General features: G+C 37.2%; 6 protein-coding genes and 1 long non-coding RNA gene across 13 annotated transcripts; all 7 read right to left on the reverse strand.

The window, feature by feature from the left end:
- Positions 1-7,408: 7,408 nt before the first annotated feature.
- Positions 7,409-8,538, reverse strand: TAAR5 (trace amine associated receptor 5). The gene has a single exon (XM_033100497.1). The coding sequence runs from the start codon at positions 8,499-8,501 to the stop codon at positions 7,488-7,490; it is 1,014 nt and encodes a 337-aa protein (XP_032956388.1). The 5' UTR covers positions 8,502-8,538; the 3' UTR covers positions 7,409-7,487.
- A 1,286-nt stretch (positions 8,539-9,824) lies between these two features.
- LOC117019053 (pantetheinase-like) lies at positions 9,825-94,022 on the reverse strand. Of its 7 annotated transcripts, XM_033100415.1 has the most exons (12): positions 93,792-94,022; positions 92,371-92,501; positions 82,420-82,612; positions 81,237-81,528; positions 80,408-80,769; positions 74,591-74,761; positions 73,447-73,581; positions 73,200-73,257; positions 30,763-30,808; positions 27,354-27,434; positions 15,136-15,758; positions 9,825-9,912 (listed from the first exon to the last, which is right to left on the reverse strand). In XM_033100415.1, the coding sequence occupies exons 1-12, from the start codon at positions 94,002-94,004 to the stop codon at positions 9,842-9,844; spliced, it is 2,376 nt and encodes a 791-aa protein (XP_032956306.1). In that variant the 5' UTR covers positions 94,005-94,022; the 3' UTR covers positions 9,825-9,841. The 7 variants fall into 7 exon arrangements, 6 of the variants coding, with proteins under 6 accessions (XP_032956306.1, XP_032956296.1, XP_032956316.1 ...); XM_033100405.1 differs by lacking the exons at positions 9,825-9,912; positions 27,354-27,434 and having other exon boundaries at positions 14,657-15,758; XM_033100432.1 differs by lacking the exons at positions 9,825-9,912; positions 15,136-15,758; positions 27,354-27,434 and adding an exon at positions 22,965-22,986.
- On the reverse strand, positions 21,853-22,921 carry LOC117019074 (trace amine-associated receptor 3). Its single transcript, XM_033100472.1, has one exon. It carries the CDS (start codon positions 22,899-22,901, stop codon positions 21,870-21,872), a length of 1,032 nt encoding a protein of 343 aa, XP_032956363.1. The 5' UTR covers positions 22,902-22,921; the 3' UTR covers positions 21,853-21,869.
- LOC117019090 (trace amine-associated receptor 2) lies at positions 31,137-32,105 on the reverse strand. The gene has a single exon (XM_033100509.1). It carries the CDS (start codon positions 32,088-32,090, stop codon positions 31,170-31,172), a length of 921 nt encoding a protein of 306 aa, XP_032956400.1. The 5' UTR covers positions 32,091-32,105; the 3' UTR covers positions 31,137-31,169.
- On the reverse strand, positions 54,458-55,947 carry TAAR1 (trace amine associated receptor 1). The gene has a single exon (XM_033100484.1). The coding sequence runs from the start codon at positions 55,909-55,911 to the stop codon at positions 54,892-54,894; it is 1,020 nt and encodes a 339-aa protein (XP_032956375.1). The 5' UTR covers positions 55,912-55,947; the 3' UTR covers positions 54,458-54,891.
- Positions 94,023-100,266: 6,244 nt separating the features above from the next.
- LOC117020619 (vascular non-inflammatory molecule 3) lies at positions 100,267-108,857 on the reverse strand. Its single transcript, XM_033103280.1, has 7 exons — positions 108,547-108,857; positions 108,314-108,444; positions 105,063-105,255; positions 103,362-103,653; positions 102,188-102,561; positions 101,329-101,502; positions 100,267-100,661 (listed from the first exon to the last, which is right to left on the reverse strand). Exons 1-7 carry the CDS (start codon positions 108,757-108,759, stop codon positions 100,533-100,535), a joined length of 1,506 nt encoding a protein of 501 aa, XP_032959171.1. The 5' UTR covers positions 108,760-108,857; the 3' UTR covers positions 100,267-100,532.
- Positions 108,858-109,169: 312 nt separating this feature from the next.
- Positions 109,170-115,753, reverse strand: LOC117015531 (uncharacterized). The gene is made up of 4 exons (XR_004421753.1): positions 114,484-115,753; positions 113,413-113,473; positions 111,637-111,704; positions 109,170-110,301 (listed from the first exon to the last, which is right to left on the reverse strand). It is a non-coding gene; the product is annotated as an uncharacterized LOC117015531 (long non-coding RNA).
- Positions 115,754-117,927: the final 2,174 nt, after the last annotated feature.

A 117,927-nucleotide genomic window follows, 5' to 3' on the forward strand; every position in this document is an offset into this window, starting at 1 on the left:
CAGTCAGGTGAGTGGGTAAATAACATAGAAATCCATTCCCCAGCATTGGGAGAATACACAGAAATGCATTTTTTAAAAGAATAGAATAGTGAGTTGGCCTTGTCTGAAGAATTTTTTGAATATGGTATTAAATCATTTAACGTTTGGTGTTCAGCAAGCCTTTTCATTCTTAGGCGTCAGTAAGTGGGATCTAACCCTCCATACTTTTTATTTCAGCTGTTGATTATTCCTGAGTCTGGTGTTATCCAGGAAACTGGAATTAAACACTCAACAATTGATGCACCCCTCTGCTTGAAATTCTGGTTTCTTTAGTGTCACTCAGTGTGCTGTGCTTTCAGGTTAAACCCACATTGTTTCAATCTAGAAATAAAGAATGTGTAACTGGAAGTCAAGGAAACTCAGTCCTTAAGTCAAGAGCATATGGAAATGTGTGGTCTCAGCAGTACAACTTTTACTGTTATTAGTGAAACCCTAAGATCTTGGATTAAAAATAAGAGAAGGGAATCACAGGTAGGCAGAACAAAGCTCCCCCCCCACAAGATTCCGTGTCCTAATCCCCAGGATCTATGAATATGTTACCTTACATGGCAAATGGGACTTTGCTGATGTGATCTTGAGATGAGGAGATTATCCCGGCCTATCCACATGTGCTCAATGTAATCACAAGTGTCTTTATGAGGGAAAGAGGAAAGGAGGAGAGTCAGTGTGTCAGACTAGATGTGACAGTGGAGGCAGAGGTCAGACTGATGCCACCCTCTCCTGAATATCCAAAAAAAAAAAAATGAATATCAGATACATAAGTTATCATGATCCCAGAACAGAGTAGATGTAGTGAAGGACAATCACAATACAAACAGCATATTTCCAAATAGCATGCTTTGAGTGAAAAGACTAAAAATAATATAAAAAATGTTGCCACCAGTTTTCCCTAGAGACTAAGAGTTAGAGAGATTTTTTTTTCCTCTTCTGGTCTTCTTGGTATTTTCCAAATTTTCTGTAATGGATGATATTAATTTTATAATTGAAAGAAATTATTTGAAAAAGAACGATAAAAATGTAAAAAGACACATTGTCTGTATTGTCTCATGGACAGTAAATTATCCAGCTCTGTAGGCATTAACAATGACCAACAAGACACAGCCTTCGAGTCCTTCAAAGTGTCCTCCTGGGAAAGGGGCAGGCTGGTGTCACAGAAAGCTTCCGACGCTGCTGGAGGGCCGAGGTGGTTCAAGTCTCAGTTCTGTTCCTCGTTAACTTTGTGACCTAGGAAAATATTCTTAACCTCTCTGAGCCCCATCACTTTGTAGAAAAGTTTTCAGTATTCAAGTTCAGTAAAGGTAGATTTTTTTTTTAAACAGTACATATGAATTTTTATTCGTATCCTTCTTTGAAAAATGTATTTCCCTGCCTTTTCTACCCCTTAAAAAACTACCCATTTTTAAAGCCTAATTTAGAGGCCACATCCTATTTTAAGTCTTCGTGATTGCAACAATTTATGGAGCACTGCCTGAGCCAGGTACTACGACAATTTATTTAACGTGATTATTTCACCTCATCTCCATAATGCCGTGGGGCAGGTATTGCCTCTGATGAGAGAACTGAGGGTATGGGAGGTAAATAATGTGCCCAAGATGACAGGAAAAGGATGCGGTTGAAGATGAATTTGGTCAGGCCCATCTGACTCCTTAGCCCTTACTGCTGAATACTGATCGCTCCAGAAATAAGACTGCTTATTTCTTCTCCCTCCTGAATAGTGTAGCTCTTTGTTGTAACTTTATTAGGAACTGATTCTTATTCTGCCTTGTTTGTTCTTTTGTAGTGATTTCCATGCCTTTGGACTAAAAGGCTTTTTACTACAACAATGACATTTCAGGAAATTTGGATTCAACAGAGTTTAGCATCACACCGTCTCCCATAGTAGGTCTCAATAAATGGTCGAGAAACTGAATAAAGTATCACATTTGAAATATTTGAGGTAATACTACACTACACTTCTCTGAACCTTGGCCTTGAGAGATGTAGGTCAGGGCTACATACTTTGGACCTGCAGCAACATATGTAAGGCCCTCAGAACAATCCTGGGATTCTGTTCAGGACCCGCACAGAGTCCTGAAGTCGGAAGAATTGAAGGGATATAGAAAAATATTTGTTTTTAAGAAAGCTTGCCCTGTGATTCCAATTATTCCAGGATGACTGATGTTATACCTCATAATATACTTCGCTGACGTCAAAATGTGGAAATAGGGAAGGGGTACTTTCAAGACTGGCAGGTACTTTTATGTTGAGTTAAAAATGGGACAAAATGAAGGCAGCATGAGACAGACACCGGAATTTTGTGCATATTAGTCAATTTTCCAGCATAACACGTACACTTTCAATCGTTTACAACAACAAACATTTGCTTTTTTACCTGAGGGTTGCAGGATGACAGCAGCTCTGCTCCCATAGACAGGTGTGCTCATCTTCTCATTCTGGGATCCAGGCTGAAGGAGCAGCTCCTTTAGAGACAATCTGTTCTCAGGGTAGAAATTCAATAGCTGGGCTCAACCGTATAATTACATGTAAAGCTTCTGTTTGAATGTGTATTGCCTTGATCAACTACATAACATGGACAAGCCCAATATCAGTGTTTCAGGAACATTAGTTCCTTCCAAGGGAGTAGGGAGCAGGGGAGGCTACAGTGTGAAAGGAGAATAAAATAGAGGTGAGAAGTGTAGAAGACAAAATCGCGCTGGCAGGGTGGTAGGGCCAGGACCGAGGATGGTGAATCCTTTCTCTTTAATTATCAAAGCCTTCCCCTACAGTTCCAACTTTGCAGTCATTAGAGTTCCAGACAAAACTTATGTAAACTGTAAAACTCTGCGTATACGAAGGGAGCCTGATTCTCTCACACACTTCGTGGGTCACTGTTAGTGTGACCTCTTGATTCTAGGTGCCCTCTGCAGAAATAAGTTTATGGGACAGTATTCAGAAGCCGTAAAAAGGGGTTTTGCTATGGAAATTGCCTGCTCAAAACCTTTGGTCATATAGATGATGTATAGGTCACACATTTCTACTTCTATACATATACATGTATACATTCATGTGCAGTATATATTCACACGTGCTGTACCTGGGTGAGCGGTAACCTGATTTGAGTCAGTTGTAAGAAAATAATGTGATTAAGTTGGGAGATGTTTAGAGGAAAAATAGTGATCAGGTTCACACAAAACAAAAGGGCCCATCTTGGAATTTGAAATCATGTTAGTTTGTAGAACAGCATGTTTTTAAAAATACCCAAAATAATAAATAAATAAATAAATAAATAAATAAATAAATAAATAAATCTAAGCAAGCACAAAAACACCAAGAAATAATTCTGCTTGTTGAGCTAGTTTCCAGTGGAATGCTCTAGATGAAGATGAGTTCATGAGTCTGCAGACTGTTGACTATTAATGGTGAGCTCTGAACGCCACTAGCTTCTATTCACATTTGATCACAAAGCTGTCCCACTCAGAAAAGTGACCTGGTGTTCACGTTTAAAGGAGATTCTTTACCCAGGGTATCCATGAACTTATGTGGAAATATATTGTCCTTATATTCATTAATCTGTACTTGAAATTTAGCATCTTCTTCCATTTTGAATGTAGGCAAACAATAAAAACCCAACAGGAATATTAGCACTACCTCTGATTTTTGTCACCAATAGAAATCAATATTTTTCTATCACAGTATAGATCTTACAGATATCATGAGATTTCACTAATTGTCATCACTATTATGAAATTACAATAGTTACTGCACCTGCCTCAGGGGTGCTTATTTAATGCTTTCATAAAGAAGCACAGACATGATTGTATTACAAAATTGGCTACTTAAAAGATATTTTGATAATTGTATTTCAATATAATTGTATTCCTTTATAATTCTGTTTTCTTTTTAATTTATCCACTTAAAAGTCTTATCCTGAAACAGGGTCCATGGTCATTACCCAAGTGCCAAAGGAGTTCATGGCAGAAAACATTAAGAACTCTTGCCTTAAATGTAGTTAATTCTCATGCAGCAAAAGAGAGTGAGGAAAGATAATTATCCAGAATAGTTAAGTATCACCATGGACATTCTACTCACATCTTAGGGGAATATCATTGAACATAGGTTTTCATTTGTCCAAGGGTCTAAACAGATTTTTGGATGCAACAGCTTTGCTTCTTACATCCTATTCTCATGTCACGGACGATGAAGGAGCTGGGCATCAAATCCCAGGGTGAGGAACCTGACTTGTGAACCCATCAGCTCCTGCTTCCCTTTGTGGTATACACCAAAATTGTGATTCTTGTTCTTACTCCACTCTGGTTCATTGGTGATATGAACATTGTGCCATGATACTCATGTTCTAGTGCTTTCTATGATTCACTAGAAGCTGAAGTCTCCTACCTGCTTTTGAATTTCAGTCCTACTCCCCTGTTAATTGTCATTCCAGTCTCCTCTAATATCTCAGAGATATAGTAGATAGGTCAGGGCTTTCAAGTAAGAAGAGAATAAGTGACTGAACTTCTGTGTGCCTCATCTGTAATACAAGGTTGGTCATGTCCACCCTGCAGGTTTTGTGGGCCATAAGTGAGATGCTTAGGTTCTCAGCAAATATTAGTTTCTTCCCTTTCCATCCTTCCCTTGCCTCTGTCCTGGAACCTCTCTTGGCTAATGCAACCTTCTCCCTCTAACAGAAAACAGTAAGATGTGAAGGAAGTGGAACCATTTCCTGCTCCTGTGAAAGTGACTAATATGAAGAACTGTCCACCTTTCAAAGTATCTGAGTGTTCTTACTTCCAGGACAGACAGGCCATGCCCAGTGGATTAGAAATAGGTGTGGATATCGTTCTAGGAAGGTAAGTAGGAAATGTGTTTTTTAAAGTAATGACTGACTTATGTTTTGCAAATTATATTTATTGCTATATTTAAGAAAAAGTGTTCCTAGTTCATTAAGTTTTCAAAAACATATATACTAGGACAAATTTTGATTTATAATTAATTTGTTATTTTATTATCTGATGATGCTTAAAAGCTAAACAGGAAAGAAAGAATAATTACTTCTAGAGAAAAACTAAGGATTAAGGAAAATGTTAAAAAATATGTTTGCGTTTTTTAAATTTAGAAATAAGAAATGAAGTCAAGAGAAGTTATTTCTCTAGCAAAAAAAAAGGAATAAGTAAATCTATTTCAGCCAACTTCATCGGCTGAAAAAAGACAAATATGACTTTACTTCTTTATTTACTGAGATTGATATATCTATGTCTGTATCTTTATTTATAACTACACCTATCTATACATCTGTCCTCCAGAGACCACGAATTAATTTATAAATATGTTTTCCAAGCAAACAATTATTAATCTGAAGAAAAAACAAAACTAAGTAAGAAATGTGAAAGTAGAGTGACTAGAGACACGAAAAAAAGATTTAAGAGATTAAAAAAAAAAAACAGAAGGAAATGTACATAAAAGATGTAAGTACTTTACTAGTAATAGCTCCTGAGAAACATTTAGTTCAATTCTGAGTAAGCATGTGGCACAGGTACTTGTTTTTTCCAAAGAAAATCATATACTGGGTGTCCCTGGAAAGATAGTAGTTCTAAATTGTGTAATTAAAAAAAAGGAGGGGAAGAAATATTAAGATGGTGAGATGTGCTTCATTATCACTAAGCAACAAACCAGTATTATAAGAAATGTTCAGGCGACTTCTTTAAGAAGAAGAAGAAAATATAAAAAATATGAATAATAAAATGGCAATAACTACATATCTATCAACAATTACTTTCAATGTAAATGGATTAAATGCTCCAAACAAAAGACATAGGATGGCTGAATGGATAAGAAAATAAAACCCTTACATGTGCTACCTACAAGAGACTCACTTCAGATCAAAAGACACACAGACTGAAAGTAAAGGAATGGAAAAAGATATTTCATGAAAATGGGTATGAAAAGAAAATCTGTAGTAGCAATACTTCTACCAGACAAAATAGGCTTTAAAATAAAGGCTACAACAGGAGACGATGAAGGACCCAATAATTCCACCTGTGAGTATTTATCCGAATAAATCCAAAACACTACTTCAAAGAGATGTGTGCATCCATATGTTTATTGCAGCATTATTTACAATAGCCAAGGTATGAAGGCAACCTGGGTGTCCATCAATGGATGAATGGATAAAGAAGCAATGGTTCATACATACAATGGAATATTACTCAACCACAAAAAAGAATGAAACCTTGCCTACAACAACATGGACAGACCTAGAGGGTACTGTGCTGAGTAGAGTAAGTCAGACAGAGAAAGACTAATGCCATATGAGTTCACTTATGTGTGTAATCTAAAGAACAAAATAAACAAACCAAAACAGAAAACATTTTGATGGTTGCCAGATGGGAGGAGGGTTAGGGGGGTGGGTGAAAAGGGGGAAAGGATTAATAAGTATAAATTTGTAGTTACAAAATAATTAGGGAGATGTAAAGTATAGCATAAGGAATATAGTCAATAATATTGTAATAACTATGTATGGTGTCAGGTGGGTACTAGATTTATCGGGGTGATCACTTCATAAGTTATATAAATGTCTTAGCACTATGTTGTACACCTGAAACTAATAAAATATTGTACTCCAACTGTAATTTAAACATAAAAATAATTAAGAAAGGGAAGAAATATTAAAATAGTGAGATGTGTCTTATTATCTCTTTTATTTTTATTATTTTTGTGTGGAATATATTCCACATATTTTCAAGTTTCTATCATTAAAGAAAAAGAAAAAAACATTCCTTCAAAAATATAACACATTGACTCAGTGATCATTGAAATAGACAAACCTGGCACACAAACCTGTTTGACTGCTGGCTTTCAAGGAGACAGGGATTCTAAAGGGAACATTTTTTAAAATGTTCCAAACACTTGACTATGATTATGAAAAATGATGTGAAATTAGGATTCAAATAATGTTTCCCCACGTTAGATTATGTGATATTTGAGCTTAAGGACACCTTAGGAAGTGAACAGCACAAGTCCCTAATTTTCTAAATGAGGAAACTTGGTGATAGGGGAGGGATTCAGAGATTGCTGAAGTCGTTTCACCCAGCTCTGCCAGGTGGCAGAACCAAGACAAGAATTCAGAAATTCTGACCTCAGTGCTCTTTTTCCTTCACCTCTGTCTCTTAGTTGTCTCAAGGAAGTAATGAATGAGAAGCTGAATGTTTTCAGAGTCTTAACTTATCCAATGAATATTTACATTACTTCACTCTCTCCTTTTCCTACATTCTACTATAGAAACGTTGAATGAGAAAAGTGCTATAATCTCTTTCCAAATTAATAAGTTGACTTTTCCCCCCTCCTCTTAAGCCCAGCTGCCCTGGAAGCATGCCCACAAACTCAGGATACCACACCGCCCATTGCCACAACACCACTCATCCTTCCTACGAGGCCCTCCTGCTTGCCTAAGTTCGGTTAAAACAAGAAAAAAGTCATTCTTGGTACAAATCAATAGTGGATGTCCGAGGTGAGAAGATCTCCTGATTCAGGATGAGTTTCAGTGCCTTCCTGAACCACCGGTAGGAAAAGACATAGATGATTGGGTTGCAGGCCGAGTTGAAGTAAGCAAACCAGATAAAGATGTCAAAGACCAGGGGTGGCGTGATGAAGTTAAGGAGGCTGTCCACCAGTGTGTCTATGGTAAAGGGAAGCCAGCACAAGAGATAAATGCCCACAGCAATGCCCAGGGTCTTGGCGGCTTTTCTTTCACGCTTGGCAGCCTTAGCCAGGCTTTTGCTGAAGGTACTGATCTGCTGGACCTGCCTGGAAGCAACCACGAAGATCTTTACGTACAAACTGATCATGATCAAGCAGGGGAAAAAGAACATGGGGAAGTTTAACCAGCCCCAAAACTTATTGAACAGCAGCTGGCAACTGCCCACACAAGGCATCTCTTCCAGCCACTGGCTGAGCCCTCTCTCTACTACATCTGTGTAGACAAAGAAGGCAGTGTAAGCTGCTGGCATCCCCCACCCTGCCAGGATGTACCTAAGAGCCACCCTACCTGTGAACTTGGAGGGATAGAGCAGAGGCTCACAGATGGCACAGTGGCGGTCAATGGAAATGAAACAGAGATGGAAGATGGAGGTGAGGCAGAAGAGGGTGTCCAAGTAGGTATGCAGACGGCAGAGGGAGTCTCCAAAGAACCAGCAGCTTTCCACTGAGCGAACCGTGCTGAGTGGCAACACCAGCAGACCCAGAAGCATGTCAGCCAGCGCCAGAGAAAGCAGCAAGAAGTTGGTGGGAGTGTGAAGAGCTTTGAAGTAGGACACAGTGAACACCACAAACAAATTTCCCAGGACTGTAATAATTGTGCCTGCTGCACAGATGAGGTAGATGGTCACCTGGACGCCCAGAGGACGGACTGTCCTGGGGCAAGACCCATTCACCTGGTAGCAAAACGCCAGGGGGTGTTCTTCAGCACCTTCATTGAGGACAGTGCTCATTTATGGTTTCTACTCTCCCTCTCGCTCTCTGGGAACTGGCCACCTGTCCCACAAAAAAAAAAAAAAAAAAAAAAAAAAAAAATTATCTGCTAAACAATTAGAAAGTGAGATCTGGAGAACTAAAGGTCAATTTGGAACCTAGTACAATTTCCCTAGGTACTGAATCAAATGCACCCTGAAAATCAAACGCAACATGGGATACAAGGTCTCACAAGAGTTACTTCTGCTAATCCTGGTTTGTCTGACTGGGCTTTTTTTTTTTAATTAAAAAATATTGTTTTTATTCTATGACACCTCTATGCTTCCTAATGAAAGCTAAACTTTCTTGATATCCTGACATCTTCCCTCCTTCTCTTTCTTTTAAAATAGTTTTTCTTTACATTCTCTACATACACTGCCTCCCCATCACCATTTTTGGAAAGCGTTTTCTACATATTTTTTATTATTATTATTAGTTTCAGGTGTACAAAACAATGTAATAGTCAGACGTGTATACCCCTCACAAAGTGATAACCCCTTCCCCCAATCTACTACCTCTCTGATGTTGCACACAGCTGCTACATTTCCACTGTCTCTATTCCTTATGCTGTACTCTACTTTTGTGACTATATATGTGTGTATATATATATACATATATATATATATATATATATATATATATATATATATATGAAATTATAGTTGACATTCTGAAGTGGTCTCCTTATAAGACAGGTGTCTGTCTGTCTACAAAATCTTTACAACATTATTGATTATATTCCCCAAACTGTCTTTCGTAGCCCATAAGATTGGCTGGGCACTTTTGAAACTAGTGTAGACATTATCCTTAAGGAAAAAGAAGACCAACATGAGCCAAATGTTTTCCCAAAGAAAAACTTAGCTATTTCACAGTAAATTCTATACAATTATTAAAAGGGTGTCTCTTCCATTTTGCTAGGTTACTTGTTGTTAAATATAAAGTGATATTTAAAGTTATGAGTTTGAACTAAGTGAAGAATTAATTCTTGTTCATAAATCACTTGGGTAAAGAATAACTTCTGGCTCCTCTCCTCAAGAATTAAATAAATTGACAATAAAATCAACAGATTAAGCTTTTTAATTACATGTCAACTCTTCCCAACAAAATAATTCAATATATAAGTAATTGAAAGAATAAAATTGCCTGGTCTCAGTTTTGCATGCAGCTCAATTTCAAAAGATAACACAGTGTCCATACATCTTGGGAGAACTGATATGTAAAAGTATTTAATCTCTCTTAACACTAGTCTGTAAAATTTTAAGCAAGTTCTAATAAATTGAATTCAGAGTTTCCAAGCTACTTACAGAAGTAAGAATCAGAATCACTTGTGGAAAGAAGTCCTTTTTGTAGCAAGTAGACATAGGTATGTAGAATTGTCTTCCATCTGCAAAACTGACAGATGTGCAATCAGTTAATGATTTTATACTCCAAATAGAAACTACTCCTCCATGGGGTATGTTATGCAAATCAGCACTGAGTGAGAACCAAGGGACCTAGTTTGCACTATTCACAGGTCTCAGTAGTTTAACATGCCTTCTCAACACAGAATCATCATTTATCCTGCTAATTAATTAGAGATGGAAGTTAAAGACACTGTATTGACATAGTCTTTTGTTTAACATTTGAGTGAGTTCCACATACCCCTTCTGCTTTAGGATTATTTGTGTACATTTCTCTCAACAAGAGAAATAATTGAGACTAATTGATCATAAGTCCTTTGGTTTGTGACCCCCACACTGAATTCATCACGATGTCTTTTTTAAGCTCTATGTCTTGTGCTTGTTAAAGAAATCACAGTAGATAAAACAGTTCACCTGGACAGAGAAGAGTTAGATTCTTGTTCTACCATTTCCCAGACCATTACATATCCTCTTCTTCCCTCTGTCTCTCCATTGGTAAGATAACCTACAACTAGACTCATACATCTTTACCTCACAGGGCTATTATCAAGGAAAATGACACATTGAATCATATTCTGATCTCCCTGTTTCTTGGTATCTAATCTCCAGAAGATGGAATGCCTCTTGGTGAAATCATTTCACAATATAAGTCAAACTGATGTTGCAAAAATGACAGAATTCTAAAGGCAATGATGGATTACATCTGCCAGCAGGGCCTGTAGGAGAAGGCAGGACAGGTCAACACAAATGAAAAAAATTGGCATGCACCTCCCCCTTCTCCACAAAACCCTGGGTAAACCCAGAGGTGACTGCTTAAAACTTGCCTTGTACCAAGTCCGTGTACATGGAAACAGATTTCTGACTCCAGAATTTAATCAGACAAGGAAGGATCATGCATTCATGACATCCCTTACTTTACAAAGCATAATCCACATGCAATCAGCCAGGAACTCCATGGCTGTAAATCTAATCTGACCAAGAATCTGTGAAAAATAGGGACAAGGGACAAATGTCTTACAACTGGAATAAAGCCTGAAAAAAGAAATTTTCAGAAGGTTTTTGGTTTGGGGATATATATCCAACCTGAAATGCAATAGGCATAGTTCTGCTTCAGTGGTTGGTAATGGGGCCTTTATTAAACCTGATGACACCTTCCTTTGGCATAAAATGCAGACAGCCTTCGCTAACTCTGAAACCAGGCTAAATTTCCTCCTGCATAGCCCCTTAACTTTCTGCAGTGTAACTAAGTGGCTGTGGTCTCTTCTGTTAGACCACAAGCCCCTTGAGACTAGGATTTGAGTTTTATTCATCTCTGAACTACAAGCACTCAGAACAGCCCTTGACACATAGTAGATGCTCAATAAATGTTTGACGAACCGAGTAATTTTTAATACAGAGAGCAAGATGTCCTCGTCAGTCATCATCCTCCTGAGATAATGGCTATTCTGTTTAACCTGGATGAATGCTGGAAAGAAGAGCATTAGGTTAAGAATAATGATGGGATAATTCACTTTTCCTTGGATTGACCTGGGAAGAACATGTGGAGCTCTTTTGAAAAACAACTGAGATGATATTCACCAATGCCCTTTGTAAATTACAAAAGCTCTTTGTTAAGGTGAGGAATGATTATGACTGCAGCAGACATCCCACCGGCTCCTTTATTTCTCCTCCATTTATCTCTCCTATTAGTGAGCATAAGAAAATGCTGGTCTACAAAAGGACCAGCCTACGGCCTCAGATATTAAGTCACACATCCTATGTTATTTTTGAGGATCAAATGAGAAAGTGAGTAAGTGCTGAATGACTGGCTTCCTTTCCTATTCAGTCCCTCAGAGTGAGTAGTACAAATATTTCTACTAGTCGAATTCCCAAAGAGGAAGGGAGACTCATCACTAAAAACAAATTGTAAAATACTCCTGTCATCATAAGGTGGTCTATTACCCCATCAGACCCTGGGAGGAGGTCAAATTTGTCCTGAAGCCTGAGGAACTTCTCCTGTTCTTTTGATTCTTCAAAATAAAGGAGTATCTCAGCTTCTGAATGTCGCCTTCAAGATTAGCAGCAGAAGAAATCTCCTGAAGGATTAAACTACTGCAACAGAAGGGAATAAACCAATAGGCTGCTAAGCATCTTAAAACCCAATTCTGACTTCAAATACTGTCCTGTGGTAACAGTAATTTACTGAAACATCTCAGGGCCTGAATATGCTATATTCAAATTATCAAATTGAGAAGCTATACATATTCAATAGAACACATAGATCAAGAGGGTATTGGGAATTCCTAACTGAATAGAGATACTATAAAAGGTGTTTTGGAGTCATGAGTAGTTTCCCAAAGCAAAGATAAATTCAAAACCACAAAAAAAGGTTCATAAAAGCATTTAGGATTTATATATATATGTTAGAAATCTTAGGATTATATGTCCTGCATAGAGGTGTGATGTTATTGGCCAGGTCAGAGAATGGAGTGGGTTTGGTTAACCAAATATTCTGTTACTACTATAAGAATTACAAAATAAAATACACTTAACATCAAAACCTATTGCAACGTTAACAAATTTTCTCTTTGCAACCTACCAGTATCTTAAGGTTACTGTTATGAAAAGCAACTTTACTTCCTACAAAAAGAGGCAAACATTAATGAATAAATTGCTCCAACCACATATAAACAGATTCTAAGTTTATGTGTATGAGTTCTTCTGGAAGAGTTCATCTATTGACGATCTCCATTAAAAACATTTCCCAATCTGTCAATGCATAGGATAGTGAACATTATTTCTACAGGACCAAACCTTTCTATAAAGAACTGGGGCTATTGACATATTAGGAAAAGGAAGGGAAAAAAAAAAGAAAAGGAAGGGGAGACTTAATTTGTATCCTCAGGAAGTTCACTATGTGAGCATGAAAGCTTCATTCTGAATCTTGCAAATGTTTTGGAGTTGGTGAGTCATATTTCATTATGTACCTCTGCTGGCACTGTCCCAAGGTTTCCTAGCACATTGTACACAGATGTCCAAAGCCCATTAGAACAATAATTAAATTCAGTTCAATTACTTCTTTACAAATAGGCTCTTTCCTCCATCTTTCTTCCCAAGAGAAGAAGCTCCAACTGTCCAACATCCTTTGTTGCATATTGTTTATTTCTGTACATTTGAGTAACTCCCATTTTCCTCCAAGATTTAGTTTTAGTTATCCAGTGAATATGTTCAGAGATTTTTCTGGGAAAGGAACCATGCCAAGCACTGTAGGATACCAAGATAAAAATTATAAGGGTATAGTCTCACACAAAGAAACGTATAGTCTAGATGAGGAAGTATCACACCAGGGTACACCCAACCCTAATACCGAGCAGGAGTCAGAACACACAGGTTTTCAGTGGTAGGGTGGGCATCAAAGGAAGATGCCGGATATGTTGAGCTTGAGATCTTCGTGGAGCATCCACAAAGATACTTCACTGACAGTAAAATGAAGAACTCAAATTTGGGGGAAATGATCAAGCTGAAGATAAAGATACTTGAGAGAAATATATGAAGAGATGGTAATTGAAGCTGTGAGATTAGATGAGAGTAGAACAGGGTTTCTCAATCATGGCACTCTCGAAGTTTCAGGCCAGATAATTGTTTATTGTGGGGGGCATTGTTCTGTTCATTGCAGAATGATTGGCAGCATCCCTTACTTCTACCCGTTACATGTTAGTATGATGCCCTCCCTGGTTGTAACAACCCAAAGTGTCTCCAGACATTGCCAAATGTCCCCAAAGGGCAAAACTGTCTCTGGCTGAGAACCACTGGATTCTCAGACAGACAGAGAGATGTGAAGGATGAAAAGAAGACTATAAAGAACAAAATTTGGTGAAATAAGTTAATAGAGTGAGAGAAGGAAGAGTGAGACAAAAGGACACAGAGAAGAGACAATAAATATTGGCTTAAAACTCTGGGGGAGGGAAAGAATTACAGTTTGTGAATGAAGCTCAATCTTGGTGAATAATTAGTATGTGCGTGCACACACACACACACACACAGATGGACATACCACTTGTATGTATACATGTAGACCACATGTATGTGTAGATAAAAAGTATAAATTGAAACAAATATATATTTCTAAAATCTTTCTTTATCCATTCTTCCCATTTAATAAGACAGTCAAATTTTATCAAAATATTGCAAACTGCACATCAACTCTTTTTGAAAGAGGTTTAAGCCAGAACCAATAAAATTGAGAGTAAATACAACTGTCTGCTTTCATCTCTCCTTCTATGCCATTCACATACTCTACAATTCAGGCTCCCAGTGTTCTCATGCTCTCTCACCACTCCCTCAAGATATAACAGTAATCTCAAGATAGATTTAGATAAACTCCACGTGGCTGTCAATGAATGTGAAGACGAACTGTGTTTCCTCTTCTGCTGTTTACAAGAAAAAAAAGTAGAAGATCCCTATTTGATTTAAGCCAAAGAAGTGAAATTTTAAATCTCCAGTTTTGGATATTCAGGAATCAGCAAGCCTTGGAATAATCCTTCTTATTGGAGATACCTTCCACAGAACCCTAGAAATTAACCACTTTGGTAGCTCTGGTATACCCAGAAGGCTAGATCTAGTGCTCCTACTTAATTGTCTTTTACACCAACTAGAAAATCTCCTTATCTGGCCTGTCCATACTCCCCTACCTTTGGGTGGAAAAAGCATCCAAGGATCCCTACCAGAAAATAATCTTAGAGAATGGAGAGCATAGTCTAAGTATGTGCAGGAAATAAGTTTAGGGTGGAAGAGTCAGGGCAGAAGATCATTCCTGTGACAATCACCCTCAATGCCTTGCGAAACCAAGGATAAAACATGCCATATATAATGGGATTAAAAGTGGAATTGAAGTAACCTAGCCAGAGGAAGATATTGTACAAACCTTCAGGAGTTGTAAAATTAATGAAAGGGTCTATGATCGTCAAGACAAAAAAAGGCAGCCAGCACAATACAAATACTCCCATGACTATGCTTAAAGTCTTGGTGGCCTTGCTTTCTTTTTTGGATGACACCTTCATTTTGTTCTCTGACCCAACCTGTTTCATCATGGGACCCGTGCTGATTTGCTTAGCGTGCTTCCTGGCTACAGTGAAAATGTGTATGTAAATCCCCACCATTACTGTCCCAGGGAGAAAGAAAGCTATACATGAGGCCAGCACCCCCCAAAGCTTGTTAAATATCAACACACACAAACCTGTGCAGTCAATGGCTGCAACAAAATCTTCTGCACCAATTATGTTTAATTCTGAGAATACCAGACCAAAGGCAAAAAAGATTGGAATAGACCAACTGATGAGCAAAAAGACCTCTATGACAGGGATGGTAATTTTTGTGACATAATGCAAAGGGTCACAAACAGCATAGTAACGGTCCACTGAAATGAAGCAGAGGTGGAAAATGGAGGTGGTACAGAGCATGATGTCACAGCAACTGTGGACTTTGCAAAAGAGGTCTCCAAAGTACCAGCAGGAGTCGATGGACCTGATCATGCTGAAGGGCATGACCACGCAGCTCAGTAGGAAGTCAGTGGTGGCCATGGAGAGGATCAGGAGGTTGGTTGGAGAGTGGAGCTGCTTGAAGTGGGTGATGGCAATGATCACAAGCAGATTGCCCACCATGGTCATCACTACAGCGCCAGTCATGACAGTGTACAGAGCAGAGACACTCGACACAGACCTCACATTTCTAGGACATGAATTGTTCACCAAAGCAAAGCAAAGTTGTACTTCTGTGGGATTCCAAAGATCAGGTACATTCATTGTCTTCGTCCTGTGGGTACTATGAGTCTTTTGCAAAAGTAGTGTGCTCTTCTCCTTTCTGTGGGAAATGAAAAAGAGGAAAAACATTAACAATTGTTGGCAGGGCAACTTTTCAGAGAATTCCAGCTAGCTGCATTTTTCAATTCCAAGTCGAAATCCCTACTGACAAGGAGCATCTCTCCCTAAACTCTAATAAGCATATGAATCACCCAGAAATCTTTTTAAAACACAGATTCTGAAGGGGAGGGTGGTGTGTTGTGGTTCTGAGGGTTTGCATTTCTCACCAGCTCTTCGGACATGCCAATGCTGTTAGTCTAAGGACCATCCTTCCACTAAGAAGGGATTAAAAACGAGTGAATGTTGTCACCCAACATCTAAGTAAGCCAGTTAAAACCACCTAAACAATCCAGGTAAATGCATGACCTGATTGCACTAATATGTAACTCTTACTCAGGATTCCAAATCCACAAGGCAGTCAAGGATTTTCCCTGTTGCACTTATATTAATCAATTTGATGGATAAAAGCCCCTCAAGAATTACTAGGATCTGTGGACTATTACTTAATGTTTAGCTTCAACAAGAATTACAATCTAAAGACTTTTTCTTTCTTTCTTTCTTTCTTTCTCTCTCTCTCTCTCTCTCTCTCTCTCTCTCTCTCTCTCTCTCTCTCTCTCTCTCTTTCTTCCTGTCTGTCTGTCTGCCTGTCTAAAATTCTCTTGTGGGCATTTGCAAATGCTTTGGATCCTGCCACTTAATACATACTATTCAATTAAGGAAAAAATTTTCTTTTCAGTGTAAACAATACAGTTTTCAGAATGTAGAGCAAAAATGCAAAAATATTTCAAAGGATAGATTCTATAAATCTTGTGGGTTATTTCTTTTCATTTAGCAGCTACATTCATGAATTTAAATTCAGGTTGAGGTCCTCTTGTCCACAGATTTCAAGTCTGACACTGGGAACAAATTTGACATAAAGATGTGCTCACTGTTTAAGTTGTTGCTTTATATAATTTATGCAATTGCTCTTAAAATGTGAAATTAATGAGTCTGACTCACCCAGAGTATGACATGGGTTTGATTTGTTTTTCCAGTGCTGGGGACTGGGTGTCACTCTGATGGCCAATGACAAGCATTTGTGAGATCTAAGGTCAGGTTGGAGAAGCGGACTTTGTCCTGAGAATAAATTAAAACTCACCGGTCTATTGGGAAAATGAATCTACAAGCACGTCCTACCATGTTTACTTGGAAAAGATGTTAATGAGAATATAAGTACCTTTGAAAATAATACAATATTTGCTACTCTAGCTCAACAATTTTTTTTCCAGTGTGTATTATTTGAAATCTTAACATTATAGCACATTTTATTTGCTCTGGATATAGGAATTTAATTTCTCAGATTAACATTTTTTAGATATATTTTCATTATACTAATCAAATATTATGTAATTGAGTTGAACTTGAGAAATCAAAACATAGAAAAGTAAAATGTAAGAAGGACAAAGACTTACTTAAATTTTTTTTTATGAATGTAGACTATCAATTTTGGAATACACAGCACAAATTATTTAATTACTTGTCACTTGGTTTCTAAGCTCTAAGGTATACTGAATATAACATAATCTTAAACACCTAATACTTCCTTTAATAAATTAACTTTATTCTGCCTTTTATCTTCTTTGCTTTTGGGAATTAATTATTTTTCTTTAATTCTTTTTGAAAAAAATTGTTTGAAAACTATCTTTAAAGATAGCTTACAACTGCCACAAAATTACTTAGGCATTTGTCACTGTATATGCATAAACATAACATTCCTCATACAAAACAGTGCACTCTTCAATACTTCATGGTATAATTTTTGGAGTTTTAAATTTAGTTTTTGAAAACCTAATTCCTGAAAGCATTAATATAATTTAACCTCCTAGGTTTGTAAGGGAATTTCATTTATTTTATTTTGGGGAAAATGATATGAAAGAGCTACTAGAAATTAATAATATTAGCTCATGTTTCTGATGCATGTTTTTATATATATTAGGGAAATATTTAAACCTCTAAATGTTATATTAAAACAAAAAGATAGAGTAAGACACACATTTATTTAAAAAGTTATTACATGGGTGAATTACTAAGGTGATGTTGAAGGCAGTGATACTTTTAAGTCCCTATCTTAAGCATTTGGCCGAAAATTATAAAAACAAATTAAAAAATGCACCTATGACTGCTGGTTTACTGCTCTACTAAAAAAGGAGATTGTCATGAAATTAAATGCAGTTGGGTTTTTTTCTGGTTATTTAAAAACTGAACAGAATAGAGATTCTTTTTCTTTGAAGTTTCACTTCTACAAAAGATATACTAATTTTTTAATAAAATAAAATTAAGTTAGTTAAACCCTCTATGACATCTCACTTTCATCATGGGACATTGTTGTTACATCTTTTTTTCTTTTTACTAATAACATTGTAACAAAGAACCAAATTAACCACAACATTGTAGACAATCACCCAATGAAAACACAGATAATTGTTAATCACTTTTGCCAGGAGGTAAATAGAAACATTTACTAACAATTCTGGAGAGGAGCAAGAGTTGCATTGTTTTTTAGTTCAAATTTAGTTCTTTAAGGGGCAAGATTACAGAATACAGAAACAGACACAAGGACTCTGAAATAATGTTGAATATGTAAAAATTCCTCAGAATTTCTAGGAAAAAAATGAAAAAGGAATTAGGTAATAACTTTTTCTCAAATATTAAATATTTAAACTTCTATTAATGTGTATGTATTTCCCTCAAACAAGAAGGAAAATATTCAACAAGCTTAATAATGTGTTATAAATAAAATGGAAATATTAGGAGACGAAATATCATACCTGCTTTATCAGGCATGATTTTTCTTCTCTTACTGGTGACATAGCTCAGACACTCTACTCTGAAACTATTTCTATGACAATAGCGTTTTTTGTCTTACTTTGATATATCTCACTCATACAATAGTTTCTTAGGTAAGGGAGATTATTATGAATTAGATTTAAGAAAGATCTGCTATAGGTGTTCCCCTAATTGCCTCTTTGGAATTTCAGTGATTTTTAAAAGTAATCCAGATTTATTTTTATAGATCAGTATTTCAAGTTTGATTTCTTTGGAGAGAGAGAGAGAGAGAGAGAGAGAGAGAGAGAGAGAGAGAGAGAGAGAGAGAAATCTATTTGATCCTTTCCCCCTCTTAATATAGTCTCCTTTTGTTTACCAGAATTTCTTGGACTAAATAGGTATCTTGGAGCTAAAGCCATTGAAAGGTGACTTACTGTTGTGCTAAAGTTCCTTACCATGCCACTGCTTCCTTCCTTGCTGATTTCCCCCCGCAAAACACACTTAGGCCCAAACTCTTATAAATAGGCTCCTGGCAGTCTGTGTTGCCATCAGTATTTATAGACAAAATATGCCTCCTGAGTCTGCATTACTTGTGTCCTGCTTTTGACAGGTTTGCCCTTTAACAACTTTCAGAGTGCTGCCAGCAAAGAGATCACAGCAAGTCACCAGAGAATTAGCTCTGGGAGGAGGAATCCATTATGTGCTATCATCCCTATGACTTCAAAGGGATAACATGGGTTAGCTTCACAGAAGGCCAAAGTGGAGCAAAATGAAATATGAAAGGAAGGACAGAAGGGAAGGAGGGAGGGAAGGCGGAAAGGAAGAAAGGAGAAGGGATAGAAGAACCGAGGGAGGAAGGGAAGGAAGGAAGGAGAAAATTTAGTTCAAATCCAATAAACGCTCACTCCACTTATTACCAAATGCTAGATATTTGCAGTGTGCTCTACAATCCCTAGTGAAAATTTGACTCGTCTATATTTTTCCCTTTGGTTGCCATGTGCAGCGATATTCATTCACATCGTAGTTCATTGTCTATAATTTTCCAAATAAAGGTCTTAACCCAAACAAAAAGCAATAATAGCCACGTTTCAAGCTAACTGAGTGAAAAATGAAAATTTTCATCACCATGTGCTGAGGGAAAATAGCATGATGGCTCCAGAGGCAGAGCCTGAGAGAGAAGAGTGGTGGGGGAAGATGGTGTCCGAAGCAAGGAACACAGGATTTGGAAGTCATTTTTTCTCTTTCTTTAAAAGTTTGTTAGCCTCAGTTCATTTTAAAACTTTGTTTCACAAGAGACAACTTCAGATTCCTGGTAATGTTTGGAAGCCTCAAAATATCACTCGAAATAGGCGTTCCATTCAGTTTTGCACATCTCAAAGCTATTATTGTCCCAATCAGTTTTAAGAAAAGTAAGTTGGGGAATTTGAAACGTTTCCTACAATGGCCATTGATGTTCCAAACTACTTTTGATCAGATCAGTCCATTTAGTTAAGAATGTGCATAAGGAGGGACCATGGCTTTCACACATAAATTTGGGGTTTATCCCTCACCCTGTTTCTTGGGTATAAATTCCCACTTGACCTTGTCGGAGTCGGTTGAGTCTCATCTCTCTCCTACTACAAGAACCCCACCGTAGTAACCTCCCTTGAATAAAGTCTGCCTTATCATTTTTAACGAGTTTCATAAAATTTTTTTCTAACACACACACACACACACACACACACACACACCATGACATTTTTAGAGTAGAGAATAAATAGATCAGAAGTAGAGAAACACATGAGACTTTTAAAAGCAGGAACTGAGAGGAAGCCGAAAGTAGTAGAAGGATCACTAGACATGAAAAGTCTGTCACTGCTGAAGTGGGGCAAGTCAATTTTAACATCCTCCTCTCTGAAGGAAGAGGCATGATTGCATGGTGTCCACGGTTCTGTGAGACCCTCAGGAAGGAGGAGCCTGGCAGTGCTTCTCACACCCTAACATCTTCCTGACACAGCCTAAAATGCACACCTCAACCCCAGCACTTGGATTGGATTAGTAAATATCCTTTTGGTAAACATGAAAATACTTAAATTATGCATTTATCATGCACATTTGCTTCTCCACTAACAAGCACAGGGAATGAAACTGTAATGAGGATAATGAGCAATAGTCCTTACTGAATCATATTGTCCTTCAAGACACAAGGGCGCCTAGGTGATTTTCCATAGTTGGATCCAAGACATAAGGTGTCAGGGTATATGGAGAGAAGGGCTTAGAAGAGAGACAGGAAGAGCCAAAATTAAATTTTCCCAAAGTTTGACCTGAAGCTGAATTTAGATACAGGAACAGTTTGACTCCCTTCTGTTCCTTCTTTCCTCCCTCCTACAACTTAATCCCAGGTGTGAGGGAATATGATTTTTATGTATACTCATGTATGTCCCAATCTATCAAATAAAAGATAGCGTCTGTTTGTCTCTCAACGTTTCACAGAAATTTTACTGGAAGAATTTTCACCAGACGTTAATGATATGTCATTCAATCATAGGCATTGTGGTGTGGATGAAATTTATTTGGTGGGACCTAGGCAACTTGCAGAGAGTGATAACAACAAGTACAAAAAGGGATCTTGTGATTACTGGTGAATGCTGTAGACACACCATGCAGATAAAGCAACTAGAGACAGTGGAAACAGAAAGTCATTTCAAATATAAACCACAAAGTAAAAAATGACCAGGATAGAAGCTTAAATTGTATATGATGATATGTAATCAACTGCTTCCCCTATGGGCAACTCTTTCTAGTGAGCTTCAAGGTGTTAGGAAATAATTGAATAATTTATATGATTGTTAATAATTCTCCAAGCCAAATAATAAGGTGGACTGCTAGATGATAGTAAAGAATAAACTTTTGTCACACTTCTTTGGATTCACAGATCATAACGATCTTCCCTTTTCTGAATTCCTAGAGTAGAATCAGAGAGGAATCAAAACCATTAGCACTTTATTTTCTTTTTTCCTATATTGGTCTTGATTGTCTCATGTGTATAACTTGAGGTCAATTCTGAACAGTTTTATATTTCTTTTATATATTTTTCTTACCAGTCAGAGGTAAGTGTTGATTGGCTACAGAGTGTACAAGTAGTAGTGACTGACTGGCTGATCAAAGTTACTAAATGTAGCTTTTATGGAGATTACAGAACACTTACCTAGATTACTGAAATTTAATAGAACAATATTTGCAGTGATCTTGGGATGAAAGTATGTGCTTTAGGTTAAAATAATGTCTCATTTTTAATATTTTATTCACTTTTGTAATGGCTTTTTTATTAATGTGCTTCAGGAAACAGATTGACAGATTTTGAATGGGAGCTAAATATTTTTCCTGATACTATGTATTTGAGAGCGTTCCGAAACCATGGATAAAAAAACCCATGAATGAGGGGGTTGCAAGTGGAGTTGAAGTACCCAAGCCACACCAGAAAATCAAGTACTATTATAGGAGTGGAATAACCTAAATATGGGTCGATCAAAACAGCAAGAAAGCAAGGCAGCCAGCAAACTAGAAACACCCCCATTACTATACCCAAGGTCTTAGCTGCTTTCCTGTCCTTTTTCTTAGATAGGTTTTTTTTCACTTCCCCCTTTGTGTTTTCAGGCATGTTGCTGAGAACTCGAGCATGCTGTTTGGAAACGATAAAAATTTTGCCGTAAATACCAACCATGATGGATCCAGGAGTAAAGAAACATGTAGTGAACAGTATCGTCCCCCAAAATTTGTTGAAAGTCAGCGCACAGAAATTGAAGCAAGCAACAAGAATCTCATAGCTCTGCATGCCAGAAACATTGGCCTCGGATAGAACTAAACCAAAAGAGAAAACAGCAGGGGCCGACCAACAAAATGCCAGCAGTCGCTTTATCGTGGAGGTGGTTATTGTGGTTGTGTAGTGTAAAGGGTAACACACAGCATAAAATCGATCAACAGCAATGGAACAGAGATGGAAAATGGAGGTCAGACTTAGCATCATGTCAAAGCTTGCGTGGAATTTACAAAAGCCATCCCCAAAATACCAGCAGCTCTCCACTGATCGCACCATGCTGTATGGCATAATGACAAAACCCAGTAGAAAGTCCGTGGTTGCCATGGAGAGAATCAGAAAATTTGTGGGAGAGTGAAGCTGCTTGAAATGTGAAATGGAAATTATTATAACCAAGTTTCCAAAGACAGTGATAACCATGGCTCCAGTCATAACTGAATACATTATCACTCGTACATGAAAAGGGCGGTTGGTGGGAGGACAGGATTTATTTCCAAATGTTGGACAACTGGATAAGTCTTCAGGAATATAAGTTAGATCCATCGTGCTTTACTTCTTCAAATTCCTTTCTAGGAAGGTGTATCAGTGTTTCTTCTCATCTTAAAATGATTCCAGTAAATTTCAGCTCCTAATGGTACGATAAAGTTCAAAGTCACTCGTTATTAACTTATTTCAATAATAATTTATTGAAATCTTTAAAATTACATCAATTGTGCTTGCTTTCTGAGCTGTTTGCTGCATTAGAAAATGAAAAATCTCAACTGCTTATCTTTCTTGTTCTATTTCACCTATTTTCATATATTTATTTGACATGGGTTTATCTATCGACTACTCAACTCCTGGAAATGTATTGGAAGTTTTTCATGAGTTTATTTCACTTGTATGAGTTACTTAATACAGTCAAACTCATAAAAGCAGAGAATATAATAGTTGTTACCAGGGGCTGCAGAATAGGTGCAGTAAGCTGTGAAGGTAAAAGGAAAAAAAAGGTGTACTTGGGAAGTGGTAGCAGTGGTGGCACGGGTCCCCTCCGTGTTTTATGGACATGTTAAAATGCAGTTATTGGCTCTTTTCAGCCCTTTATGCAATGTTTAGCAGTTTACCTACCACTTACAGGAGTTGGGGATTTTCTTCCAGCAGAAACTCACATACTCTCAAAAATGAAAGAAAATACTGTGTTGGAGAGCAGACTTACAATTAAACGTGTGCAGTATTTCAGTTCATGAAGATGTGTGCAGTTAAAATATATTAAAACCTAGGAAACTCTGCTGCTCTTCAATTGCCCAGATGATCTCCATGAGCACAGCTATGACTTTGAAAAACTTCACATGGGTGTTGCATACAAGTAACCACTCAATTTTTTTTTCAGGATTGGGCGGACTCAAATCTTCCATCATGCACACTTATAGTTACGTGACAGAAACTTCATACACTTTCAGAATAGGAAAAGACCTCAAATGGAATGTTCACAAAGAGTTATTATGTGATGGCAGTTTCCAGGCCCCTGGCTATCTTACATTCCACAGTATGGCTTTGAAATCAGACAGGCCTGTCTGACCATTGGTTCCAGCACTTATTAACCACATCATTTTGGACAAATGTCCTTGAGTTTCCGTTTCTCCTTTATAAAATAAGGATAATATACCCTATTTTACATGTTTGATTTAAAGATCAGAGATAATGTATGAACAGCATGGCATTTACGTAGTAAGCACTCAGTGAAACACATATTAACCAAGTTAAAAAAAATTAACAATAATCTTTTGGAAAACTATATTCTGACTTCCAAATAACTGATTTCAAAATCAACTTTTATTTTATAACTTGCTTATGAGTTTGGAAATTGTGAAGATATATAATACCATTAGTATTACTCCTACCTTCCTGCCTGCTTTTCCTCATAAGAAGTATGGCATTGCCTTCAATTTTGCCCTTTTTGAATCTTCCATGTAATCCATTGTGTGGAACCACCAAGCTGCTATGAAATTACCATTTTGTATGCCAAAAATGTTTAAACATTAATAATTTCTCATTGAAATCTTTTCCCTTTTTTCCCTCAAATTTCAGTTTCAAGCATTGGCTGATAAAAAAGATTGTCATATCTCCAGTCCCATACATTTACAAAGAGGAGGATTTTACATGTAAGAGTATATCATGGAGCTAAAGCTTACTGAAGAAAAACTTCAATAGCCTGAACACATTCATTTCAGTAGGAGGGAGAGGTGCCCAACAGCAAACTCTAGGATAAGAATCAAATTTTCAAAACCTTAAAATATAAATGACGCACAAGATATAGTAGAAAATGGAAATTTACTATCCGTGGTTCTGACAGAAGTGGGTAAATATTTTCATGTGCTATCTGTCAGGGACCAACTAACACAAGTGCCACCGTTACTATAAAACACATTCCCCTCTTCTAGAACTGAACTACTCAGGTAAAGAACTTAAAATTGACATGACCACCTATGTATGTATGTACAGACATATAAATGAATCCAAATTATGATTTTTCTCATTTTTATTTGTTGAAAAAAACATCAAGTAAGAAATTGGCAAAGGAAGATAGGAACAATTAATGTTATTGTTCTTTAATGAACTGACTGAAATGAAATGTAACAAGAAGCAAATGATAAAGTTTTCTAAATTTGAGCACACATTTGGATAATGTCCATAAATAATGTGCTTTCTTTTTCTTCTTAAATTCTGATTGTCCCATGCTTCCTGAAATTTAAGGCTAACGTCTAAAGTATTTCAGCTGATTAGATAACTGCTTAAGAGAACTACATCAAATTTCAAAGTTGACCACTTCTCTGACCACTTCTTAATGCCTGCTCATGGTATGCCAAGTAAGAGGAAACCAAGGCCAATTTAAAGACCTGGTACTAACATTAACCATGATCATTCCATCATTTCTCTTACCACAGGTCAGAAGATAATGTCAGATTTTATAATCTATTAAAAATTGATCTTAAACCTATGAGATGTCAAATATAAATTTTAAAGTTCCCAAATAATTCTTAGCCTAAAAGCAAAGTCCATCCAAAGGGAAGCTTTGTGTTAATTTTTGATTAAACTTGTGAAACAAAAAAAAAATAAAGGCTGATGGTACAATTTCATGAGTAATTTCAGAATTTAGACTAGCGTTTTATTATAAATGTATAAATGGGGACTGCAGTATAAAAGAGAGAAGCAAAGTTTTGAAATTTATAAAAATTCATCATACTGGATCTTTTCTGGTTAATTTTCTAATATCTAATATGGACACTAACGAATATTTAAAGATTATAATAACAAAGACTACTTGGAAGCCATTTTAGGAATGACAGTAAGTTGACAGTATTCAAATATAGCACTGGAAACTTAGATAAACAGAAGAAAAAGGTTTTTTTCTATAAATCTACTTTGTAACTATCTATAGTAGTTTACACATGGTCACATCAAAACGTGAAAATAATATGTGACCTGTAAATGACTGATTTACTTCAAATAGCTCACTATTCATAAGTAAGCCTTATAAAACCACATGGCCATTGACAGTGAGCAGAGATGAAATCTTGATAACGTTGTCTTCTTAAAAGCAGCTGGGAGCAAGTGGCAGTAAATACACTCCCAGAACAGGCAGAACAACCTCCATTTCAGAGAACAGAGGCAGAAAGGAGAGTGAAAATGAAAACCAAAGCAAAGTACCTTTTTGTAATTAGCTATAAACTATAGAATTATTTGAAAACTAGAAGAGAAGAATCTTTACTAAAACTAAATATCAAACAATATGTTAGAAGTAGAGGGCCCAAGAGGAACTAATCTAAATAAATCTTTTATCAAGACCACTTATACTTAGTTTTGGTGGATACAAAGAAAAGGGTTTGGAAAAACACACCTTGGCTAGAACATCAGAGTACAGTCTTGCATATTATAAACGTATCTTTCAGCATCTGTTTGTATGGAAACCCTGACTGTAACCTTTCCTCCCTTCAGTCTACAAAACTCCAGCCACCGTTGGCCTCAGAGGTCTCTACATTGCCCTGCAAATGCCCACTCTATGGCTGGGCCCACTCCCTTTCCTCCACATGATTGTCAGGCCCTTCACCTCTGACCCCTTCAATGCTCAGTTCAAATATCTTTTTTTTTTCCAGAAACCTTTTTTGACTCTCCCAGTTGGAGTTAATGTCATAGTATTATAGACTATTGGGGTGGCCAAAGATCTTAGAGACAGGGGGTTCTACTTCCTTATCTTACAGTTGACTTTGATTTCAAATACTTTTGTTTCCTTCCTACTGGCACAGCACTCTTTTTAAAACTGCCTTATCTTAACCTAACCGTAAATTTCTCAAGAAATTTACAGTTACTGAGACAATATCCCATTAACCGTCTAACTCTTGAAACACTTAACAAAGAGAGCCAGGTATGATACATAGCAGGGAAGCAGTAACGGCCCGTTGACTTAAATGAGAAGAAATTAATGCCAACACAACCTAATTAATAGGCATCTTTTCTCATGGTATAAAAGACATTCGGTTTGGGAAAGACGAAAGTATTAGGAAAACAGTAAGTACTGCTCAGAAAGTAGCTAATAACCCCCCTTTCAAAACAAAGAGCATTCCAAATGAAACCCAGTTAACAATAAAAATTCTGGGTGTCTTAAAATTTCTAAATTATTTAAAAGTCACATTTCCATTGCATCCCCCTAACAGTTTCACATACATGAAATAACAAAGGTTTATAATGGAACCAACATTATAATCCAGGTCTTTTGGCCCCTGTTCCAGTAAACCTCCCACCACCTCTCACCATCTCTAATAATGGGCAACAGTTCATTTCTGATCTATTTGGGCAACAAGAAAGTCTATGGCTTTTTCTGCTTGTAGTTTCTCCCATCTAGTCCTTGCTAATCACCATATGGTTCATAGACCAGCCACATCATCTCCCGGGAACATTTTTGGAAATGAAAAAAATCTCAGACCCATCCCAAAATGTAATTCTTAGCAAGATACATACGTTATTTGTACGCCCACTGAATTGGAGAAGAACAGTTCTTGACAACAGAGAAACTTCATTTTTTTTGGGTCCTCTTTGTATCTGAAATGAGTGAATAACTTAAGGAGTAAAGAGAAACAGAGTATCTTCAGTAAATGCTGCTTGCAAGAGAAAAAAAATCAAAAATGAAAATATGTAGTATCTGGCAGTGAATTAAATAGTATGTAACAGGATTTTTAAATTAAGATTATAATATCAAAGGGACGAGTGTATTGAAATTTGTAAGTACCTTCCATTCACTAAATCATGTTTTTCATAGTTCTTATACTTTGCAAAAACATTTTTTATATTGACACTACATAGAAATGTATAAACTGCCAAACAAATTTTGATGGAAAATTTAAAACATTTCTTTCACTTAACTATTGTAATAATTCTTTCCCAGTCAAGAAAACAAACAAACAAACAAAACCTGCCTTCTCTATTGCATCCTATTTGTAACAATTTCTTGTTCTCTTTAAAATTTAATTATCACTATTCGGTTATTTTCAAAAAGAGAACAAATCAACAATTAAAAGATAAATACATTTCCTGTTCTTTTTATTGACCCAGTACCTTCCCTCTCCTGAAAAGCTAGTTGTGAATCATTGCTTCTCTTCTGATGGCTTTGCAGGCATGAGGTCAAGGAAACTCTAAAATGTGTTATGTTGATGATTAAGATATCTGATTCATATAAGTTTGCTTCTGCTCTCAAGAGAACTGGAGTGAAGAACTCAGATCCAGGAGCTCCGAGAGAGGAACTAACTGCAGAGCCCCAATGGAATTGTTCTTTTATCTCTCTTTCCTGGGGGATATTGAAATATTCTTTGTATTTTTAATGTTCCAGATAGTTTTTTGTTTCTTTTTCCCAAATGAAGGACAATATTTCATAGTGATTTCATAGTCACTTGGGTTTCATTTTGGAAAGATAGGTACTGAATCTTCTATATATTAAAATTATGCAGACATGTGTAGGCTGAATTAAATGCTGGCTGATATCCAAATGAAGAATAATTGTCTGAATCATAAAACATTTCTGTTTATACTTTGATTCCTGAATATATTGAGAACATTTTGGGGTGGGTGGGAAGAATTTCCTTTTGGTTCAGTGATTTGACCAATTTGACTAAAACCCTTAGTTTAAAAAAAAAAAAAAAAAAAGGGAAAAAAGTGAGTGTCACAAATCTTAAAAAAAAAAAAAAAAAAAAAATAGTTCAGTAAACAAAGAACACCAAGTGAGAAATCATGGGAGCTGGGTTCTAGTCCTACTTCTACAATTGGTTGTATAATCTGGGAAAAGTTACTAATTTCCCCAGGTCCTTTTTTCTCATCTGTAACTTCCTATAAAATTCTGGGTGTGGAGATATTACTTTATTAACCCTGGGAAATGAAGCAGGATGAATGATGGAAAGCAGAAGTAGATAGGAGGCTTAATCACTCTTTCACTAGCAAACTGGGCAGGACGACCACACTATAAAACTAAAATGTGCCATGAAAAAGAACAGAGAAAATTATATTTCAGTGAAAGGGGAATAACTGAGCAGAACTTTACAGAGAAGTTATTTGAATGATGTTTTAAAGTACAGATAGGATTCTAATAGAAAGAGAGAAGTATTATAAGAAATTTTATGGCCCACATAGGGCTGCCAAATTTTTATCTCCTCTATAACCACCAGCATAAACAATAACCATCATCACAAACATCATCATTCTGTAAATAGGACAGTCATAAACTGTTTTCCAACAAATGTCAACAGGCAACCTTACACCATGCTATTTAGTTTTATTTTCTATTGTCATATGTTAATGAATTGAGAGGAAAATTTAATAAATATTAACTCAAAATCATTCTACTCTACAGTAAGGCTAAAATCTATTTTACTTACTTCTTAGCAATTGGTCTTTTAAAATAAAAAGAGAAAGTCTGTGTGTGTGTGTTTAAATACCAAAACATAATCATTTCATTAAGAAGAATTACTGAAAAAAACAAAAAAACAAACAAACCAAAAATCTCAATATTATCCAACACACCACATTAGATCTCATAAAACACCTGGCTTTAATTTCTCTGTTCTTGGAAAATAATTTTCTCCATTTAGTTTGTACCTGTAGTCTCTTTCATCATTTCAAAGAAGGTCCTCTCTTTCATCTCTACCCTATATAGGCTGTAAGGGGAAGGAAACAATCCAACAGCAGGCCAGCGAGGAGAGAAGGGCGGTAGAAGGTCCACCCACAATATGTGTAGGCCCATCTTTGGGCAGCCAAACAAGACTAATGCTTAAGCTGACAGCTGAAAGGGCATTGCTAAACTGTGATCTGTGCAATGGACTAAGGTCAAAGTAAATTTGCGGGAAATTACATAAACTTTGCCACAAAGAGGAAAACATTATCAATTTAGTTATTGAAATACTGAAGTTGAAGAAAACAAACAAAAATATTTTATTGAAACAGTTTACTTACAAATGCAAAAACACATGTATAAGCATATACGTGTATATAACTAAAATTAAATATTCATAAGGCAATATTTACTCTCAGTGCAAGTGATAGATTTGAGATTATTTTCTTCTATTCTAGTTTGCTTTTCATTAAAAATATTATTTGAAGTAGTATACTGGAACCACACATGCCCACTTGCAAGAATAGGTTAACTTTTCAAAAATTTTGAGAGCTAGTTGACATTACATTCATAGCTTGAAATCAGCTAAATGAAGAATTTTTAAATATACATATATATAATATATATTATACATATACATAATATATATACACAAAGAAAATCATCAAATTCTACAAATCAAGGGTTGTTTTTTTTTTCCAGAGCCAGGTTTTTCCAGCATACCGCTGGTTGATGACCACTAAACCAATTCCACAAGTTGTTAATGCGTCTCAACTTACAGTTAAAAAGACACTGAATAACAAACACAGTATAAATTTTCCGGGACCCAGAGGCATCCCCTCCTAATAAATACTAGTTTTCTTTTTTGTTTCCTTCTCATATTATTCTATTATTCAAACACATATGTATAAATATTAAGCAAAAAGGAGTGATGGATTCAAATGCAACTTTTTAGGGTATATACTTTACATTTATTAAAAATCAGGGCACCAAGTAGCAATGCAAAATATGGATAAACCTGAGGAAGAAAAGAAGGCACCAAATAGAATATTCCCGCTAATAAAATAGAAATTGCCAACTGCTATGATTAAGATGATACATGAATGAACACATTTCTTGGATATGTGGCCTCAGTTACAGTTTCCATTTCTTCTTTCATTTAAAAAGTGTTTAATCTCACAACAGTAAAATCTAGTAAAGTCTTAATTCTCAGCTAACCAATGATTCCTGAGAGAATATGTTTCTGAAATTGTTATTTCCAGATTTACTTACCTATAAGTTTTTGTTGTTGATGCTTCAAAATACATCTGGTCAGACACTGAGGAAGAAGAAATACATGGAAATATCACACAAAGTGTGTGTGGTGATAAGTGGATAGCTGTCCTCAAGTTCAGCTGGTGTTTGGATCCCTTTCAAATAGTATAAAAGGTTTGTGTGTCCTCTTCACCCTAGTCCTAGCTTTTCCTCGTCTTCTGTCCACCTTTCTAACATTATTTTTTCTCTACCTGGAAGTAGTAGGCATATGAAGTATTCTGAAAAGAAGATTCCTTTTTTTTCCCCCTCAAGTCTTACAAATGAAGAGTTTTCCATAGTAGCCAAAACCTCACACACACACTTTAAGTGACTTCATTCTTCTAAGTTCCAGTTCTTTTTCTTCAACTCACTCCCACAGAGCAAGTCTATTCAGTTTCTTTTTGAATAAACAAATTAGTGTTATGGAAATGTGAGCTGAAAATTTTACCTAGTAAAATGTACTTAAGTGCTTTGCGAAACCAGGGATAGAAGAAACCATATATTAAGGGATTACATGTGGAATTGAAATAGCCAAACCATGTCAAAGCATCAAACAAAACTACAGGAGTAGAGAAGTTCATAAAGGGATCCAATAAAATTGTGAAGAAACAGGGAAACCAACATAATAAGAAAACACCCATCACTATTCCTAAAGTTTTGGCTGCTTTTTTGTCTTTCTTCATTTGATTATTTTGATTTTCTGGTAAGTTACTGATTGCACAAGCATGTTTTCTAGATACTGCAAAAATTTTGCCATAAATCCCCACCATCACAGACCCAGGAGTGAAGAAACCTGCCATAAACAAGGTGGTCCCCCATAGCTTGTTGAACATCACTGGGCAAGAACTGGAACAAGCGACCAAGATATCATAACCCTCTATTCCATCAGCATAGGCCTCTGAGAAGACCACCCCGAATGCAAATGCTCCTGGGATTGACCAACAGAGAAGTAACAACCGTTTAATGACAGGAATCGTCATTTTGGTGGAATAACGTAAAGGGTAACAGATAGCATAAAATCTGTCGATGGCCACTGAACAAAGATGGAAGATGGAGGTTATGCTAAGCATCAGATCAAAACTATAATGAATCTTGCAAAATGTAAGCCCAAAATACCAGCAATTCTCCACGGATCTGATCATACTGTAAGGCATAATGGTGAATCCCAGGAGGAAATCAGTAACTGCCATGGAGAGGATGAGGAAGTTGGTTGGTGTATGAAGCTGCTTGAAGAAGGAAATGGAAATTATCATGGCAAGATTGCCAAACACCGTGATGAATATGGCTCCCACCATAAATGAATACATGGCAACTCGGACACCCAGTGGCCTTTTGTTCTCTGGGCAAGATCCATTTCCATATTCAGAGCAATTGAATGTTTCCTTCAGAGAAAAGCAAAACACATGGAATTTTGTCAGGCAATAGATAAAATAGTCTTATGTTTTATGTAGTTTTCATAGAAAAACTCAAGAAAGACATATAAGACTCAAGGAAGATAATCTATGCTGAAATAGTACTTATGACCTTTCTCATTTATCTTAATCTTTATTTGCAATGTCAGAGAATTCTACCCTAATGAGTTTAAATGATCATTGTTTCTTTATACTTTCCTTTATTCAAATTATACTGCCAACATTTAGTAAGCTCTTACTTTCTGTCAGGGCCTGAAATTGAAAAAGGAGGAAGAGGAGGAAGAATAAATTTATTATTGAACTTATTACAATTAATTGATCCTCCTTGTGTACATAGGGAGACTATATATCTGTTAAACAATACATTCACTTCTTCTTCAAATGAGTGAACACATACTCAGATCTGATTTGATTGGGGTCTATTGACTTGTGGGACCAAGAGGTTATTATTTGAAAATAGTTTATTCATCTGTTCAGTTATTTTCACCATGCTTCATTTTTTCATGCTAAGTTTGATTGAAAGGGGAAGAATCATTTAAAGTTGTCTAATGATCTAGTAGAATCATCCTTTTCAGTCAATCATGGAGACTTGCTAAGCATCTCACCAGCCAGAGCAGCTAAGTCAGAGATGGGCAAAGACCAAAGATGGACCACCCTCACTTCTTTGTGAAGAGCAAGTGCACCTCCCCAGTGCCTCTCCTTGGATCCCTACAATGCACAACAGACAGTAATGACAGCCTAGCGAATTCCTGTGTGGAGGTCACACAGAGGAGGAACAGGTGGTTAGTGAGTTTTAGGAAAGTAAGCCATCTCCACTACAAGAAAAACAAGCAGCACATGCTCTCTTTGTGTGGGCCCAGTATATCCATTTTGCATATAAAAATCGGCATGCTACCACGTTACATGTATATTTGGAATGTAACAGGTTCATGGAACAGAATAGCTTTCTATTTTAATGTACATTAGGGAAAAATGCACTATCCAACTGCAAAGCATAACTATTAATATTGCAGAAAGGCTTTGGCCATCAACGACTTCATACGTGTTAGACTTGACCAATTACTGATAGATAAACCAGTAAGTTCTCAGCCTCTGTGATGTAACAGAACCACCACACATAACTGTTTATTGAATGCTCACAATATACAGGACACAATGAAAGGAACAAGAAAGAGTGAACTGGTCCCTGGCTGAAGAGACAAAACAGCTGAAGAGACAACACACATCAACACCTAAAACCTAAACGATTCTGCACCACAGATAAAAAGCAACAGTGGTAATTAATTGACCAGAGAGGTCTAGCCAAAATGTGAAATCAAAGATCAAAAATGGACAAGAGAATTTCAGGGTGGGGTAGATAAGAATGTTCTAGTGAGGGTGGGATTTTTGATTTGGCTCTCAGTGAGTGAGTGGAATTTGAACAGAAGAGAAAGAGCATATTCCAAGAAAAAGGAAGAGTGAAGAAAAGACATGAGGTTGTTAGGGGACCTTTGAAAGCTACTCTCAAGGTGTCTAAAACACAACAGAAAAAATTGGGGGTTAAGTTGAGGATAGAGTGGAAGAGAGGCTTTCTAATTTTATTGTTGTCCCCAAAGCCAGTATTTTTAGCCAGTATCCACCCAGAAACAAAGGTAGGAGGAGAAAGGTAGGCAGGCAAGGACTTTGCCCCTATCTTGGTACCAAGCTTTCCAGCTGCTTGTTATTCCTTATTCGCCACATATTAACCAGTTAAGCATCATCACAGAAGAAAATACTAAAAGAAAATGACAGTCTTAAGAAATGGGAAGGCTCAAATCACCTTCAGTATGCTCATTAAAAAGCAGAGGAGAGCCAAAGAAAATTTTGTTGGTTTATTTTTAAATCACTTTACTTCTTGGACAGTAAATCTAAGAGAAATAGCAAATAATTTCACTTCAATGACAGTGGCATACACAAACACACACAATATCCTTGTGTTAAAAGCAACGCCACAACAATAGTACATTTTAAGATTTAGTTGTAAATTTCTTTGTGTTCCTGGCTAAGTGATATTATTAATCACCCTACCATCCCACTTTTGGAAAAGTCTTACTCAATTCTCCTAAACTTCAAATCATAGGGTCTGGAGCTTGACTCCCCTCTCTTTTAGCATTCAGGAACTTTAATTAACCAACTTTAATTAATCAACTCAAAGAACTATAATAAAATTCTTTGAAGCACATTATATGACTCATACACTCGTATTTGTATTCCTCGTAAACTCGCCATAGAGCAGGAAGGGACACTTTAGATGACTATTTGGTGAGCTCATCAAACAGTACTTTTAAGTAAATTGTGTTCCTCATTCTCCGTGCTGTATTTGGCATGTTCCTTGCACATGACATCCATCATCAGTTTAAACCTTTCAATAGCCATATCCTCCACACCTTTCAAATTGATTGTGAAAGCCAAATGCATAAAATAGTATTTTCAAGACTATATTCTTCAAGTATCTTTTTTTTTTCTATTTTTAAACCTGTTAATACAAACATATAGATACAAAGATTGCAACAGAATTAAATGGAAAATTTGGTCTTTTCTCTATTACCACTATGTTTTTGAAAAAGCACAAAAATTAAAGATTTGCAACATGATGAATTGCTTGCCCATTCAGCTTATGAATAAATACCTAACCTAAACTTTATTCTACTAAATTGTTAAAATAAAATTATCTTCTACATTCCCCCCAGAAAATGATTAAATTGTAGGACCATCACCATCATAATAAAGAATTTTCTGATTTTTCTAATGTGATCTCATTTCTTTTTACCTTATTAAATTTGTTAAGTCCTTTCATATTAAATATTCCTCTGCTTTAACAAGCACTTTTTAAACTTTTAAGGTGCTTTACAAAGTCTTTATCCCTGCTAATCATTCTTTCCTTACATTAAAGCTTATGCCTTGAAATCAAGCTATTGATTTCTTTCAGTTAAATTTCTATCAAATATTAAATGTTGATGAATCTTAACATATTTAGTAATACATATAAACAGCTTTAGTACAATGCCTGATATAGAGAGAGCTCTTCAAAGGTGACTTTCCTCTCCTTCTTTATGAGGATAAACACCACATCCAATGATACATTTGACCAGAACAGTTTTCCCCTAAGAAAGCAAAGGCATGGGATTGTATGTAGAAACTCCAGGTAACTCCCTTAGCGCTCTGATTCACTTTGGAGAACACTAGTAGTAGTGATAAATACTTTACTCAGGCACTTGAACATGTAACCTTTGCCAGGACTGTAAATCCTCTTCTCAGAAAACATGTTGTACGGCCAAAAGGCAGCAGATTATCCTGTTCACATATTTAAAAGGCTCTACCTTTCATTACAAATCCGAAGTAAGTCATGTGCCTGTAAACTTCCACATTCCTACATACACATTCTCTCTGCACATGACAAAAATGCAAAAAAAAAAAAAAAAAAAAAAAAGGTGATTTAATGTACCAGCAATGCTACTATAGGTGACAATTTATTTTATAAGAAAACCTCAAGGAAAACAGAGATCTGTCCTTAATCCCTTCTCCACATACCTCTTGCACTGTAGAAGATGCCATTGTCCTTACTGAGGAAACTTTATTTCTTTGTTTCTTTCTGACTACTGTGAATGCTTATATTGAACTAGAAAAACCTGAACTATGTAAATTGTGCTGTTCAATAACTTAACAATTAGTCTCAAGGGAATTAGTCTGAAAAGTTAAAAAAAAAAAAAAGCAAAAATAAACCCTGCCTTTCTAAAGTTTAACAGCTTAATGAGCCTAAATCCCTCCATCCTCTCAGGAGTCTCTGCTTACCTGAATTTTCATCACCTGCAACACTGCAGGCTCTAAATCTGCTATTATATACCGACTGTACAGCAAATCTGAACTACTAGGTTACAGGTGGCCCTAAAGAACCTGATCCCAACCACACATGGATGGGATTAGTGGTTCAGGTAAAAAAAATGGATATGTGTCTTCCATCTCTTTAGGAAAATCTAAGACTGTCATACTCCATATTTTGTCTCACATTCCAGTCACTGAGAAGAGGCCTTACCACCCATTGGTTTGTTCTTTCTTCTTTTATATAAATGTGACTAAAAGAATAAATTTCATCAACCCTCTTAGACCTGGAAGAAAGGCCATAATCGTTACCTCTTCAAGGACCTCACATGACTATGCCAAAATCTTCTCAGATGCGATTGGCCTCCATCTACTCATATATTGAAGGGTTTCCTTTTTTGTTTCTGTTCTTGTAAAATGTGAAAGCTCATTTTACAGCGATGGGACAGCCTTGGGAGGCAACACATCCCAGATGTAGATGAAATATAATACTGGTCACTAGAAGATATCAGGGTCCTGCTTAATTATAATTATACCTACTCTCTGTGATCTAGGTCAGTATGGCTCAGGGCTGCTGCATGGGCAGGCAGTTTGTTCAGTCACACAGAGACTTGAACTCCAAAAGGCCCACACTGGGTTTAATGCTTTGCAGTCACCCTCTTGAAATTCTTAATAATATTTTTTTAAGAAAGGACTCTGCATGTTCACTTTGCCATGGTCCTCACAAATTATATAGCTGGTCCTCGCTCAGTCTTTCTCAGGGGCTCTTTTTGAAGATGAAGAAGAGTAACTAAAAAAAATGAATCTTTTCATTTCAGAACATATTCATATTTACATTAGGATATGACGAGAAAATGTATGTGAAAGTATTTTAAAAGGAAGTTTTATAAATATTAGCACAGTTTGCTATTTTTTTAGTAGTAGAAGATGTTCTACTCACAAGTTGCTAGTAACTTCTATCTCTTCTGGGGGGGACAGTAAGTCAGTAGAACTTAAATTGTTATTTTTAAAGAGCTAAGGAGGCAGTGTGGAGCAAAAGCAATGAGTTTTTGTCTTCTTGCCTTTTGAGTTTCAATGTTAGAATATATTAGAGTATATCTACTAACCTGAAAATGCCTGTCGTGCAGGGTGTCAGGCAGGGTCTCTGGTCCCGCTCCCCACATAAGAGCGCAGGATATGGTGAGGCCGAACAGGAACACCCACGGAGCCATAGATAGGGGAATCATACCACTATATTCTCGCTGGCAACTGGGTTGGAGACACAGGAGGCAGGAGCCACATGATCCACAACCTGCCGTCCACTTCTCTCTGCCAACCAACCCCATTTGCTAACTGCAATCCACTGTGCTAACTGCAATCCGTGCTTGCTAGCTCAGCCATCATCTCCTTGCTAGCCCCCATTTCCTGCTAGCGTAGCCACCACAATTACATTAGTGGCCAATGGCTCACTGGTTACAGCTGACGGCCAACTAGCCACAACTGATGGCCCCAATCACAGTTGATGACCATTTACTACCTGAGCCAGCACCTTTCCACGTGAGGCCAAGAGCCTGGAAACTGCACTCCTGGCTCTGTCCCCACAATGCCATTTTAGATCCACTGGCAAGAAAGGACACGAGGGCTTTCCTGATTGGGAATAACTATGAGGACCAGTAGAAAGAGGAATGATGATACAGAGTCAACAGCAAATCCTAGAAATGATATGTGGCTAAGCCTTGAAAACTCTTCTGCACCAGCCTCTCTAATCCTGAGGGCAAGATTTGAAAGTAAGAGTTCTTTGGTATATATAAATGTAAGGAGCACCCACTCACTCCTTTCTAAGCCCTTAGAAACTGCAGCTTCCCCTCATAGCCACGTCTCCACACCATTATGGATGGAATGGCATCATATTCCAGCTGGGTGGCCACTCTTTTTTTTTTTAATTCAAGTTTATTGGGGTGACAATTGTTAGTAAAATTACATAGGTTTCAAGTGTGCAATTCTGTAATACATCATCTGTATATCACATTGTGTGTTCACCACCCAGGGTCAGTTCTTCCATCACCATATATTTGATCCCTTTTACCCTCATCTACCATCCCCTATTTTTAATAGTGACACCTTGTGGCAGCCAAGAACTGAATCTTTGGATTTAGTCCCCAGAGAATATAAAAGACCCAAAAGGGAAAAGGGAAAGCTAGCTAATTAATTTAAATAATACAGGGATATGATGTTATTTTGTACCTCAGCCTGGAGAAAAGGGATATATCACTAGCACAAGTGTTCACTTTTTAAATTGGAACTCATGTATGTGGAACTTGAATGAATCAGTTATGCCACATGACTTGCTTGTTTCTTCATTTGTTTGTAACGTAGCTCCCCTTGCCTGTGAACTAGGTTGACAGTATGTTACATGCACCTGGTTGCTGCTTTCTTCCCATTACCTCAGGTAGCTACTACCTTGAATTTTATGTTTCTTTTTGTATTCTTTTAATAGATTTATCACATATATTTGTATAACAAGTTGTTGGGCTTAATTGTTTTTAGAACTCTATAAAATGGTATTATGCTCTTTGTTGTCTTTTGTAATTTGTTTTGCTCTTATTTTTCCACTCAATACCATATGTAGCTATAGTTCATTAATTTTCACTGCCCTATGATGATTTTTTTTATCTTTTCTCTTATCAATGAATATTTGAATTATTTCCAGCTTTTTTGCTATTTTGAAGAATGATCTTTTTAAAGATTTTTATTAAAAACATAGCTAACAGAAAATAGTATAGAGTTTCAGGGGTACACCATAGTTATTAAACATTTATATTCCTAAAGAAGTAATCACCATAAGTCCAGCAACCATCTGACACTGTACCACGCTATCGCAATATTATTGACTATATTCCCTATTCTGTACATTACATCCCCATGACTTACTTGTTTTATACCTGGAAATTTAGAACTCTTATTGCCCTTTACTTTCCCACCCAACACTTTTTAATTTTTCAATATTATATGATATTAATTTCAGGTGTATAGCACAGTGGTTAGACATTTATATAATTTAAAAGAAGTGATCCCCTGACTAGTCTAGTACCCACCTAGCACTATACATAGTTATTACCATATTATCGACTATGTTTCCTATGGTTTACTTTACATCCCCATGACTATTTTGTAATATCCAATTTGTATTTATTAGTCCCTTAAACTTTTTCACCCTGTCCCCAACCCCCTCCCATCTATCATCCCAACAAATCTAGTACCCATCTGACACCATACATAGTTATTACAATGTTATTGACTATATTCCTTATGCTATACCCTACATCCCCATAACTGTTTTGTAACAACCAGTTGTACTTCTTAATCTCTTCCCCTTTTTTCACCCACACTCCCAACCTCCCTCACGTCAGGGAGCCATCAAAATGTTTTCTGTATCTATGAATTTGTTTCCGTTTTGTTTATTTTGTTCTTTAGATTCCACAAATAAACCAAATCACACTGCATCTGTCTTTCTCTGTCTGGAATACTCTACTCAGCATGATAACCCTCCACCTCCTTCCATGCCATGGCAGGTAACAAGAACCCATTCCCTTCCATGGCCAAGTAATATTTCATTCTATGTATGTACCACCTACTCTTTATCTATTCTTCTATTGACGGACATGCAGGCTGACTCCACATCTTGGCTATTGTAAACAATGCTGCAGTGAACATATGGATGCACACGATCCCTTAAAGTAGCATTTTGGGTTTCTTTGGGTAAATTCCACGAAGTGGGATTACTGGGTCCTTCTTTGTCTCTTGTTATAGACTTTGTTTTAAAATCTATTTTGTCTGGTATAAATATTGTTATAAATTTTGTTGTTTTCCATTTTCATGAAATATCTTTTATCATCTCTTTACTTTCTGTCTCTGCGTGTGTCTTTTAATCTGAAGGATTCTCTTGTAGGCAGAATATGTAAAGGTTTTGTTTTCTTATCCATTCAGCCCTCTTATATCTTTTGATTGGAAAGTTTAGTCCATTTACATTAAAAGTAATTAGTGATAGAAATGTAGCTACTGCCATTTTATTATTCATAATTTTGATCTCTTTTTTCTTTTTGCATCTTAGAGAAGTCTCTCTAACATTCCTTGTAATACTGGTTTGGTGGTGATTAACTCCTTTAGCTTTTTTTGTCTGGGAAGCTCTTTATCTCTCCTTCAATTTTAAATAAGAGCTTTGCTAGGTAGAGTACCCTTGGTTCTAGGCCCTTGCTTTTCATCACCTTGAACATTTTGTGCTATCCCTTCTGGCCTGCAAAGTTTCTGTTGAGAAATCAGCTGACAATCTTATGGGGGCTCCCTTATAAGTTACTAGTTGTCTTTCCTTGCTGCTTTTAGGTTTCTCTCTGTCTGTAACCTTTGCCATTTTAATTATAATGTGTCTTGGTTTGTGCCTGTTTGGGTTCATCTTGTTTGGGACTTTGCACTTCCTGGACTTGTATGTCTATTTCTTTCACCAGGTTAAGAAAGTTTTCAGTTATTATTTCTTCAAACAGGTTCTCAATCCCTTGCTTTCTCTCTTCTCCTTCTGGTACTCATATGATACGAATGTTATTATACTTGATGTTGTCCCAGAGGTCTCTTAAACTATCCTCATTTTTTTGGACATTCTATTTCCTTTATGCTGTTCCAATTGGATGTTTTCACTAAGTTCCTTGAGCATCTTTATAACCATTGTTTTTAACTGTCTCTGGTAGGTTGCTTGCCCCCATTTCATTTAGTTCTTTTTCTGGCTTTTTCTCCCGTTCTTTTATTTGGAATGCATTTCTTTCATTCCTCATTTTGGCTGCCTCCTTGTATTTGTTTCTATGTATGAGCTAGATCTACTATATCTCCCAGTCTTGGCCGTGTGGTCTTATGTAGTAGGTGCCCTGTGGGGCCCTGGCACAGTCTCCCTGGTCACTTGCTTCAGGTGCTCCAGGAATGTCCTTTATGTGGTTTGTGTGTACCCTCCTGTTATAGTTGAGCCTTAGTTGATTGTTATTGGCATGTCAATAGGTGGAATTGACCCTTAGTCTGACTGTCTGTGGGGTTTGGCCATTCCACAGCTTACAGACTTCTGTGGGGAGGTGGGGGAGAGCTTACCCACAGAGTGGGATTTGCCCCAGCAGGCTCTGCCATTTGTGGGGCTATTCGGCAGTGCTCTGCTGTGGTATGGAACCAACCTCCAGGTATGTTGGTTCTGGGCCTCTTGGGAGGGGCTGCAGTGCAGGCCTGGGTTACCCACTGCCTGTGACTGTTTGGGGACTACCTGGTAGTAGCTACAAAGTTATTAGCAGTTTTTTGCTACCTGTGCCATGTTGTGAACCGAGGACAGCTGCCACCAGTACTCAGCCTGGGGTAGCGCTGCAAAAAGCCAGAACACCGTGAGACCTGCTGCCACCTGCTGGCTCCCTTAAGTTTCAGCTGCTGATAAAGCCTTGTGAGGTATGCAAGTTAGGTGAGGCAGAGTCTCAGGGAGTCACATTAGTGGGAAGAGTTGTGGTCACCAGGTTAATGTAGATTCTGGTTTGGTGCCAGTGCTGAGCCTGGAGCCACTCAGCAAAAGTCTCAGAGCACACATAGGTCAGTCACCACCCACCTAGGGCCATCACCCATCTAGGGCTGCCAGCCTCTGATACTTTTCCAAGAAAGAGTGCAATGGCAGCTAGGCTGGCTGCTCAGGAAGAAAGTGCCTCTGGGGTTGGGGGAGTTGGGTGGGGTGGGATCCAAGTGAGTCAGCAGGGCAGAGATGCAGAGCTCACCAGACCAATCAGCTTCTGATTTGGGCTTAAGCATAGGGGAGGGCACAACACATTAAAGATGGCAGCCTCCTGCAGGCTGCATAGGAGAAGGACCCCTCCCAGGGAAAATGGAACTGTCCTCCAGCCCTGGCCTCAAAGCCACACATTTCAGTCTTCTCCCAGTATGCCTCTGATGCCCCCTGAGTCACTGTCCCTTTGCAGGAGCCCAAGGTGAATACCTGCAAGCAAGTGAGTCTGTGTGTGGATCCTTTAAGAAGATATCTGGTTTTCCTGCCGTATTCCATCCCTCCTCGATGGTTGGAACCCTCACTGTTTCACAGCCAGATATTGTGGGAGCTCTTCTTTCCAGCACTCATATTCCAGCTGGGGAGCCTGGAGTGGGGCTAGGGTCCTTTGCTCCTCCAGGGGGAACCTCTGTGGCTGAGGTATCCCTCTCAATTTTCATCTACCATATGGAGGTTTGGGACTAGTACCTTTCTGCCTGCCCTACCAGTCTCAATGTGGCTTCTTCTTTATATCCCTAGTTATAAAACTTCTGTTCAGCCAGACTTCAGATGGTTATCCAGGTTGATTGTCCTATAATTTAGTTGTAATTTTAATTTATTAATGGAAGGAAGCAGATACAGTGTTTTTCTACACCATCATCTTGGGTCTCCACACCATTTCTAAGAATGCTATTTTGAATATTTCAATGCAAATTTCCCAGTGTATATATTCAAGAGATTTGCTTTTTTTTTTTTTTTTTTGGAAATATAGATGAAAACATAATTGCAGAATCACAAAAATATGAATATTCAACTTCAAACACAAAAAATAAATTGTCTTTCTGCATGGCTGTCCTAGTTTGCATTCTCACAATATGTAGAAATTCTATTGACATACATCCAACACACGGTATTGTCAAAGTTAAATTTTTGACAATATAATGTGTGAAAACTGGTATTTCATTGCAGTCTTGAGTTGCATCTTCTTGATTACCAGTGAGGTAGAACATTTCTTCATATGTTTATAATCCTTCATTGTTTCTCTTGTGAAATCCAGTCATTTCTTTGGCACATTTTCCTTTTCTTGTTGACTTATAGAAGTTATTTTTTATATTATTAATAATAACTTTTTATCAGTTATATATGTAGCAAATATATTCTGCCAGTGGATAACCTTCCTTTTTCTTCTCTGATATTTTTGATAAAAGTTATTTCATATAGCTAAATTTATCAATCATTTATATTTCTTGTGATTTTATTTCAAATATCCTTCCATATTTCAAAATCAGAAAAATATCTATCCATATTTTCTACTGAAATTTTAAAGTTTCATTTTTAATATTTAAGATTTTACTCCTTCTGAAATTGTGTATGATGTGGAGTAAGGATATAATTTATTTTTTTCATATATAAACCAAAAATCATATATAACTTTGGTGTGCATGATCTAGCTTCTGGCTCTCTATTTGACCTCATCTCCTACAAATCTCCTTCTTAAAAAATATATACATATATATATCAGATTTGATGGAAAAGTCCAAATGTAAGCTGTTTAAAAGAGACACATTTAAACCAAGAATACAGAAATTCAGAAAATTTTTAAAGAAAATAGAAAAACACATTCCAAACAAATATAAACCAAAACAAAGTTTGTACCATTCTATTAATATCAAACATTAAATATGTTAAGGCCAAAAGCATTTGTAGTGAAAAGGATAAATAATAAAAAGACTTCCATTTACCATGATGATATATCTAAATTTAATAGCAGACTTCAAATCTATAAGGAAAAAAATGACCAAAGTACAAGGAAAAATAAACAAAATCCACAATCCTTGTGGTAGATTTTAACACATTGTTCTATCAACAATTGATAGAATAACTAGACTAAATATCAGTACAATTATAAATAAGCTAGATCTAATGAAAATATGTAGACTTATGTATGAAACTTCAGAGCACACAGTCTTCTCAGGCATACACAAAACATTTATAAAACGTGATGAAATATTGAGATATAAAGTCAAGTCTCAACTAATTTGAAAGGACTGAAATTATACATATCATGTTACCTGAGCAATTAAGCTAGAGATAAATAACAAAAGGTAACTAGAAAAAAATCCCTATCTTTGATATTAAAAAACATACTTTACGTTATTGACTAAAGAAGGAATCAAACATTCAAATTAGAATTTACTTTGACTGGACAATGAAAAAAATGTATGCCAGCTTGAAAGCTTTAGCTAAAGCATAAGTTAAAGGGATAATTTTTCTCTTAATTGCTTATATTATAAAAGAAGACTGAAAATCAACTAAATAACCATAAAAATTAAGAAGTTAGAAAAAGAACAGTGGAATATCAAAAAAAAAAAAGAAGGAAAAAATAATAAAGGCAGTAATTCATAACTACATATTCAGTAAATATTAAAAAGGTAATAAGAACACATTATGAACAACTATGCCAATAAATTTGAAAACCTGTGTGAAATGGGTTTCACAAATTCCTAGAAAAATATGATTTATAAAAACTGACTCAAAAGAAATGGAGGATACAGTTGTGTTTCTATAACAAATTAGCTCATACTCAATTAGCACATAGTGGGGTGATGTTAGTATAATTCAGAATTACATGTTATTTTTATGTGATTTTCTTTTCCCCCAACACATTAATGTTTTGAAGTTATTATGGCAAACTTCCTCACAATTGAAGAAAAAGCCTTAGCAATATATGGAGACCTTAGGAATCTTCCTGAAATACCAGTAGTGGTTGCTTTGGTGGTTTTGAAAACAACTCTACACTTTCCACAGTATTAAGCTATCTGGTTAGGCTGAGAATGAAGATGAAAATGCTGCAGTCATTTCCTTCTGTGTTAAATTTTATTTTTAACTGATGATCAATGGCATGTGTTAGGTTAGATTGTTGTTTTTTTTTTTTTAATTTCTTAATTAAACTGATCTCTATTGGAAGCAAATGCACTCATGGATCCACAATTCAAAGGAGTGAGCGTGAGCTCCTGTCAAAGAAGCTGACTGAAACTGAGTGCAAATTCCAGCGGAAATGCATTCTGCTAATGTTTTTGTTAAAATTATTATTGCTTTTGTTAGAGCGCTAGTTACAGTGCTACATATTGCTTGACTGGTCTGCCGTGAATCTGATTTTTCTCACTAACTCTGGCATTCTTAGTGCAGTTTTAAGAACATTGGTTTTTCAGGTACCCACACATTATGTTAAAGCAGAAACATCTATGACTAAAGAGTCAGTAACCAGTAAAATTAATTAATTAGTTTCAAATGTTCTCACGAAAATTCCATGTCCACCTGGTTTTAATGGCAAGTTTTACTGAATATTCAAGAACCAAATAATTTCCATCTTACACAGATCATTTAGGACACAGAAAATGTTTAATTTGCCAGTTGATTTAATGAGGTTAGCATAAATTTGATACATATCCCAACAAGGATTTGTGGGATAGGAAAACTGAAGTTTATTCTTACTCATAAACATAAATGTAATAGTCTATACACTTCTGAGTTATTTTTTAAAAAGATAAATTATGCTTATGATTGTTTACCCCTGAGATATAAGCATGGTTTGACATTTTGACATTAGGACATCACTTAAAGTAATCTACCACATTATCAGGTTATGAAAGAATATCTCAGTAAACACATGGTAAAAAGCAAACCTATTTATCATTAAAAAACAAAGCAAACAAACAAATAACTCTTAGTAAAACAGGGGGAAAAAACACAATTTCCTTAAACTAATTAAGAGTATATACAAAAGTAAAAATTTTCAACAGACATCTTACTTAATGATAAAACATTAAAGTATTCCCTTAAAGGTGAGGAATAAAGCTAAATAACTGTCTAAAACCACTTGGATGTCTTTCTTTTGCTAAAAGCTTTTAGCCAATTCAGAAAGGCAGCAGGGAAATGTATAAGGATTAGAAAGAAACAAGGATTAGGGAAAAAACTGTTATTATTGACAAATGATATGAATGTCTCTACAAAATATCCAAAATATACACTTACATTTTTAGAATTAGTAAGAGAGACTAGCAAGGTTGCTATTTTTAAAAATCAGTATACAGAAATATATAGCTTTTTTATCTAACAACAAGAATGGATAAGAAATTGTGACTTTAAAACATTTTATCTTTATAACACAATCAAAAACTTTACAATAGATGTGAAAGTTGTTTATGGAAAAAGTTTAAAAATTTATTAAAAGACATAAATGAAGATGTAAATAAATGAAGAAAGATACTATACTCAGGGATTGGAAGAACAACTGTGGTAAAGGTCTTAACTTTCCTCAAAATAATCTATAGATGTAGATCTCAAAGGCTTTGTATGTATGTGTGTGTGTGTGTTTTATTTGACAAGTTTTCTCAAAAATTTATAAGAAATTTAAAAAAGTCACAAATTCCAAAACCTAAACTCTCTAGATGAATAAAAAATAAGAAGAGGGGGATTAGAAGGGGAAAAGGGGGTGAAGGGAATTTTCTTTTACCTGATTTAAAGAAAATATAAAGTTATAATAATTAACCCAATTAGCTATTAGTACGAGGATAAATAAATAGATCTATGGAGAATTTAAAAAGACTAAAAACATATTTTTTCAGTATATATATGGAAACAATTTATTATATTGCCAACAACAGATTAATGGAGAATGTTTAGACTTTTCAATAAATGGCACGGTATGAAGACAATCGGTTATATAGAAAGAAAAGTGAAATTGGATCATCTCTCACACCATACACAATAATCAGTTCCAGAATTAAAGTGAATTAAAAACCTAAATATGGAAAGGAAGTCTATAAAATTCTTAGATGACAATATAGGAATTTTTTTTTATAATTTCATAGTAGGGAATGATTACCGAAGTTACAAAAAGCATAAAACATAAACACTTGTTAAATTTGACTAAATGAGGATGAAGATTTATGTTTAGCAAACATCATCCTAAGAAACTTCAAAAAATAAGCTATTGGGGAAAGATATTTGTCTCAAACATTATTGACAAAGACTTTGCATCAGAAATATGCAAAGAATTACAAAACAATAAGCAACATTTTAAAATATGTTATTTTTTCCAAACTGAGCGTAAATTGCAAGGATGCTCATTGTGATTTTTATATCTTACATACGTTTTGTTTAATATTCTACTCAATATTTACCAGAAACTAATTTGTTTGTAAAGACAGATCATCACAGAGCAATGGGAATGTACAATAATAGAACCATGCCTGAACTGCTATTGGAGATCAGGGAAGGAAGCCTGAACAGGACAAGATTCAGAGGAGTTATACTTAAAGTTAAGGAAGGCTTCAAGAATTCCTAAGTAAACAATTTGATGAAGGGTATTCTGAACAGTAGGAATCGAGTGTTCTGGAAAGATGCAGAGTTTGCAGGAAATTTAGGTAACTTGGTATGGCTGAAATATAATATGCTTATAAGAGAGGGGTGAGAGATAAAGATAGAAAAGCAGGCAGGACAGATCCCAGATGGTCTTTTATGCTAGTCAAAGAATTTGGACATTATGGTGTAAGTAATAATACAATACTACTACAACACCACACAAGGGTTTTACAATAATACAAGTAATAATACAATACTACTACACACCACACAGCAGAAAGACATTAGGACTAGGGACCAAATTTGGGGCTTAAATAGCCAATAGCTACTGTGTGGAAAATGGACTAGCGGGGCCAAGACAAGAGGAATGAAACCAATTGTAGTATTTGTGCAAAGTACAAGGGAGGGAAAGCTAAGATCCGAATTAAGACACGTTGCCCATATTTGACTGGATGTGGAGAGCAAAGAGAAGGAGAAGTCAAGGACGACTCCCAGATTTCCACCTTGAGCAATTCCAAGGATAGAGGTGTCATTCAAAAAAGGACATAGGAAGAGAAGATTGGATAATGAGATAATTTTGTTTAGTTTGGCACATATAGAATTTGGGGTGCCTAATGAAAAGGAGATGTCCAATAGCCTAACGAAAACACTGGTGTATTTTATGTGATCTGGCCAAGAAGAGAAATTAGAAGAAGGCAGTAAGAGCATGGTCACAGCAATGACCTTGAGAGTTCGCTGTATCAGTTATATAGAAAGAATGACATGTGATGCTGCAATTTGAGCTCAAAATTGGTAGTCAGGCATATACGAGTATTTTTTAATTCCATCTCTGCAATTATGAACCAGGTTGACAATGGCCAAATGAATTGTAAATAACAACAACATCATAATAACTCTAATTTATTGACCACACGCTATGCATTATCTAATGTACATCACACAAACTTGACAAATACACTCTCATTTCATTTCCAAAAACTTCACTTCATTTCTATGAAAATTCCAGATGTCGCACGTTAGTGTTATTCACATCTGTATTCTTAGCATCTAGCTAACACAATGACAGCATATAAGCAATAAATACTTGTTATATGAGTTAATAAATTATTTAATGAATGAATAAATCTTCACAATAACCTTGAAAGTTACCTATTACCCATTACGCAAATGAGAAAACTGAAATTTAAAGGTTTAGAAAATTGCTTTCTGCTGCTGAACATTGCTAAACAGCTAATTATGACCCATATTTGAATATAAACTCAGGTCAATATATTTCCAAGTACAATACAAGCAATGATTCTGGTTTCCTTTGTTTGTGGTTTTATTTGACCACAGTGACAGGCATGATGAAGAAGAGAATTCAGATGACTCAATTACCCAGGTAATGACCATTCTTTTCCACTTTGCTTTTTTATGTAAAACTAACCCTGTTATCTAGCTGTACATATTCAAATTTACCATTTTGGTAGTCTCATCTATTACATGGTAGTAAAAAATTACTGCGATGTTTTGTTTTGTTGTGTTTTGTTTTATTTTTCCTTGTAATATAAACCATGGAAGGAAAACCAGTGGATGATCTATGTGTTTTTCCTTATTTCCCAAACTTTTATAATTTTCTGTGCTTATATCAACAGATAATACGAAAACCTTTAGCCATCTAGAAATAAAGTTAACAACCCATGTAAAGCATATGATATCATTGTTGGCAAACTCCTGTTTGTTAAGAGTAAAGACTTGTGAGAATTGTTAATAGCAGTAATTAAATGTGTTGATTGGATATTTACCAATGCCCACTGCACTTTATTTACAGTTTGACACTTTGAAGCTGCAATTGGATCTTATAGTCCAAAGAGACAAGTACAAGCAACATTTCTCTTACTTTGCTCTCATTTGTCAAACTTCTGAATAAATAGAGACCAGAGGGCATCATTAACACATCTTCTCTTCCACTTCAGTCATGGTAGGAAATCATTTCACATTATAAGTCATTGGGGAAATAATTCTACCTCATGGAGATAGGAAAATATTTACCATAGAACTTTATTTGAGGAACCAAATGTTTAGGGAATTCTCAGACTATTAAGCAAAGGCAAAGTGTAAATCTGAGAAAGAAAACTTTAGCTGATGCAAGAGAAGCAAAACATTTTCTACCTATGTGCATTTATAAAGAATATACATTTATTGCCAAAATTAAACCCATATAGGCACATCTACTTAAACTTGGCCGGAGGTAAAACTATGAATCCTGTAGTTTCCCCATAGTTGGCTGCACTTCCTGAAATAGGAAAGAGGTTGGAATTTGTAGCAAGACAGACTTGGGCTCAAACCTGTCTCTAACTTTTATTGTTCTAATCTTGGATACCTTATTATTCCTTATCATTTATTTCCCTAAAAACATGCATAAGGAGACTTCTCTGTCTCTGTCTAAGCACAGAGTACGACAATGAATAAAACACAGTCCCTCACTTCTGCAATTCATAGTCCAGTAGGGACAGTGGACATTTTAACATAACTGATAAGTGCATGGACAGAACGTGCATGGGATAGTTTAGGAGTTCAGAGAAAGACACATGGCTGGTCTGAAGGGATTATAGATAACGTCCTGGAGAGATAACCCTCAAGATGAGTCTTTTTAAATGAGTAAATGTCAGTCAGTAAGGGAGGTAGCGTGGGAGTAGGGGGCCATTTCAGGCACTGGGGGGCTGTAGAAATAAAAGCACAAAGGAGAGAGAGCACAGGAACGACAGGGAGAGCTGGGATTTGAACCCAGGTTTGTCTGGTTCCAAAGCCTGAGGACATCCCTCAGTGTTTCAGAACTCTGCTCTCCGCTAATGTGCTTCAGGGCTTACACAAAGTGTTCATCCAAATTCATTAGATAGGCAGATAATAGTTATTTTGCTGCTAGATATCAATATTATATATACACATATGTAAATATATAGTTATTATATATATATGCATTTTATATAAATTTTTAAAAAATAAAAAATTCCCACAGTTTTCAAACATGCTACATGCAAAACACTGACACATCATAGACTAACAATGCAAAAAATGTGTCACCAGGTTAACTTCCTTCTAAAGATTTTGCATAATTGTAATTGTGAAATTTATTAGGAAAGAGTATTATTCTGCACTGACTTTTAAAAAAACAACAACAATATGTAATGTTTATCTATCTCAACAGCTCTATGCATACTACCTTAGCATATTCTGAGTGAACTCCACCATGGCACATGCCAATAAAATGACAGGAAACAATGCTAATAATGTATGTTTGCTGAGTGTTTTTGTGTGTAAGGACCCATGGTAGACAGTACATCTCATCTAACAACGTGTCAAACTAGAAATAAAATGCAGTGAGGTAGGTAACATTATTGTCTTCATTTTGTTAAGTGAGTAAACGAAGGGTTGGAGTTTTTAAGTAACTTTGTCCAAATAATTGCTGATGAATATTGGAGTCAGAATTTAAACCCATGACATCTGGCTCCCAAGCTTGCCCTCTTCACCACAGATCATCTTCTTGACATAGGGCCTGAGTATCCACATTATTTATATTTATATCATGGCTCCCCAGCCTCAGTCAGAGTTGAGAAACGCTATTTTAACACATCACATTGTGAAAATGTTGACCAACAAACAAATTTTAGCGTCTATCATATTGGTTTTTTGTTGTTGTTTTTTGGGTACCCCTGGTCGTTCACAGAATATGAAAGAATTCACAAGATTCTGAAAAGTAGCAAAGCAAGAAAAGGTTTATTGAAAGTTGGGCAGCAAGGATGCCCACGGCAGTATATAGAGAAGATGGCTGCCACTGCCACGGGTTTCTGTTTGGAAGAGAAATGCTGGCAAAAGGAGTTTGCCAGGGTAGAGTCTGATAGAGACAGCTGCCACGGGTTTCTCTTTAGCTGCGGTTTTATATTTTTCTATGCAGGATGTAGTGTGCTTGTCAGCTTGCAGGGGGTTGCTGTTGAGACTGGGAACTGTTCTGTTTCCACCTATGATGGATATAGGGTGCTTGTCAGTTTGCAGGTGCAGTGCCAGCCAAAGGATTCAGGGCCAAGCAATTAATTTTTAAGCTCATCCTGCTAGCTCACAAACTCACTCCTGTTAACTCTATGCCTGTCTCATCCTACTAGTTTACAAGATCACTCCTGTTAACCCTTTACCTGTCTCATCATCTATCATCAGAGTTATTGCAAATCTGACATATATATTTATGAAGAGGAAAGTTTGCCATTGATAAACTATTGTGAATGGCTTAACTTTAAACTCCTAAATCATCTTAATTGATAAACATGTTGATAAATTTTAATTTACATGAGTCAATGATTTCTTTCTCCTGGGAAAAATCAAAGACAAACAAATTAGATATTGAGGTTGATATGACTTCACAGTAGAACCAATGCCAGTGGAACATTCTAACCAAGTTAGAATATTGAAGCATCACACAGTCACTGGGAGCTTAGAGACTTGGGGAGGTGGGGAAGGCCAGGACCTATTAAAGACAAGTTTACTTTCTTTGAATACTATTTGGAAAATTCATATACCTTATCTTTAAAAAAAATTTAATCTGATTCCTACGTTATCTGGATTATTTGAGTGCAGCATTCAAAATATCTTTCTGAATCATTGTTTTTTTGGTACACTTTATAGTCTGCTAAATTTAAACACATAAATCATTCTTCGTGTATCTTTACACATTTAAGTTAATGTTCAAGCTTTTGTTGACAATGTATCACTAAATAGAAACTATAACTCAGCAGAATCCACAATGAACTAGAGTTCATATGGTTTGCCCTACTTTCTTGGCACATACTTATAACTTTCCATAGACTGGATTATTGACTTCAAGAACCAAGTTTAAAATCAAGATGGAACTTTCCACTTCACTGATCTCTTAAGATGGCATTATTTTTATTAACAATAAGTCAGTACCGAAAAACTTCCTAGTATGTTTATTTTCATCTCTTCCAGAGTAATATTTATATGAATACTCCTTTTTGAGAGAAGAGTGGAAAGTGAGTCTGTTTTGATTGGACATTGTCTGAACTTGGGTAAGAAGTATCATATTGCAATTGCTTTCTTGGTAGTTACTATAATATAGTATATCAAGCTAAGTTTCTTTCCATGGATGCAACCAAAAATTATTCTCAAAAAGAATTTATGGGAAGACTATCTGGACTCATGAAATCATTAGAGAGACTGGAGAAATTAGCTTGGAAATGGACAGACAGGCAGCTATGGAATCTGGGAAACCCCGACAATACCAAGAGCAGTCTGCTCATGATTTTACCACACGAATGGAATGGAAACTCACATGTTTTTCTTGTTTTCTGCTGACTATTCTGTTAAGGATCACTGTCTTTTCCCCTTGGCTAAAATTCAAATTCTAGAGAAAGACTTTCTGCAATTTTTAGCTTGGATTATCCACCCATCTGTTTAGTTAAGAGGAAGTGCACGGGCCTAGTCTTCTCAATACAGTTTCAACAGACTATAGCTGGTTGGAATGGGAAATTTCTCAAAAGAGGATTAGATTCTGGGTAGGAAATGGACTCTGGGCAATCAAAAAACAAAAATACCTTCTGCATGAGGGAATGGAAACAAGGGTAAAATGGTGGATGTGGCTAAATAAAATAAGCCTTCTTGTTTTGCTGAAGCTGAGTTATGGGTTATCTCTTATCATGAGTATTAAGAACAGAAGCTATAAAGAAAGATAGGCTATCGGGGCTTTAGTACTAAGTAAAAAAGTTGGAATTATCGAAGTCATGAGATTGTCCCAGAAAAGTATGGAATCAATATTAAAACCTAAATAGTAATTTAAAATAAATGTAAAACAGGATGACTGATGACTCTTATCATCATTATTGCTTGTACTAACTTCTCATCAGTATTGGTCTAGAAATTCTGACTAATGAAGTATAGCAAGGAATATACATAAAAACCATAACTACTGGAAAAGAGATAAACTTACGACTGAGGATTATGTATAGTGAAAACCCAAACAATTCAACTGAAAAGCTAAAATGCAATTTTACTGTATGCCAGCATTAATTTTTATATAGAAAATATAATGGCGTAAAAAAGATTTATTCACAATAGGTAAAATGCACACACGCACAAAAGTACAAAACATCTAGGAATAATCTTAAGAGGAATGTGTGGGAGCAAATAAAGAACAGCACAGAAACTTGCTGTAAGGTACAGAAAACTGCCTAAATGTTTTTGTTCCCATTTTAAATTTTGACAAAATGATTTCACAAGTGAAAAAAGTAAAGGGAGTTTTTGAAACTGGGAATGATTAGGGGCAATGTGTCTTATTCTATATTAAATGAAAAGATAACTCAGAACGTTTTTTAAATGAACTAGAACAAAAATCTAGTCAGATCAATGAAACAAAACACGTAGTCCTAAAACAGACTATAATAGATAGATTGATTTGTGAGATCATCCGGTTGGTGAACAGAAATTTACATGCAGGAATGTGCATCTTAGTTTCATTTAAAATTAGCTGCCTTGCCCTAACTTACTCATGAGCATAAGTCTCTACTATTAAATAAATAAATCCAAACTCCTGGGGCTACTCAACAGGAAACAGACTTCATGAAGTCTGAATGAGAAACAGCTCAATCGCAAATCAATGCTTATAATTTAGAATGTTTGCCTACTTCCTTTTATGGGATCTTAACTGAAGCCACCATTTGTTCCTTTTTTTTGTTTTGTTTTTTCTTTTTGTATATGCCATTTTAATAGGCATGGCATGTCTATTCTGATCACAACTTTTGCTATCCCTGAGGTTTAGCTACTTTGATGGATGACTGCCTTGCTTTGGGTGCAATCTAGAACCCAGCAAGTAAATTTGTTTTACTTCATATAGCTTATATTTAGGGTTCTACCACACCAGGCATCACCTTGAAATATGGTGAAATCCTTCCAGACTTACTTTCATGAGCTGAAGTAACAGGTAACAGTCAGAAAAAAATTCAGTTTAAAAAAAAAATAATTAAAAACTTCTAAGTGGTCAACACTAGGGAAAAATGTTAAAAAATATCTTTGTACATGTATACAATGTAACATTATACAGTCACCCCCAAAATAATGTTTTTAAGAATTTTGAACAATATAGTTCTTTCAGGAAGTGAACTATGAGTGATATTTTTAGTTTATGTTTCTATTGGTTTTTTTTTTTTTCTGTATGGTACAAATTTCCTACAAGTATGAGAATCAGGAAAACTTATTTTAAAAAGCTGAAAATCAAGCTATTTAAGAATTAAATGTATATTAATAAGGATTCATGATAAATAACAAATTATGTATGAGCAATTATTTAATATATAACATTTAATGTGTACTTTTAGTTGATTTTACAAAAGACATACATTCACGCAAATGAATGACAAAGTCACTGTAACTTGCATTACCAAATGCAGCCCCATATTTTCTACCACTGAGTAAGGGAACACTGTCAATTTCCCGGCTATTCATATAAAAGCAGGAAAGTATTTTTTTTAATGCAGGACCTTAAATTCTGGACTTGCAAAGCTACATATGTATAGTAAGAATGGAAAAGATAGTATCTACCATATCCCAAATAGAAAGCAAAACATAAGCATTATATCTCATCCTACATTCTTTGACTCAAATAATTGATAAAAGACTCTGCAGTTGGTCATGTGGTTGATTACGTTGTGCTTGTAAATGTGGTCTCCATCTGTTTTTGCAAAGCAGAGAAGTATAATAATTCTATGGATTTGATTCTGAAAATAATTTACTCCTAGATGAATCTTTTTGGAAAATTTTACCAAATAGAATCATCTTCAATGCTCTTCTGAACCAGGGATAAAAAAATGCATAAACCATTGGATTAAAAGTAGAGTTCAAGTAGCCAAACCAAATCAATGCATCATTCAAGGTGGGTGGAATAGTATAGTCCAGGAAAGGATCCATGACTGTGCAGACAAAGAAAGGACACCAGCATATTACGAAAACTCCCATCACAATTCCTAAAGTCTTTGCAGCTTTCCTTTCTTTGCTTCGTGAAATTCCATTTTTCTCTTCGAATCCAATTTGAAGCTTCAGATTTGCATCATTAATTGACCTTGCCTGCCCTTTAGCTATGAAATATATTCTATAATAAACACACAACATAATAGATCCAGGTATATAGAAAGAAGTCATAAAGGCCAGTACCCCAGATATTTTGCTAAAGAAGACAGAGCAACCGCCTATGCAGTGAATGTGCTTGTAATACATCTGTTCAGCTCCTTTGATGTTTAGCTCCAGAAAGACCATTCCAAATGCAAAAAGGGCAGGAATGCCCCAGCTAATGAAGATCATCACAAAAATCACCAAGTTACTGATCTTGGCTTTGTATCTCAATGGGTCACACACAGCATAGTAGCGGTCAATGGAAATGAAGGCTAAATGGAAAATGGATGCTGAGCTCAGCATAATATCAGTGCTGGTGTGAATTTTACAGAAGACTTCTCCAAAATGCCAGCAGTGCTCAACAGATCTCACCATGCTATAAGGCATGACCAGGCACCCCAGCAGAAAGTCCACAGTGGCCATGGAATGAATGAGCCAATTAGTTGGGGTATGAAGTTGCTTGAAGTATGATATGGAAATAATAACTATTAGATTGCCAACCAATGTGGTCATAATTATGAGCACCATTAAACTGTACAGTGAAGCACGGACGTCATTTGACCAGCTGCTTTTCACACAGGAAATATTAATTATATTGTGGCAAAAGGACATCATTCCTGAGGGCTATCCAGTTTAAACTGGAAAACTAACCAGTTTAATTTTTCTTTTATGTGTTGAGGAATCTTTCTCCAAAATCCATAATCAGGTTAGAGTTCCTTCTTTTATTTCCATATACCTATTCCAGAAACATGAAAGGAAAAAAAAAAAGAGTGAATCATTGGCAATTTGATTCCTCTTACTTCTAACATAATAACTTGTTACTTCTTACCAGAAATAGTTATTTTTGGAAAGAGCTATTTCTAAGTTTGGTTCAATGGTTCAGTTTAACATTTTTTTAAAAAAACATCTACTTGATGCCACTGTGCTAGAAATGAAAAGCGAATTATTAGGTTGAAATATATGAAACTGACATTTTTGTAGGTCAGAGATGGTTAAATGGCGAATGTTTCATATGCTTTAATCTATGGAAATAATCTTTGCGCAAAGCAAGATTTTGTGAGAGAGACTTACATTCTAAATGGTAGAGAGCAATTGCCAGAAAGTTTAGAATTAAAACACATTAGTGGAAAAAATGAAATATTTTAAATATGCCTATTGTACAGAAGTAATATACACTAATGCGTGCTTCTGCACGTGATCATATATATATTTCTTATTTTATAATTGATTGTAATGGAAAGAAGTTTACATGACTTTACTTCCAGTTCACCAATCATTTACACTTATATTCTGTGCATTATTTAACATTTTAACATCTGTATGTTAATATCATTCCTTATAAGGAAGATATGACATAATTTTACGGGCAAGAAATTGAGGCTTTATTCCTAAAACCATTAAAGCTGGAATATGACCTGGTGTCTCAATTACCAGTACAGATTTCGTTTTAATAATAGTTTTGTTTTGTTTTGTTTTACCACTATAGAAAGGATCAACTCAGATAAATTATTTTCAAGAACATTAAGCTTTGAACTTTCATATAACAAAGTAGGATGTCTTGAAGAGACATTTTTCTAAAAAGGACATAGAGACGGCAAACAGACATGAAAAAATGCTCAACCTCACTAATCATTAGAGAAATGCAAATAAAAACCACAATGAGATACCACCTCACCCCAGTCAAAATGGCTATCATCAATAAATCAACAAACAACAAGTGCTGGCGAGGATGTGGAGAAAAGGGAACCATCATGCACTGATGGTAGGATTGCAGATTGGTGCAGCCGCTATTGAATACAGTATGGAGGTATCTCAAAAATCTCAAAATGGAACTACCTTATGATCCAGCAATTTTACTCCTAGGTATCTAGAGGAATCCAAAATTCTAATTAAAAAAAAAAATTATGCACCCCTATGTTTACTGCAGCACTATACACAATAGCCAAGACATGGAAACAACCGAAATGCCCATCGGTAGATGACTGGATTAAGAAACTGTGGTACATTTATACAATGGAGTATTACACAGCCATAAAGAAGAAAGAAATCTTACCATTTGCAACAAGATGGATGAACCTAGAGAACATTATGTTAAGTGAAATAAGTCAGACAGAGAAAGACAAATACCATATGATCTCACTTATATGTGGAATCTAAAGAAAAGAATAAATGAATGAACTAATCAGAAACAGTCTCAGAGACAAAGAGGAAAAACTGAGGGTTGCTAAATGGGAGGGGGGGTGGGGATAAGGGGGAAGGTGAGGGGATTAGAAAGCACAGTCGGTAACCACAAGATTGCCACGGGGATACGAAAGTCAATTTGGGGAATGTAATCAATAATGTTGTAAAGATTTTGTAGGGTATCCGATGGACACTTGTCTCGTTAGGGAGACCACCTCAGGGGTGATGTAGATGCCTGATCACTGCACTGTACACCTGAAGTTGAACAATAATGAATGTCAACTACAAATATATATATATATATATATTTATATATATATATATTTACAAGAAGCGGAGTACAGCAGTACAGCATTAGGAATAGAGACAGTGGAAATGTAATGGCTGTGTGTGATGTCAGAGGGATAGTGGATGGGGGAGGGGGGTTGTCACTGTGTGAGGGATATAAATGGTAAATGTCTAACTATTGCATTGTTGTGTGCACCTAAAACTAATAAAAAAATGTTAAAAAAAAAGAATATAGGATGTCTTGAGTAACGGCACCTAATAATACCACACTGGTGAAGTGTGGTATCGTGGTCCCAATTATTAAGGATTTTAAATACACAGACCGAAGCACATGGTGAGAAGTGACGTGGCAGGGACAAAAAGCACTGCAATGAGAACCCAGGGACCTTGAGCTTCCACGTGGGCTGTGGCACGGCACCAGAGCTCTTTGTTTTTTTAAGCTCTGAAACCCATTAAAATTTTTTTCTCATGCAATCACAATTTATGACACAGATAAAGTAAAATCTTGTTAAAACAGAGATACCACTTTCTACTAAGCTTCCTCCTCATGCCTCACTGAAGAACCCCAAGATTCCATGGGACCCAGTTTTAAAATTTCCCTTTTAGTTCTATATGATTCGGTAATTTTCAGTTAAATTTTGGAATTTGCAATATATATTCTGCAATATATGTAAATATACATATACACATGTGTGTGTGTGTTTGTGTGTGTGTGTGAGTGTGTGTGTATGTGTGTGTGTGTAAAAAGGAGGGGAGACAAAGAATTTGGAGGAAGAATGTACATTTCTGGCAATCAATAAGCAACCTGTCACTATGCTGTGAAAATGCTAGAAAACAGCAACAAGTCTTAGAATTCCAGGAATCTGCCTTCCTTTGCATCTCTGCCATTCCCTCTGGGCTGACAGTTTAGATCAAGACCACATAGAAATCCAAATTTATCCAAAATGAGAATTGGAAAATAGAGTATTTACATACTAAAATGCATATTTTAAAAGATTTGAAACATCTTACCCCTAACCCCTTTCTGCCTTCTATTCCCAGGAGGAAACATATTCATACCAAATGAATCTGTAAGATTTATTTCAATAGACACCCAGTCCCATTTCATGACAGAACTAACAGTAGACTAAAACTAGGTTGTTTGAACAATGCAATATTTGAAATTTCACTGAAAGAATGATGCGTTTTTTACTATGAAATTTAAGTGTACAATCAACTAAACTCTATCAGTTAAGTTATAAATCTATTTAGATTGTTTTTCTCACTATTTCCTCCTTTTCCTTCTTTCTTTTACTTATGCTGTTGACATATTAAAGGAACCAAGCAGCACACTTTAATCACTGTTTAGAAGTGTTTGTTAATTAATTGCTACCAGTCAAAAAATCATCTTGAGTAGGTTCACTCAGCAGGAACTAGGGTCCAAAAATAAGAAATTGTTCGATTTTGGACCCTATATTCATAGAAGATGAAAAAGTTATTTGACAACTTTGTAAGCCTTGTTGTTTGTACATCTAAAATGTTAGGTTCCCAGATAAAGACCCCAAACTCAGAAGCTTCCTCCTCATATTTGCTCATCCTAATTTCAGACAAATAGAGCCTTAAGCATAGTATCTTGGAAATTGTTAATATTAATGACACTTTAGTAGAATAACTTGCCCGCCAACTCAAAAAATATTATGCATCATTTTTATGCAAGTATTTTTAAAGAGTTATAATTTATTTAGATTTACTTGTTTAAATAAATGTCCTATGGTATTATGAGTTGAATGCTTATCTAAAAATATGATGTAATAGTGGTTTTGTTTCTTTTCTTCCAGCTTTCAGTATTTAGTGAGCTAGAAATGATTATTATTTGTATATACAAATTATCCAAGTTGAACATACAATAGTAATATGGAAGGTTAATAAATCCTTTTTTGATAATCTAGCTAAGGAAACAGTTCTGTGCAAATGATCTAATCACCTAATGTTTGAAAATGACATATGAATTAAAAACATATTTGTAGGAGTTATAGTTTAAAACAATATGTCTAGCAGGACAGGAACTCGCTGGTAGAATGATCCCAATGTCCCAGTAAAAGGCCATCAGCAGCACTAATCCCACCAGGTCTTTTGTCCCTGGTTTTATTAAGCACCCATCTCTAATTGCTGTCTCTCATTTCCATTCTGTTGTATACAACTTCTACTCTGAACCCATCTCCTAATCTACCATTATTCCCAAAACCCTTTCAGATATGCCCTTTGGAGCTCACGGTCACCACACTACTTCCTCAAATGCTTTTCTAAATCGTATTTGTTCTCATTTTGTTCTAACTAAAACTGTCTCTCCTCTGAAGATACTTCATCCCCTGAGGCCTTGTCAACCGTGTGTGTTTTCTCTCCTGCATCCCTAGTATCCCTTTATGCCACAGGACCTGGAGGAAAAGTAAGTGACCTCTTGGACTTACTGCCATTGCAGATCATTGTCCCTCCTTCCTTTCTAACCTCTACCCTTGCACGCTTTGAAGCTCTGTGTTCAAACTGTATCTCTTCCTGCTGCAGACATCTATAGACTCCCAAGTCACTTCTCTTCTTTTCTTGAAGATGTTGGCTCCTAACTATTGTCCCTCTCTCCAAGGCTACTCCTGCCAAAATTCTTGATAATTGTCCATATAAATGATCTAAGAAGAGACATTCAGCTCTTAACCCTCTCTCTTCCAACAAAAATGTCCTCCACTCCATTTCATCTTACATTTCCATGGCCATGCTCTTCTCATAAAAAAAGGCAGGAAAGAGCTACAAACCTGGAGATCTGTGATTTGTGTAAGCTAAGTGGCTTTTTTCACCGATGTTCAGAGGACAAGTTCTATAAAATAATTTGGGACTTATGGGTGGAAAACTAAAAAAGAAGTGATTGAGATATGAAATTTTCATTGGTAAAAGTATAAATAAAGGTTATGAATTTAAGATATAATTATCTTGTTAGATATAATTATCTAACAAGACACTCTTGTTAGACTACAGACATACAAGTTAATAGAAAAGGGCAGAGCCGTCTGAAACTATTGCACTCGAACTTTTGATCAACTTTTAAAGTTTCAGACCGCTCTTGATCAATCTGTGACCATTTTAGCTTCGTAAAGAAAACATTGTCAGTCAATGCAACCAGGTGAATTTATGAAAGGTCACAAGTCTACAATGCTCAAAGGAGATAAAGGATGTAAAGTTTGCTAGGAAAAAGTCATAAACACTATTTGAATCCATTGAATAGTCCTCAAGTATAGAACATGTTTACTCAGAAACCCTAACTGCTCTCTCCCTATAGATGGGACTAGAAACTTGTTGACTCTGCATTTGGTTCCAGAGCCAAGAAAGCTTGATATTTCTAACCATGCCCTAAAATGGAAAAAATAGTTATTAGGATAAGATTTTCTGAAAGGGTGTTCAACGCTCAATTTAAAGAGCACTGAGTATAGCAAGACTAAACTTTCTAATCTAGCCAGACCCTACCCTGCATGAAAGTGTTGCCAGCTGTTATGTGTCTCTATCAGTGTTTCTGGGGAAAATAGAAACTGCTGAGTTCTCTTGCTTTTCATGGCCTTCTTACTTTCTAATCTAATTAAGGACAAGTGGTAGTACTTGCATTCCTAGCTAACACGGTCTAGAATTTATCCTTATATTAGATGTGATTTTCTCTCTTCCTACAAATTCCAAACCACAAAATAAGTACCTTACAGGAACAAAAATGAGGCTGACCTCAAACTTCTCAGGAATACTGAATCCCTTACCTTAATGGAGCAATATAGAGAGACATAAGGAGAAAAATTTGAAACCAGATAATTTTTTTATGCAGGAAATTATGTGACTGTAAAAGATGATCTGCCATATTCACGGGCTCATAAAATATACGACCCATGTATCTTTTTTGAGAAAAATACGAATTACCTACCCTACAGAGAAGCATTTGTTGCTAGTGAAAGGTATGAGAAATAGGATCTCAAGAATTGGAAAGCTAAGCCATAAAAGGACTAATAATTAGCTTTATGCAAATCAAACACAGGGTTGAGTTTTAAATAATTCTGGAAAATCTTGTTTTAAAATTGAAATGCAGTTGATGAAGAGATACAGTTTTTTAAAAAAATTGAGCTTGAGGGAAACCATGGTATTTAAGAATTGGAAACAAGCTGTCATGCAGGGTGTCATACAAGGTCTCTGGTCCCGCTCCTCGCATAAGAACGCAGGACATGGTGAGGCCAAAAATGAACACCCACGGAGCCATAGATAGGGGAATCATACCACTATACTGTCGCTGGCGGCTGGGTTGGAGACACAGGAAGCAGGGGCCACATTATCCGCATCCCGCCGTCCACTTCTCCCTGCCAACCAACCTCACTTGCTAGCTGCAATCCATGCTTGCTAGCTCAGCCACCATCTTCTTGTTAGCCTCCTGTAGGGACAGAGCCAGTAGTGTCGTGTCCAGGCTCTTGGCCTCACGTGGAAAGGTGCTGGTTCAGGTAGTCAATGGCCTTCAACCGTGATTGGATGGCCATCAGCTGTGGCTAGTTGGCTGTCAGCTGTAACCAATGAGCCATTGGTCACTAATATAACTGCCATGACTACACTAGCAGCAAATAGGGGGCTAGCAAGAAGATGGTGGCTGAGCTGGCAAGAATGGATTGTAGTTAGCATGGTGGGTTGCAGTTAGCAAGTGAGGTTGGTTGGCAGGTAGAAAAGCGGATGGTATGTTGTGGGTAGTGTGGTTCCTGCTTCCTGTGTCTCCAATCCAGCTTCCAGCGAGAATATAGTGCTATGACTCCACTATCTGTGGCTCTGTGGGTGTTCCTTTTTGGCCTCACCATGTTCTGCATTCTAATGTGGGGAGCGGGACCAGAGACCCCACATAACACCATGCATTTGCTACTAGCATAGCCACGGCAGTTATATTAGTGGCCAACGGCTCACTGGTTACAGCTGACAGCCAACTAGCCACAGCTGATGGCCATCCAATCACAGTTGATGGCCATTTATTACCCTAGTGAGCACCTTTCCACGTGAGGGCAAGAGCCTGGAAACTGCACTCCTGGCTCTGTCCCCACACAAGCATTGTGAACAGACCTGCCTGTGAAAGAAAAGTTTCCACGCAAGAGACTCTGACAGTCTGATCTTCAAGGATGCCAAAAAAATTCTACACCCCTGATATGAGCCATCAAGAAAAGTTCACAAGCCATTTAAGAAAATGTAGTAGCAGCACAGAGAGGAGTCAACTCAATTAGAAAAGGTGGCAGAAAAATAAGAACTCTCAACAATATTTAGTAAAAACATCCAAGATCAAATTGGACCACAGGAAAAGAAGCCTAAAGAAATATCAGGTATTTTAAAAATGCATAAAGAAATTATAAGAGAGAATAATCACAAGTAATAACTGAATCACTGATCGTGTGAATTAAGTGGAGGAATATCACATGCACTAAGCTAAAATACAAAGAAATAGAAATGCACTCAGTGTTTTTCAATAACTATTGCTAGAATGCCTTCCCTCTGTGAGGCTCTGGGTGCTGAGGAGAGAGTGGTGGAGACACAACAAAATTGCTGCCCAGGGGGAACTTACATTCCAGTGAGGGGAGCACAGACAATACAGATGATAAATAAATAAAACGTTAGATTGCAATGGTTGCTAAGGGGAAAAAAATAAAGTAGGGAAGAGATATATGAAGTGTTTGGGGAGAGGACTGACATTAAGGATAAGGTAGCCACAGAAGCCTTGAATTTTACCTGAAGGAAGTGAGGCACTAACCACGTGGGTATCTGCGGGAAGAGCAACCCTGGTAGAGCGCACAGCAAGTACAAAGGTTCTGAGGTGGGGGCCTGTCTAGTGTGTCTGCAAAATAGCAGAGGTCAAGATGGTTGGAGCAGAGTGAGCAAAATGGAGAAAAACAGACGGGATGCCAGAGAAGCTGCACATGGCTACACTGAATAAGGCCGTACAGGTCACGGCTAAGAATGTTAGCTTTGTCTTTGAGTGAGAAAGGAAGGTCCTGAAGTGTTTTGGACCCAGCCACGTGATCTGACCGATTTTAATAGATTCATTCTGGCTGCTGTGTGAGAAGAGAGGCAGAGGGCAAGGAGAAAGTGGGGAGATTAGGAAGTTGCCACAATGACCTGGTGGGAGAAGACAATGGTTTGGGCTAGGGCAAGGACTGTGACATGGAAGAGTGGTGGTCAAGTTGGCATACGTATGTTCTGAGATACAGCAGGCAGGGTTTGCAGACAGACTGAAAGTGGATTGGGAGAAAGTTGTCAAGGGAAATAGCAGGGCTTTTGGTGTGAGTAGGTGGAAGGGTGGAGGTCCCATTTGCTGAGGTGGGAAAGATGGTGGTTGGAGAAGGACAAGAAGCAGGAGAAAGTTAGGAGTATGGTTTTGAATTTGTGAGGTTTCAGCTGCGTGCTGAAGAGCATGGCTTTCAGAGCCCAGCTGCCTCTGTCCGTGTCTGGACTTGGCCATTCACTCGTTCTGAGGGCTTGAATGTGCTGCCTAACTTCGTGAGGCTGCAGTTTTCTTAGGTGGGAAAAAAGAAAATCTATTTCCTGGTCTTTATGAGTCAAGAATAAGTTAAGATTTGTAAAATATCATCTTGTGTATAGTGTTAATCAAATAAGTAAACATCCAAGGGGAACGTTTAGGGCATGTTAAGGGAGTGTATAAGAACTATCACAAAGCTTTTTCAAGAACACACACATACTTAAATTAATATAAAAAGATATACTCTAGAAGGCCACTACAGACAGAAAGAAAGCATAGTGGGGAAAGGGAATAAAGGAGGAAAAACAATAAGATAAAATGAAACAAATACAGGTAATGTGTTATAAGGAAATGGACTGTGTTCTATTCACTGCTATAGCCCTAAGGCCTGGAAAATATTTAGAACACTAAAAAATGAATAAAGGTTTGAATGAATGAACAAATGAACTGAGGAAGTCATTAGCTCTCTTCTGTGGTCTTTGGGACCAATAAAAATTTAGGCACATACATTTAGCCTGGTTCTGAAAATCGTACTGGTATCCGGATAGAAATTCCTTGATTTTGGTGGTGGTGATTATGTATATCCAAACTCATCAAATTGTACACATTAAATATGTGCAGTTCTTTGCATATCAATTATATCTCAATAAAGTTGAAAAAATAAATAAAAAAGGAAAGATCAGGCTAGCATAGAACTTCTCATCTGTAATTTTGGAAGCCAGAGGGCATTGGTATGAGCTTAGAAACAATTAAGGAAATTGGATGGCAGTTCAACATCCTATATTCAGCCAAAATAATAATCATATGAAAGTAAAAGAAAGACAACAAATACACATTTGTGATCACCTTCTGAGAAACTCTAGAAAATATTCTAACAATGTAAAAATTAAATCAAAACAAAAAAATTTTAAATAGCAAGAGATGAATAAAAGCAGCAATAGTAATATCTAAATTAAGATTTAGTTTAAATCAAAAAGGATTATGATAATATGTTTTGAAATGAAAAAAATAAATTTCAAGAAAACACTTAATATTAACCTGTAACTTGAATTCTCAATTCTCACTAACCTCCAGTTGTTATCAGGGTTGGTGGAGGATCTGACAAATTAAACTTCTTGACTGGATCACATGATGCATAGCTAATAATTTAATTTTGGAAAGTTTCTCTAGCGTTTTTTAAAGTTAAAATGCTCATGTTGTTTGATGAGCAAAAGTTCAGTGCAATTGTTTTTGTAATAGCAACAAAAGCAAAAAGTAAAATAATTTATCACACACACACACACACACACACACACACACACACGGGAAGTCATCCTGAAATGTACCAGGATTTTTTTCCCATCATATTACATTTGTGCAAATAAGATTTTAGTTCTATAGTTTAGCATATAGTAACAATGATATACATTTTAATTTCAAAACCTGTAAAAATCTCTATGAAGTCTCCTTTTATTATGCTAGCACTAGGTAAGTACACAAGATAAAATTTCCTTCTTTATGTACAAGAAAAGGAGATTAAAAAAAATTCATGCTTCAACTTTTCAAATTCCTGAGCTTTCCATAGGTGAATTTGTCATACAAGTGAAACATTTTAAACAGCACATGTAAAGCAAACTATTTAAAAATACATAACTGTTTTAGCTTCTGTTACCAAAGCAGGTGTTAAGTAACTAAATTACAGAAACCTTGTTAATCTTTGCATTAAATGTCTTAAAATTTATCTATGAATAAGTCTCAAACCATTGGTAAATCTTATTCTCTCGAGCAATCTCCCTGTAAATGATTACCTCCACCTGTGGGCTAGTCTCTACAAGTTGTTGTGGCTGTTCTGTGCATTCAGACCTACCTTCTCAGGTAAGAGTGAACAGAGTGGATGAGCTGAAAGCGGAAACACCACCTTTGGGAGGAGACCACACAGCTACTGCTGGCTAGAACCACTGCTTCTCTAAGATAGGCCACAGTTCACACAGACAGGATGACGCAAACATTAAAATGTGAAAAAGATAAGCTGATAATGAATCTTTCTGAAACAAGCTAACAGTATATTATTGACAAATATAACTGGGAAGTGCTTTTATTCTAAACCACTATCAGGAAGCTAGCAGTGAGCAAGCTAAATAGCGAAGGTAAATATTACCATAACTTTAAAAATAATCTCAAGCATGGGCCACTAATAACCAGTCATGGGTGTTAACAGCATATATATAAAAGCACATGTCCATTAAAACTGCCTTAATTGTTGATTGATTTGAAAGAAAAATACTCCCGTATTAGACATCTGTACAAAATAAATATTAGATTGGTGCAAAAGTAATTGCGGTTTTTGCAATTATTTTTAACCTTTTAAACCACACTTACTTTTGCACCAACCTAATAATTAACACTAAAAAAAAAAAAAAAAACAACAATTCACTTTCGAAGCAGATGACTTGTACTGCCAAAGGAATATTTCTAAAACTTAGAATGTACTTAAACTCAGTAACATCCTATAGTTAGAAAATAATTTAAAGGAGTGGCTTTCAAAATGTTTTTAAACCATAAAAGGAAGAAATGCATTTTAAATTGTGAGTCAGTGCACATGTAGTTATACATCCATTGAGAATGGTACTTGAACCACCCTATTTATAGGTAGGTGGGCAGGGAAATTTTCTTAATTATAAGCTAAGCAGATGAGATAATAACATATTAATAGTAATTTTAAAACATTTTTAAAATAGTGCTTTTAATTATCTTAGTCACTAAAATTATTATAGTATATTTTTATCAACAATCTCTGAAGATAGCTTTCACATATTTATTTCGGTTAAAATTAAATTACATATGTACTTAGGGAAATTTTCCAGGCAATCAGATTTAATTTTCTTGCTACAATGCTTTTATAATCCATCGCTACAGCTAGAACTGAATATACACAATGGCAGGCTTTTCAATTAATTTTTACTCATATTGCAATTGCAAATATACCCTCAGTTAATTGTTTTTGATAGTGCTATATGAAATTTTATCATAGAGAAGAAGAAAAAGTTCATCTGGTTCACAATCAATTTCAGTTAAATCAACATCATAATCTGTTAAACCAGCTTTGTGATACTCATATTTTCATAACTCATTCAAAGTTTATCCAATTAACATGTCTACAAAGCACATTGCCCAAACATTAACTATTTATCAGATAATCTACCACCATACCAACAGGTGGGCTATATTGGCTTTGGCAGAAGTTCAAAGTTTCTAGAAGGTTTTGATGGCTAAATAACTATTAACACTGATAAGAGCTCTTGCTGTATTTCAGTGATTGGACCACCACATAGAACTGATTTAAAAAATAGAAAGATTAAGAGCTTATTCTTCTGTTAACACATTTTCATTGATCCTTCTAAGTTTATCTCCAAAGTCTGAAATTACCCCACTCTTGATAGTGACAGTCTTCTACCAGTATCTCAAGGAAAACTTTTATTCTTCATGCCACATCACCAGATATGATCAGCTAACTTCAATCTTTGTTCTGGGATGCTATATATGTTTTAATACTAATCATGTACTTTCACCTTAGCACTCACCCTGAGTTCTATCAAAGTGTGTGGCTATTAAAATTACAAGATTGACTATGAGGGATGTGGCAAATCACTCTTGTAAAGGTAAAACACAATTAAAATCTAACTTTAATAATCATGGAGCAAAAAACCAGTTTCCAGAACTTTAATCAAACAGGATGAACACTGAGTCCTTCAGGAAGCAACAGTCTAACATGGCCATGTAAGAAAACCCTAGTAACCTGGAATGCTAGAGAAAGCACTGGACTTAAATTTAAAGACTCTGGTTTGAGAATTTGATACACATGAGTTAGGAGAGTTGAACGTGACACTTTGCTCTAAAGTAACATGGAGAAAAATGTATCTACTTTGTGAAATTTGAAAAAAAAAAGTATTATAAAATGTTTTATAAACTAAAAAAAAACACCACACACAAAACATCACTGATGCTTTTACATACTCTGGGCAAGAAGATACAGGTAAAGTTGCCTTCAGATCAATGGAAAGGGCAGGGAAAGTTTTCAGGAATTGGTGGTATTGGCTTGCAATTGGCAAGTCGGTATATGGGGCTGACAACAAAGTAATGGGGCAGGAGGCAAGGAGTCTAATTTAACTATAGGTTCGAGAATAAAAGAATTATAAATAGCAACCCAGGTGACTCATGGCAGACATTTCATCATTTATTGACTGATATCTATATGCTAAAGTTGATGAAGAATGTAAGATACATGTCTTTGAGGAACTTACCTTTAGAGGTAGGCATTATAGTTCTAACCAGTATTTATGAATCTCTTCCCTTTTCTGGATATACAGGGAAATTACACTTCCTACCCATTTATATTTGTCATGACGATATCACTTTCTTTGGCCAATAAAATACGAATGGAAATGACATGTATCACTGGATGAAGGCATTTAAGAGGCAGTATATAATTTGTCCATATTCTTTTCTCATGCTCCAGAAATTCTGGGAGCAAAATTGATGAGGAGATGACACAAGACAAAAAAAAGCCTGGGGTTCTCTACTATGTCTGATGAAGAGGCTAGCTGCCCTGGAATAGACTCTGAATGAGTAAGAAATAAGGTTTTGTTTTCTTAAGCTATGAGGTTGTTAGTATTATTTGTTACTGCAACATAACCTAGCGTATCCTAACTAACACTCATTCTAAAGAGAAAGTATAGTACAATAAGAGTATACACATTTGAGGAAAAAGGAGCTTTAAGTTTTATCCCAGCTTAACCACTTATTTTTTGTTGACTTTGAAGTATTACTTAGCCTCTTGAAGCCTCAATGTTATACTTTTAAAATGAAGGTAATAATGCTTGATTAATAGGGTTGTCTTGCATGAGAAAGTGCCTGGCTTTCAGTAGTATCAAGTTAATTAAACAAGAAAGCCATTTGAGTGAGGTAGTTTAACACCTTAGCAGCTTAGGTGAACAAACCAAAACCTAAACCTCATGGTTAGGAAACAAAAACCTAAGGATCACCAATCACATAGAGCCAACTAGGATTTCCAAATAAGGCAACCACTTAAGTTGGCACCAATCAAATTATTTCCTGCTTTGCTTTAGCATCTTCTCTATAAAAGTCGGGCCCCGAATTTCTGTAGGTGGTGCTCTTCTAACCAGTTCTGGTTTGGCATTGCTCTGTTCAAATCAATTTTTGTTCAAATATACTCTTAAAATTTTTAATATGCAATTTTATCTTTCAATAGTTTATACCTGAAAAAAATGCTTTATTATTATTATTATTATTATTATTATTATTATTCTTTAGCAATAATAAAATAGAGTTGAAATATCTTTAAAAAAAAAATCAGTGGTTGTTGGTGCTACTACACAAGGATGGCTGAATGCACTGAGCAGTGTTCTGAGCTAGTGTCAAGGGCCAGAAAATAGAAACCACCCTTTGAGGGTGTGAGGGGTGGAGCATTCCCTGGCTCCAGGAATCAAAGGTGAAGGGGCCATGGTATCAGCTGGGGCATTTTTTTTGCATTTTGCAACTTAATCTTTTTTTTTTCTTTCCTTTTTTGCAATTTGAATATTTTGTGAGACCAGGGCTTCAAGGCAAGTGGGAGCATCCTACTAGAATGAGCAAGAACACAGACACTTTGAACCCTCTCAGAGGACTGACTACGCTTGGAAACTGGAAGTTCTATTTTTTTTGTTTGTGTTTTTAATTCTTTCAATTTTTATACAGATATATATATAGAGATCGATCTAAGGAACTCTTTCCCCTGTCTGTTTCTCCACCAACGTGAAAGTAAACACTTTTAGCAAAGGAAGGAGGAAAAGACCATAGCAACATTTTGGGAAGTTTAGAATTTTTTATGGAAAAAAAAATTAAGTCAATTGAGATGGAGAAACTGTCCCCACTTGAAACCTACATTTATCTCTCTCCTCCACCTCTGCTGGCTTCCTAAGCTTTTGCTACAGAACCTAATGGAGCTCTCCAGCATCACAAAGATGCATTTAGTAAGGAATAAATAAAAAGACAAAAAGTTGGATGAGGAGAGTCATGGTCCATATGTTCCCCATAAGGTCCCACCTTATGGAACAAAACCCTTTCCTATGTCAGTGAGAATGTGTGAACTGCGTCATCATGACCATAGCTTTCACATTCCTGAGCTATAGCCAGCTGCTCAGCTGGCCCTTTTATCCTAGGCCTGGTATCTGGTCTCTGTTCACCCAGGATCCTGTCTCAGAACTGCATGCAGCATCTCATCAGTCCAGCTCAGCTGCTGTCAGCAAGTAGCCAGACATGGGGTCCCATTGATCCCGACTTGAGTGAGGTCCCCGTGGGGTAGGAGCCGGATCATGGAGATCTTCCGTTCTCCGACCTCCATGCTCAAAACATGTTTGATTCTAGTAAACTCAAGTTCTCTAAGTCTGAACTGCAACCACAGTCCATGACAAGGAAAGCTCACAAAGTCTTCATCCCTAGCTATTGACAGGAAACAAGTACTGAGCTATGAGTAGAAAGAACAATACAGCAGTCCAGTGCTCCCAAGATGCCTGGACGCTGATGGAGACCGGGATTGTTGAGTAGGAAAACTCAGTCCTGCAGGAGCAGGCACATTTCCCCGTCGGATGGCCGTTTTGAAAGTTGGCTTTTGAAGAGATGCATAGTTTGTTTTCTGTCTGGTAGCACCATACCCAAACAAACCTTTCTGTCATCATAAGCACTTTTCTAGAAGTACAAATACAGCTGACTCACATTTTAATCTGCATCTGTGTCCAAGTGTGTGGTCCTATACATGCTTTGGCCTGTGGTTATGGTCACCAGGGTGTGCCTGTGTGTGTGTGTTACATTGTCATGAAGTTGATGAATTATAATCTTTAAATGAGGAAATGTCAAAAATTGTCTGGACCATTCAAATTCATCAAGATATAAAAAGATAGATAAAAATATTGTGTTTAAGCATTGGTCTTTCTTGGAATTGTGTTATTTGTATTAAATGAGCATCACTAATGTTTTAAGAAGAAATTAAAATTAAAAAGCACATCAAAAGTATCACAAAATATGCATACATGCATTAAAGAAACCTGGAGTAAAAAAGTAATCAGAGCTGGGTATGGATGTAGTAAATAACACTTTTAAAAAAGTAAATTCACTGCTGTAATATTTAATTTTAAGAAAAGTTATTCTAAGACAAGCTAGTAAGTTTGTCACAGGGAAAAATATCAGGTAGTATATTCAGATGAGCAGTTCTTAGTTGATCTCCAGGAAAAACTTGAAAATAAAAATAGCATGATTTCTCTTAGGAATTTTAGAACATACTAAATGCAACAAGTCTTTACGAGGTCAGACAATTAAGTTCGCAAACTCATCCGAGAAAAAGTGCTCCATACCTCATTACTGAATATCTCTACAGTCATCTTTGAAGTACTCCCCTTGGGAAGCTATTCAGTGACACCAGCACCTAGTCCACCTTTCAAAGCAATTTTGGAACTCTTTTTCTGGAATGGCCATCAGAGCTGTCGTCGTATTACCCTTGATGTCCTGAATATCATCAAAATGTCTTCCTTTCAATATTTCCTTTATATTCGGGTAAAGAAAGAAGTCATTGGGGACCAGATCAAGTGAGTAGGGAGTGTGTTCTAATACAGTTATTTGTTTACTGGCTAAAAACTGCCTCACAGACAGCGCCATGTGAGCTGGTGCATTGTCGTGATGCAAGAGCCATGAATTGTTGGAGAAGTGTTTAGGTCGTCTAACTTTTTCATGCAGACTTTTCAGCACTACCAAATAGTAAACTTGGTTAACTGTTTGTCCAGTTGGTACAAATTCATGATGAATAATCCATTTTATTTCCAAAAATTTAGCAACATCATTGTAACAAGTTTGTGAACTTAATTGCCAGACTTCGTATGATGTGGTGTCTTACAGTGAATAGATACCATCTTACTTATAAAAATTAGATTCATTTGTTTGGGGTATTAGTTTTTTTAGCATATTTGTTTGTATGTTAATCAAGGTATTTTTTTGTGATGGTAATATAATGCAAAACAAATAAAAATATTTTATTTCTCCTTGTGTGGAAGAATTAACAAGAAAGACACTCAAGGGCAATTTCCCAGTGACTTGCATTAAAGCTTTTCAATACTAGAAATATTTAATATTTTAGAGCAGGAGCCAGCAAACTTTTTCTGGAAAGCAGCAGGTAATAAATCTTTAGCTTTTTTGGCCTTGTGGTCTATGTCATAACTACTCAACTCTACTATTATAGCATGAAAACAGCCATCAATAATATGTAATACCTAAACAAACATGGCTGTGTTCAATAAAAGTTTAAGTATGGAAACTGAATTTTAATTTCACATGATTATCATGTGTCACAAAATATTCTTCTTTTGAATTTATTTTTCAGCCATTTTGAGACATAAAAGTCTTACATAGTTCGCAGGCCGTACAAAAACAGATAACAGGCCAGATTTGGTAAATGTCTGTTGTATCGCCACCCTATTAATATGGTTACAGGCTGACAATTTAAGCAAAACACTAAATAGGCAGTAAATCACCATTGAAAAACACAAAAAACATGAAAGCCCTCTAATAGATTTCTAGATGTAAACTCAGCTGCTTTGGGGATATATCAATGCTAGATATCAAACCAAAGCCAGTTAGCTGATGTTGAAGTCATTGATTTTTCTAATTGAAATATGTAGGGTGGCTGAACCATTGGAAAATATTCTTACGTGAAACAATCAGAGGTGATATAATTTTAGCAATAAATACATCACAAATGGTTTTACTCTAGCAGTTATATATCATTGCAATAGCTAACGCATATACAGTGATTTCCATGAGCCAGGAACTTTAAATGTATTAACTTACTTGATTCTCCCAAAAAAATCTAAAAGATGGGTACAAGTGTTATCTTCATTTTATTGATTTTTACCTTTCAAAATGTTGTCACTATTTATCTGGCTTACATTGTCTGGTATGTATGGGTGTGCCTAAATAAAGAAAAATACATATTAGTAATTCACGTATACAAGAGGCCACAACCACTAATAGTAAGAGCCCAGACCCATCTTTCTTTTCTTATCCATCATTTTTTAAATTATTCAAAATAAGAGAGAGCAAATGTAAAGATTCTAGTAATTTAATAAGTATACAATGGTTGTTATAACTATGAGCATTACTCTTAGTGTTTGCGCCATGAGGTCTGATGAAATATTTGATGCCTGGTCCTTCTCATACAACCTCCCAAACAGAGTTACTGTCAAGACAGGTCCAGATAATGGCTTCAAGCTAAACAAGCATCCGTCACTTGACACCTAATTAAAACACAAAGAAGTTGACTGGATATAACTTTAAGTTATATAACCTACAACACACTTTTAAAAGTCAGTACAACTGGATAATGGCCAGATTCTGTTCTACCAGAAATATTTGAAATGGTACAAAGTACAAGAAAAATCAGAGCTATCGCACTGGCAGTAGTTCATTTATTATTGAAATGTTTATAATCAACATCTTATAATTATTTGAGGAAGCATCCCAGAAGTTAATAAACATAAAATAATGGATTGGGGAGTATATAAGAGAGAAATCCAGTCCACTCAGACAAGAGAAAGACTCCTCCAGATGATCACAAAGGATTGACTAAGGGGAGTTTGAGCTGAGCCTCCATCGTCCCTGTCAATCACTCACTACAGTATCCCACCCTGCCCACTGTCCCTAACTCCCCACAGTAGCTGTTTCCACAAGGAAAGGGGAGGGAGAGTGGAACCTGAGAAAAGTCAGTAGGAGAATATGACTGGGCAGAGTTCTGGTTCAGTAAGAAATTATTTCTGGCCTCTGAAAAAAAAAGGTTTTGCTTTCCTGCCAACACCAGCCACTCAGATTCTCTCTCCTCAGCTTTTTCTTCCTTCCTTTTCTCCTGTGGTCACCCATACCATGATAGGAATTCCTTTTAGCTTCTCTAGGCTATCACTGCCCAGTGATGTGAAGGGGCTTCTTTCTCTGGTGGGACTGGTCCTGAAACTCTTCGTGAGTCTTCTTCCTACTCGACAGAGCTTAAACAGCCCAGCCTGGTCCTTTTATAGTCCCCAGGATAGCACATGTCTTTTATCTCAAGGATATACTAATTATTATTCTATACTAAGGCTTTCCAGACAAGACATGCAGCCTGCTCAGCGTCCTTCAGGACCCCTAAGGATAATTTTACCCTTTTCAAATGGAGATTTTGATTTTACATATTTGTAAGCCCTTGGGTAGGTTTTGTACTCAAAAAGTGCTTCCTGTTCCATAAAGGAGCTGGCAACATTAAGCAAAGATTCTTACCTGAAATTCTCCAGGTGCAAGCTGAATTTCACTCAGCAGCACCTCAGGAAACACATACTGGGTTCCAAAAGTGCCACTGAGGGAGAACATGTCAAACCTAGTGGAAGCGGTTTCAACGGAGTCACCACAGGTGTGTAAGCCCATTGTTTTACACTTCAACAGAGTACAAATCTAGGAAAGTAAATGCAAACCAGTAAGTCCTAGGAAAGGACTTAAGTCCATGGAAACATTCTCCTGACCTCGGACAAACTGTCTATGCTCCTTTGTTTGGTAAAATAATGTTATTTCCTCAATTGATTAATACTGTTAATTGCTGACTATCTATAGCAACTAGCAATAAAAATGAAGGGCTTCAGACTCCAGTATTTTCTGTAATTCACTGTCAAACAGATCAAGCCACATAAAGAAATAATCAATTCTTTGGTCTATAGCTGAGAACAATGATATCCTCATTGTTCTCAAGTTAGCAATGCTTTTATTAATCAAGTTTTCAAATTTTTAAAAAGGTTTAATTTAGACACTAATTTAATCTCTATTTTATTGCCTATTTTACACCATGAAAAAATTTTAAAGTTGTAGTGAACCTTAGAATTGATATAAAGACAACCCCTGTGATCTGGAAAAGTCACCTATTTTATATCTGAGCCAGGAATAAAACAATTCTCACTATATTACATAGTTACACTATTCTGCATAGTCATACTATCCTACACTATACTACGTTCTTATACTACACTACATAGTTATACTATACTACAGTTATACTATACTACAGTATACTACAGTTATACTATCCTACACTATACTTACTACATAGTTATACTATCCTGCACTATACTACATAACTTTCTGAATGTAAAAATATAAGGATATGAATCATCTCACCAGGCAGAGGGAAAATCCCCCCGCAAAAAAAAGATCCACATTCATTTAACTCCATCTGTATTGCATCTTCCAAGCCACCTTCTTGCCTGATTGAAACAAAAAGCCCCTAACTGGTCTCCCTGCTTCTGCTTTTGAAGTTGGATAGCAAGTGCTTAGGGCAAGTGTGTTCAGATGAGATACACATAACTTTCAGATAAAAGGTAGAACACACATAAATATGGGTTTCTTTTTGTTCCCTTGAAATCCTGCTAGAAGTAACATTGACCTTGTTTTAAGGCTAAAAACCCACAAGAATAGGATACCAGGAGGATAGACCATGGTGCAATTTTAGAAGCTGAGATGACACAAAAGTGGTGACTGAGCTAGCAGAACCAAGAAAGCCAAGTCCTAAACTGGCAGCGGGAAAAGCCGAGAACCAACCCTATCTATGCTGCATAGTTATACTAATGAAAAGTACACTAATGAAAATACTCCAAAGATTCCACCCCTGGGAAGGCTAGGTACCTCAGGAGCTGGTGAAGTTGTGGTGACTAAAGAAAACTGGTGGGAAGTTGTTAGGATGCCTACGATACTGAGTCTCCCACCTGGTCCAGTGAAAGAGGAAGTATTTATTTCTAGAGAGGATAAAGCCGATGATGTTTAGATGGAGGTTTTAAGAGACGTCGTTGAAAGGGATTACATGAACAAATCATACTAAAATGTTGAGACCATTTCCTTCCACCACCACCTCACCCTGAAAGGTCATTTCTCTCACTTGGCTCTCTAAATGCTGTCATTTATCCTTCAGGAATAGGCTTGCCAGATAAAATATGAGACAGGAGTCCCAGTTTAAATTGAAGTTCAGATAAATTAAATAATACTCTTTTTTCTTTTACTAAAAACTAGTATTTTTAATTTATCTGAACTACAGTTCTAGTTTGTAGTATAAGTATGTGCCAAACATCACATGGGACAAAAACGTACCTATCCCATGTGACATTTGGGACATACTTACATTTTTTACGTGAACTTCAAATCTATCTGAATCTCAAATTTACCTGGATATCCTTCTTTTTAGTTGCTAAAGTAGGCAACCTTATTCAGAAAGAGCATTAGAAGAATTTTTAAGCCTGAAAAACTTGACCAACCCAAGAGGAAATCTCTCAAGATACTTATCCCAGGGATTCCCCTAACAAAAGGCCCAGCTAGATCACTCCACTGTGAAGCTTAAAATTGGCAAGTATTACCCACATGCTCAGAACTTTCGATCAGTTTTTGGTCAGCCAAAAAGATCATCCTATATGAGAGAAACTGCTAAATTTAGAATGTTAAATTCCAAAACTTGTCTGGTACCCATGGTTTAGCCAAAGGACCAGTGCCCAGCAATAACAGAGGGTGTTGTTTATTTGACAGAGCTGACCTTCCCAAGTACTACGAATGGACTGGGCTCTGCTCTCCTCAGTGGAACTAGACTGGGGAATGCAGAAGGCAGGACAAGACTGAGAGGGGAAGGAAGAAAAAAGAAAGAGGAAGAACCAAGAGATTGCTTCTTGTTTTGTAACCAAGTTTTTAAACTTAAAAATACATCACACACAAAAATATTATATCGTAAGTTTTGAATTTAAAAATTAACATGGCAATATAATACCATATATATATGCCAGATACATAACACAATTAGTGTCAATATGCCACATAATATATGGTAATATTTATATGGCAATAAATACGCTTCTACAACATAATTTGTTTAACTAATTTTCAGTTATTAGACATTTTCTACCTTTGTTCTTGGTACCATTTTTCTTCTTTTTTCCAACACCTGAAGCACTGATTAGGAGTATTAATTCCTCCTGTATTTTCATCCTTTTCTTTTTATATTGCTCTTTCCCTTAGGTCTATAAAGATAATCAAGTCTCTCTCAACTACTGGAAAAACAAAAATCAAAAACATTGTGTGACCATACGTCTGTCTAGTTCCTGTTTCATTTCTCTTTTTCCTGTCACAGACAAGAGGTTTGAAGAAGAAATATTCACTCATTCTTGCAATATCCTTACTTCCCTTCAACTTTTCAACCTACTGCAATCTGTCTTTCACTCTGTCATTATTAGCCCAGGAAGTTCTACCAAAATTGCACTCAATCATGCCAAAAATGGTAAACATATTGCATAAATACACTTCACATTTTTCTCCTTCCAAGAATTTCTACTTCTTTGCTATCCATGAGAGTTCTCTTTTTAAGTTTTCTTTCATTTCTCAATCATATTTGCAGGTTCCTATTCTTCTGTCCTATTCTTGCCCAAACATTGGAGCTCCAAAGTTTCCACCTTTATCCCACTGTTTTTTGCCATCTATGTAGTCAGCTTTGTAACACCATTCACTCTTGTGGGTTTAACCACCACCTTTACTTGCTGATTCTCAAAATAATATTTCTAAATCTAATTATCTCCCTTAAGTGTCAGACCCATATATTTAACAGCCTCTTGGATGGCTCCAGTTGAATATCCCATATGTACTTCGAAAGCAGAAATGAGCACCTCCCCACGGCCACCCAGTCTGCTTCTGGTTCTCCTCTGGCAACCTGATCTGTCAGAGCATCATATTCCAGCCACTCTTGCCAGAAACCTGGCATATTCTAGACTCTTCATTCTGCTTACCTGTTCCATATCAAATTAGTTATTTAGTTCAATTTCCTAAATATTTTTTGACCCCCATACCCTAATTTTATTCCTACTAACATAATTTTTGGTCCAGATCCTAACAGAACTAGTTTAATCATCTAACTTGTCTTTTTGCCCTTAATTCCATATCCGCACTGCAGACAAAATCATCTACTTAAAAGGAGATGTTATCACATCACTCCCTTGCTGAACACCTTCCAACAAAAGAGCATCACTGGTAGAATAAAGTCCAATTCTTAGGAATGACAGGTAAGATCCTGCAAGATATGATCGTGCCCGTAGGCTCACCTTCCACCGGTCTTCACTTATGTTATGTCTTAGCAGCACTAAACTGCTTGTTCTTTCCGGCACACCCTGTTCGGTCACATTTTGGATCATGCTCTCCGCTCCACCTAGAATTCCCTCCCTCTCTTTTTCACTTGGATAATAGCATACGCTCATACATTATGTCTCCAGAAACTTCCTTGGATCCCCAAAACAGGCTAAGCACAGCTCCTTAGTATTCGTACAGCAAAATCTGCATTCTGTGTTCTATCACATGCCAACCTAAAATTATCTGTTCATATGTGTCATGCAGGGTCTCAGCTCTCGCTCCCCACACAAGAACGCAGGATATGGTAAGGCCAAAAAGGAACACAAACGGAGTCATAGATAGGAGAGTCACACCACTATATTCTCACTGGAGATACAGAAAGCACAAGCCACACGATCCGCAATCCGCCGTCCACCTCTCTGCCAACCAACCAACCTGCCGATGTAGCCATGGCAGTTATATTACTGGCTAATGGCTAACCGGTTATATAGCTGATGGCCAACTAGTTACAGCTGATGGTCATCTAATAACCCAGCCAGCACCTTTCCACGTGAGGCTGAGAGGCTGGAAACTGCTCTCCCGGCTCTGTCCCCACAATATATCTTTCTCCCCTTCTAGATTTCTCATGATGAAGGTCTATACTTATTCATCTTCATATCACTAGCACAGAATATATATCTAGTATGTAGTAGGCACTTGATAAATGTTTGTCAAAATGAACAAGCATTGGTAGAGGGCTTATCTATCATACAGCAAACAAACATTACACAATAGGTTCAGTTCCAGCACTCAAAGGGCTTTCAGTCTCCAAAAAGTGTGTGCATACTTTGACATGACATGTCTTTGATACAGTTAAGCATAGGATGTCTGGGAGCACATGAAAGAGATACCTAACCCAGCTAGAGAGGGAGGAGTCATCACTACAGGAAGTATTTGGGCAGCTTTCTTGGTGAAAAGAACACCTGAAAAGCACTAAGAAAGATAAGTGGCAGGGAGGCATCATAGATAAAGGAAACAACCTGTGCAAATACCCAGGGGTTCTGCAGAAGCTGGCATATTGGAAATGGGGAAATGTTTTAATATGACAGGAGCCCGGAGCACATATGGGTAGAAGTAAGAGAAGACAAGAGACTAGAAAACGGCACATAACAAGATTTTGAGTGTTTTATGTTAAGGAATTTGATTTGCCAAGTAGAAGACAGTGTGAAATTTTAAGCAAGAGAGTGAAATAATAAGAAATGGCTATTAGTGGTTTTTGTAATTATAGTGTCCCTATCCTCCAAGGAAGGAAGTAGATGGAGCTGAAATTGTCAACGGGAAACTCTGTTAAGATACTGCAATAATCTGGGTGAAATAGGATTGGGGGCCAGCTCAAGGGAGAGAAGAGCAGAATGAGAAGAGTAAGGAAACTGCTTTTTAAGGAGTTCAATCTCTTAAGATTATTACAGCTCCTCCTTTACATTGTGGGATATGAGATAGCTGAATCTTTGTACTGTACATCTCTTATGTGTCCATATCAACACTTATATGTCTCCAGGACATACTCAGTGTCAAGCTCTATAAAACAAGATAGGCATCAATGAACTTGTAGGGAAAATGGCTAAATTTGTTAAGCCAGGAAATATCAGAAATTGATTTATCCATTAAAATTATCTGTAATGTGATTATTATATCATTTTAAACCCTGGTACTGAAAATAAAAGTTCTGCCTTTTTCCAACCAATTTAAAATTGCAAGCTTTAGCAAATAAAAATTCAGGGTCCCCAACTAAAGTTGAATTTCAGATTAACAACATACATGCATATATATATATATATATATATATATATATATATATATATATATAAAGTGGGACATACTTATAATAAAAAGTGATTCATCGTTTATATGAAATTCACATTTAACTGGGTGTCCTGTAATTTTATCTGGTAACTCCCCTGCCCCCAGAATACTCATTACCTGTAAATGGTATGTCCCTTCAACAGTATGTAGTCCATCAAATGCCCCTAGGGCATAAACTTCATCCGATCTCTTCTCAGACATCTTGTAGCTTAGATGACAACAGAGGTCATTCTGACAAACTGTGTAATTTCCTGCGACTCCTCTGAGCTCCAAGAAGGTGAATTCATCAAAAAAGACAATGCTCTTAAACTCCTGGCTTCCGGTCGAGAGTGCTTCTATACCACTGGCGTAAGCAGTCCAATTCACCAGAACTGGGTGGTACGGGTGGGAATCCAGTTGCGAGAGGAGGAGTTTTCCCTCTTGTGTCTTCATATCGTAATGAAATGCTCTTGGAGAATCAGGTGCATAGATGCCACTTCCTGGACGTTGAAAGTTGGAAATGGCATTTGAAATAGAAAAGTTAAAAGGGATCTCATAGTTGTTATTTTAAACTCATGTTAACATTTTACTCCCTCTAAGGAATACATATATATATATATATATATATATATATATATATATATATATATATATATATTTCATTAATTTCAGTGAACTATGCCAAGGATAACAAGTGAGAAGAAATCCAATATAGTAGGACACCAAGAAGCCAAGAAGAGAGTTTCACATAAGAAGTGGTGCATTTTGGAAAAAAAAAGAAAAAGGATGTTCATCCAATTTAAATAAAATTAAATAAGTCTAGAAAAAAATTAGATGAAGACTGATTTAACAGCATGTCACCAGCTAGATACACAAAAATTAAGAGTTGAAAAGCTCTGTATTAAGGGGTATTTTTTTTTCTTTTTGGATTACGTCACACCCATAAATCTTAACGCTTATATATTACCTGTCATTTTCTTTGGGGGGTAATGTATATTGGATGCGAGGAAATTGACCCCCATGCCCATAGCCCAGGCTGAGTGGAATTCAATAGCTGACAAGTGTGGCAAAACATTCATCCAAGCTGTGGGAAACACTATGGTGTCCACATGGAAATCCTCCACCAGGGTCACAGCAGGATCGTGGAAGAGTATATCGAAGCACGTGAACATGCCAAACCTTCCAAAGGGGGTGTCGAAAGTCACAACCTCAGACTCTGTGGGTTTATTGAATTGATCTTCACCCATGAAAAGGTTTTGCTGCAATAAACAGAAGATAAAGTAGGGAGAAATCTCTTCCAAGAAGTTGATCTGAACATCACTGTGTCTGAAAAAGTGCAAGCTCACATCTATTTGACAGTGCCAATTTCATCTATGACCACTGTCTTCACAGGGAAAGGGCGTTACAGAATCAGAGATTACTGCAGCTGACAGGAGCCTTCGGTTCAGTCTTCCCATTTGATAGATATGTACAAGGAAACCCTTACTGTTAAGACCTTGAATCTTACAAGACATGGGAGTGAAACAGATAACTTTTATTTGCCAAGAACATTTAACTCTTTTCAGTGGCCAAAGAACACTCTTTCGTCCTTTCTCTTCAAAACCAAGTCTCTCTGGTAAGGAGTTTTCCGTTGTAGCCTTGACCCATTGCCAGGGCATGTCTTAAAAGGATGAAGTTCAAAAGATGACATTACATGTCAACGCAGGTGGGGCCTACTGATTCTCACACACTCGGAACACACTCTTGTGTTCCTAGATGCACAGGAAACCTCTCTCGAGCCTCTTTATAGGAGCTTCCCACATCTAACCATTACTTTCTATGCTTTGTTTCCACTCTGCTTTTAAAGTGTGCTTATTATTATCAACAATAAGGATTCTTTCCCCTGCTTGTTCACTTTATTTTGTTCAATATTCAGTAATTGAATTTTTTTTTTTAATTCTTTTTACTGGGGAATGTTGGAGATCAGTGTGTTTTCCAGGGCCCATCAGCTCCAAGTCAAGTCACTGTCCTTCAATCTAGTTGTGGAGGGCGCAGCTCACTGGCCCATGTGGGAATCAAACAGGCAACCCTGTTGTTGAGAGCTCACACTCTAACCAACTAAGCCATCTGGCTGCCCCCAAGTAATTTAATTATTTTCAAAGTAAGTCTACCTTATGGTAACGTGCCACCAGTTTTCCCTGCGAATCAAACACCACATCAGTATTGTACTGATAACGACCGTCAGAGGGACACTGGGGATCACTGGAATTGCATGGCTTCTTGTCCCCAATATTTGCCACAATGTAGATAGAGTTTTCCTTGGCCAGGCAGCTGAGTCTTTCTTGCAGTGGAGTATGGCCAAATCTGGTATGCGTTATCGGAAGAGGAAAGAAAAAAAAAATCAAGGTTAGCTTTTAACAAAATTCAGAATGGTAGTGGCCTAAACCTATTAAGTTATACAAAAAGTTCAGACAATTAAGTTCACGAACTTTCCACCATGTAAATTCTAAATAGCATACAGAGAAGAAGAGTAAAACAAGAAAAGACTTCACAGGAAGTACATGCTTGTAGGAATGTGGTTGTAGGAAACTATACTAGGGTGAGATTCCAGGCCCTGTATTTTTTTCCTTCATAACATTTATCAACACCTATTATGTAATCATACATTTATGTGTTAATCTTATAACGTGTGTCACATCTTACAGATATTACGGGGCAAAGACAGATATCTCCTGTTCCCTGAACCCATGCCTGTCAGAAAACAGGCATTAAAAAACATTTTGAATGGAAGGGCAACTTAGTAGTCGGAAGATTCTGCGAAGATGGCAGAATAGGAAGCACCAGGAATCTATCACTCCACACAGATAACAATTGCTCGCACAATCTGTGTGATAGAACTTTTGGAACTCTGGAATCTATTTAAAGGTTTGAAACTTCCAGGGGAAGCCTTGGAAGGTAAATTGCAGTTAGTTTCAGTCAATTTCAGCTCTGAGTTCAGCAGTGGCTACCCATGTCCCGTCCCCACTCCAGCCCTGTGGCAGGCAGACATGCAGGTGTTCCTGGAGCACCGTTTAGGCAGCTTGTGGGAGCAGAGTGAGCAATAAGGACTTCCTCCTCCAAATATAGGGGATCTGTGTTCTGATCCTTGATAGCTGCTTCTGATCACGGAGGTGCAGGCTCAGGGACAAGCAGCCACTGTCGCACCTCCACCCCCAACGCACATTGTTGCAATTCTATCCCCCTCTGGCTGAAGTGATTTTTAGGAGGTTTATAGGGTCAGAGCCTTCTTTTTATACTCTTTTCCCCTTTTGGGAACCAGACATTTAAGGACTTGAACATAAAAAACCAATCACGTATATAGAAGAATTTAGAAACTCACTACACATGCCCCGGGAAAGGCACAGGCTAAGACAAGGCCTGAGAAGACCTTAAGTTTACACCTGAGGCTTACCCACCACCCCCACCCCCTCACAGAAACAGCCTACAACAACCAAAAGAAACAAATAAACAAAGAAAAGACAGAAAATCCTGGGGAAGGAGGAAAATTTGATTTCCAGAGTCATCACATGATAAGCTTCAAATGTCTACTTACCAATAAAAATCATAAGGCATACAAATAAAAAGGAAAAAAATAAACCAACAGAAACCATCCTGGAGAATGATCTGATGCCATACCTACTGGACATAATTTTTGCAGTTTGAAGTGCAAAAGCAAAACTAATACAAGTTTCTTTTTCCTTCACAGTTTAATAACTAGAAGATTCATTTTTACTGTAAATCTTAGCAACCTCAGTATACGATTTTTTTCTTTCCTTATTAAGATGAGAATTTTCACTTTGTCACTTAAAGGATGTACTTTATAGCTTCTCTTTGGCATATCTGAATTGCCATCATTGCTACTCTTGTGCTTTGGGGCCATTATAAAGTAAAATAAGTATCCCTTGAACACAAACACTGTGGTATTTCGACAGTTGATCTGATAACCAAGATGGCTGCTAAGTGACTAATGTGCAGGGAGCATAGAGAGCATGGATATGCTGGACAAAGAGATGATTCGTGTCCTGGGCAGGACAGCATGGGATGGTGATAGATTTCATCACACTACTCAGAATGGCACACAATTTAAAACTTACGAATTGTTTCCTTTTGGAATTTCTCATGTAATATTATTGGACCACAGTTGACAGCAGGTAACTGAAACCATGGAAAGCAAAACTACAGATAAGGAAAGGCTACCATATATACCACATTTTTTTCCACCCATTTATTCAATGATAGACAATTTATTTCCGTGTCTTGGCTATTATAGATAATGCTGCAATGAATAGGAGAGTGCAGATATCTTTTCATTTCACTTCCTTTGGAAATATACCCAGAAGTGAAATTGCTGGATCATATTGTAGTTCTATTTCTAATTTTTTTAAAAACCTCCATACTATTTTCTATAGTGGCTGCACCAATTTACATTCCCACCAACAGTGCGTATGTTTCTCCATGTCCCCTCCAGCATTTATCTCTTGTCTTTTTTATAATAACTATTCTACCAGGTGTGAGGTGATATATATTAATGTGGTTTTTTTAGAAAAGATTTTTATTAAAAATATAGCTAACGTACAATATTATATTACTTTCATGGTTAAACTATAGTTATTCAACATTTATATAACTAAAGAAGTGATTACCATGATATAAGTCCAGCAACCATCTGATATTGTACCATGCTATCACAATATTATTGACTATATTTCTGTAGTCATGCTGTACATTACATCCCCATAACTTATTTGTTTTATACTTGGGAATTTGGGCCACTTATTCCCTTTTAGCTTCCCGCTCCTTTAATTTTTCAATTACAGTTGAAATTCAATATTGTTTTATATTAATTTGAGGTGTATAGAATAGTAGTTAGACATTTATATAATTTAAGATGTGATCCCCGACTAGTCTAATACCCACCTGGCACTATACATAGTTATTATTGTATCATTGACAATATTCCATTTGCTTTACTTTATATCCCCATGACTATTTTGTAATTACCAATTTGTACTTCTTAATCCATTCACCTTTTTTACTCTGTTCCCTAACCCCCTTCCCATCTATCACCCCAACAAATTAGTACCCATCTAACAACATACAGTTTTTACAATATTATTGACTATATTCCTTATGCTATACTCTACATCTGCATAACTACCTTTTAACAATCAACTTGTACTTCTTAATCCCTTTCCGCTTTTTTCAACCACACTCCCAATCCCCCTCCCATCTGGCAACCATCAAAATGTTCTCTGTATCTATGAGTTTGTTTCTGGTGGTTTGTTGTTGTTGTTGTTGTTATTTTGTTCTTTAGATTCCATATATAAGCAAAATCATATTGCATTTGTCTTTCTCTGTCTGACATCCACTCAGCACAGTACCTTTCAGGTCCATCCATGCAGCTGCAGATAGCAAGAACCCATTCCCTTCCATAGCTGAGCAATATTCCATTATAGATATGTACTGCCTACTTTTTATCCATTCTTCCATTGATGCCAGACTGCCTCCACATCTTGGCCATTGTAAACAATGCTGCAATGAACATGTGGATGGACACATCTCCTCAAAGTAGCATTTTGGGTTTCTTCAGATAAATACCCAGAAGTGGGATTACTGGGTCCTTTGTCTCTTGTTATAGCCTTTGTTTTAAAGTCTATTTTGCTTGGTATAAGTATAGCTATCCCAGTTTTTGTTTTGTTTTGTTTTCTTTAGTTTCCATTTTCATGAAATAACATTTTCCATCACTTTACTTTCTGTCTGTGTGTGTCCTTTGATCTGAAGTGAGTCTCTTTTAGGCAACATATGTAAGGGTTTTGTTTTCTTACTCATTCAGCCCTCCTGTGTCTTTTGATTGGAGCATTTAATCCATTTACATTGAAAGTAATTGTTGATAGATATGTAGCTATTGCCATTTTATTATGCATAATTTTGATTCCCTTTTTTTTTTTTCATTTTATAAAAGTCCCTCTAACATTCCTTGTAATGCTGGTTTGGTGATAATGAACTCCTTTAGCTTTTTCTTGTCTGGGAAGTTCTTCATCTGTCCTTTGATTTTAAATAATAGCTTTGCTGAGTAGAGTACCCTTGGTTGTAGGTACTTGCTTTTCATCACCTTGAACATTTTGTACCGATCCCTTCTTGCCTGCAAAGTTGCTGTTTAGAAATCAGCTGACAATCTTATGGGAGTACCCTTATAAGTTACTAGTTGCCTTTCTATTGCTGCTTTTAAGGTTCTCTCTTTGTCTTTAACCTTTGCCATTTTAATTATAATGCATCTTTGTGTGGGCCTGTTAGGGTTCATTTTGTTTGGGACTCTCTGTACTTCCTGGGCTTGTATGTCTATTTCTTTCATCAGGTTAGGAAAGTTTTCAGTTATTTCTTCAAATAGGTTCTCAATCCCTTGCTCAGTCCCTTGAGATATTGCTCTTTATTCTCAATCACCACACAAAGGTTTGGGGCCAACCTGTTTCGAGACGCTGCCCCTCCTACCAGTCTTGACGTATCTGCTTTGTATTCTTAGTTATGAAATTTCTGTTCAGCCAGACTTCAGGTGGTTCTCCAGGTTGATTGTTCTATAATTTAGTTGTCATTTTAATGTGTTCATGGAATGAAATAGGCACAGTGTTTATCTACTTTGCCATCTTGGATCTCTCAATGTGGATTTGATTTGTATTTCCCTGATAATTAGTGATGTGGAGCAACTTTTGGTCATTTCTGTATTTCATTGGAAAAAAATGTCTATTTAGGTAATTTGCCCATTTTTTAATCAAAAAAAGTTTTTGCTACTGAGTTATAAGAGTTCCTTTTATATTTTGAATATTAACCTCTTTCAGATATATGGTTGGCAAATATTTTCTCCCAGTCTATAGGTTGCCTTTTCATTTTGTTGATTGTTTCTCTTACTGTGCAGAGCTTTTTAGTTTGATGTAGTTCCACTCATTTATTTTATTTTTCTTTTTTTGCTTATGCTATTGGTGTCATATCCCAAAAATCCTTGCCAATAGCAATAGCAAGGAGTTCTTTTTTTTTTTTCATGATTTTTTTCCTAGGGGTTTTACAGTGTCAGGTCTTTTGTTTAAGTCCATTTTCAGTTAATTTTTGTGAGAGATGTAAGATAAAGGTCCGACTTCATTCTTTGCAGATGAATATCTGGTTTTCTGAACACTGTATGTTGAAGAGACTATCCTTTCCCCACTGAGTATTTCTGGCTCCCTTGTCAAATATTCTAATCTTCTCTGTATCATTCCAATTTTAGTATGTGCTGCCAAAGTGAGCACAGAGAAGTTATTGTTTAATAGGTATAGAGGTATACCTATTGTTTAATAGGTATAGAGGTTGAGTTTTGCTAGATACAGAATTCTGGAGCTAGATGATCGTGATGGTTGTATAACAATATGAATGTAACTAATACCACTGACTATAAATTCAAGAATGATTATGATAAATTTTATGGTATGTGTGTGTTACCACAATAGAAAAAAAATTGGGGTAAAAAACGCTTGGAGGTAAGAAACGGGGAATCTTACTCAGGAAACTAGTCAATGTTTAGGGAAGAAAAGGGTAAGGGGAATTTAAAATATGCATTTGGGTCTTAAGAGATAGAACTCTGCACAAAAGGCTAAGAAACCTATTCCAAATTTAATAGACAAAAAGGTTCCATTAAATAATTTGAGGACAGAAATAACATGATCTGTATTTTCTTTAAGATTAATAGGACAACAGACTATAGAATGTACTATAATTATGAGAAGCTAAATTAGGGAAATCATTAGGAAGTTGTTTCAATTGTTCAGATTAGAGACAACAAGGTTAGGACAATGCCTGCCAGTATGGAAAGATGGAAGTTTTGGAACACTTGTTAATGCCTGATTTCTTTATCATGTTACCAGTAGTTGTTCCAGGAAAGCAATTAAAATGCAATTTTGAAAAGTGAGACCTGAGAATATATAACATTTGTTTATTCTGTATTGACACAACCCTACAATAATAAATGGTTAATACTAGGTTATTGAAGAAAAACCTCGCTGAGCATAAGATAACTGTTGAATGAATGAAAATGTGGTGCCATCTGCTGGAAATAGTAATGAAAGCTTTCTTTGAGTATCAAATCCAAACCATTAGGTCTACAAATTGGTGCAAAACCATAGCAATCATCTACAAAACATATTCTTGTAAAAGACCAAGAAGAAGGGAAAAGCACATCTAAAAAAATATTATTTTAATGCACTTATATGAATGACCATCTCTTAGTTCCGCCTCATTTGTTTCAGTTGTATCTGAAACCCACAGATATAAATACAACACATTAAACCTCTTGAAACATATTTACTCCAAGTCCTTCCAGAGCACCTAACATGGTAGAATAGGTATATGAAATATAAGCCTGGTATTTTGGATTTCTGAAACAGTCCTGATTTCGTATTTTCCTCCTGTCTCTATTAATCTTAAAAGTGCATTGTATATTCTAATATATTTCCACTTAAACTACATTTCTCAGACTGTTTTCTATGTCCAGAAAAGGTTCCAAAATTCCTTGTTAGAAGACATCTTCGAATTTGGAGTTTAAAAACACATTTGTCTTATGTGAGCCTGAAATCATTTAATTCATTACATTTGCCAAGCCCTTAATGTGGGCAGAGAGTTCTGTCCTAGTGTTATTGGGAACAGAAGAAGGAGGTGAAATAGAAAAATTAAAAATTAAAATGTATTTACTAAGGCTTATTTCAAAGTGTTTAATCTCAAAGTATAACAAAATCATTAATTATTGAAGAAGACATTTAGTAACTTATAACAAGCGCACATTAAATATTCAACAAATATTTGCTGGATCCTCAACACACAGTGCACCATGCTAATGTGGGGACAGAGCCAGGAGAGCAGTTTCCAGGCTCTCGGCCTCACGTGGAAAGGTGCTGGCTCAGGTAGTAAATGGCCACCAACTGTGATTGGATGGTCATCAGCTGTGGCTAGTTGGCCGTCAGCTGTAACCAGTGAGCCATTGGCCACTAATATAACTGCTGTGGCTACGCTAGCAGAAAATGGGACCTAGCAAGAAGATGGTGGCTGAGCCTGCAAGCAGCTCAGTGAGGGTTGAGAACAGTGTGGCTCCTGCTTCCTATGTCTCCAACCCAGCCGCCAGCGAGAGCATAGTGGTATGATTCCCCTATCTATGGCTCCGTGCGTGCTCCTTTTTGGCCTCACCATGTCCTGCGTTCTTATGTGGGGAACGGGACTAGAGACCCCAGAAGAGACCCCACCTGTCACCCTACATGACAAATGGCGCAGCAAGCAGGGTCTCCCGCACAACACTAGGTATGTGAGCCTCCAGGAAAAGGACATTCTAGGCAGAGCTGTCCAAGTGTACAGTGTGGGAGATACTGAAGGGTAAGACATGGTAGGCACACTGCAAAATCATTTAGTCTACTGGAGAAACCATGTATGCACACAAAACCTTGAACTAACAGTACAAGTAATATGTAATCTAATATCAAAATGCTTTTTCATACAAGCTAGCTAATTAGCAAGTTTTTCCTTTTACCTTATTGAACTAATGATTGATTCTTCAATCTGCAAACCAGACCATAGGTGCAGACATTCACTGTATGAAAGGATGTCCCTTATACAAGGACTCGTACACACTCACCTAAGAAATAATCAATGACAAAATAAAGGTGACTAAGTAAATTTGTCTTTGAGTTAGATTATTAGACATAAGTTGTCTCTCAAGAATCTGTAAGCTTTCTTCTGGGAGGCGATGAAAGCTTCTGAGCCAAATTCTTTCTCTCTTAGCCTCCCAGGAACTCTCAGAACTATGCTGCGTGTCCAATTGTAATTATCAGCCCACTTTCAGCCTTGTAACAACTACTTTCTCTACTTTATTCAGGTGGCTTATATTTTGTTTTGATATCTAAACTGTCCAATTTTTTAAATATATAAGACTTAGTAAGAAACCTCAAATCCTTCTGGAAGCATGTGAAATATAAAGGCTAAATTAATAAACAAAATAAAAAAGACAAATGATAAGGGCCTGTTTCCATAACACCCAGACTAAGTGGTGATGTAGGCCCCCAAAAGGATGGTAACTGAGGAAAGAAAAAAATGGACTCAGTGGATATTTCAAACATACTCAGCAAGACATGCTATCTGATTGTATGTGAAGAATAAGGGATCTTACCTCTCTTTTTCTCTCACATTCTACATCTAATCTTTCAGCAAAACCTGTCAGAGCTGCCTTCAGACTTTATTCAGAATCTGGTCATTCCTCAGTACCCAAACTTCTACCATCTTGGTCCAAACACCATCATCTCCCTGCCTCGATCACTCCAATGACTGCTGGAGTCTAGTCTCTACATTCTCTGCCAACGAAATGATGGTGTTTGGACCAGAGAGCTCCTTATAAAACTTAAGTCAGAACATGTCACTTCTCTGCTCAAAACTCTCCAATGGCTACCTTCTCACTCAAATAACAGAGTCATAAGCATGGCCCACAAATCCTTATGTAATCAGGCCCCTCTCAATTATCTGTCGCCATCGCCTACCCTTTCTCCCCCCTCCCTCACATCATTTCAACCACACTAACCTTCTTGCTGTTCCTAATCTGCCAGACACAAACTCTGACCACAGATCTTAGTAGTTAGAATTCCCTTGTCCTGGAATGCTCTTTTCTCAGATACCCACCTGCCCTACTCACTCACTTCCTTTAAGTCTTTGCTTAGATATCACCATAAATCCCTCTGATTACCTAAAAAATGTAAGCCCCACATTTGCCACCATATCTACCTTTCTTGATGTATTTTTTTCAACAACATTTGCATCTATCTCATATCACAGATAGGTAGATTAGGTAGGTAGATTAGGTAGGTAGATAGATAGATATAGACATAGATAAAATTCTCTTTTTTTCAATTGACTACCTCCCCACACTAGAATATAAGACTCAGATGGACAGAGTTTTAATCTGTTTTGTTCACCTCTTATCCAGAATAGTGCCTGGACATAGTAAGTTCTCAAAAAAAAAAAAAAAGAAAGAAAGAAATTGAATAAATTAATGAAGGCAAGGAATGGAGATGTAATTGGTTGATGGAAAACATAAAGAGAAAATCAGACTCCTTGAAATGGAACATCCTGGTGGGGACTTTCCAGAGACCCTTGGAAATTTGATCCTAGAGAAAGGCCATTAAGAACCAAGTGACGTCACGTAATGGAAGGAATCACAGAGTTCTTGCCGTTTAGAATCTGAAGAACTTGTATGGGAAATGGCTAAATAAGAAATAGTTATAATACAATAAAATATGAATAAAGTAGATGAGCAAGGTAAATAATATCGAACTTTGTCAAAATCAAGGTGTCTCTATAAGCAGTCACAACAGTAAGTTTGTGTGTTTTTGAGAGCAATTCCAAAAGAGGAATTTCTACAATTTTAACCATGGTGCATATGGAAAGAAGTGAGTTAAATGACATGATTCTCTTAGATGGGTAAGATGATGTTTTTCTTATGTTAAAAGTAATAGTGCTACTTTCATCACACTTCATATCTCTTTATACCAGACTTGATTTAAATCACTTACACAATTCTGGTACAACACTTCCGAGGTTGACAATTAGCTTAAGCTTTAAGGATTTCATATACATTAACCTCCTTAGCTCTTTTATGGATGAGAAAGGAACATCTTAAATTCTAAACTAACATGTGACTGACTCTATTTTGCTATTTAGTCATACAGTTTTCAAATGACAGATCCAATAGGGAAACAATTTTCTGCTCATGAGTAAGAAGGCAGAAGAGTAGAGTTTGGATCTGGTCTCCCACTAACCAACTGCCCCGTGACCCTGACCAAGTTACACAGCATCTCTCCAGAGTCAGGCCCTCAATGGGAATTCACACTGAATTTGATGATTTCTATGTTACCTTCCAGTACTGATTTTACAATTCATATTTACTTTTCTATTAAATGTATAGATGCAATGAAAAAAATACAACTATATTGAAACTTAGAGTTGATAGGAGAGCTTACGTAATGATCTACAAAATTTTCCTAAGTAAGCTCAGGTTCATGATTTTTTTTTTTTTTTTTTTTTTTTACCTGTTGGGATGATTACAAGGGATCCAGTTCACTTGAGGGTTTGGGATATCCTCCAAGTATGGGTAGATAGATTCCCTGTTGAAGTTCCAGCCATAAATACCATCTTCTGGAGTTACAATAATATGTGCACCCTGTTAAAAATGCAGCTTATTTAAAATATTTCTCCAATAAGCAAACAATGAAAGAGGGGTATGCTAGAGGACCTGAGGAACTGAGTGGCTGAGGAATAACCATTCTGTATTGTTTGTCTGTTTTTTCTTTCAATCGTATTCCTTTGTTTTTTATGTTTTCAATTGATTTTCTTTGCCCAACAACTTTCATTTTCTAATCCCAACTTCATCCCTTCTTTATAACTTTTTCATTTTTTTCCCTAAATAGCTTTGCAGGCTATTCACAGATTTGCTATCCATTGCAGTTCTTAGCTTGTCCCCAAATCACTTCCCTCCCTGAACTTTGGCCAGTTGTTGTGCCTGAGTGTGTAGGGATTGATTTATAACTCAAATTCTCTGCTTCACCTTCTCCTCTGCTCCAGCCTTCCCTGCTCCATACCCTGCAAATGGGATTCCTGCTTCTCAAAAGGAAGGGGCTCAGACACTGCTTACCTGGAGGGTGTCAGGCCTGAGCTAACCCCGGCAGCTTTGTGTGGGAGAGTCACCTTGAATCCTGCTCTGGCCTTTAGGAAAATAGTTGGACTAAGAGTGAAAAAGAACCTCAAAATTCTTGATAACCTTTTAAATTGTCATACGTACAAGAAAGTATATTGATAGATATGTCTCGTGTACATCCTTGACTTCCATCACACTTCATATATCCCTCATCGATACCCGATTTACGAATATCTTTATTTAAACCATACTTGTTTGAACCACACACTTAACCTTAACTCTTCCTTTAACTCAAGGGCTTACTATGCATTAACATATATACTTTTCTCTGTAATTAGAATGAGGTATGAAGTGTGAAGTATATGATACATACTCCTAAGTAATTTGCAACTTAAGTTTGTTTTGGTGTTGTGAACAAACCCCAAAACTGAGAGAACAAAAGTACACCAAGGCCACTAATACTCTAAAAATCGCTCCCAGTCCCTGACTCATTTCTCCTCCACCCTCCATCTGTAGCAGAAAAGGGCAACAGTGTCGTTATATTTACAGCAAGTTCCTCAAAGTTTTGCTGCCCTTTAATGATAACCAAGCCGTTCTTTTCTTAACTTTATCTCACTATTCGCAAAGTAACAGTGTCCTTTTTCTAATAATTTGGAGAAGGAGGTAGGACTCTGGCTGTAAAACAAAAGTCCTTGGCTACCCTGACACATGTCAGGATGTACCCTGACACATGTGTAACTGACCCTGACAGTGAGCCTGTCTCCTTACACCCCACTCTTTCTCTACATAGAAGCCAGCACATTCAAGAGATGGTACCTGTTTTGCTGCCGATATGATCGCTCCCTCCAAAAGATCCAGATTTTGGTTCATTAATGCCAATGCCTCTTGACGGGACACTGCTGTTAAAGTGGCATTTGGCAATATGACTGCATGCTCATAAACAGCCGCAGTGAAGGTGTCCAGGGAGCTGGCTGTTAAGACACAAAACACTGAAATTGCCACATACGTCAGCAGTTGAGACATAGTCATGCTGAAGTCCAACGATTGCTGAAAAACAGAGCAAGTCCTGATATTTATAGAGAGAAACCAGAATAAGTCACGTGGGTACCAGAACTTAGTACTTTAAAGACAAATCAAAACATGTAACTTTAAGAAAACATTGTAGTTTTACATCGTAAATATAGATGTAAACAAATTTTATATAACAAATGACCCTCCCTTATTTCACTCCTGAGGGCTGAGAAGATTGTTCAGGCCATTCTCCGTGTAGATGGCTGTTTCCTCCCTAGGTACGTGTCTGAGTCCAAATTTCTTCTTTTTATTAATAGAAAACACCAGTCAACAGATTTAGTGCCAAGAGTACTCCAGAATGACCTAATTTTAATTAATTTCATCTGAAACTGATAACCTACTGTGCTGAGATCTGTCTGCCTGCCTCTTGCAAAAGTTAAAAATCGAGAGACATGGTTGGTGAAAAGAAAAGCAGGTTTATTCAGAATGCCGGCATTCAGGGAGGATGGCGGACTCCAGTCCAAAGCCACCTCCCGTTTCTAGATCGGGCAGAAGTTTTATAGGTACACAAGAAGAACAAAGGAAAGGGGGAGTCGGTCAGACAGGTTCATCAGACAGGTTCAAGGACTGACATCCTTCCTGGGGTCTGGCCTGTTTAAAGACAATGTTATCTCCAGACTCTAGACTTGAACGTGGCATGTGTGGCCTGGGGCTTTATGAGTATTCCTGAGTCCGGGCGCCTGAGAATTAAGAAACTGCTCTTTTCAGGTTAGGATGTTGTTAATTAACGAGGTATGGGTGGCCTTGAGAAAGGGAACAAAAGAGAATTCTTCAGTTAATCAGTGAGGGGAGAAGCAAAGAGGAAATAGCCGACTATCAGGGCAGATCTCACTGCAGACTAGCTAGGTTTAATAATACGCGGCTAGTTAGCAGGGATACAGGGCAGATCTCACTGCAGACTAGCTAGGTTTAATAATACGCGGCTAGTTAGCGGGGATACAGGGCAGATCTCACTGCAGACTAGCTAGGTTTAATAATACGTGGCTAGTTAGCGGGGATATGCAGTGAGTCAAACTGCAAACTAGCTAAATCTGATCACGTTATTGATTTACTGGATTTCACCCTCACAGAACTATCCTATTTCCAAATAAGGTCACATTATAAGGTACAGAAGATCACGACTTAAACATAAATTTTTAGAATTCATACCTTTTAGGACTTTAGCACATAGCAGTATATGTAAATAATTTGAAGAATAAATAGGTTTAAAATTTTGAAATTATTATTATTATCATCATATGAATATGTAAACACTATATTCACTTTAGTTTCCTCAAAATGGGGAAGCCAGGACAAAGAAGAATACAAAAGGGTCATTCGTTATCTATTGCTATATAAAAATTATCCTAAAATTTAGTGGATTCGACCAGCAAGCATGTATGGTGTCACAGTTTCTGTGGGTCAGGAATCCCAGGGCAGCTTAGCTGGGTGTCTCTTTTACAGTCCAGTGTCTCTTTCACAAGGCTGCAACTGAGCTGCTGACTCAGGCTGCGTTTATCTCAAAGCTTGGCTGGGGGGAATTCACTTCTCAGCTCCAGGCTCACTCCCATGATTGATGGCAGGCCTTAGGTCTTCATTGGCTTTTGCCCAAAGATGAGTTCCTTGCTTCAGGCTGTGCTAAAAGGCGGGCAGCTCATATCAAGGTATCTGGCTTCCCTCAGAGTCAGAGAGCAGGAGAACCCATCCAAGACAGAAGCTAGTCTCTTAGTAATCTAATGTGGGGAGTGATACCTCATCACTTCTGTTGTATTCTATTCATTAAAAGCAAATCAGTAGGTCAAGCCTACACTGGATGGGAGGGGATTTACACAAGGGCATGAATGAGGCAGGGATTATTGGGGACCATTTTAGAGGCTGTAGACTAGGGGTGTCCAAACTGGCCTGTGGGCCAACTGCGGCCCGCAACCCATTTTTTATTGGCCCACAGCAAATTCCAAAAATACATTTAGTTTACTTAAATAAACCAGGTGAGGCAATACGTACTTCACCTCGAGTGAGTGGCCCGGCTGTTTGTGTGTTTTACCGCAGATGGCCCTTGGTGAAAAACGTTGAAAAAAGTTTGGACACCCCTGCTGTAGACCACAGGATTAATAAGAGAGTGTAAACAATGACAGGGAGAACAAGAGTGAGAACTAAAGAGACAAACAGAGAGAGACTAGAGAGAAAAATAATGGAACAAGAGCTTATAATAAGTAGGACAATTTTGTTTCAGTTGCAAATAAGTATAACATGTTTTATATTTACAGAACTAGTGTTTATGATTATCCATTTAATAATTAGATTTTATTTCGGATGGTGTTTTTATAGTTCAATTTGCAAATGAGTGTGTCTGATTTTTTATTTTTATTTTAGTACTGAAATAAATTTATTATGTGGCTACCAAAGTAACCAAGAGGCTGTGATTACCCAGCCCCCCTGAATCTACAGCAAACACTAGCTCCCTCTACTTGCTGACCTCCTTTTGGTTTTCCATTCCCAGGTGGGTGGGGACACACAGACTTCACAATGAGATATAATTGTTACATAACAATTTATAAAAGGAAGCTCTGAAATAAATAAGAAGCTCACATTGTGTTTCCAGTCTAACATAGAAAAAGCTTGAAAGTCGTCTCTCCCATCTTCACAGCAAGGGGAAAGCAGAACAACTGAAAATCAGTAACTTTTGTTAGCTGTATCAGAGAACTGAGGTCACAGGACAAACCATTGCCCCAAAATGGGAGAGACAGGCTTACTGTAAGCAGAAGTCTACTGTTGGAGCCAGTACTGGAGTCGATATAAAAATGTCCAAACTTGTGCAGAATTTTTATAAGAGTTTATTTGAGCCAAAACTGATGACAATTGCTGGGAAGCAAGATCACAAATGCCCAGGAAACTGACAGTTTTGCAGTTTCTTTTATGCATTTGAAATTAAGGAGGGCCTGTAAGGAAGATTATAAGAAAGTGGGAGAAAACAAAGCAGGGATTGGATTACAATAGTTAACAAGATTATGTGCTCCCTTGAGGGTGGTTTTACTTGAGGAGTCTGAAAAGAGGCATTTCAAAGGTATGTTACCCTAGATTCACAGAAACAATGAGCAGGGTTTGCTTAAGGTAAAGATAAATTTTTTACTAAAGAAGTTATATTATCTGGAGCATGACTACACACCATGATCTGCCCAGTTAGGGATTTACCTTAATATAGGGAAGGAGCATGAGGACTCCTTTCACAAAAGAAGCAAGTAGGAGGTTGGATTCCAAGCCTGCTGCCTACATGCTGCAAGACGCAGAACTCAGGCAGACGTTAATCAATCACACAAAACAAACCATCCAAAGGCTATTGAGCAAAGACATTCCATTGTGGCCATTCCCGTAGTTAAAGCTACTACAAACAAGCCATGGGTTGTGTTTTACAAAAGTTAAATATAAACCTGTCTCTATTCTTTTTGCATGGTACAGAAGTTACAGATAAATCTACCATTGTTCTTCTTTCCTCCTTTTCCCATACCAAGCAATTTTCCATAGAAACAAGAAAACATATAAACCTTAGCCCGAAGGGTAGAGGGGGTCTCTCTTCCACGAGAGATTAGAGACTCTGTCTGTGGGGTGGCCTTCCTGTCCTACTTGCTCTCTGCTAAATAAATTTACTTTCACTTTAAACTCCGTATCAGCTCACGTTTCAATTCTTTCCTACCTGAAGCCAAGAAACTTCTCGCTCCCGGGCTCGAGTCCCACTCTGGGTATCCGTCTGGCTGCCAGCAACCCTGTGATGTTACTTTCCATAGAACTTCTTTTATTGTCCACAAGTGGAACTGGTGAGGCACCCGCAGTGTCTCCTACAACACCTAAACTGGGTCACCTGATCACTAATGCCACTGCATCACCGTTGGCATGTAATCTACAGTGTGCCAAACGCAGCCTTGCTGCTCATACAGAGTGGAGAACCTGGGACGATTGTCTCCAACAAACCTGGTGTGTGGAGAAAATTCTTGATTAATACCTCCAGAGTTCTCCAGTCAAACCTGCATAGAAGGAAAGAATTGTTTCTTGAGAAGAAAAATGGGACATCTCACCGCCTAGAGTAGGTACGAGACCCACCATAGCTTGAATTTGGCTGACAAAGTGGTGATGACACCAACCCAGGCATCAGGCCCCAAAGAGAACTCAACTGTAAGTCTTGCCCAGAGCAAGTGTAGAGAACCAGAAACAGGAGGAAAGGAGGGGAGAACAAGGACCAAATATGGTGGGCACTGCCTCTTGCTCTTTATGTCCCCAGCACAGTGTACACAAAAGACCTAATAAATATGGCTTTTAAGGACATAGACTGATTCTTGCCCCAATACTGCCATTAGCTACCCTGTTTTCCCAAAAATAAGACCTAGCCAGATAATCAGCTCTAATGCATCTTTTGGAGCAAAAATTAATATAAGACCTGGTATTATATTATATTATATTATATTACATTATATTATATTATATTATATTATAAGACCCAGTCTTATTTTACTATAAGACCAGATCTTATATAATATATATAATTATATATTATATATACATATATATATCATAAATATGTATATGATAATGTGTATATATATACCTTATATATATGTGTGTGTGTGTATATATATATACCTTATATATATGTGTATATATATGTATACATAGTATCATATGATATTATATGTATATATAATATCATATAAGACCCGGTCTTATATTATAGTAAAATAAGACCGGGTTTTATATTAATTTTTGCTCCAAAAGGCACATTAGAGCTGATTGTCCAGCTAGGTCTTATTTTCAGGGAAACACGGTAACTGTACAACCTTGGATAATTAACATCCCTTAACAGTTATCTCCTCAGTTGATCCAGTGAATCCAGGTGATCCAGGGAGGTCAGCGCAAATGCTGATCTCACAGGGTGATTTTGAGGATGAGATGAGCTGAGCATTTGAGGACATCTAGTGAACTCTGCAGAGCCATCGGCATACGTGTGTATATATGTGTGCACATGCATGTGTGTGTATGTGTGATGTGATTTATAATAAGAAATATGTATTTGATCTTTGTCCCCACAGGGCTCCTGAAACCCTTAGATCCTTGGTGATAAGAGCAATAAGGGTGTCTTTTGTCATGTTAATGAGGTAACTTTTGGAAAGCAACTAAGAGTGGGGGCTGGATGCCAGTGGGCCAACCGTGTGATGAGAACTTTCCGTCCCAACCTCCGCCTCAGGGCTGAGGAGAGGGGCTGAAGACTGCATTCAATTACACTGGCCAACAATGGAATCAATCATGTCTATGTAACGACGGGCTCAGAGAGCTTCTGGGTTGGTGAACACAGAGAAACGCTGGCAGGGTGGGATGCTCAGAGACGGTGTGGAAGCTCAGTGCTCCTTCCCCATACCGCTTCCATCTGGTTGGTCCTGATTATATCTTTTTATAATAAATTGGTGATCAAGTGAATAAAATGTTTCTGAGTTCTGTGAGCTGACCTGGCAAACTAATTGAACCCAAGAAGGGGGTGTTGGAACCTCTGATCTATAGTCATTCAGTTGGAAGCATGGGTGACAACCTGGACTTGTTATTGCCTTCTTAATTGGGGGGTGAGGGGCACTCTTGTAGGACGGAGCCTTTAATCTGTGGGTGCTGATGCTACCTATAGACATATACTATCAGAATTGAGTTAAATTGTAGGACATCCAGGTGGTGTTGGAGAATTGCTTGGTGGTGTAGAAAACCCCTGATGTATAGTTGGCGATAAGAAGTGGGGTCAGAGTCAGAATTATGGTGTGTATGTTAAAAGGTTATGTTAGGCAGAAGGTAGGCCATGAACAATAGGAGGTGTGGGCCATAATGTAACTGGTGCTTTGCACCACCCAGGTGCATTCCCCAGGGACTAATTTTGTGGTCAGAACATCCTTGAAAAGAGGGAAGTAAAATCCATCTAAAATTATCTGGTTTTTGATGCCTGCACAGAATGTTAAAGTTTACCGTTGGTTTCACTGTACCCTCATTATAATACAGTTACAATAAATTAGCATTGCGGTTCCAACCACTGCACCCCCACCCCCGGGTTTTTCTGTGTGTATTGGGGGTACGGGCATGTGCAGAAAAGAATGGGATCTATAACGTCAATTAAATGACTCAAGTCACACACAGGGGAAATTGGAGTTAGACAGAGGTCAAGTCACATGAAAACCCAAAGCCGGATCTAAAGAACTTTGCAGCCAACATCCATTAGTAATACTGAAGTACATCTTGACTGTATTATACATAATTACACAGACTTAAATGCATCTACATGGAAGATGAATGCAGCTCCCATAAATGAGTTTGTGCTAAATCTAATATGTAGAATTTGTACACACATCTATGGCTTTTTAAATCTTCTTTTGTGTGTTGTTTCAGCCAATTTATGACATCTCTTATAAATGACAGCAAGGGCTCTCTCTTTTTCCCTCCCTCTCTTTGCTAGGCTAATCTTGAAAGAGTGCCAGTAAAAGGGGATCACTGCAATTTCCCTGGTCCCTGTCCTAAGCGCGGAGGGTCCTTCTCGAATACTCTTCCATACAGGGCCATCACTAATACAGGCAGAGGAGCTCCGCTCCTGCTCTTCAGACGTCCATCGTTTGAAACCTGATCAAAGAAAGCAAAGGATTAACTCAGTGCAGAATTTGGTTCCCAGCCCAGATACCTTCTCTGACAACATCTCTAGTAAAAAGGTCAGAGGATTTAGTATCAGATGACCCATCCTTCCGATCTAAAGGTCTAACAACAGAGGAACTTTGGGTAAAAATGCAGCATATAAATCTATTGCACAAGGGATTAAATAAGATAATGTATAACAAAGAGTTCTTTTAACTCAGGAAACACTAATAGAAAGTATAAATTATTACTATCATTATTACAACTTCTCAAAATAACACATTCATGAAATAAGTTGTAGAAGCATTATTTAACGTAAGTTGGACCTTTACCCCATGCACATAAAGAGAACATTAGTTGCCAGCTGTCATCCACAATCAATATTTTTATTTTAATTTCCCCATAATCTCATTGTTGCCTTGGATCTCACAATGACATTTATGTAGAAAAATGAATCCCAAATTTGCCGTCAGAGCTTAAAGGCAATCTAGAACCACCAACTCTCTTCCGTATCATAGTTGCCATACATCTTTAAAGTGTTGTTTGTATAATGTGAACCACGATATTGCAGTACTGCCTCATTATTTCACAGATTTTTATTATACCAGTCTACCCCAACTGTTCAAAAAAAAATAGATCACCCTGAAAAAGCTCCTACCTCATAATGTCTTTCAGGGGCAAGCTGACTCCCACTTAGAATGAGCTGTGGGAAAACATAACTTGTTCCAAATGTGCCACTGAGGGAGAATTCTTCAAAGCTGGTAAAAGCTGACCCCACAGGCTCCCCACAAGTTCTCAAGTCAGTGGTTTGACACTTCAGTAATGTGCATATCTAGGTAAAATACGAAAAGAGAAGCGGTCAGAAATCTTGGAAATATTTTCTCAGCAAACAACAAAATTTCAAGAAATAGAGGAATCTGTGTTAGGTTGCAAAGTGTTTCAAATGGCAGGTCATCATCTATTAGTGAATCCTAAAACCAATTTCGTGGGTCAGAATTAGCTCTTTTTTTTCCAATGAACCAAAATGGAATACACCAGAAATTTAAAAATCAGAGTGCATTGCACATAATTATAGCTTTTCTAATTCCAATTTGAATCATTTCATAAATGTTTGTTTCAAGTAAATAACTCTTTTAACTCAGTCACACATCTTGACAGCACTGATGTGATACAGACTTCTTGCTCTGGACTCTAGTTGAAGAGAGTTTGAGAAACACTGCTCTAAAGTAATGTGAGAAAAAAAGACAATGCATGGAAGTTGAAGCTTTTTAAACTTTAACCTGGCCTTCTAAGAACCAATCAATCAGTTTATGTTTTCACCTTATGGCCAAGAGAACTAATTTTGTTCCTGCTAAGACTGAACAAATAAGGTGTTTGGGGAGGGGGCGTGGAAATTCTGTGATAAATATAACAATACTCCAATTAACTGAATCCAGCACAAATTTTAAAGAAATGCAATGAACACCTAGAAGAAAAACTAACAAAGAAGCTGTCGTAACATATTTAAACATTTCTACCTGTAAGTAATACTGGCCTTCTGCTGTGTGCAGACCATCAAAAGCACCGAGTGCATACACCTCATCTGATCGCTTCTCAGACATCTTGTAAGTTAAGTGACAACACAGGTCTTTCTGGCAAACTGTATAATTTCCTGTGCTTGTCTGAAGCTCGGTGAAGGTGAACTCATCAAAATAAATCATCCCCATAAAATCAGACTGCTCAGATGAGAATGCCTTGACACTTCTGGCGTAAGCACTCCAGTCAACAGCTGCAGGGTGGGTAGGCTCGCGCCGAGGCCGGGACTTCAGTTCTGAGAGCATCAGCTGGCCACTCTCTGTTTCCATGTCATAGTGATACACCTTGACTGCTTCAGGTGTGTAAATTCCACTCCCTACGGGCAGCAGAAAGAAATACAAACATTGGGTTTAATTTTTGCATAGTGACAAACGAATAGAATCAGTCCCATTAAGAAATGTAATATAAAGTTATGTAAGTGTAAGGATTTTCAAGATAGGCAAGGAGATAGCTGTTACACTGGCATAAGTTCCAATTTGACTCTGCATCCTCCATAAGAGAGTACTTGTACTGAAATTATCATTTGACTTGGATAGCTTCTTTTATTTATTTTTTTATAAGCTATCCTTTTTTTTTCTTTTCTTTTTTTTCTTTTTTAGCCAACTTAACAACCAACTAGAAAATTCCCCAAATGTGCAGATTCATTTTAGCTCTCACCTGACTTATCTAATTTATTTGTATTTGAGATTCTTCATCCAGACAAATGGGTAACAGAGCTGTTAAGAGGGAGCCTGTATTACCTTGAGCATGGATACTATAAAGGACAAAGTGTAAAAACCCAATTAAGTCTAAAGCGCTTTTGTCACCTTGACAAGATGTATTTCAGTATTACTAATGGATGTTGGCTGCAAAGTTCTTTAGATCCGGCTTTGGGTTTTCATGTGACTTGACCTCTCTCTAACTCCAATTTCCCCTCATGTGAAATTGAGATAATAATGTTTGCATCCTTCTTTACTCACAGGGATAATGTTCCATTTCAGGAATGGTGGTATAGAACCCCATGCTGTGATTAATTTTGTGACATTGCAGTTACTAAAACACTCATTAAAGAAAAGTGTGGCTTGAAAATCAGCAAAGACTGTCACTGCCACCTGGTACATGACAGGAGTGAGTTACCTGTCATATGCATGCTGGTGTTGTGAGTATTTGCAGCAAGCAGGTTGACTCTCATGGCTCTGGCCCATGCCGAATGGAAGGGAACCGCCGACAGGAGGGGCAGCGTGTTGTACCACGCTGTGGGGTAGAGAACGCTGTCAACTTGAAGCTCATCCACCACCACCACAGCCGGGTCATGAGAAAAAATGTCAAAGCAAGTGAAAATGCCAAACTTCCCAAAGGGAGTGTCAAAAGTCACATGGTCTGAATCCTTGGGGAAATCAAACTGAATTTCAGGTGCAAAAAGATTGTACTGTTAACGACAAGCAAAGGAGAAAATTAGTAAGAAAACTGCCAAATAGATGTGATCAGTACCCATAAAGTCTTTCTCCCTCGCATGCTGATGTACATATTTAAAACTGTTGCACATAAATATATGTAAATCATACCCAGTGTACCACAGTCTATGAATTTTTACTGTGACATTAATTAAAAAACAATTTTCCACAACTAATGAATCAACCAATGAAATTATATCTACAAATGATATTTAAAAGGGGAATATTTTTGTCTTAAAATCAGAGGTTGACTTTTGAATCTGCCTAATTTCAGATTGTTTCCCACTGCATTCCTTAAATTACCAACAGCACTGCTCGTGTGAAGTCTAACATGTTAATGAAATAAATGTTGTCATGCCTCCCTGTGATACTGCTAGGTTTATATACCTGAGGGGGGGAGTTGATTTAAAATTAATTTAGACGATGTGATAGCTAAACCTTGTTAATGAGTAAGCCACTGGTAATTTTTTTTTTTCTTTTCAGCCTCATTATCACTCCAAAACTCCACTTATCCTGGGCTAAAGAGTACAGCTTATATTTTTCTCAGGTTATTATTTAGCCCGATTGTCTATGTGTGCTCTTTGACAACACTCTTCTCCCCCTCACGAAGGATCCTGTATTCCTCAACTCTCCCTCAAGTGATAGCCCACCCTTCATCCCGCAGTGATCAGCTCAAGGAATGCATGGGGCCTTATTGGAGTCAAGGGATGGTGAGGTTTATGCAAGGTTTCTAGGAGAGAGAAATGCACTTTCCTTCTGGATTTTGTTGCTATAAGGGTGTGAGCCTCATGTTGAGTAGCCACGTGGCTTTTAGAAGGACAGATAGCCTGAGAAGAAGCTAACAAAGGGCTAATAGAGATGGAGGGATGGGTAACAACTTTTGAGCCTCTGGGGGACAGACTGCATCTGAAACTGGACCTACTGTTTCTATAACTTATATATTTTTCAGGTACATAAGCAAGGAAATTTTTTAGGCCAATTTCAGTTGGGGTTTTCTATCACTGCAATCAAAGGAGTCATAATGGAATGAATGAGCAAAGTTTAGTACAAAATGTTAACAAATTGGACCAAAAAACTAACTCAGGTATTAAATCATGGATGAAACAGAGCATTTCTCCTTTCTCAGAGAATACGAAAATCTTTGTGAGGTTCTATTATCACATCTGTTTGAATATTCTGCCATATTGTGTTTTATGACTAGTTCAAACTCAGAACCCCTATACAAAACCAAAATATATTAAATCCTTGTTTCAACTAAAATGTAATTATTTAAAGACGTGTTCGTAACAGTTCTGTCACCAACATTCAACAGACAAGGATACATACATATCACAAGCAGAAGAAGAGGTAAATCAAGTTTAACTAAGACACAAGTAATTCTCACCTTATGGTAGCGTGCCACAAGCTTACCCTCAGAATCAAACACCACATTCGTGTTGTACTGGTAATGACCATCAGGGGGACAATTAGTGTCACTGGCATTGCATGGCTTCTTGTCCCCAATATTTGCCACGACGTAGATAGAGTTGTCCTTGGCCAGGCAGCTGAGCCTTTCTTGTACTGGGGTGTAGCCAAACCTAATTCAAATAAACTTACTATATTTTAATGATTTCCGAAGTTCCAAAGTGATACTTTATTTTCCCATTACTCATAATAGAACAGCTCTAGGTTAAGAACCAACAGAAAAGATTTTAAAACTCCCATGCAATATAGTTTTCATCTTGATAGAAGGAAACCTATTTTAATGGGCCAGACTCCAGATTGCAGTGCAAGACTGAAGAACAGAAAACATGGCAGAGGAAGAGGAGAAAGAAGAAAAGCAACACTTCTCTTATAAAGTATGAGGGAAGGCAAACAGAGGGCTTGAAATTTGACAGAGTCTTCTAATGGGGAGGACCTTTTCTATAATCCAAGCCATCGTCTTACTAGGAGGCAGTAAATTGTAGACACTGTGTAGATCATCTTGTATAAGAACAAATGCAGCATTATTTCCTAGAAATAAAGAAGAAGGAGGAGGAAGAAGAGAAGGAAAGGAGGGGATTAGAAGAAGGAAGAGGAGGAGGTGGATGGGAGGGAAGGAAGGAAGGAAGGAAAGAAAATAAAAGACAAGGAAAAAAACAACCACTTCACTATTTTGGCTCAGTTTTGTCATTTGTCAGTACAACATACCTAAGAGCTTCCTTTCTACCTTAGAGGGCCCTTGCAAGAAGCCCTAAGATAAATACAGATTATGAAATTCCTTTTCTAAGTAATGGCAAGTCTATTCACATTGGCGATATTTATCCTAGAAATAAGAAGGGGTGGAGGTGATAAAATCGCTGGAATGATAGCTGACTTCAAGTACTTGAAAGGCTGTAATCTGAAGGAGAGGAGTCGTGCGTCTGAATGTACTGTAAGGCAGTACGAAGACCAAAGGAAGGTAGAGAGAGGTTTCGGCAAAAAATAAGATAAAAAATAAGACAGCCACCAGAGCACACTGTCCAAGAAATGGATTCACTAGTCACTGAAAATGTCAAGTATAATAAGATGCATCCAAGCAATCAGAGGACATTCAATGATCATGACTCAATGTGTTTGCATGGCAGCCAGGTTAATTACCAATTGTGAGACTGCAAGCCTCTTTTTTCCTTCATATTTAAACTGGAAATAGTTATGCCTGCTACATAAATTGAATAAGAACATGTGCCTAATGTGCCTGGGACAATTTCTGGGACCAAATAGGTGCTCAATAAATAAATAATGGCCACTGTAGATTTTGTCACTATAAGAAGACAACCCAGGAAATGGATGACGTTATTGCTTTAGAGACTATTCAGGCTTTCTCCGTGATCTCTCAGTCCCTTTGCAATCGATGTTGAGCTGATCTTTGATTTATAACTATTGTTTTAGAACATGTCTTTTATTTTGCCTTCAGAAAAACAAGGGGATACTGTCAACACTCATATTCATAAAGATCTTTAATAAAATTATCATGTCATTTGTTTAATTTTTTCTTTTCTTGGCTAAATAATTAGGGTACTTTAAGATTTCCTATTAGTTCCTCATGAGCAAAGCCTAAGGAAGCATGGGACATGTCAGTATTCTAAATGACCGTATTTAAACATGGAAGGATGAAGGCAAGGTCTTTCTATTATGCCTCCTGGGAAACAGGAGAGCAATACCACTAGGAAAGGAACAGTGGTTTTCTTTACCAATATTACCATTATATTAAAAGCTGAATTTCTCCTTTTTGCCACACAGAGCTGAAAACTTGTCTTTTGAATAAGTGTCTGAAAGACTCAATCATGTTAAAGTTTCATTAATCACCTCCCTTCCCAACTTAATTTGTCAGAGGCTAATTAGGCATCAGGCCATCTTTCCCCTGGGAAAGTCGGTTTTCTCAGCTCAGGAGCATAGAATGTATTTTAGTCTAAGTCTCTTGAATGATTGCAAATCATGAGTCCTTCCTGCTCTGGGAAAAGCCCCATACTAAAGTAGACATTGAGTCATAGTTTTGTCATTCCTGTAAACGCAACCATGCGACATTTAGAGACTATCTTTCCAAAGGTGAAAAGCCCAGGGCAAGGCTTGACTCACAGAGTAGAGTTCCTGTATTGTAGCACTGGAACATTCCAATCAAGTTCAAGTGGCCCAGATTGTTTGAGTTCCTCTTTCTGTACAATAGATACAGTTCTGAGCAGACACATGTACATTTAAACTTGGCATATTAAATCACCTTTTAATGCATTGATTTTTGCCATTTATAAGATTTATATAGGAACTACTTTAAAAAGTAAATGAACCTGAAATAATCTATTTCATAAACCTTTCTTATGTTTTATGCAAAAGCTTTTTAAAGTTATGCCTAATAATTACTAAATAATTAGCTAGAAATAATTACTAAAATTTCTCAAAGGACAAGAACACAAAGAAGTTCAGACCCAGTTCCTTCCATTAAAAAGAAAAGCAATAGTGACTGTTAATGTTGGAAAGGGCATAATAATGTACAGATTCTATACGTATTTCTTCACTTGACAGTCTTGTCTACTTTGTAAGGGAAGGAGGAAAGGAAATTTTATTATCACTGTTTTGCAGATAAAGAAATAGACATCTAGTGCTTAGGTTATCTGCCATGTATCACTCAGCTAAGAGGTGGTAGAGTGTGGTCTTGGAAAAAAAACCCTTCCTCTTTCAAGTCCTATGCAATTTCCACTCACCATATTGATTCCATTGCAAATGACAGTGATATCAAAGCTCCTTGGAAATACAACCCATTCACCTTTCTACCATTCCCATGAAGGAGGCAAGTGTTCATGGCTGAAACAACTTACTTAAATTTGGGAACACAAGTCCTAGGTATTACAATTTTTCTCATTGTTGAAACTCAGTCAAGCACATGTACTATAAAAACCGTGTATACACATACTACTCATTAAAGAAAACTACAATAAATATCCAACCACTCATCTTCATCTCTAGTCATTTACCGAACAGGAGACGTGTGCCACATGGCACACATTATGAAGCATTAGAGGCATCCAAGTCCAATGCCATCGATCGATGATTTGTCAGCAAGAATACTAGTCAAGCTCACTGAATTTGTTATTTTACAATATCACAACTTTTTGTTCAAAAATAAAAGGATAATGACATTACCTCTGTGGGTCTTTGCATGGAATCCAGTTCACTTCTGGGTGTGGGATATCTTCCAGATAGGGATAAATGGTCTCCCTTGTGAAGACCCAGCCATAAATTCCATCCTCTGGTGTCACAATGATATGTGCGCCCTGTCCAAAACAAGTGGAGGCATACAAGTTTCTCATGAATTCCAAATAGTCACACCCTTACCAAGTTTTGAATTCCCTATACCAGAATAAAAAGGGCAATACCTGCCTGGCTGCCAGTTTAACTGCTTTCTCTAAAACATCTATGTTCTTGTTCATCAGGAGCAGAGCTTCTTCCTTTGGAACAGGTGTTTCTGTTCTATTCGGTAATATAACAGCATGCTCATACACCGCAGCAATGAAAGTGTCCAGGGCACCCACACTTAGGACAAAGAGGGTCAAAACTGCCCCGTATTTTGGCAAATACGATGCAATCATAGCTACAGTTTAGTACTCTTTGATGATCAAACTCAGATTCTTCTATCTTGTATCACTGGAAAAACTTCTGTGGCAAAGAACCTGCCCATTACCAGCTATTTATATTTTCTCATGAACATTGCACAAAGGCACAGAATACATTTCACAGCATTAAGGAAGGATGTTGTGCAAGAACACTGACAGCCAGAATTACGTAAGTGGATGGCCTCGAGTGTCCTGTGCTTTTGTTGATACTGTTCAGAAGTTCACCCAACTCTAAAGGAGGAATGAATGAGCCAACTGGCTCATGAATCTACCTCAGTCTGAAACATACTGGCTATCGATCTCTTTTCTTTTCATAAAATATATTCTCCTGGTAGTTTAGTATTTCCATTAGTAGGGCCAATACGGGACCATTGCAGAAGGCCGGCACTGTAACAATAATTGGTTGAAGATGCATGTCTATCGCTGTGGCAAACATTGCCTGGAGTGGAAGGAAAGCCCAGGTTTGAACAGAGCTCAGAAAATTGCACAGGAGAACAACTACATACATGTTAATGACTGGGCTTGCTTGTTCCTGACTAGTGAGTGACCCTGAACTTTTGCGTTATAAGAGGATATCAGCAGAGGCCACAGTTGCCAGTTTCTTTTGGAAAGGCTGCCTAATAGTGTGGAATTTTATGTGAACACAGTGTAAAATGTAGATAGATTAAAACATGGACAGTGAGGGCGAGTACCCACTAGGGTGAGTCTTTGGGCCTCTCAGGAACCTGGTTGACACCATAGAGTTCATGAGCAGAAAACCAAGGAGCTAGGTAGGCTCTGGGATCATACAATTCTTCACCTTTATAGAACCTTTTGCATTTTTCTGAGTGAAGCCCTCTTCCCTAAATACTTATACTAGTACATCACCCAAAATTTAATTTTCAGGAGGTTGTGTCCTTGTGCCTCTGAAACGCTAAACATTTTAAAGCTATTAGATACAGTTGTTGTTTATTTAACCTGAGTTTCTGACATTTCCTCTCCCTCTGCTCCTACATCTGATTCATCATAAAAATTTCTTTTAAACATTTCTTTCTATTCTAATTTATTATGCTATACCAGGTGTCGGCTTTTTAACTTATCTCCCCACCTCCTGCCGTAGCCAAAGTTGTTAATTCCACACATAACCACCAGATGAATTTTCCCTGGACAGCCTGTTATGGGACTTAGACTCCAAAAGAGTCAGTGGTTCTCTGTCACAGTAGTCCCCTCTTATCCATGGGAGATACATTCCAAGACCCCCAGTAAATGCCTGAAACTGTGGATAATAGGGACCCTATGTATACTATGATTGTGTCCTATACAGACATACCTGTGATACAGTTTAATTTATCGCTAGGCACATTAAGAGACTAACAACAACTAATAACAAAATAGAACAATTATAACAATATACTTACTGTACTGACTTTAAAGTTGTGTGAATGTGGTCCCTCTCTCTCTCCCTCTCTCTCTCTCAAAATATCTTATGGTGCTGTAGCACCTTTCTTCTTCTTGTGATGATATGAGATGATACAATGCCTGCGTGATGGGATAAAGTGAGGTGAATGGCGTAGGCAGTGTGACGTAACACGAGGTTACCATGGAGCTTCTGATGAAGCGTAACAAGCATTTTATGGCCCCTCTTGGGCCTATCCCACCAGCATCACTACTCTTTCTCTTGGGGCCATTATTATAAAGTAAGGGTTACTTGAACACAAGCAATGTAATCCTGCCCCAGTTGATTTGATAACCCAGCTGGCTACTAAGTGACTAACAGGCATATACAACGTGGATACTCTGGACAAAGGGATGACTCATGTCTCCAGAGGGACAGAGCAGGGCCCATGATTTCTCATCTGCTACTCAGAACAGCCTGCAATTGAAAACTTACAAGTTGCTTATTTGGGGAATTTTCCATTTAGTATTTTCGGAACACAGTTGACCGTGTGTAACCAAAACCATGGAAAGCAAAACTGCGGATAAGGAGGCACTACTGTATTTAAAATATTAATTCCCAGATGTGACCCATGCTCCATGAGGGATAAACAAGTTGCAAGATATACAGATAAATATTTCTTTAAAATTTTAATAGTAACAGATTAACACTCACGTTTACTAGAAAATTTACAACTCTTTTATCAAACCCATGGAGAGTAGAATTCATACTATTCTGGATTTATTTCTACAACTTGCCTAATGAACTCTTTATTTAGTGATGTTGACTCATTCCCTGTCCTCTCAACACTCTATGCACTGCTCTACCCAGATGATTGTAAGGCCATTTCTCCCTGAAATGCCCTTGCTCTCCATCTAAGTTCCAGCTCCTTGTAGTTCTCTCAATTCTACCCCAGTCCCAAGAGATATCTCTGGACACTCATAGCACTTTTTTCTTGTTCTGGTGAATGTCTCTCACTATTTGCTGTTATCTTGACCCTTAATTTAAAATGTATACTGATATTTAATAGATGTATAGCTATCTTCTTAAAGAGATTAAAAGCAATCTTGATGTATCATTCCAGAACATCATGTCAGATCTAGGCGTGATGCATCCCAGGGCGTGACACCTAGAGGATAAGGAACTGTCTTGCTTATGGCTAAGCTGCATCACCCCAGCACACGTGTGACAGACTGGTGCAGGAGTCCAATATGTAAATGAATGTTGAATGAAGGAGCCAGCTACCTGAAAATCCTGTCTGTTCCACATATGAATATTGCAAATTCATTAATGCTGGGGCTCTCTCTCTCTCTCTCTCTCTCTCTCTCCCTCTTTTCTGATCCTCTTCTGATGTAGGGAAACTGGTAGGTTTTAGAGATTTATGTCTTTTGTTTTTTGTGTGATTTTGTTCTAAATTCAAAACCCTTCGATTCCAGTACCTTTTTCCATGAACTATATTCCTTCCTTCTCCCAGGCATCCCAGTGAGTTTCCATGTATCCTAATGCCCTGAAACGATACCCATCAGACGCAAATTCATTTCGGAACAAAATATCTGAGGACAAGACGAAAACTGTGTAAGACAGATGGATTGCTTTGTAATAAGAAGATGTCATTGAAACTCTAACTCTTGTCGTAAACTACCTGATGTTCTGAATAGAATCAAAAGGAAACAGGGGAATTCCCCTTCCCTCTCCCAGTCCTTAATTCCAGGAAATGTACCAACTTTTTATGTTGACGTCAATACAAACATGCATTGAGTATTTTATTACCAATGTGGTTAGTAATGCCATTGCCTCTTGTGCATAAAGAATAGAGAGACTGTGAATGCAAGTTATCTAAACAAGGCATTAGGACATGACTTGAACGACAGTTTGGAATCACTGTGGGATTAGGAAGTTCAAAGTCTAAAGTTTTGTATGAAAATAAATATCAAATGTGTAAGGCACAAATTTGAAAGGGGAGAAGGGCTGCTGGAATTAAAATCTCTAAGAGCACATGGCCCTTCACAAGTCTTTAGTTCTTATATCCAGTATCTTCTCCATTCCCATTATCAGAGTCCTGACTCTGTGGCCAAGAATTACTCTTACAGCCTCTCCATCAGCCTCTCTGATCCCATTCCTACCTCTGTAACTCTCTATCAATATTGTCAACCATTCAAGTTCCCTTAACCATTGTTCTCATGAACTAAAACGCTTCCTGAATGTGTATCAAATCAAATCTGATGATCAGAGCCTTTTTCCACATGGTTCCATTTTATCTTTCCTGTTCTTGGGTAAGGGCCACTCTTCTCATTGCGTTTTAATATGCTTACTGCTCCTGTGATCCTGAAATGATTCCTCACGAAATCCTGTGCCTTCGATCAAGCCCCTCACCTGTCCAATCCTTGTTAGCTCGTTATAACAGAGTGTTTTAATCATCAGCATACAAACACTCTGTTATATCTCCTATCTTAAAAAAAACCCAAAAACAAACATGTCTTGATCTGATATCCCCTTCCAGTTCTTGCCCCATTGCTTTGCTCCATTTTATAACAAAACTCCTTTATAGAGTTATGTATATTCTCTGTGTTAATTCCTTTCCTTCCATCAGGATTTTGACTCTGTGATTTCACCACCTTGTCAAAGTCACTAATGATATCTGCATTACTATCTATTGGTCAATTTTCAGTCTCATCTTACTTGACATGTTGCCAGTGTTTGGCACAGCTGCCACTGCCTTATCCTGGACGTGCTTTTTTCACCCACAATCTCCTGGTTTCCATCCCTCCTCCTTGGTTTTGGTATTTACTTTGGGTTTTTCTTTTCTTCCTTCCTTCCTTCCTTCCTTCCTTCCTTCCTTCCTTCCTTCCTTCCTTCCTTCCTTCTTTCCTTCCTTCCTTCCATCCTTCCTTCTTTCCTTCCTTCCCTTCCCTTCCTTTTCTTCTCTCTCTCTCTCTCTCTCTCTCTCTCTCTCTCTCTCTCTCTCTCTCTCTCTTTCCCTTCCTTCCTTTCTTCCTTCCTGCCTTCCTTCCTCCCTCCCTCCCTTCCTTTTTATTTTCTTTTTGTGACTTTCTTCTTTTTTTTTTTTTCCTTCTAGTTCCTTCTTATAATCCCTGATCTCTTAACATTGGTATGTCCTGAAGCCCTATTCTTGGAAATCTTTTCCTATCTACACTCACTCCCTAGGCGATTTCCATTTTGTGGCTTTAAATACCATCTATAGGTTAGTGACTCACAGGATTATTCTCTAGCTTGAACCTCCATCCTGGACTCCAGACTCCTGTGCTCAGTCTCCACCTGGAAGTGTAAAGGCGTAGCAAATCAACATAAAGAAAACTGAGCTTTTGACCCTCCCCTCCCAACACTCCTGCAGTCTTTCAGATCTCAGTTAATGGCTTCTTCAATCTTCCCATTTTTTCTTTTGTTTGAGACACTAACTTAATAACTGAAACATTCATATAACTCTATATCATAAGAAGTGACAATACATGAAATAGAGTGATGCTTATTTACATGGATTAAGCTTGAAACATTGAATATAAAAATAACAAATATGCAGAATGTTATATATAACTTTATGCCATATATACACAGTTCAAAAAAAATGCAAAATAGTACTAAGTAGCGATATGTACATATGTAATAAACTACCAAGACGTCATGGGAATGATCTAGAAAAATCTTAGGATAATGATTTCCTCTGGAGGAAGAAAACAGGGAAAGGAGGAGAATGTGATCAGAGGCCAATACAAGAGGTGCCACTCTATTCATAACACCTTGTTGCACAAACTGAACAGTGGGTACATAGGTGATTCTTATGCAATCCTTTGTATCTGTGTGAGAAACATTTTCATAAGTTTTTAAATAACTTCAATATGCATTTGTTTTTTAATAAGTGGATGTTTCATAAGGAAACGCCACAGGGCTTTGCTATTTCTAGGCAGGCTCTTTCTTTAGGCCCATGTGACTTCCCTCCTCTCTCGGCCTCCACATGACATTGTCTTCTGTGAAGCTACTGCCACCCACTGTATTTTTTGAGTTTATGGTACCCAAGACTAGCAGAATAGTGCCAAGCCTTTAAAGTTCCCCATGAGGAAATGCACACAGGATGCTTGCATTTAGAGGTTTTGTGCAACTCACTACTGAGGTAACAAAACCGAGGTAATAAAACTGAGGATCTGGGTAACAAAACCGAGGGTGTGCTTTTGTCCAAGTGACAGTAACCCAATTCAAAACACTTTGAGCAAAAAAAAAATGACATTCCTAGACTCTCATAACTGGAAAGTCTAGTGGAATACTGGTTTTACCCGTCTGGATCCAGGTGCTTGAAAGATGTCTTCACAGTTCTCTGGCTTAGCTCTTCTTGGTCCTTATCCTCGGACACGCTCCTTCCAGTTCGCAGTGCAGATGGCTACTGGGGGCTCTGGTTTACATGGTCCTTGTGCCGCTGGTTACAGAAGACAGAGCTTCTTTTTCAATGTTATATCAAAAGTCTTAGGGAGGATTCTCACCAGCCTGGCTCCAAATATGTGTTCAGCCCCCATAAATCTCTGGCCCTGCAGGTCTAGTCTGTGATTGGCTAGGCCTGGGCAATACATCATACACCATGGGGCTAAAAGGAACGATCCCCAACCCCAACCATATGTGAAGTTCCCTTTAATAAAGAGGGGAGACGGGAGATTTGGCAGAGAGAAATAATAGACATTCATCACAGGAAGCTATAAAAGTTTCCGACGGTAACCTCGATTCCCTTGATCATTTTTATCGACTCTTACTGGGAGAATCGAGGCCAAAAGTTGCAATGAAGGAAGAACAACTTGCATTTCTGAAGACCTGCGAACTCCTTGGCATCTATTCCACTCATGCTTTTTTCATTCCTTCTTAGATCTTTAATTCTTCCACTTAATTTCTTATACTATCACTTTATCATCTTTTCTAGAATATTTGGATTCCTCTCCGATCAGTGAGCTGTTTGATCAATTAATGGGTTCCTAGCCATGAGGCATGTTAGGACTTGACAGTTAAGGGATACCACTGCCCTCCACCTACTTGTTTCCTACTTCTACTTTCACGTGGTCAGGAGTCTATTTATATAAGATGTCCCTCAGCGGGAGTGATTATCAGCAATTGTTTTCATGTCATATCCAAATGGCAATGCTCTAATTCACTCATATGTTCTACATGTCACTAAGATACTTAAATTTGAATTCACATAGGGTCATATTGGAGGTGTGATCTGAACAGTGAAAGATTTTTGTTTCATCCAGTAAGATCTGTAGAACTATCATGTACCCCGAAACAAAGAGGACACCCAATTCTGGGTATCTATTCTTTCTGTTCTTAGTAATCTTTTCAGTTTATTCGGCACCTTTGTTTCAGGCACTGTGCTATATATTAGAAATACTTCAAAGATGAATAAGCATGACTTCTGTCACCAAGAAGCTCACTTAGTGGTAAATACATCACATGTAATTAGTTAATAACATGAAGTGTACGGTGTTCCACAGAGCACAAAGGTAGCTGTTTTCCATTTGTCTGTACTTAGTATTGTGTCTTAAATACGTACCAAGTTATTGAGTCAGTTGGACTGGGGTCAAATAATTAGTTACTAAGTAGTTACTAAGTAGTTCTGTACTTATTAGTTATATCAACCTTGAAGCTCCCTGACCTTCAGTGTCTTCATCTGTAAAATGCAGTTACTATACTTTCCGATGCCACGAGGGTTGTAAGAATTTATAATGCATGTGAAGTCTTGTAGACATAAAATATGTTAGGCCTAACATTCATTTCTTTAAAATCTATCATTTCTTATATGGTTTATTACATCTTAGATTTCTTTAGCTCTGGCTTTTCATTTCTAGCAAATGGAAACTTGTCTGGAACCTAGAAGTTGCTATAGTAGACTTCTTAATTATAGACAAAGGCAGGCTAAATGCAGGTTTATAATGTGGTGAAATCAAACAACAAAGCAACCTAAAATCCATTTTATGTAAGGTAGGATGCCAAAAACATTGAAGTAAATTACTGTCCGATAACTGGTAACCATGTTAGTATCCTTGCAAAGTTGTCTATGAAAAAACCCCCATTTTAACCTTCTGGACTTCAAATATTTCATATGTTTGTTATGCCTGCTTTTAATTTATAGAAACTTCAGCTCATTAGTCACCATAGGTAACTGTATTCAAATTTGTACTTCTAATTCTAAAAAACATATAAACTACCATTTTTTATCATAAAATGGTAGTTTATATGTTTTTTAGAAGAAAAAAGAATATTAACCTCCTTTTTCACCTCTTCTCTTTGTCGATACAAGGGTAAAAATCTCAATAAAATGTGTATGAGAGACTTATAATTGTCAATAACCTAAAATGTTTTCATTATTTATAATATTGAAGATTAAAATTATAACGTAAAATGACCTTAGCATAAGAAGTCCTGAATCTTCAGCTAATGGACTGAAATTCAAGCATTCAGTAGGATTAGACAAAGGGTAAAATATTTAAAAAAAAATTAGCTTGAGATAAAAAATGAAAAGTACATAAGAAGAGCAGGGGAGCAATGGTTTATAACTCTTATAACTGATCATAGCTATTGCTCAATTCATATTTACATAAATAAAACATCACAAAATGCTTGAAAACGGGTAAGCTGAAATCATTCAATCAATTCCTATTATTTTTATGCTTTGACTTATCTTTAAGTGGCCTGGAAATTCTCTAAGACACTGTTGAAATATCTTCTTTCACACTCTAAGTACTTCATGTCTCCAAGAAATCCTCTTCATGGTTGTTACTGTTTCTACATCCAAATGTCTTTTCAAGAAAACCTTTGTCAGAAATGTCTATGTGTGGCTGAGAGAATGTGTGTGTGTGTGTGTGTGTGTGTGTGTGTGTGTGTATTAATCTAAACAGACATCTGCCCTCAGATTTCTTTGAGAACACTATCATTGATAGAATACCTAGGAGAGGTGATCAGAATGGAGTTAGAAATGTGAATGGAATTTAAGAAAGAGGTCCGAACAGAAAGAATGCCACGGGAAATCACTGTATAGCAGACTGAGTTAATGCCATGAGAATAGGACAGAATGCAAAGGACGAGTCAAAAGTAGAAAGTAGAGGCAGTGGTAATTGCAGAGTAGGCCGAACATATCACAGAAACTACTAGAATAGATCATATCACAGGGATAATGTCACAGAGTGGCAAAAAAAGAGCAAAAAGAACGCATAGACCAGTGGTCAGGCATCTACACATTCTACGAAGTGTTCTCCCTAAGTAACAGTTATTTTCAATGTCAGATGTGTAGTAGACTGGGGGAAGGGATGTCATGCAGGGTATCAGGCGGGGTCTCTGGTCCCACTCCCCACATAAGAATGCAGGATATGGTGAGGCCAAAAAGGAACATCCACGGAGCTATAGACAGGGGAGTCATACCACTATAGTCTCGCTGGCAGCTGGGTTGGAGACACAGGAAGCAGGAGCCAAACTATCCGCAACCTGCCATCTGCTTCTCTGCAATCCGCAACCCGCACTCCGCCGTGCTAACTACAATTCGCGCTTGCTAGCTCAGCCACCATCTTCTTGCTAGGTCCCATTTTCTGCTAGCGTAGCCACGGCAGTTATATTAGTGGCCAATGGCTCACTGGTTACAGCTGATGGCCAACTAGCCACAGCTGATAACCATCCAATCACAGTTGATGGCCATTTACTACTTGAGCCAGCACCTTTCCATGTGAGGCTGTGAACCTGGAAAC

This window comes from Rhinolophus ferrumequinum, chromosome 3, assembly GCF_004115265.2.
Source record: "Rhinolophus ferrumequinum isolate MPI-CBG mRhiFer1 chromosome 3, mRhiFer1_v1.p, whole genome shotgun sequence".
NCBI classification, from domain to species: Eukaryota; Metazoa; Chordata; class Mammalia; order Chiroptera; family Rhinolophidae; genus Rhinolophus; species Rhinolophus ferrumequinum.

What these genes read in the sequence shown, in the direction of transcription:
- LOC117019090 (XM_033100509.1), bottom strand. Translation starts at nt 32,090, where the DNA reads ATGTATTCATTTATGGTGGGAGCCATATTCATCACGGTGTTTGGCAAT.
- LOC117019074 (XM_033100472.1), bottom strand. Translation starts at nt 22,901, where the DNA reads ATGGATCTAACTTATATTCCTGAAGACTTATCCAGTTGTCCAACATTT.
- TAAR5 (XM_033100497.1), bottom strand. Translation starts at nt 8,501, where the DNA reads ATGAGCACTGTCCTCAATGAAGGTGCTGAAGAACACCCCCTGGCGTTT.
- LOC117019053 (XM_033100405.1), bottom strand. Translation starts at nt 94,004, where the DNA reads ATGACTATGTCTCAACTGCTGACGTATGTGGCAATTTCAGTGTTTTGT. An exon ending in TGGTGGCACGTTACCATAAG is followed by an intron (nt 81,529 to 82,419) that starts GTAGACTTACTT and finishes TGTTTATTGCAG; the next exon opens with CAAAACCTTTTCATGGGTGA. An exon ending in TCAACAACAAAAACTTATAG is followed by an intron (nt 15,759 to 30,762) that starts GTAAGTAAATCT and finishes CATTTCCCACAG; the next exon opens with AAAGGAGAAGAGCACACTAC.
- TAAR1 (XM_033100484.1), bottom strand. Translation starts at nt 55,911, where the DNA reads ATGATGTCCTTTTGCCACAATATAATTAATATTTCCTGTGTGAAAAGC.
- LOC117020619 (XM_033103280.1), bottom strand. Translation starts at nt 108,759, where the DNA reads ATGATTGCATCGTATTTGCCAAAATACGGGGCAGTTTTGACCCTCTTT. An exon ending in TTAAACTGGCAGCCAGGCAG is followed by an intron (nt 108,445 to 108,546) that starts GTATTGCCCTTT and finishes TGTTTTGGACAG; the next exon opens with GGCGCACATATCATTGTGAC. An exon ending in CACCAGCATGCATATGACAG is followed by an intron (nt 102,562 to 103,361) that starts GTAACTCACTCC and finishes TGCTGCCCGTAG; the next exon opens with GGAGTGGAATTTACACACCT.